This window comes from Pseudopipra pipra, chromosome 12 (genome assembly GCF_036250125.1).
Source record: "Pseudopipra pipra isolate bDixPip1 chromosome 12, bDixPip1.hap1, whole genome shotgun sequence".
Taxonomy (NCBI): domain Eukaryota; kingdom Metazoa; phylum Chordata; class Aves; order Passeriformes; family Pipridae; genus Pseudopipra; species Pseudopipra pipra.
In genome coordinates, this window is record NC_087560.1 from 21,385,043 (window position 1) to 21,488,334 (window position 103,292).

Below are 103,292 nucleotides of genomic sequence, written 5' to 3' on the forward strand. Positions count from 1 at the left end.
CTGTGTCTTCTTCCTCATGCCCAGTAATCCTGAGCTGCCAGTTCAGGCAGGTAAGCAAGATCACGTTTGTTTGCACTGGGAATGTAGCAGTCGTGCAGCTGCCCGGAGTGCAGCACTGTGCTGAGGGCAACCTGGCCCCCCTCACACCAGGCTGTGCCAGCCTGAGGAGGTGAAGGGCCTGCCCTGCCCTCTGCTCTCCCTGTGTTACAGTCCTGCATGAACAGAGACCTTGGCCACGGGGCTGCAGCTGGCCCCGGCCCCAGCGCAGGCTGAGGGACCACACGAGATGCCCCTTGGGCACTGCCCACAGCCCCCACCCCACACTGCATGGCATCTGCTGCCACCAGCATTGCTCCAACAGCCAGGTCTCTGCTGGGCACCAGCTGCATCTCCTGCCAGGACCTGCGTGTTTCTGCCAGGGCCAGCGCCTGGGGTCACCCCGATGGGCCCGGCAGCACCTGCCGCAGGGTGTCATTGCTGAGAGGGGCCCAGAGCAGGACCCTGTGGGGTGGGGGCCTGGCTCTCAGGTGCTGACCCCACACAGCTTGTCACTGCACACCTTTGGGAAGTGCATTGTGGTCACAGCACCTCGGTTACCAGGAGCATGGCCAAAGCCAGTGCTCGTTTACCTGGAGTGTAGCTGTGGAAATAGTTCCTGGTTTATGGTAACAGTTTGTGGTTCCTCCCCTGTCAGCTCCAGCTTTGGCAGTTGCTCTGAGCTCTCCATCAGGCACTGCACAAGCTGTGGTGTGTTCCATGGCCATGATGGCTTGTCTCCTGAGGATTGCAGCACAGAACCTGCTTTCCTTTTCCCTTGCATCCACCTGTGCTATTGTTTCCCCCTGAGGACAGCCAGGTAGGAGCAGAGCTAACTGGGCATCAGCCTCTCTAGACTGCATCACCACACAGGCAGAGCAGCAGCCATCCCAGTTTTCTGCTGAGTAACCCTTGCACGAAGTCAGGTCAGAGTTCTGCAGAGGTGCAAAAGCCCTATTTCTGCAATGGGGACAGAAGGTGTGGGATCCCTACTGTGCCTGGCCCCAGCCCTGAGCCAGCAGGTGCTCTGCCTGCCACAGGGCCAGAGATCTTCCCAAGGAGTGCCAGCAGCACTGGGCAGAGCTGCCATTCCCAAGAAGTGCAGGGACAGATACAAGGCCACAATTGAAAGCATGATTTGGGAACTGTGAGGAGTGGCAGCATCCCAGGACAGACAGGCTGTGCCAGGCCCCTTGCTGGATTATCAGGGGCTGCGTTCCCACCCCTCAGCCCTCAGCCAGCTGTGCATCCCAGATGTCCCATAGAGGGACCCACTGGTCACCCTGCTGGGGCCGGTGGGGGGGTGTCCCAGACAGCCTCTGTGTCTCTCTCCTGAGACACAGGAGGTTTTAGCAGCTGCTGGTGAAGGTGGAAAAGCCGAGGCTTGCCTGAGCTGGGAGACATGGGAGGGTGGCACAGCAGCTGTGTCTTATGCCCCTGCCTACAGTGTGGGCTCACTGAAAGAACAGTTTGAAACTGGTGATGTTTTTGTTCGCAATTAATGTGGCTTTATTATTAATGTGTTGGGCTCCTCTCTTGACAGCAGTTAGTTACAGAGTGTTTCACATGGAAAATGGGCAAAAGGACAGAACTTAACTAAATTCAAATAGAAATATGATGCTGAAGAAAAGAATCAGGGCTCTGTTCTTAAAACATTTAGCATAGAAGAAGCTAGGAGCACAAGTTGCCATTTCAATACAGTTAAGACGTTCACTTTTTTAATTATAGGTTTAAAATAGTATTTTTTACCTATTACATACAGGAAGATTACGCGTTGTTGCCCACATGCAGAAACAAGCAAAAGCAGAGTTTAACTGTTTCTCTCTATAGTGTTGTATTGCCCCTGGCTCCGGGTAGGTCCTGCTGGCTCCTGTGGCCTGAGCAGGGTCAGGCTTCTTTACAAATTGGCATCTTCATAAGTCTTTTTCCCCATAGTTTTTTAAGATGGAAGGTGGAGCAGGTGGAAAAAGACAGGGAGCGAGAGAAGCTGAAGGCAGAACAGACTGCCACAAAAAACTGAAAACAAAATGTGGAGCCTTGAGGACAGGGAATCGAACTGGTGTAGGATAAAGCTGTCAAAGCAGCAGAGCTGCAGAAGGCAGGAAAGGAGTGCGGAGGGCAGCGTTCCTTCTGGAACCTGCTGCTGGCTGCACTCCTGCTGGAGGACGCAGGCACCTCACAAAGCCTCACTATTACTGCTGCTTAGAATTGCTTCAAGTTTAAAATTGAGAAAACATTCATGTGTGGGTCTATCTAAAGTTAGTGCATTAGCTTTTACATCTAGCCACATACAGGGATCCTGGGAGCCAGTGAGGGCCACGCTCGTGCCTCTGGTGCCTGGCATCCTGCAGCTGCTGCCACGGTGGGTGAGCCACGGTCCCCCAAAGCACTGCAAGCAAATCCCCCCAGCATTCTGGGGGGGAACAGGGGCAGGTGTTGTACTGCCTGCTATTGCCAGAACCAACATTCATGGATGCTGACCCCATCGGGGAACAGAGAATGACATTTATTCTGCTGGCAGATACAGGGTAATTCCATGGTTAAATGAACACAGCACAGGGCAAGGATTTGCTAAAGCCCTGAGTAAGCTCACATGCTCCTAACAAGGGCTGTATCCAAAGGGCTGGCCGCGCCCTGGGGAGGTTGCTGGCCTCAGGCCTTGTCCTGCAGCTGCTGGGTTTTAGATACAGCCTTGCAGAGACATTTTGGCTGCCAGCAAGTTCTCTGTGGTCTTTTTATGTTGTTATTTAAATTGCAGCATGTAAGTATTTGTACCAAGAAACCTCTGAACTGACACTAAAAGCACATGGTATCATGTTAACATGTATAAATTAAAATATTAAATCAACAAAAAATGCAGCTTTACATTAAAAAAAAAATAAATATATAAATTAAATGCAAGATAGACCATTTCCCTAGAAACTCCATTTTTATCCTAGGAGCAGGTTTCTAAGCAGCATTTTCTTTATGTCACCTGCCAGAAAACTAGCACTGAGACTGAAGTGTCCCAGGCAAGTGCAACACAGGGTCTCGTGATGCTCATGGTGGAGTCAGCCCTCGGCTCAGGGCCAAGCACAGTGGGTGACACAGCAGATAGAAATACTTTTGTGCTGAATGTCAAGCCTTGCAGCACTGCTTTCTATCTCATTCCTCCTTCCCCAGAGGACAGCCTGCTGCCACTCTCTTTGTCTTACAGAAAGATAAGGGCCGTCTTTGTGATAAGACCCTCTGTCAGTGCTCTTGGAGGTGGCAAAGGTAATTGGAGGTGGCAAAGGTGCTGCTGGCTCAGTGCACCTGAGCACCCACACTCGTGTAGCTGCTCTCCCTGCAAGGAGAATGGGTCTCCCACACTGGAACAGGTCTGCCTGCCAAGGAGGTCCTGGGTGGCTGCTCAGTAGCCATGGTGCACTCACGGCACACAGCTGTGCTTCTGTCAGGATGACCAGAGAGCAAGGACAGGTGCCCATAGTGGTGTCAGGGAATGAGCTGCAAGGTGGCACTGCACGGACTAGCAGCACCTCACCTGTGCTGCCAACACATCCCTGCCATGACAGGGGATAACTGAGCTTGCTACACTACTTTCTCCCGAGTACTTCGGGAAGGGGGTTCTCTTTCCTCACACCACAGGTTCTATTCCCCACATCCAGGACACTTGGGGGGACAAAAAAAAGCTTGAACACAACTCTGAGGCTTGGACCCTGGCACACAGGCAGCGAGGACATGGCTGTTGGGTGCAGAGCTGGCACACCCAGAGACACCTGCCAGGCACCAGCCTCCCCCACAGAGCCTGCGTGCTCCTCAGTGGCCTCACCACAGTCCTCCAGAGCCTTTCATTTAGGGACAGGAAGGTTTCTCGAACATCTTGGGCCAACAATGGCCAGAGTTGTTTCAGCCCTTCTGCTGTGGAGGGGGTTGTAGTTGTGCGTTTGGATGCTCTTTTTGTGTGACTGTTCAGGCCACAGCCCCCCTGTACCTCCTCCTGCCACACAGCTGATGTGCAGGTTGGCCACTATGTGTGCGAAGCTCAAGTTAACAGGTTAGGAATGTGCTGAACCCTCCCCTCCCATGTCCTCCCCCACCGTGTCCCTCATCCTGGCTTCCTGAGCACCCAAGCAGGTGCTGCAGGATGCCATAGGCAAATATTTGGGACAGAAACTTGCCATGCTGGCATGCAGTGGTCCTGCCTAGTTGGAGTAGAAGTCCCCTTGCTCAAAACACCTCCTGTATGCTCAGGATGGGAGATGGAAGAATGACCTTCACTGTCACATAACAGTTGAAGGGTTTTGCCTTCCCTCATCTCCCCAGTGCACTTTCTTTGCAAATTAGATTTCACCTTGGCTCCATGGCCCCCCATGCACTCTCTGCATGCAGCAGCAGCACTTCATGCCTCATCAGAAAGATGAGGTTCATGGTGCTGCAGGTTAAATGGTAAGGCAGCCAGCAAGAGAGTAGAACAAGCTCTCACAGCAGCAAGGCAGCCAAGATAGTCTACAGAAACTGTACAGGTAGCAGAATAAAGCAGGGAAAGTGAAAGTGCCCCTGGCCTGCAACTGCTCTTGCACAAACTCTTTGCTCAGTCCAGAAAATTACAGAGCCCTGCACTTCTTCCTCATGGCATCCAGTGCTGAGCTAGATGGATACCCGACTGCCTGACAAATGGGAACCATGTAGAGGACTAAACCAGAGAAGAACTGGACTGTGATTAGATGGTGTCTCTGATGTTGCATCGGTGATTGAAGAGTCAATGGATGAACACAAAGTGTGAGAGATTTAGAATTCAATCTTACAGGCTGGAAAAGATTCGTCCTGCATCACAACAGTGCTGCTGCTTGCCAGTACCATGATGTTTAGCTCCTGCTGTTTCTCGTGGGTCTGTTGATACCATTCTCGTGTCACCTCAGTATCATGTGTTGGAATCAATGTCACCTGGGAAAAGAAAGCAGCAGAGATGATTGAGAACAACCACAGTGACAAACAATGCCCATAGGAGCTGAGGCTAAAATTTCCTGTTAATTTTGGAACACTGTACCCTTGGTACTGCTTGTTCTATTTAATGTCTTTCAGATGTCAGGTTCTGAGGCAGAGCTTTATTTTATACAGTACCAGCACAATGGGGATCTGAACTGGCTGCAAAGTGGCAGCACTGACACCATAATTATGAGAATGGCTGCAGTGCAGGGGAGAGCACTGTGCTTGGGAGCTCCAGAAACAACCTCAGAAAGATCCTTCAGTGTGAAAAGGAACAGTGCTGGCAGTCACTGTTAACAGACACGATGACCCAATGTGCAACTCAGGGACCTTGAAATATGAGGCTGCTTCATCTGAAAGAACATGCACATCTTCTTGTACATGTCTTCAGGAGTGCCCCCTTGGGGTGTCCTGCAAACCTGGCTAAGCAAGAACTGTGTTTAAGGACATTCTGCCTTAAAAGCACTATTACTAAGCTGCTATCAGAAAAATCTTCAGCAGCCTGGCTAGCAACAGACGCCACTGGGTGTGGCACACTGACGAAAATTCCGACTGTGATGTGTGATGGTGCTTGATTTTGCTTGAGGATAGGCTCATCCTGCAGCAGGTATGGAGGAGTGTATGATCTTTAAATGCTTTCTCCCCTCAGAAGGATGTGGAAGGGAGGACATGTCTGCTTCCACTCACACCATTTTGCAGGTGTCCTCCTCATCCTGGGTACAAACAATTACTCAGCTAAAACTGCAGAGCAGGACATGCCCAGTACCATTTGCTTCCTCTCAGTGTACTCCTTCAGGTTTGTTTGTGATACACACCTTCCAAGCACTCGTGACATCAAGAGCATCACACAGCCCTTCACATTTCCATGACCTACCTGCAGGTTGTCTCCCCACTGAGACTTCCCTTCGAGAAGTGCATCCAGCACTGCACGGCTTGGTTCTCCATTGGCTGCATCATTCCCACTCACAACATAATACGATGCTCGAACCCGCTTGAAGAACTCTGGGTCTGTGTTCTTTCCGCTGCAGTGGTTGGGGATGTAGGCCAAGTCCACGTAGACAGGTGGACCCATAGGCACAGAGAAACTGCTCTTAGGACTATTGGAAGCTTTGGAAAAAGAGAAAACAAGATGCTAACAAAACCCTTCTGGAAAAGGCAAACACTCAGATTAACACTGAAGGACTTGAATTCCAGAAAGGTTTCTTTCCCTGCAGCAATGAAGTTAAGACTTATCCAAGCTCTGCTGCTTAGAGGTGACCTCGGTGCATTTCTGGGCCAGTGCTGTCACAGGTCTTGGGAGGGAAAGGGAGTTCTGCTGTTCTTTGGGGAGGGACTGGAAGGCTTTAGGTTCAGAAGCTTTTCCTGGGGAAGGGAATCAAAAATCTCCGTTATCAACTTTTGCAGATTTGTTATCCCAATCAATATTTCATCCTAATCTTTGTTGTTTAATAACCTACATTTTCTAAAATAACCTCTGTTCTGGTGGCCTTTCTGTGCTAGTCTAGAGTATTACAGTAGTCTTTCTAAAAGGTTTATCCTGGCTTTCTGCCATCCCTGTGAATCGCTGCTACTCCTAGGACTCTCTTGCTCTTTCCTATCAACCTTTTGTACCTCTCAACCTTGTCACTGCTTGTAACTTTTTTATCTCTGACTGGGAAGTCCTGTTTTCTATTCTGCTATGTTTAATCTAGTGCTTTTCTCTATGTTGGACCTATAGAGACAGTGCATGCTTCAGGAAGAATTTCTTACCAGGGTTTGTTTTGATGCCATTAACAAGGCTCTTGCCAGGGTTGCTGTGACTACTTCGGGATAACTCATCCTCTGGCATCAGCACACTACGTGGTTTGGGCTTTTCTCCTCCGTCTCTTTCTTTTTTGGAAGTGACAGATTTTGGAGATTTGTCTGATGGCTGTTTCACAGGAGTGGGTGATCGTTTCCCTTTCACATCTGATTTCCGTGCAGGTGAGGAAGATTTGGGTTTGCTCAAAGGCTTCCTTACACCTTTGTTCTTTTCTTTTATGTCCTTCTTGGAAATTTTATCAGTTCTGCTCATGCTTTGCTCATTTACCAACATATCAGGGTCTACCATGCAGACATCAGGGTGAGGAGGGTGGGGATGGGGATCTACCATTGGAACAGGCTGAGGATCATGGCTGGACCTAGAACTGGCATGATGAGCATTCCCCACAGCTTTGTCCACTGGGAGGAAATCTGCATCTTCATCCGAGTCCATGTTGGCATCTGCTGTGATGGATGGGCATTCTTCAGTCTCAGGCGGGACATCCGAGTCTGACTGGGAGGTTCCAGAATCACTCACTGATGTTGGAGGGGTTTCCTCCACTGTGGCGCTTTGCATGGGGCTGCTCCCAGTGTGGGGTTGTCTTCCCTGTACTGAAGGGTGACCGTCCTCCTGTGAAAGGTCACTGTCTTCAGAGAGCTCATGGGGGCTCGGGTTGATGAATGAGGGAGAGAGCTCTCCCTTTCTCTGCTTGTATTCACATGAGGAAAATTTCTGTCCACAATCAAAACTGCCTCCTAAATGTGGCTCCATGTCATGGGAAGCATCTCCATGGTCCTCTGTTTTTCCACCTCTCTGCATATCTGGAATAAAGGGCTGGAAACTGTGTTCAGGGGACATCAGAGAGGAGGGGCGGCTTTGCCTCTCTGTATCCTCTTTGCCTGTGCATGGAGAAAAACTGCTGTCAGAATCGGGATATGTTCTCTCATCGTTTGCCTCTGCTGCATGGTACGTGCTTTGGAAAGCTTGCAGACTGGTGCTCACCTCTGTTGGACCATTGGCTGTGGCTTCATCTTCATGCTGATGATGAGGAAATGATGTCAACACATCAGGGAGAGATGTCAGTGTCAGCAGCTGTTCTGCAAACGGTGCCTTCTGCTCTGGACTGCTGCCACAGGGCTGCTGCTCTTCCTTCTCAGAGGATGGCGTGGGCTCTGAGACCTGGCACTCCTTTCTGCATGGCAAGGTGCTGTCACCCATGCCACAGAGGAATGGAGAACCGTGTTCTTCAGCAAACACAAAATCTTTGGTTTCAGCTATACGTGTTTTCACAGCATTATCTGGAATCTGTGGAGACACATCCCAAGGACTCCTGGTACCTGGTTCCACTCCTGCACCTGTGTATGTGGAAAGCATATGGGAGTAGAAACTTTCTGCTGTAGTTGGTATCACAGGAGTGGTGGCTTCAGATGAAGGTTCCTCTGACAGGCTGGAAGAGTCATCTTTCAGTTGTTTCTGGGGCACAGACTCTCTCTCCACACCTTTGGAGAACAACTTGTCTTCTTCATATGGACTCAGTGGTGAGAATTTAGGAAAAGATGAGTCAAGGCTGCTGATTTTCTCAGAAACCTCCAAGTACTCATCTTTCTTCTGTTGGTCTGAGAGCAAAGCACATGGAGACTTTAAAGAAAGAGAGATATCCCCTAAACGGCTTGCTGAGGTTTGCTCAAGTCTGAACATGCTGGCTGTTTCACTCTTTCCTAGCAGGGAGCTTTCAAATCCAGAAGAGTTATCCATCCCTCTGTCCTCTACCGTTGGGCCCTGTTCATATTCCTCTGTGTGTTTTTTGGAAGCAGATTTCAAGTATGTGGCTTGCTCCGGGCACTCGGAGACCACTGCTGCACTTGGATAATCTGCTACACAGAAATGAGATTCCTTTGTGGATTCTTCAGCAACCTCTCTCTTTTGTGAAGAATCTTGTCTTCCATGGCACATTTCTGAAGCTCTGCCCATATCTGGCATATCAGTGTAACCAGCAACATACGTTTCCACGACAGCAGCTGATGCAGTTGTCCTACTTCCGTATTCCTCTTTCCAGCCTGGACCAGAGGGAGAAGAGGAAGTGGAGCTGGGGGAAAGGGGATCCTGACGCTTGCTCTGCAGGAGGGTCTCTGAGACAGGGAACTTGCTGATGGCTGAGGTGTGTGCATAGACAGTGCCTGCAGCTCCAGCTGGGACGTGCAGTTTAGACTCCTTTTCAGACTTCTCCTTAGCACCTTTTTCTAACTCTGAGTCACTCGTGCTTTCTTCCCCACGACCTGCTTTCTCATAGTATGTATCTTTGGGATCTGGGCTTTCAGATTTCATGGACAGAGGTACCTGCTCCTGGCTAGACAAAACGATGTTCTCATCCGGACGACCAGCATCAATATAGGCGGATGATTTCCCTTGATAAAAGGTGTCAGTCGTGCCTGTGGGAAGGGCAAATACTGTACTTGCAGATGATGGGTGCAGTGCAGAGTCCAGTTCTCCTGGCAAAACAGAAGACACATTCATTTTTTCCTGTCCTTCTGATATCCTAGGCTTTCCTGTTTCAGACAAGGGCAAGTATCTTTCATGGGTATCTGTATAGTCAAAGACTGAATCTGCTTTATCTCTAGGGGATGCTGGAGATGACAACTCCTTCTCAGCAGAGGTATAAAGGCAGGACTCCTCTTCCTTTGCAGAGACGTGAAAACTTTGACCTTTTTGAGAGCTCAGTGCTGTTACTGGCACCTTGTCAGTGTGACCTGGGCTGTCTGCACTTTTGGCTGTGAAGGGGGAGAGTCCCACTCCAGACACAATTACCTTCTCATAGATGTCAGCATACTTGAAACTTCTTTCATCAGGGTAGGGAGTTGGTTCTCTTTCTTCTTGCTCTTGTCTTGTCGAACTGTCATCATTTCTATATGTGCAGACTCCTTCCTCATAAGAATAAGGCTCAACGGAGCTCCTGGAATAGGTCTCTGGAGGATACAACTCTTGGATGGCAACACCTACAGCCCCAGCATGGCCCATGGCAGTACTGCTTTTTTGACAAAGGCTTTGTCCTTTGTCAAAAGGAGAATGTGCACGCTGCCCTGACACCCCAGCGCTCTCTTCTGGGGACGTTGCAATATATTCTGCTGGTCTTGTAGATTGCAACAGAGTAGATGCTGCTGCTGTCTGCTCTTTCCTTCCTGTAGAGTCATACAGACCCTCAGTGGATTTGCAGTCATCCTTCTGCCTTCTATCTGACTTGTATTGGCAGTCTACTTCCTGATACAAATCACTGATGTCTGATTTCTTCTCAGCCATCTTTGATGGGACATCCTCCCACAAAGGTGGCTTGCACTGATCTAACTTGCAAGGCCTCTCTGCTCCTGGTGCTGCCTCAATCTCCTTTCCCATTGCAGACAGGGGAGATCCTGTCACTGCTTGGTCTAGTGACTTTGCATAGATATCTAAGACAGCTTTCTCCTCATCATCTAAATAGGAGTAATCTTGTTTAGATGTCAACAGTATTTCTTGCCTTTCTTTCTTTCCAGTTAAAGCTTTGGCCTGGTTTTCCTCACCAGAGACATACTGAGGAGACAGAGGAGAACCTTCCCCTTGTGTCCTTTCTAGCACAGTGATGTCAGCAGGAACCACATCCACTTTCTTTTTTTCTGATGTAAATGTGGCACTCCTCTGTGTGTCTTCTTCGTAATCACATGACTCCATCTTTAAACATTCTGTTTCTTCTTGCTTGGCTTTGTCTTCAGCATGGTAGACCTCCCTATCCTCCTCACTGGGTAACTGCCTTCCACTCTCTCTCCCTTCCTGAACATACCCAAATGCAGAGCCCCATGCTTCCCTTTCTGCTCCTCTCCAGGTGTGGCTGCCAGGCACTGCAGGAGGCAGGATCTCCTCCTTTCCCATTTTAGGAAGGGATTTTGTTTCAAATTCTGGTACCTCATCCAAGAATGTGCTCTCTCTCTCTTTGCCATATCTCTGCCGCCCTCCCTGAACAGGGATCTCTTGCACCTCTTCAGGAAACCACACTTTCTTCTCATAACTTAAATCTTTCATGTAAAAGTCTTCCATTTCTGGAGATTTTTCTTCTTGAGCTTCCTTGAACCCGAAAGATTTTACATCTTCAGTAGAAATGTGTGAGGATTTTTTATCCTCAGTTGGGCTAGATTCTGTAAACTGTAAGGCCTTTGCATCTGGAGATACTTCCTGAGAGTCTGAGCCTGCAGTTCTTCTCCTAAACGGGTCCTTTTCTGATGCAGAAAATAAACTGCTGTCATCTGGAGACATTTCTTCAGTTGAAGAATCTCTGGGTGACATGTCTTTGACTGAACTACTTTCTGGGCAAGGAGAAGATTTTGATGCTTCTTTCAGTTCTTTGGCAGAAATTTCCAGTGATTTTTCATATGTAGCTGGGCTCTGGTCTGTGAAACCCATAGATTTCACAGCTTCTGCAGGGAATTTGTCAGTGAAGTTGGACATAGTTTTTTCTTTTGTAGGTATCTCTTCTGTGAAACTAAGGGATTTGATGTCTTCCAGAGAAATTCCTTTACCAAAAAGGTCTGAAGAGATTTCCCTGCTGGGACTCTCAGTGAGAGAGATGGATTTGTTCTCTTCTGGGGAAATGTCTTTAATGGAAACATGAGAAGATTTCTCTTCTGAAGTGTCTCCTGTGAAATACTGTGCTTTTCCTTCTTCAGCAGTAACTCCCTTAGAAATATCTGAGGGTTTTTCTTTACCAATACTTTCTTCTGTAAAAGAGAGTGATTTGGTGTCATCTGGTGAAAATTGCAAAGATTTGTCACTTTCAGATTTGCTTTGGCTTGTGAACTGTGAAAGATCCACATTTCCTAGAGACGCTTCTGTGGTTGCAAATGGCTCAAAGGACAAGTGTTTTGAAAATCCCATTAAACTTTCTGTCATGGTTTTAGTTCCTTGCTCTTTTTCTGGCTCTGTGCTGGGACGGGGCATTCCAGGACCCTCCTCCTCCTCCCCGATCACCACCGTGTCCTGCTTGTGGTAGGAGAGCCAGGGCAGCTCCTCTTTCCTCAGTGGTTCTTCCTGCACCTCCTCCCCAGGAGACACTGGAAATTCACTGCCCAAGACCAGTTTGTGCTGCACAGGTCCAGTTACTTCTTTTTCATGTCTGGATTTAGCTGCAGATGCCTCGTCTTCTCTGAGAGGTTCACCCTTGGCTCTCTTCACCACAACGGAAGTTTGGCCTTCCAGTTTCTTGGCAGTAGCATCTGTTTGTTTTTCAAATAGATCTGAATCTACTGTTTCCAGCTTTTCCTCCACTGGAGACTGGTGGAAGGGTGTGTGCCCAGCACTGGTAGGGCCAGATGGAGTGGGAGAGGCCATTTTGACTGTGCTGTCATCAGGACTCATGCATCGTTCTTCAGCCTCTGCAGAGTCAGCCTGGGAAAACGGTGCTTCTTCAGTGGATAACGGCATCATTTCTGTGGGAACACTGATTATCACATTATCAGGGCATCCTTGAGGAGCAAACATGGAGGCATCGTAATGCCCTCTGAGTTTCTCAGGAATCTCAATATTTGGAGTTCCATCTTCTTCATCCTCTTCATCTTCTGCCTCTTCATGAAGATTCTTCTTTTGAGCTTCCAGTTTTCTCTCTCCTTCTGCTAATGCATGGAAATCTTCAGGGGGTGGAGATTTAAAGCACTTGTCTTCCTCCAGGGATGATGTGGGAGAGATTGTGCCAGCAGAGGGAACGTAGTCAAGACCTTGGGTTGCTTCAGTCCGAGAGGAGGGCATGCTGTTTCCTGTGTCCAGAAGTAAAGAGCTTTTTCCAGTCTCTTCTGTTTGTGGTGCTGTTATAGATGCAACAGATTGATCTTCTGCTACTGAAGTTGCAAAGGATGAAAGCTTGTCACATTCTGTAATGGAGGTGGCAGAGGATATGTGTTCCTCCTCAGCCAGAGGTGCTGCCACAATGTTTGTAGGATATGCCAGGATTTCAGACTCCTGGCCAGCATAGCCCTTAGCTGAAAGGTCAGCAGGAGGCACAGCCTGTATTCCATGTACTGCTTCAAAAGAGCCTGGGTGGTCAGGAACAGAAATGTCATAGGTGTTGACATCATACTTCAAGTGTGGGATCCTCTCTTCCTGTTCGTCATGTATTTCTTCATCAGAAATGGTCTGCTCTGTTTCTGAGTAGCCGGGGATAGTTTCATCTTGAATATAGGAAACATGTTCTACTGCTGCTCCTGGTGGGACTGGCAGGCTGCTCAGATATGACTCTTCCTTTGTTATGTCCTTTACAAGTAACTTGTTTTTCTCACCCATGTCACTTAATTCTTTCTCCTTTTCTGTAGTGGTAGACAGTTTGTCCTCTCTCTCATCCTGATTCAGCTCATAGAAGTCTCTGTTCTTTTCCAGCTTCTCTGCTTTCATGTGCTGTTCTTCCTTTTCTTCCAGTTCTGCCTTTTCTATCACATCTTCTTTCTTTTCCTTTTCACCCTCTTCCTGTGCCTCTGTCCCCTCAACATACTTTTCACAAGTCTTTGTTTCTGCTTCCCTCTGTTTTCTGTCCAAAGAGATTTTCTCCTCTTCCTCCTTTTCTTCCTCTTTGAACACTGGTGGCCAAATACCCTTTGCCAAGAAGTCTGTCTGTGATGGCACCTGGTCTTTGTCAGGAAACAGCTGAATGTCCTTGCTCTGCTCAGCTTTTCCCTCCCAGTATCTCATGTCACGGTTTTCATCTATTGTTCTTCTTTCATCCTCTATTTTTTCAGCACGACCTCCCCTCAGTTCCAGATGATGGACTGCCTTTTCCTCTGCTGGTGATTCTTTTTCCATATCAATAGTAGTTATTCCCTGATCTGGAGTCCTTGTTTTCAAAATCAGATCTGCTTCAAGGCAACTCTGACCAGTCATGTCAGCAGAGTCTTTTATCTCTGCTTCAGGTGCTCTCACAATCTTATCACTAACCTCCATATCAGGCAGTTCTTGAGTCACCTGCAAGACCCCTTTCTCCTCGTGCTTCAGTTCCTCAAAGTCCTTTGTAAGATCTTCTGGTGAAGACAGGACTAACCTCTGTGCCACTATAGAAGTCTCTCCTGGCTCTGCCTGTACAGCTGCCTTCTCCATTGGTGATGTCTTCAGGTCAGCAGGTACCTTTTCAGGTTCCTTTTCAGGTTTGATTTTAATCTTCTCAGTTTTGAGTCTGCCTGGAAGTTTTGCCTTGTACAATGTTTTTCTTACTTCTGGGGTAAATGGTTTCAAGTCTGGTTTAGGAATTTTTTTGGGCTCTGGTTTGTTTTCTTTCTTTTTATCATCTTTCTTTGAATCCTTTTTTTCCTCTTTCTTTCCATCATCTTTTTTTAAGTCCTTTTTCTCCTTCTTAATCTCTTTCTTTTCTTTGTCTTTCTTCTCCTCTAATTTGGACACTTTCTCTTTGAGATGCTTTTTTCCAACCTTGTCTTTTGCCAATTTTCTTTTCTCAGCTTTGAGAGTATCACTTATCTTCTCAGGTTTAACAAATTTCTCAGAAATTTTTTCTGTGTGCTCTTTAATCTTTTTCTCAATTTTAGCATCCTTTACAACTTCTGATTTTACTTCCTTAATCCCCTCCTCAACTGCCTCTTCTTTCTTGACTTGCTTTGTCACAGATGGCTTGGGAGAAGACTTAAGACTTTCTTTACTGTCAGTTCTTTGTTTAATTTTGGTCTGCTTCAGCACAGGTGGAGGTATTCCAGAAGTGATATCTTTCTGAGTAGCCACTGGGTACCTCAGAAAATCCAGGTGCTTGAGTTTCTCAAGACCTTCCAGTATCTTATTTTGAGGAGCATTTCCAGGAAACAAAACCCTTACAATTTTCTCTGTTGGACTGGCTGGAAGCCACACCACTAGGGCCGTGATGGATGTGAGATAGGGAACAGAAATTTCACCTTCTTTCCCACTTGCGAGAATTATACCAGTCTTTGCTTTACTATTACCAGCCCATTTCTGCATTAGAAACTGCATTTCTTTACTGTCCTTGACAGGGTTCAGTATATACATGTCCAGCTTACCCACTCCCATTTTGTGGAAGAGTGTGATGGGCTCGATGGTGCTGCTCACTACCCTGTAGAGAGGCTCTGATTTAATGCCCAGTCTGTTAAGATACTGCAGTGTCAGACACGCTTCTTCGATGCTCCTCTTTACTTTCATGGATGCCTCAGGCATCTTCAGCTTTTCAGGAACATTAAAAAAAACCACCCCTAACTCAGGAGAAATTAGGTTCTTCATCCAGTCACTATAGTTGGTAGAGCCCTGGGATTGTTCCTCCTCTTGCTCAGCAACTTTCCTCTGCAACAGCCCATTGATGCCGGGCAGGTTGTCCGCACCAATGTGGGTGAGCAGGATTGAGTCAATCCTATCCAGGTGCCTTACCAGCTTCCAGAAGCAGGATTTCCTCTCAGAGCCACCATCCACAAGGATGTTAAACCCATTGACAGCAAAGAGAGCAGAATCACCTCTTCCCCCAGGGAATATGTAGCAGCAGGGCTTAGAAAGCTTCAGAAAGCCCCCTGAGGTGGGCGGCTCCAGGAGATCAAATGGAGACGGCACGTCGACTGTCTCAGAGACGTATTCTGCGAACTCAGACACCCCATCCATTTCTGGCAGAACTGGATCAGGATTCAGTTTCAGATTTATAATTTCCTGAAATCGAGGATGCCCAAGGTTGCTCCAGGCTCCTTCTCCCAGGCACGACACAGTAAGGGAGGCCTTGGTATCTGAGTCAGTGTTGCTGAGAATCTGGGTGACCTAATGAGACAAGCACAGACAAATAAAGGTCAAACAGAGCTCTGAGAGCTGTACAGTACTTAAAAAAAAATCCAGTTAGTGCAGAAATACTGAAGACACCATGAACACTTTACTGACAGGAAACATTGAGGGTCCAAAAGCCCATTGCAAATCAATGCATGGGGGCATGTCTTGATCTCTTTTGAAATTCTTAATGTCGATGGGCTATTGTGCTTCCTGGCCGCTGGGAGTGTACTGTGCCAAGACCGCAGGAAAGAAAAGAAAAGCAGGAGCCACTTTGTCCTCTTTCCTTACTTCTTCCTGTTTAACTTGGGATATCAGTCCCTAGCTTGGGCTCAAAAGCAGCAGGTTGGGGTTTTTGTTTCTGATTTATGAATTCTAACTTTGAGACAACTTTTTCAATGCTAAGCATCGTTGTCGGAACTTACTGTCGTTCACTGGCTAGTGAAACATCATAGAGCACTCTGTGCAGTTCTAGTGCCACAGCACTTTCTTTTTTAATTCATTTTCTTTCCTGGAACCTACTTTGAAACTCATGACTCCACCTCTGCTACACATACAGGGCTGGGGACATGCTACACCATTAATAAGTAGAACTAAGGTCCATATAATTTCCAAGGTTCTTTACAGCTACGCTGAGTATATATCGAGCAAAGAAGCATTACACCTCAACTTCCTAAATATCTGGAATGAGATTAGCACACTGTATTCTCTTGTTTAGACAGCCCTTAACTGACTAGTTCCTGTCCAAATAAACAAGATACCAGAAATAAATGAGAACAACCAGCTTTAAAAAAATGAAGGAGACCATACATGCTGATTTAATTACAGCAGTAATAATATCAATTGTCGAAGTATCACTCAGCCATTCCTGTCACTCAGATGAAGACATTCTAAGCATCTGGCACACGATCAGTGGAAGTAGGGCTTCTCAAAAACTGAAGCAGCATATCTGTATTGGCAATGAGCGCCGACAGAAACACAATGTAAAGTCCCTCAGGAAAGCTATAGTATGGCTAGCTGAGATAATAAGCACTGGAGAAGTGGTTCAGGGGTTCCCTATAAGATTTTCCAGGCCTCACAGACAAATCTGTGAGCAAGCTTGCCTAAATGCAGTGCTGACTCTGCTCTGTGCAGGAGGTTGGGCTACAGACCTCTTGTGTGCCTTTCCAATCTGAATGATGCAAGAATTCTGCAATTAAACAGCGACATTTGTAGTTATGTAATCATCACGTAGTTACTTAATCAGTATTTACTCATCTCCTCATCATCTTTACATACCCCTGATGAACACTCTTAACCTTCTGTGAACATACTTGCTCCACTATGATAGGAAGAGAAATACCCACATTTACCAGAGTGATGATGGCCTCTGTTGGGTGTTTTCAGAAGCTGCCCATAGTTATGTTAAGACCTGCTTCAAGAAATTTTGAGTTCCAGCCCACTGCAGAACCAGTCTGGAAGGTTATTTCAAGCTGAACACTTAAAGGAATCACCCATGCCTACACATTGGAAAACTTAAGCCAGGGAGTTAAAGCAGGATTCCCAAGACAATAGCATGAAGTATTTATGGTGTGCAATTTTTTTCTGGATTTCAAACCCATCTGTCTGCAAATCTGTCACCAGAAGGAGGGCGCAGGCTCTGTTGCTCTACCGTGCACTCTGAACAGGAGGGGTCATGCTGGATTATGGGTCACACTCACCTCTGGGTCTGAAAGTATCTCAGCAAACTTCTGGTAAGTGAAGGTCCCTGTCTGCAGGACCAAGTCTCCTTCCTGGTCTGAGCTCTGTCCACAGAGGATCAGTAGTTTGTGGGCTGATGAATCACACACCAGTGAGCGGACCTGTTACCATCAGACATAGTGCTGCAGTCAGAAGTTGCCTGTACTCCTCACCAGCACCCAGAATCCTAATCCCATGGACAAGCAATACTCATGTGTTATTCACAAACAGCCAAACCCTAAGTTTTATACGTACAAGAAGGTTGGTTATTGAAGAGGAAAGACACTGCTACTGTCTGCCCAACACAGCTCCATGTCACTTCATAGTCACTGCACATGTCCTGGTTATTGGCAAGACCAGAACACTTGGCCACTTCACCTCACCTTGCAGCAGACTGGCAGCACATTCACGCTCTCTAGAAGGTGCAAGGTGTGATGATCATCACCTCTATGTCAAGCCAAGTCAGGAGAGCTGATGTGGAGAGAACTCGCTGGCACCTCATCCTTACCTCAGACACGATGCTGTCCACATTAGGATTTACCAGGATCACCGTCTCCAGGATATCAGTCCGGTGATGGAGAGTTCTTTGGCCTGGGGAGAGAAAAGGGATTAGACAGGATGAGAGAAGCAGATGAGACAGCACCCAGCTACTGATATTTTCGCCTCAAAAATTCCACTTCAGCATGGGTTTGATTGCAAGACTTCAAATTGCACTTGAGACCCAATTTAATACCTGGGTCTCAGAGAACAGAGCAAACTCTTTTCAGCAACAAGGAAAGAAATCCTACTTCTGGATCAGCACAATTTGCCACTCAGCTCCAACATGTTCTGAAGTCCACAGAGCCAGGCACTTTGAACTAAGGTTGGACTCGATGATCTCAGAAGTCTTTTCCAACCTAGTTGATTCTCTGATTCTGAGCTGCCTGCCTGTGCCAGACGGCTGTGCCTGTAACCACTGGCACAGATGAATCATCCCTTCCAGACAGAAGTGCCTTGCTTCATGGCAGCTACCACCGAGAGGTGTCCCTGGTGTTGTCCAAGCCCTACTCACCACAGGGCTCTATAAGCCAGTCAGTAGGTGGCAACTCACCCTTCACTGGAGTGGTGCAGCACTGATAACAAATCTCTCATCATTCATTACAGTTTTTTTCTCTTCTGAAGTGCTTTTCTTTAATCCAAATGTGTACTCCTAGGCTGCTGCTGTGAGGAGCATCTAGACAATAAGAATGCTTGTTCTGTCAGAGGCACAAACAGGTACCCAGACAGGACTTTGCTCTCTTTAGGGAAAAAAGGAGGAGCAAAAGACGAGCAAGCAAGATCCTGGAAATGTAAAAAAGCAGTTTGTGGGCTCACATTAGCATGGGTATTATATAGCTATTTGGCAAAATGCTGCCATAATGCCCAGGCCCTATTAATTTATTAGAAAAAAGGGTGGTGAGTGTCTGCTATGCTGACAAGCAGGACCAGAGCCACTGCTCTTTGCCCACATCAGATGGCTCTGGATGTAGGACCAATGTACAGGACCTTCCTGCAGCACTTTCCTGGACACAGCAGGCAGCACAAAATCTTTTTTGATTCCAGTCTTTGCAAATACCTACCTCTGGACATTATATCCACTCAACAAGATAGGCACTTAGAACTTAACTGTTTGAATGTATAATTTATAGGGTTTAAGTCTTTCATAGGTTTTAATTCCTCATAGAGATTGGAGGGCCACAGATCTTCACTGAAAATGAACATCTAATTCTATTTCTCACCTTTCAGACAACTGTTGCTCTCTGACAATGTTATTCTTTCCAGCCTCCAGAAGCTCCCATCAGCTCTTTCTAGGCAGATCTCAATCCTTCTAAAATAGCTCAATCAAGCTGGTATTTCAAAGAAAGACTCAAAAAGGACACAGAAAGAAGTCAGAGAAAGACCAAAGCTCAGCAATCATACTCACTTTACTGGAATGTTTTACTCACTGCCAGCAACTAATCAGACAGATATGCCCAGAAGGCAGCTTTCAGCCCAAAGTGAGACTGGCTCTAAGCTCTCAGCAGAACTACTTGCACAGCATCTCCAGCTATTTTCTGAACTTGTGTTCTTTCAGGTTGGCTAAAAATATGGTCCCTCTAGACTAAAAACCATCACTGTGCAAAATGCACTAAGTTCAGGGGCATTTCTGCCACTCGATGCGGGATTGGTGTACGGCTGAAGGCACTGGGAAGCAAGTCCCTGCGCACAGAAGGGATGCTGCAAGTGAGCCATGGGGAGCAGCGTGGGAGAGTGGGAGAAGGTGCAGACGAGGAGGTGTTCTGGGGCATTCTGTGCAGCTGCAAGAAGCAAAACCTCACTCATCCTTGAGGCAATGGCAATTGTGAAGGCACTGCTGGTGCCTTGGCATTGCTGAGGTCCCAGCAGTGCTCACAAGGAGCACCCTGGTTCCCCACTGATTTTTTGTGCAGCGTTCACACAGCTCCCTACCACTGGGACCTCCACCCCTGCTGTTTGGGGCATCCAGAACAGAAGTGATCTGCTCCCATTTTTCAACATTACTACTAGGGCCAAGTGAAACTCTCACCATTCTCCAAGCTTCAGCCTCTGCCACCTTGCTGCCTGCACACCCCAGATACTGCTCTGGCAGTGGTTACCCACATCACTTGGGGAACACAGCCTGGTGCACAGCGCCAACACCAGCAGCCTCATCCTCGTGCCACGTGCAGTCACCGTGCCTGCGCATGGGCATCCCTCCAGGCACCCAGTGCCAGCCTGCGCGCTGCCAGCCGGGCAGTGCTGCTGACAGTGCCAGCTGCGGAGGGAAGGGGCCCGTCTGCAGCAGTAACACGCATAAAAACACTGCTGCTTGCTTCCAGTACTGCGATCTGAGCCCAGGCAGCTGAGCTGTCCCCCCCGGGGCTGTGAACAAAGCCTGGCTTTTAGCATTCTGGCTGGCAGCCCCTCACCCCCGGGAATGTCCCCTGCACACGAGGAAGAAAGAGAAGGCTCAAGCTGCAGGGCCAGCAGCTGCTGGCAGATGGGAGAGATGAATGGAGAAGGACTAAGTCTTGTGAAAGGCTGTGAGGATGATAAAGGGACTGAAGTGTTTTCATACAAGGCAAGGTTGAGCATGGAGGAGAGATATTTTCAATACATATAAATTAAATACCTGATGGGATGGAACGAAGAAGAGAAAGTCAGACACTTTTGTCAGTAGTGCTGAATGACAGGATATGAGGCACAAATTAAGACACAGGCAATTCCATTTGAACACAAGAAAACACTGTTTCTACTGTGAGAGTGGTCAAACACTGGAATAGATTGTACAAAGAGGTTGTGGAGCATCCATCCTTGGAGATACTCAAAAACCCAACTGAATACAGGCATGGGAAACCTGCTCTTGCTTACCCTTCTTAAGCAGGTGTGATTGGACTAGACAACCTCAAGAGGTCCCTTCCAACCTACAATTTGGGAGTTCTGTGACTCTCTGAAGCAGTGCAGCCCCCCAGAACTTTGCTCCAGACCCACTGTGGGGCAGATTCCCTTTCTTCAGCTGCAGCAGCTGGTTCTCAGGAGGCCATTTCCAGAAACACTGACTTACTGCACACACCCATGCACACCAAAACCCCAAACTGTTTTTTAACTAAATTCAGAGATAAAGCAGAACAGCACATGAACTCCAAGCTGAACTGCAAACACAGTGCCCTAGACCCGGCCTGTGCCCAGCCCCTGCTCACCCCGAGCTGCAGCAGTGACCTCCTCAGCCCACTGCAGCAGCACCACTGCAAGGGCCGTGCCCAGCTGAGGGAACACACATGCCCAAAAGTGTGAATCCAAGTGCTCATCAGGCAGAAGAGCTTTCTCTACACAGCCTGAGGGAGCAGCTGCACAGACAGAGGATTTAAATATACAGCCTGGCACATCCCTCCTCTCGCTAACCAAAACTACATGCACCAGAAACACATAGTGGTGTGACTGACATTGCAGCCATGGTGACTGGAACCATGCTGTGCAGGTCACTGCGAGGTATTTGTCCTTACTAGAGCTCCATCACAGTGAAATGCATGCCTGGAAACCGCACTGCAAACGGCAAAATCCCTCAGTTCCATTGACCAGTACAAGGAATCTATTCTCAGGCTCCTGAAGACTGTTGTCTTCAACTTGCCTGGAATAAACATCTGGACAGAGCTCATCTCCAGGCGCATTCTGAACACAGATCCCTGACCCTGCACAGCCCTCTCCAACTACACTCAGAAGCTGTGACATTAAATAAATAAATATCCTCTCTTCAGTAGCATTGCATTTCTCATTTTGGATGAATCCTCTCTCTGTGCATTCAGCCACACTGATTTCTGCAGTCAACTCTGTGCCTGTGCACTTCCCATCCACCATGTCCCCACCAAGACAGAAAGCCCCTACTCTTTACCGACTGTTTCTTAAGAGGAGACTTTCTTCAGTCCCTTCAGAACTGCTGTCACCTATCCCCACAGCCACTGAAATGAGTAAGAGAAGTAAACAATACGAGAAGAAACACCGGAGATTCACAGGATATAATTATTGTATTTTCTATATTTCCCTACTTTTTTATTTTATCATAACATAACCTAACACTAGCTTTGCACTAAATAAAGATCTTCAGTTGGAGTACACGGTGACACACAAATTTCACCCTGTCATGACTCTATTAATTAAGCTCTTACGAGGAGTCTGGAAAGTTTAATTTTTCTAGTGGGCTTGATTTTGCTTTTTTGACAATTAATTTAATGGGAGATCATGATGACTGTGCAATTTAGTTGCTGAAGTTCCTCACAGTTTTTTCTAGACCTCAGTAACTGAGTCATCTATAAATTTAGCCACCTCCGTGTTCATGCCAACCCCTTTCCTCATCATTACTGTACTGATCAGCTTTATATTTAGTAGAAAATCATGAAGCCCTTGTATTTTACCTCTGGATGCTGCACAAACATGAGCATATATTTGTTTGCTAACTTGTTTTCTGCCTTTTAAGTAGTTTTGACTCACAGCATTACTTGCCTTTTACCCATACAAAGTGCCTGCTGCATAATATACGGAAAGATTTAATATACAAATGCACCTCATTCACAACCTCAGTGAAGTTTCAGAAAAAGAAAGGGCATTCCCCTTCTCCACACAGATCACATTACTTATCATTGTGCAGAAGTAGCAGCACCCTCACCCCAAAGGGCCACAGAGGCTCACATACAGCTCTTCCTACACAGCAGCCACCTTTGGGTGTCGTCAGCAGGACCTGACCATGGAGGTACTACACAAATCATCCCTGAGGTGGTGAACAACAGCTATTCTGGGCAATGCTAGAGGATGGATTTCCATTACTAATACTGAGGCAGCATTTCAGGATGCACAGCTGCACTCCTGGACTATTAGTGGGAAGGGAGGAAAAATCTGATTTTTTTTTTTAAGAGTATATATGGCTGAGTACACTCATTGCTGTTCACAGCATTCTCAAGAGGAGCAGTGGAGGAGAAGGTGCTGATCTTCTCTCTCTGGTGACCAGCACTAGGACACAAGGAAATAGAATGAAACTCCATCAGAGGAGTTCAGATTGGACATTAGAAAAGATTCTTCAGCAAGAGGGTGGGTGGCCCCTGGAACAGGCTCCCCAGGGAATCAGTCACAGCACTAAGCCTGTCAGAGTTCAAGGAGCATTTGGATGATGGTCTTAGTCATATGGTTTAATTTTAGCTAGACCTGTGAGGAGCAGGGTGTTGGACTTGGTGATCCTCATGGGTCCCTTCCAACTAACATATTCTATGATTATGTGGTCTATTGAGTGTAGAATTAATTTGGTTCTGGTGGAGGATAGCAAGTGGAGAGCAAAGCCACACAAACTCTGCAGTGAGTGTGAACTAACCATCCAGGGCTGCCTGCATGTACAAAGAGACAGAGGGAGAGAGAACAGAGGAGCAGACACCGTGGGTTTAGTGCTCAGCAGTCAGGCAGACAGGGCTCTGCAGGGAGGTCAGGCTAGGCTGAAAGAAAGGGCAGTGCATTGGGGTAACTGTGACAAACAGGATGCCCGAGAGAGATGATCCTACAAGCAGACAGATGGCTGTAGAGGCAGAAAAGGAGGTCATGCTGCTGGAGCAGATCCTTGTGTTCTGCTACTTTAAATGGAAGCACCTAAAACCCTTGTAGCTGCAAAATAAACTCTGGGCTGGTCTGAAGGGCTCTCAAGGACAGCTACACAAGCTACTGCTTGTTATTTTCTTTAGTCTTTCAGACTATCACACCTCAGAGGTCTTATTATTCTGTTGATCAGGACTGGAAGAGCCACAGTTACAATGCACCATGCTGAAAACAGAGACCAAGTGTCAGGGGAGTGGGACCCAGATTCTCACCTTTGTGAAATGATGCCATAGGCCATAGCATTGGGTCATCTTTTGAGGGACTGTGCTGAAATCAGTCATGATGCTCTGTCTGGTAAAATAAATCAGAACGAACATAAGGGCCAAAAGATGATTAAATGACTGGCACATCTTTGAGGAGAGGTGGGGTGGGCTTGCTTAGCCTGGAAAAGAGAAAGCTCAGGGCAGGGATCTCATCAGTGTGTGCACCTGTCTGATGGCAGGTGTAAATCTGGGCTGCAGAGCTCCCAAGACCCTGCCATCCAGAAGATGGAGACTGCTCATCTGATCACACAGAAATCAGCCCTTTCCCCATCCAGGATGCACTCTTTATCTCTCATTACCTCCCTTGTCTTTCCCACACCCTTTCCCTCCTTTGTCCCTAAGACTATTTGGGCTTACCAGGCCAGATTCTACCTATAGAGTGAACACCAACAGTACATTGATAAAAAATAACAAAGTTTCACTGTCTGAAAATGTTATCAAGGCACACAAGCTACAGTGATTAAAAACTGACTTCCTAACTTCCTGCTGTCGTACCTGATGTTATGGACATATCTCTTCAAGGGGACACTTCTGAAAACACTCTTACAAGAAGATCCTAGATATCACTATGGCTCAGCACCTTTTGCTACATTTCAGCAAAGAGCTGAGCCTGGGATCACACAGTCTTCCTGATGCTCTACTGAACAAAGTTCACCTCTGGAGAGGTCAGTCAAACAGTGTATGAGGGTTCTTAGAGTGCATATATTTGCAAAATTAACATGAGCTAGCACAAGCTGAAAGACTGCCATTTCTTTCATTCTGAAATTGCATAATAACCCTGAGATAGTAACTGACTCTCTCATTCTGAGGCTGTGAAGCCTCCAACTGCAGCTTCTTCAGTGCCAATGTGAGAAAAAGGATCCAGCCCCAAATGGTGTCCATTCGGAGAAAATGAAACAACACAGTCATTCACAAACACTCCAGGACTGTACCAAGCATGGCAAGCCACAGCTCCTTGGGAGGGAGATTGTAAAGACCAGAGGAAAGGGAGAAAAGGTTCTGCACTGAACTCTAAGCAGGGTCCTGCCTCTCCTCCCATCTGTGCAGATATGCCGTCCTGTCTCCCACTGCACTATGGTCCCATCTCTCTGCCAGACCAAGGCCGCCCCTTAGGCGGTGGGGAGAGGAGTGAACACGCCCCTGTTGGAAGCAATGTCACACTCCCAGCACCTGAAGGGCACATAGCTCCTTCCTCCAGCAGGCAACCTGAAAAGTGTGCAGCTGTCTGGCCAATGGGACCAGTTCTGGCTGATGGAGACTTGGAAGCTCTGCTAGCTAGTCAGGTGGGCTCAGGAATTTAAAATAAACACAAAGACTGCTTTCACAGCCAATACACAGGCAACAACTCTGGATTCACTATTCAGATCCTCCTTACTATAGACTGTGCATCCCTGAAACATTTCTTAGCTTCTCTGTACCTGAGCATCCTTGCTGCACTGTGGAACAGCCCGGTCCTGGTACAACAAGTCAGAGAGATGTATCAACCCTTGAGACATGCTTATGTGATTCCCTAGCTGTGGGCAAAAGGGGAGGCAACCCGTGGAGAACCCCAATGCATGAAGTGGAAAGTTCTACAGCACAGCATAAGGAAGTTCACACACACCTTCCTGCAACAGCTCACACTGTGCAAGAGCAGAGTCCTCAATAACTGTACAAAGGGACGTCTCCACACAGGGGTGGGCTGGAGAGATTCTGAAAAGGTGTGAGGGGGCATTTGTGGTGGGTTCTAGAAAGGAAAGATTCTGGTCTAAGTTCATGTCAAAGGAAACTGTCATCTTCTTCTCTTGGCAGAGAGAGGCACCTGCCTTAGGCAGAGCACCTGTACAGGGCCCAGCCCTGGGCATGCAGCTGTGGCTGCCTCTGGCCTGAACTTTGGAGGGTAAACAGGAGTCTACAACATGCTAGCACTCACATACACAGAATCCCAGGCTCCCAGTTCTCACAACAGCTGTATCGGGCTCAGCATATGCTAAGGTATGATCGGGTCTCTGCGCTTCCTCACTTTAAACCTCTCTGTTCTTTCTTGCTGTGACCACTTTACTTTCTGGGCTCTTGGGATTATTTCTTCATTCATCCTGACTATTCAAAGCACCTTCCAATTTGTTATTGTGCACGCCTATGACTGACATGCTGTTTACATCCCAATCTTGGTCTGCCTTCAAGGAGCATGGAGAAAACTGGGAGTGCATTTTGGGGCAGGAGGCTCAGTGTTGGCTGCCTCAGCTCTTGTGGCCTGACCAGAAGCTCCCGCAGGGCAACTGGCCCAGTGGGGCCTCCACAGGCACTAACTGGCTGAGTGGCTGCGGAAGCAGCCGTCAAGAAACAGGAACCAGACCCCAACCCTGCACCACCACGTCCACATCTCTAAGTCAGGAGGTTCTCACTGCAGCTCTTCTCTCACATCTAGATGGAAAGCTGGATGCCTGTATCCAGTCACCAACTTCTCAGAGGACAAGACAGAACCCAAAGGATGACGGCACAGTGGGCTGCCCATCACATGGGCGACCCCCAGCTCGCTCCCTGCCAGACAGAGCGGGATTGCTCCCACCCCGCTGGCTAAAGCCTGTGCTTTTGTGCAGAGAGATGGGAACGGGATCTATCCACATCTGCATCCTAAACACCAGGCTGTGTAGCAAGTGTCTTTGCTCCCTCCCCCAACAACTCTAAGGAATAATTAGTTAATTATGCCAGCCACAGCTATCTCAATAGGGGCACAAAGAAGGCCTTGGACCAGCCCCTGTAGTCAGGGAGGCATCTGTGCTTCAGTGCAGTCCTGAACTCACGTGCTGGTTCCAGCTCAGGAACTCAAACACAATCTCTTACACCCCAGGGATGCACCTGGATGTGTTTATCAGGTTGACAGGACAAGTCCCACTCTGTTCCTCCTTATCCTTTAACAGCAGTGTTGTGCCAGATGAGAGGAGACTCTCAGGCAAGGTAAGTGGAGAGACATCAGGTGAGGAATACAGCTGGAGCTTGGTGTAAACCCCCAGAACAGCCTAAGACAGATTCTGAGTCCTAGGGAGGAGGCTGCCATGCACACTGGTGCCTAACTGCTGCCTTCCAGAGCCTGAGGAGATGCAGCAGTCCCAGCAATTCTAGGTATATCCAGCTCTGTTGCTTTAGCAGAGATGAGCAGAGCAAAGGGCTCAGCCAGCTCACTGTGGATCACAACAAATGGGCTGTCCCACAGCCTCTTCCCCTCCTCCCACAACATGTGACGGCTACAACAACTACTTATTATCATAAAAACATTATCAGAAAAGTTGCTGTGGCTTTAGCTTTCTAGTGTGTGATTCAGAAGCTAAGAATGATGAGGACCTGGCTTCAGACAGTGCTTTGCAGTCACTAGCAAGTGTTCTGCCTCCTATGGCCTGAAAAAGTCTATAGTAAAGATTTATTTCATCCACTTTCTAATTTTAGGTCTTCAAACACTGTGCAGAAATAGATAAATAAGTATCTATTTATTTGTCAATGGCTAAATCAAAAAATCTCTCTCCTTAGAGATTTTCTTTAGTGGTTTTCTCAGAGAGAATCACTGTATACCAGCAAATGGAAAATACATTTTTAATAGGAATATGAAAATCATCTGAAAATTAATAGGTAAGAAGCTGCAACAAAGTACTGAGAGCCTGTCAGGGAGGGCCAGGGCAGGGCTGTCGCCTGCGGAGCAGTGGAAGGGAGCGTCCAAGCCATCATCTAACAGGTCACAGAGGGAATCACATAGGGCATAAAAATGAGGGATTTTAAACTGCACCTAGAAAAGAAGGGGAAGCCAATGGTGTTTGAGCAGGGAAGTATTATTGTATGTATGAGGTTTTATTTTTTATGAAAATTTCAAAATAGTGTTTGATGATTTTTCATGTTGACATACTGAGTCAGTTACAAACACAGCACCACCAAAATAAAGCCCCATGGATGCGCAACAGGAGATGTGTCTTATCTGTAGAAACTGAATAAACAAAGCACAGGAAAGCACAAAGCAGAGTGCGGAGAGAGGGAAGATAATTCAAACCTCAATTCTCTACCAAGCAAAGGACTCGCCTGCTGTGTGGCTCTACACCTGGATAACAGGGTGACAGGGACTGTACCCAGTCCTGACTGGGGGCTTAGCAGTGCAGCACACAGAGGACTGAGCAGAGAGAGAGGCAGCACATGAAAGAGCATCAGGTGAGCCCGAGCAGAGCCGGTGACACAATCTGTGCTCCTCCGGGGGCTTTAGCTTGAGCTTCCAAGCAGATCACCCACCTGGTTGTCTTTGGGAGGACAACCAGTCACAGATATACTTCCACCAGACACTGGCACAACCCAACACTCTGTGTGTAAAGGGAGCCATGAGGTGCTAACATCAGGAAAGAATAGATCATCTGATTAGGGACAGAATAGGCACGAACTTCAGAACAGCGCGGAGGCAGAGCAAAATCCTTAAGAGCTACAGAACTCTGTAAGCAGAGAACTTGGTGTAAAAAGCCACAGAAAGAAGACAGCATCAGCAAGACAGCTCCAAGAGGGAGAAAAATTTCTCAACAGGAACAAAGTGAGAGTGAAATTAATTGAGAACCATACTAGGCAGGACAGAGAAAGGAAAAATACAGCAGTAACGAATAGAAAGAAGAATACTTCTGGGAGGCCCAGGCTGCAACAGGTTTTAAAGAATAACGGAAAGCACAACAGATGAAATTAATTACTGTCAAAAATAGAAATGTGTGGTCTGGGGACTTGCCCAAAGCAGGGGGTCAGAATGGTACTGAATGGTCTGGGGCAAAGGTGAACAAGGTCTGGTTTCTAGAAACATTGCTGAGTCTGTCAGGATGAAGAGGGCTGAGGAATCTGAAGGCACGTTCAGGTTTTCTTTTGTGGATCCAGCTGGAGATATCTCATAACTCACCTTACCATACTGTTACTGCATGTCAGTAGAACTAATCATGCTTTAAGGTGAGAGCAGGCTCTGCAAAGTAACTGACCAACTCCTGGGGATTTACTACAAAGGTGAACCAGCAGCAGGGCAAGAGGAGGAGATGAAATACTCTTTAAGGTGTGGGAGGTTGTGGGCACTTGCCACATCCCAGGAGATATTCTTCCTAACCACTTGCCTGTTTTTCCCATCTTCCCTCCTCCCTGTGATATTTTCACGCCATCTACAGCTCTTCTCCCAGGCAACCTCTATTTCTATACCATGTCAACCATAGCAACCATCTCATTGCTCCCTAATTACACATACTGCCTCACTTTTATGCTAAAGAGCAATTTGATATCTCGGCCATTTTAGAACCACTAATTGAAGTTGCAGATGTTCACTTTGGAAACAGCTGTATCTATTTCCAGAAGTTACTGCCCCTCAACTGGAAGTTATAGCACTGAGATAACAGATAGGGTGAGCACTGCTACCTAGCTCGCCAGGTGCAAGATTGGCCATGAAAGGTTCTGTTCTCTGCAGCAGCTTTGCTGACTCATGCTGGCCTTGCATCCTTCTGCTGTGGAACAGCATGTGGCATTCACTGAATCGGGAGTGCAGTTCTGCACAGGGATATGGCCTCCAGCTGTGAGGAGCTTCTTAAGTGTCTCCAGCTAAATACACGAAAGGAAACCTAAACACACCTTAAGACACCCTCTTACCTGGTGCCCTCACTCCACCAACCCCTGGCAGATTTATTATAGCTGGTCCCTTAGGACACCAAATTAATGTTTCCCCTTCTCATGTCAGTGGTACTTCAGCTGGGAGTTGCTGCCAATCACTGAAAAGAGGTGCCACAAAACTGCTCCCATTGGCACTGAGGCAGATGCCTTACAGGGATGAAGACTCCTGTAAGACACAAAGTTGGACAGCTTATGATCTCTTAATTTTAGTAAGAATACGCACCCAGGACATGTGTTCTTACCACCAGAACATAGCACAGATTGACGAAAAATGTGCGTTTCTCCTGGTTCTGAAGTATCTAGGTAATGCTGACTGACTTGGAGGTACAGCTCATGATCCGTCCTATTCCTCTCTCTTTTTTTTTGTCATTTGGACAACTGATCAATATGACACATGTAAGCAAACTGCCTGAGGCAGGGACAACTTAACTGTATAAAAGACGGGATGGCTGAAGATACAAGGAAATAATTCTGAGATTTCCTCCTGTTTGCCTACTGAGATGCCAAATTTCTGACAAGAGGCTCCTGCTTCTGATTTACAGCAACTGCTCAGAATCCTAAAATCTCCTTCCTATTCTGTACTGTTAACAGTCTCATTCCAAGTCACTTTTCTTCTCTCCCTTGCTTGTTTTGAGGATGACCTGCTGAATGTCACCTCTCTTTAAAATACAGATATTAAACCAGCTATGGACTCTGAGCGGCTGGAGTGGTTGGTAAAGTGAAGGGCTGTATTCTGCCAGCCCTTGAAAAAAAGCAGCTGTTCTCTGCCAACAATTTTCTTTGATGCATCTTAATTTTGCACTCTTGGATCTAACTGCCTCTTGACAGATCCTCTGCATGGTCTGGGTTCCTGGGATTTGGTTTACAGCGTGGACTACAGTGATAATGAATGGGATACAGAAAGTTATTTCAAAGTGCAGAACTTCAAGGCTTCCTGTCCCTTCTGCCAGCAAACACAGGGCCTGTCCATTCAGCACTGAAGGGAGAGGCACTTGGGAGCAGCCAAGGAGGTTTCTAGCAGAGTAGCCTGGGACATCTTCTCTCTCGATACCGGTGACAAGTCCACTCAGTCACTGCCTTTCACCAGTCTGCCTGAGTTGAGCTCACTCAAGTCTTAATTCATCACAGGAGGCCCTGCTTCCTAATGCCACCCCATCTAGCCAGGTCCCTTTCAGCTTGCAGATTACACAGTGGAATTAGGGACTGAACTTACTGACTGGGGAGAAAAGAGGAGAGAAGAGGCCTCCAACACCACAAACCCTTCTTTCAGGGCCTCTCACTCATTCAGCTCTCTCAAAGCCATGCAAGCACAGGACCCTTCCATGCTCCCATGCCTCCTTCTTTCTTAACAATGGTCTTTGCCTTTGAATAGGGACCAACAGCAAGAAAGAAAACACATAAGAGTTAAAACACAAATCTAGCAACCAGGAATTGAGCCAAAACACACACTGCACTCATACCTAACAGCCTGCAAGCTGGTTCTTCAGAAAAATGTCACACAGACCAAAGCCACAGAGAACCACCCTATCCAATGCTTTAGGAGTCATATTTGAGTGAGGCCGTTTACTTATTACATGGCCTAGCCATGTCTGCATTTCTGTTAAGTACAGCAACTTAACTTACTCCTCTTAATTCATTTTAGCAAGCTTTTCAGAACATAGATCTAGTCACTCAGAAGGTAAATCGTTGGCTTCTTGCCAATTTCTCCTCTAAGAGAGCTATTAGCATCTTGAGTGCCTGATGACAGACCGACATTCTTCAAACAACTTTCAAAAGGGAGGTACTAATGGCCTTTTCCTTCTAGTTTTTCTCCCTAATTATTTAAGAATTTGACGCTGGAGCTTAATAGAGAATGGACAGGTGAGATCTCAGTGAAATAAAAGGTTAGCAAAGTGCAAAAGCAATTAACTGAATTTCTTAACTTGAAGGTCAACAGAGGAAGCCAGTTTTGCTGTCATGGGTTTTTAAGACAATACATTTGTAGCTAGAGCACATTGTGAAAAACAGCACCAAACTTTTACAGCCGAGGCAGGTTCTAGTAACTGCCAGAGACTTCAGTGCTTTACAAGAAGGCGCATGAACGACAGTAACATGTGCAAAGAGACACACAAGTTATTCAGTAGCACATATTGATAACAGACATGCACGTTGAATCCTACCCCTCTGTGACTTACTTGCCTCCTTCCATTGGCAATTCTCAGCCTTCATTTGCTTAGAGAAAACACCCAAGCCTTTACTTTCAAAAGCAAAGAAAGGGTTCACTAATTTCTTTCCAGACACAGACACTGGGATGATGATGCTTTTCAGAAAAGCAGAAATTAATCGAAATTGCATTCCTGATTAAAAAAAACCAAACCAACAACCCAACCCAGTACTATTCTATACATTTGAGAGATTGGTCCAGCAAGACTTCAAGGGCTGTTTCAGGAGAACTAAGAACCTGCTGGCCAAGGAGATCGCTGTTAAGGTTAATTTTTGAATAAAGCCTCAGAAGGACAGAAATTTCCTCAAGAGCTGGATACACAACTAATTTTGCCATTAGCACTAACTTTTGAGATCCTGGAGAGGAAGGCAGGAGAGAAGGAAAACTGATCTGAAGTTACCAGATTTTTACAAGTAGAAATTTGTCTCCATTTCTTTAGTGTGAAGCAAAAGTAAAAACAAGCCACAGAGCTTAGGCACAGCAAGGCCTGAACTGACAAAGACTACTTTTTGTGTGTCCAGCCTGCACTGTCCCGCTGTGATAATCCCAGCTCCCTCCACATTCCCTGCAGTTCACTGCCATATTCTCAGCTCCATTTGTGAGCCAAAACTACCAACTGTGCAAGTGGCAGCATGCTCAGAGACAGCCATAGGCTGATGGCCGGTTTGTGAGCAGGGACTGCAGGACAAACAGATCTGTACTGTCCCACTGATGGCTCCGATTCAGATCACTCAACTGCCCCACAATTTTCACAAAACTGGTAGAAACTTGGTACTTTTAATGCTTTAGTAGAAGGAAAGTGTTTACTGCAGACAAACACAAAATGTGTATTTGTAAGAAGAACTCTTATCATGCAACCAAACACCCCTAAGGGGATGGAGAAAAAAATAATACAAACCGAGAAGTTAGAACAAAACTAGCTCAATACTTTCTCTAGTCTCTTTCCTGTCAACAGCTACTAGGCTTGTCCTGGAGTCCAGAAAACCAGTTCAGCATTTCTGAGGGGAAAGAAAAATAAATCTTTTTCCATCTTAGTAAATTCTCCCCAGAGAACAAATGCTTATAAGCATTCATTTATGCATAGCTTGCTCTCTTTTCTCCCATACACAGGTTGGGCTGATGGAGAGACTCTATCATCTCTCATCCCTTTCTTCCCCAGGTACTTCTGCCTAACAAGCACTTCACCGGCTGGCAGATACTCCCTGTGTTTTGAACTAGCTACTACTGTCAGACCACTGTGTGCTAACCAGACAATCTCAACTGCTTTGGGCTCCCACAGCATCTCCTCTCAAGGGCCTGGAGGCCTCTCTCTTCTGCCCATAAAGAAGCAGTGGAAAGCCTGTGATAATGCCAGTAGTACCCTGTGCTAGAAGCAGCACCCACTAAGACCTCTATATTCAGATGCCTATCACAAGGATGTATTACTGGATCCTTACCTGCTTCTGAGTTTCTTCTTCCTGTGCAAGATGCAGCTATCGCAGGAGTTACCTAGGAAGGTCTGCATATGAACATGTACAAAGAGCACAAACCATGTCCATAGAAGATCATGCTGAGGGATGCCCCTTCTGCCCTTACCCCTATGTCCAGCCATGCCCCTTTGACTGAAACACACCGCACCTCTTGTTCACATACACGCTGCTTCCCCACTTTCAGCAAAGAGCTGGCAATTGCTCACCATGCTCCTGTGGTCCATTGTCCATTTACCACCACCTCTGCTGAAGATGTGACTCAGGTATGCCAGCACCACAGACATGAGGGAGACTGGCAAAAAGACATGTCAGGACATAGACTGTTTTGTCAGAAAAGAAACTACTGCAAAGCTACACATGTCTCTGTCTGCAGAACGGGAGTAGGGTAGAGGATTCGACAGCCTTGCCTTGCCAGATTGCGGGAAAGGAAAGCCTGCATTCAATAACTACTTGCTGGAGAAAGTGTAAGGGCAGACATGCGGGCTAGATGCAGCCAACCAGTATGAAGCCATCAGGGAGACAGGGAGGGTACCGGCCTCACACAGCAAAAGGCCCCCTGCCCCACCAGAAGAAAGAGGAATCCCTGTCATTCTGGAACAGTGCCCAGCCTGCAGGGCTTTTCACAGCGGAACCAGAGCTACTTGGAATAGAAACAGCCTCGTCTCTGAGATCAGAGAGTTTAAACTGGAGCTTGTTTTTTCTGCAGTCATAAGCCAGCAGGCACCAGCTGCAGAATTTGCCGCAGTGTGTGTGTGCGCGCGTGTTTCTGTGTGTGTGAGTGTGCAGCAGCCACGCTCCTCCCCTCCAACCTCACTGTGTGATCAATGATACATTGATCACAGCTCCCTCCTTTTTCGCCTCCCTACATCACTGACAGTCCCAGTCTGATTGCTCTCGGCCCCCTCTCTTCTTTATTAAGAAAGCTTTTGTTGGCCTCACGACTGACTTCTTTTCATTGCTCCCTCTCTGGTTAATGAGGTTTGCTTCTTCTGTTTCCCCCTCTTACCCAAAACAGGAGAGTCTGACAGATATTCATGGTCACATACCCTGGTCTGTGCAAAGTGCTTCTAGCTCCCGTTCTAGCTTCTCTAGCTCTGGACACTGGAAATAAAAGGCCCTGTTTTGAAATACTTCAACGCGTTTCAGCATTAGCATACAGATAATTTAACATTTTTAGCAAGATGTCTACTGGTGGCAACACTGTAACAGATGCCAGACATACCCTATGAAAATAGAACCCCGTGTGTCTGTGACTGCAAAGGTGTCATCATCACACAGTACCACTGGCAATGCAGGAGAGCTAATGATAAAGGGACCGCTGGCTCCTTATCCCTCTGTGCTACGTGGGCAGTACAGCGAGGCGAAGGATGACAAAGGATCACTGCTAGCAAAAAGAAAGCACTTTGCTATTCTCATTTCTTAAGCACAAAGTCCCTCCCCATAGCCTACTAGGATGAAAATCAGCTTCAAGCTTGGCCACATCCCCTTCTGCTGCCCTTGAAAGGCTGCATCACTCACGTTTTACAGGAACCTTCCTTTTTTCCTCCCCCACTAAGTGGACCCATTTGGATGCTTTTTGGCTTCCTGCAGTGGAAGAATGTAGTGTTGAGAAGCTTGAAGCCAGACTTCAGCTACTTCAAGACTACTCATGTGTGGGCGTGCAGCACCAAAGGAAAGAGAAATTGCAAAAGGGGCCCAGCCCTGTGTCTCTCTTCCATGGAATTAACAGCATGACAGTCCACCTTAACAACCCTCCCCCCTTCTGCCTGGCATTAGCCTCATTCCAGCATCAGCACAGAGCGGAACAGTGATACAGACATTAATAGTCTTTCACCAAGCCTTGCCCAAAGGCATCATCTGTGAAGTGCCTTGTGCCACCTCCTCCCTTCTCCAGCAGCACACTATCTTCAGGGAAGACCATACTGGGATAAACCATAGTGCTGCAGGACTCCTTAAGTCCCTGACAGGCAGAATATTTTCTCCAGATTCTTCTCTAGACCTATCTTCATACATCACTCTCCGTGCTTGAGCTAAAGACACAAGTGCAACAAACAGCTGAGCAGCTGGGGAATTCGAGTTCTGTTCCTATACTCGGGCACAAACAGCTGACAAGGGGCGAAGTCCGCAGATTATAAAAAAACCAAGCTCCATCTGCGGCCACCTTCCCCTCTTGTCACTAGTCCCCCTGAATCGTCAGTCGCCCCCTACTCAAACAGTATCAAATTCCAAGCCAAGAAAACCGCACCCGCTATGACCGCTCCGCGCAGGTGCGTCTCCATCACTTGCGCCTCTGCCAGGGCTGCGTAGCCCCAGTAGCTCATTGGGACGGCGCAGAGCCCAGCCAGGGCCGAGTCCGCTTGCCGTCACCGATATCCTCCGCTACCTCCCCCGAACGGCCCGTCCAACCCGGCCGACCACTGTCCTCCAAAGCAATGAGCAGCATCCGACCGCGAACAAAGCGGCGCCGCCGCCTCCATCCCGCACCCCGCGGCACTGGGAGCTCCTCACTCCCGAAAGCCCCGGCGCCCCCGCTGCCCGCCCCAGGCCAGTGGGAAGGAAGGTGCACCTACCATCCTGCCCGGGGAGCGGCGCCGATCGGCTGCCCGGAGTGCGGCGGGTGCGCCGGCACGGCCCGGGCTGCGGCGAGCGGCTGCCTTGTCACGGTGGCGGGGAGGAGCCGCCGCGCCCCCTCCCCGGTGCGCAGGGCGGTTTAACCCTCTGCGGGCCGCGGAGCGCCCGCAGCGGCAGCCCTGGGACTCGCCACTCCCGTCGCCAGCCCGGTGCGGCTCCGGGCGGAGTCCGGGCAACGGCGAACACCGGGACCCCGTCCCGCGCTCCGAAATACCCGGCCCAGTTCAAACCCCCATCCGCGCCCCGAAGTACCCTGCAAGGGTAAAACCCCGACCCGCGCTTCGAAATACCCGGCGCGGGGTCAAACCCTGGCCAACATGCGTGCCGGTGCTGGCTGAACGTTTTTTCTCAACACCCTACCATCAGGCTGCTCACGGGCTGCCCAGAAGGGTGCTCCCCATCCCACCTGGCAGGGCTTCGGCTTAAGCGACTCTTAAACTGGAATCTCGCGCCGGGCTCCAGCTCCAGAGCAGCTCCTCCAGTTAAAGACGAGCAACACGAACCACCCGGCACAGTCCTGGCCACCCGGGCGGGAACAGACGTGCCTGGCACCACACACCAGCACCTGGATGCTGGTGCACAGGGATGGGTCAGCAGTGACCTCGGACTCCACTGGACAGACAACGAGCTCGAATGAGTGAGGCAAGAACAGGAGACTTGTTTCCAACACTGTTTTCAGATAAATGTTTGTAGGCCAAAGGCTTTAATAAGAGAAGAAATTCTAATGAAGAGTATACTATCTTCTGAAAAGTCTTGGGACAAAGAATAACCATGGTGTGACCCAGCCTGAGCAGCCCAGGTATTAAATTTGAGTTAAATATATTTATTTCCCCACACTTCTGTGTGAAAAGCAGAGTTCTGAACGGCACAGACTCAAACCTCTCCGTTAGTATGCATGCCAGCTTCTGAGTTCTCCTTGCACACGGCTCTGACCACTGCACACAGGACAGAGAAAAACTGCTGAGAAGAACAAGGATTTATTTGCATTTGTCCTCTTGGAAGACTTTTTTGCTTTGACTATCCAGTTACTGACTTCCACAGGTTATCTGCTTTCAGTCAACCAAAAGAACCGATGACTTGTTCAAGTCTTAGGCAAATCACTTCTAAAATCCTCTTGACTATCTTCATTTCTGTCTAGGTACAGCAATTTTTACTCTTTTCTACAGGCTTTACTAGGATGTTTCTAAAGGATACTTGTTTTTGCTGAGTACTGCATCTTTCTCTGCAACTGTTTAGTGAGGCTTCCCTACTTCCTATCTCCTTTCTTATTTACAGATATTTGTATCTTTTTAATCTCTCTGGTTGCTTAAATTCTGACTAAATGTTTGTTTCATATTTTATCAAGTTTTCTTATTTTTAAATAACCATTTCTGAAATGCAGTGACAACCCTTTGGTTGTCTGTATAGTTCTATTTAAAGGAACCTTTGATCTCTAAATTAGTTTATTCTTTCAGCTGCTTTGCAGGTCCAATACAGTTACATATTTAGGCTCCTCCTCCTTAATTTGAGAATTATATTTTCATCTTTATGAGTGATTATCATCTGAGCTATTGAGAATTAGCAGCTCTAATGTGGAATTTTGCAAGTTTAAAGGTGGATAGTCCAAGTCATCCATTCCATTTATTTTTGTATCATTTTCTTCACTAAATAAGGTTTTATTTTTGTGGTAATAGCATCCCTAATGCAGGTCCACAGAGACTGTCAGCACCTGCTACCAGCCTCTTTTCCAATTCCTACTTTAAACAAATTCATGAACCCTGTGAGTTTTCTGCGCCAACATTCTGGTCCCTCTTGTCCCAGAAAATAAGGTTTTAAAAATGGTGATCCTAATTTAACTCAGCAACTGAAAAGCTTTAGGGAAAATGACAGAAGACGACCTGTCTAGAACTCTCGGTGGAAAGGATAAAGAGGTTTATAAATCAAGGCTGTGAAAGTGGAGCAAACATGAGCAGTACTAAAAAGCCAGAAGGAACACAGAGAGAAGGACTGAGGCAAATACCAGAGCACAGTGAGAACAGCAGTGTGCCTCTGTACGAGTGCAGCACGACTCCTTAGCACCCAGAAGAGTGGCAATGAGGGAAGAGGACCAGGATCAAATCCCAGTGATTTCCTAGTGACACTGGGATAAAACCCTAGTGTTTTCCTAATTACGCCAAGTTCAAGGAAAGTCTTCTTCAAAAGTGTTTCCAATAAGCAGCATACATCTACCTGAAGAGAAACCCATGCCTTCTACCAGCGCTGGAGTTGGCTGTACTTCTCAGCCGTCTGGGCCAGGGCCAGCACCCACACCCAAAGGCATGCACACACAGCAAAGTTTTCTATATCTCCCCACAGACACAGAGAGCAGAGGAGAAGGGATGAGCCAAGTCTGTCACTGAAAGTAAGTCAGGCAATCAAGGCAATGTGAGAGAAGCTACAAGAGCCAAAACCTGGTGTAAGATTCCTCTTCCTGCAGAGGGTATTTTTTATTTTTTTCTTTCCAGACAAGTCTAACTGCCTCAGATCACAATCCTTCTCTGAAACAGACAGTGATCTCTTTTTTGTAAAAGGTACCAGCTGCCCCAAGAAGGGTTGGATTCCTGGGAACCTGCTGGTTTAACTCTGTCTCCAACGCCCGAAGGGAGGCGCAAAGGCTGTTAACATTCTTACAGAGCACAGTGTCAGGCCAGAGGCACTGATTCAGCAGGTGCCCTGTCAGTTGTCCAGGCAGCAGATGCCATGCTGCTCTACAGACAGGGCACTGGTAGGACAGCTCGACAAAATCACAGCAGTACCTAGGAAAGAGGCAACAAGCTTCAGTGGCAACAGTGAAGATGATGCAAATAGCAGGCAGGAGCTAAGCCTGACAGAGAAAGGCCAGGAAGAAGGTAGAGTGGGATTCAGAATTAGCAGTGGCACAAGTAAAATTTCCAAGACACCATAAATTTGGGAAACTTGACAACACTCTGGATATACTGCTATGTTTACACGACTGGGTCAATGACTGTTGAGGACTTGCTTAAAAAAAAAAAGGTACTTTTTTATTAACCCATACCAGGGGTTGATCAACATAACTGGTCTACTCTGGCCTCCAGTCGGGAGGTCTGCAGACACACCATCTATAACGCTGCTGATGCCTTTGAGAACGCAGCAGGATCACTCTCGAGGAGAAAAGACAACGCAGAAAGAACCGTGTCTTGCTGACACCACCTAAGGAGTCTTTCTGCTGTGCCTTTTGCAACTGCTCTTGTCTATCTCGTATTGGCCTCTTTAGCCACCAGCGTGCTTGTAGCAAATGTGGGTAGAGCCCTCCCCAAATCTTCGTTCACGAAGCCAGGCCATGAATAAAACGTTAGTCTCTCCCAACTAGTGCTAGTAAATTGTGTGTATGTTTGGGATGTTATGGTTACTAGTTACTTTTTGCTTATAAGACCTGCTAGTCAAGAAAAATAAAAAATATGAGAAATAGGCAAATTTCTTTAGAGACAGATCAAACAAGACGACCATTTCAGGCACTATTCCTTCTTGGGTTTATGCTCTCCTGTATGATGAGATCAGCACTACAGCATATGCTTTCCTGCAAGGATGTATCTCAGTTGAAACCAGAGAGGGAAACCAAATGGAGGAGGGGGGAGAAGGGAAAAAAAAAAAAAATCAATAACCACTTTGAATTATTCATCCCCATGAAAGAGGAATAAAAATACAAGCAAATGCCATCTTCATAACAGTAATCCCAGGAGAATTTTCTTTATAGGAGTCTAACTGTCTACTGCAGGTTTTTCTACAGAATCATTAGAACTTGCTAGAATTTTAAAGGCAAAGAAGTAGGATTAGGTCAAACACAAACCATTCACTTACCTGAAGGCAAATTGCAAATAGCCATTACCAATTTCCACAATAGCTACTGTCAAAGTGAAGGCAGACAAAATCCAGAATAGGCCTCAGTTTACAAAAATCTGAATAAAACAAGTGGGGTCAGGTCATCTGAAAGAAATACATCGTTGTCCTATTATGTTGTTCAGAGATCTTTTCCTTTTTGTTTTTTTGACTATCAGAAATTTAAGTCTCATCCAGCTCAACTATCCTAAAACGTTCTACAGATAAAGACCAATATCACTGGGGAAATCCCTACTGTTTTACATGGATTCAGAATGCATTCCACCAAAGCCATTTAACAAAGGCCTGAGAAGTCCAAAACATTGAGTTATTCCCAAGCTACTACCTCAAGGACAGGCCAGACTTAGTATTTCTTTTAAAAAGAAAACAAAGAAAAATAGTCACATCTACCAGAACACAAAGTACTAAAGAAAACAAAATATGCTTGTTTTACATTGTGTCCTGAAGAAAGGTCCAACCCTTCCCCAATGATCTCATCATTATTTTCCTTTTCTATCAAATTAAAGGGTTAATCTCTCAAGGTCCATTCAAAGAGATCATGACCCCTCAAATCACTCTGTATGACAGACAGTACAGCAGGACTGGCTCAGCTCAATGTACTCCCTCTGTCCTTGAAGGATAAAAGAGATTGTTCCAGGACAAACCCAGTTATTCTTTGTATGCACTTCAAGATTTTGAATTCCATGAACTGCCAACAACATTTAACCACAAGGTCTGGTTTTAGAAGCACGAGTAATAATTTAATGGGGCAAGTTCTAACTTTGGAAATCACGACTGTGGTGATTTCAACTCTAGGAGCTTTGAGCAAAGAAACTTGCAAAATTGGAAAGTTAGTTATCCATGGAGATAAAGTGCAAAAAACCAAGGAAAAACCTCACCAAGCATTATTTCTGTCTGTGTCATGTATAAGGACTAATTCTTAGTAGAAAATAACTGCATTGGTTTATTTCTAGTTGAACAATTATATCAACAGAGTCTGGTTTGTGAAGACTTACTCTCAAATAAGCATGTGTGCATCGGGAATTCCCCCACTAGCATGGTACTGACAGCTTTGCCAGCAGCTCCCACACACACCAGTCCTAAGGGAGAATGGGAGAGGGAGCAGGTCGACCACAGCAGTGACCTGTACTGGCTCAGCTTCCCACTACAGCAGTCTCACTGCCCCTGCAGCAGAGGAGCCTCATATAGAACATCTATGGCAGAAAGCTTATTCTCTACCATTTCCCCCCATGACAGCAGGAATTCTTGGCTATGTTGAATATTTTCCTTTAATTAACATGTGTGCCTGTAGTACTATGTTTAGGCACAGTCCTCTTCATAAATGACTCAGGTTCTGCACTCAAAGGGATACTGAGTAAGTTTGCTGGTGATACTAAACTGAGAGGAGCTGTTGACTCCCTCGAAGGCAGGGAGGCCCTGCAGAGGAACCTTGCCAAATTAGAAGGCTGGGCAATCACCAGCCATATGAAGTTTAACAAGGACAAGTGCTGGATTCTGCAGCTAGGGTGAGGTGACCCTGGATGTACAGACAGACTGGGGAATGAGAGGCTGGAGAGCAGCTGTGGGAAGGGACCTGGGGGTCCTGGTCGATGGCAAGTTGGATATGAGTCAGCAGTGCCCCGGAAGCCAGGAAGGCCAACCGTGTCCTGGTGGGCATCGGGCAAAGCATCGCCAGGTGGGCAAGGGAGGGGGTGGTCCCACTCTACTCTGCACTGGGACAGCCTCACCTCAAGTCCTGGGGCCAGTTTTGGGCACCACAGTATAAGAAAGATCTAAAGCTGTTAAAGAACATCCAAAGAGGAGCTACAAAGATGGTGAGAGGCCTTGATGGGAAGCCATATGAGGAGGAGCTGAGGGCACTTGGTCTATTCAGCTGGAGGAGACTGAGGGCAGAGCTCATCGGGCTCTCAAAAGGGGAAGTAGAGGGGCAGGCACTCATCTCTTCACTCTTGTGACCCAAGGGAACAGTTGGAGCTGTGTCAAGGGAGGTTTAGGTTGGATATTAGGAAAAGGTTCTTCCCCCAGAAGGTAGTCGGGCACTGAACAGGTTCCACAGGGCAGTGGTCATGGTCCCAAGGCTGCCAGAGCTCAAGGAGCATTTGAACAACATTCTCAGGGACATGGTGGGACTGTTGGGGATGTCCTGTACAGGGCCAGAAGTTGGACTTGATCTTTGTGGGTCCCTTCCAACTCAGGAGATTCTATGATAATTACCCATGGTTTAAAACAGATCAATGATGCATTTAAATAAAAGAACACCTTACCTAAAAGACCTAAAAGTGTACAAAACACAAAAATCATGACACTTCCCCAAAAAAACCCACAAACAATACCTAAAACATGCATTTGGTTTAAAACAAAAACAGGAGACTGTGTTCAGGTAGTGAATTAAATTTTCTTTGCAGTGTTCTTCGTATTCCAAAGCTCAAGCTCAGGAATTGATCCATTTGTTCCACTACTGTTTCACACAGACCAGCAGAATAAAGTAAAAAGTAAAAAAGAAAAGAAAAAAGATTACAGAATTACAGATGGGTTAGGGATCTGGTGTGGATCCTCTGCAGTAACATGTGTCATAGCAAGAAATCAGGAAAAGCTGATTGCCTGTCCACACAATCCCCTAAAGCAGCAAGGCATTCCACTATACAGAAGAGAATGAAAATAAGTTGGTACTTCAAAAGCAACCTCTAGGCACAAGCCCTTACTGATCCCCATTAACTCCACTTCTGAATTCCTGATTTTCTAGCACAAGGAAAATCATAATTTCTCAGTATCAAGCAAAAAGCACATCATCTCAGATTACCCAGGAAAGAAGCAACATCAGATCAGGAGGGGAAAATGGTGCCTCTGGTCTGAAATGTTAAATTCTTACAGGGGGGAAAAAAGAGGCACATGTTCCAGCAATGCCATAGTTAATAAAGCAAGGCAAAATCCTGGAACGGAGCCAGTCAGACTGTGGGACATCTGTTTTCTAAGGAGATAGGAATTATGGCATTAAAATTACAATAGCACATGACAACAATTAATCTCAGTGCAAAATAGGATTAACAGGCGCTGTCCACACTGTTTTTCCACTCTTTTGAATATGGACTTAGAAGATTTTATTTCCCAAAATAGCAGCTCAGATTCTAGATGAGATCACTTCAGGAGTTCCGTTGGGTCCCACTGGCTGTGCAGGGTGCAGCAGCCACAGCCTTGTCCTCTTTGCTGAGGGCCTGCCACCATTGCCAGGGTGCACAAGCACCTGGTGCTGATGGCATGGCCTGTTTCTCTGGCATCTGGCACATTAATACCACCCATTACTCTGCGCTGGAGCAGTGAGATAGGGCACATCTGGTGTCTGTGAGTGGCTTTCTACCCCATGAAGCCACCATGGGAAGTACAGCAGAACCTGACAGCCAAACCATGAGATTGCATTCGGTAACGGCTCAGCCTTGGTCCTCAGCCCCTGAACGACAGCAGCATGGAGCACCCAAAGCTACTAACCTGAGTGGAAAGCTTGGGTAAACAGGAATTGAGAGCAGCTGATCACAGACTCAGTCCGTGAGCCCACACCAGTACCAGGGATTCTTTAAAAGCAAAGGAAGTGAGTTGGGGAGCTGCATTCACAGCACAGTAGAGGGAAACAGATCAAAAAATCTGTCAGAAAATTATACACAGCTGCTGAAACTGTCACAAGTTAAAGATTATTCTCCTACTTAATCCTTCTTCCCCTTGGCTCATCTTGTTTGCCTTAGCAAGGTCCAGTTGACAAGGACTGGAAAAGCCTATTCTAAGCCACTGCATTAGGGATACTGGAGAAAAGTGCGTAGAGCTATGGCAAAATAACGATACACAACACATTCACAAGGCTTTCCTTACCAAAATCTAGATGTGACTGATGCCAGAATCCTAGCAGCATTCACAACAAACCCCAAACCAAAAACAAACACCAAAAAACCAAAACCCAAACCACCCAAAGCTTGTATTAACTTGTACTAAGTATCTCTAGCTCTAACACCTCTGCTAAACATGGAGCAACATGAAGACTCCAAAAGCAGCATGTATTAGAACTTGTCTTATTTGGGAGGTCCCTGTGTCACAGCAGCTGCTGTGCTTACAATGCACATGGCCACCAAGAGAATGCTGCCTTTGTCAAGCTAAAAATATGTCACTGCAGCACAAAAAAAAATAAAGCCAAACCCACAAATACCAACAACCCTCCCCCCTGCCCTTATTCTGTGTGCAACTACTGTGATGGACAACATGAAATAGTTACTGGAGCACGGTTTAAAGAACTGTTCTGCATCATACAGATCATCCATTAACCATTATAAAATTAACAGCTCTCAGTCACTGGACAAGATGGAGAAAATGTCTTCAACAGCCTTTGCTGGTTTTCTGCTGGCATTGAGTGGAAGCATATGTCCCCTCCCCCCCCTTTTTTTTTTTGTTCTTAACTGGCTCACTCAGAATTTTTGAACGCTTATTAAAAAAAACAATGAACAGAGAATAAATCTACATCATCAACGTAAAGAAAACGCTCCTCTAGGCAAAAAAAAACCCAAAAAACCCAACAAACCAACAGCAACAACAAAAAAAAAAAACAACCAGAAGCATTAAAATGGGTTACATACTAAAAGATGGCAGGTGTCTTGCTGAGGAAAAAAATAAAATTAAAAAAAATATAAAGTTGATAAAAACCACACCTGCAACCCTTGAAATGCCCGAGTTGTCAGAAAAAATGCCGTCTGCACACTCAGATGCTGAACCCTAACTGTCATTGCAGCTTTCCATCAAGAGGCCCCAGCCTCCAGCCCCTGGGCCAGCCATGCACAGGTCTCAGCCCAGTTTTGTGGAAGCTAGCCAGATTCCAGATGCTGCTGAAGTCTGGAGTGCAGGTAGGAGGGTTTGCTTTGTGGTGATATCACTCAAGAACAAGAGTTAAGGATAAGAATTGGAAATCTTATAGTTTCAAGTATTACAAGAAATCATATAAGCACCACACCATAAATAGGGCCCACAATTATAAAAAGGCAATAACACTGAGTATTCACTAAAATAAAGAATCCAATATTTTGCTAAAGTTCATAAGTAATGGACCTTGTTTGCAGGTGATCAGTTTTTTCAATTCTTTAGAAGTTTCATGAACTCCATGAGGGAAAAAGATCTGGGAGAACAATGCGTGCTGTTGCTCCTTATGAAGATCATAAAGTGTTGTGTCTATCAATTCAGGTTTAGCATAGAAAACCAAAATGATTAAAATGTTCAAACAGTGGCATTGTCATAATAGTCTCAAAAGGAACTCTCCAATTTAGGAAAAAAAATAAAATAGAAAAAAAGTCAAAGCTAGAAGACGGGGTCATTAGCTCTCAAATGGTAGAAGCTAGGGAGCACCCAGGAAAGCTAGATCAAATAAAAATAGAAGAGGAATTTCTTCTCCAGATAGCAGTCAGTGAATTTCAGAAACATGCTGCTACACATGACTGTGGAGGCAGATAGGATTTGTAGAGTCTAGATTCAAAAGGAATCAAACAGCTTTTACTAGAAGGAGTTGCTCATGGTCTGAACATCCCTCATTCTAGCATTGTGCATAGATAGGGAGGAACCTATAAGGGGGAAAGGGCAATCATTGGGGCTTGGTAGACCCCTGATCTGAACCAGTAAGGCATTTCCTTTCATCTTACTTGCTTTTAAAAAGTTGAACAGAATTTTCCCCTCAATATTCAGCAGAGGAGCTTAACAGAACCAGAGCAGCTGTGAAAAATCACTTCTTCCATAGGAATGATGCTTCCCATGAATAGATCTGTACGATTCATTGAAGCCTCAGCAATTTCAAATATACAATAAATACATACAGAAATGTGAGTTGCACAGGGTCAGTTTAAAGCTTACATGAATTTTAGGGCAAAAGAAGCACCATTTGCCCTTTCAGTCAGTAAAACCATTTGGGCAGAACAGCACAAAAGCAGGAAACTGTTGTTTGCTGAGCCTCTGCCCAGCTGAAGTGCAAAATAGCTTATTGGGGCTCTAGTTTCTTATCTTCCCAGTAACTTTTGGGTGTCATAGTGAGAACCACAGCACTCATGGCAGGAACAAAGGAACAGTTTGAAATACAAAAGGCAAACAGATTAAGCCTGACAACTCCTTGGCCCAACAGGCTAAAGCAGGGTCAGTATGCTGGCATCAGATGTGTGAAATGCAGACCAGTGTTATTTGTCAAAGAGAACCCTGAGGATATGTAGTTCATATGTAGTCCAGAGAAGCGCTCTCACCATTAAAACATCTGCTAAAGATGGTAAAAGCAGCATTTTGAAATTAAGTTCTATATATGCGGTCTTTCATGTTTTCGCTTTTGTGCTATCTCTTGTTTTAAAACTAAGCTCTGCAGGTCAAATAGAGCCAAAAATATCCAGTAAATATTCCCGTTCTGTATTTGAAAGAAATAAAAATATATTTTAAAGACGATCAAATTTTAACAGTAATGGTGGTGGGAGATTGCAGCCATCAGACCAAGTAAATGCAAAAAGATAATTTCTGTACAAGATCTAAGATTGACTAAGAAGCTCTCAGGTTCCAATCTGAACTCCAGCACCCTGGCATTTAAGTCCTAGAAGACTGGAAAACCCATCAGCAGTAAAGATTCAAACAGAAATACTACATTAATGTCAATCAGCATGGCTTTACAGAAAATACGACCTTACTTCTTAATAGAAAACAAATAAGCTTGTCAAAATCTCAAAGGTTGTACTGATATAGTGCAATCATTATTTCATAAGGCATGTCATGTAAGTCTGCACTGTGATTCATGCTGCTCACTGTATCCATAGACAACCTGAAAAGGAGGAAAGAGCAATGCTTGGGATTGTTGCAGCCACATGTACCAACGAGAAACACGGGCTGCACTTACAGCATGGGAAACTCTATTTTAGGAGACTGCAATTGATGGGATCTTTAGGGTCATGCTCAGTGTGGTTACTATGAGAGTAAATACAGCCCTCAAACACATGAGGAAGAAGCACAGAAGCTGACAAATGCTCACTTTGGTATTTCTCTGGTCAGAAGTATGTTGGCAGACAAAAGATGTAGGACAGTTAATTGCTCAAGGACTGCAAATCACATCCAAAGTTCAAAGAATCATTGTTGCATCTGTGAAAAAGAAAAAATAGTGCTAGCTACTGACTTTTTTGCTACCTGAACATGCAAATTAAGGATATAGCAGTCCTTTTTTTAACAGCCAAGAGATGAATAAAATCCTTCACTGAATGATCTATGTTACAGAAGTCTCTCTAGCAAGAGGCCACAGCTGTAAGGAACATATACTTTCACTGTAATTTAATTTTCACAAGCAATTGGTCTTTTGCCTCTTGTCTAAAACAGCTTTTGCTTGAACACACAACCTTATCATCTGTACTATCTAGAAGCTATGATTTGAATAAACAAGGCAGCTTTTTTACTGTCATGCACTTGATACTGATCACTGAAGACTAACTAAGCAGTGCAGTGGAAAAAGCACATGGCATAAACTGACACTCCAAGCCATTCCACGTTCCAGGAAGAAGATGAATCACTTGCACAAGTAAAAACATTGACCTATATTTGTTACTGTAAAAGGAAGATCAAATTCAGACTTTGAGACTAAGATGTACACGGTGGGCTTGTGTATTTGCCTTTGCGTCCTATCAGATTTGTAACTTAATATCAACCTGGTTTGTGCCAGGAGTAAAACTCCCTGTCCTTTCATTGTTGCAAAGCTGAATTCACAGAAGCACAGAACAGCCCAGGTTGAAAGGGATCCTCAGAAGATAACCTGGTTCAACTTCTCATGGGAAAAGACACATAAATTGTATTATCTAGCACCCTGTCCAGTTACACCCTGAAAACCTCCAGTGATGAGGACTCTACCATGACCCTTGGGAGGTTTTTCCTGTAACTGATTGTTCTCACAGGAGAAAAAAAAAATTTCCTACTGAATTGAATACTCTCCCAATGCAACTTGCAGTCTGCCCCTTGTGAAGGGAAAGCCTCCATCCTCTTTGTAGCCGTCTGTATGTTCCACAGAGGCAGTAAAACAGATTCTTCTCCTGGTCTGAGTTAAAAGCCTTCTAGGAGTGCTCATCTAAAAAGGCAGCTGCCTTTAGGAACTATAATGTAACTTTGCCACATTCTCAGTGAGCTGTGGCAGATGTATCCTCAACTGGCACTAAATGTAAAACAAAGGCATCAGTAGGATGTGAAGGATGACTATTAGGTTGAACATGAAAGGCTTCAGAGCCTGAAGGTCATCTTCCTGCAAGGCAGTTAGTTATTAGACTCTTACACAAACCCTCATGGCTTTCAGCATAAAGCATTAAGTTTGCAAAGAAAAATGCAAGCTAATACTCAAAAGTGTTTAATAGTTCTCATAATCCTTTTACAGAGGCAAGAAAAGTATATATCAATGTTTCATCATTTCAAGAATTTGTTCCATCAAATTCAATCTGAATGGTATTTTTTTAATCACTTGATTTTCAATTATGTCATTAGCTATTTATAAAAAGTTTTTTGAAGGCCAACACAAAGTATAATTTGAAAGAAAAGATCACTGGGATGGCTGTTAAGCTATTTTAAATCCCCTAGTCAAACTAAAAGCAGCTTAAGTGGAGTTAAGTCTATCGCTAAGCACATCAGAAACAGGCTACACTTTTCCTTTCCCCAAAAATGTACTAGAGAAAAGAGATCCTGTGCAGAGCTAGCAGGAATGTGTAGTCCCACAGGAAACTCTGCGGATGTACAATGATGGCAAGGGGCTCTGATGAAGAGTGGCAGCATGCCCAGTACCACGTTAAGCTGCAAGCCTCCAGTTCAGGACCAAGTCTCTACAGACAGTTTACATCAGAATTTCTGTTTACTACCCATCCTTCTCTCAGTAACTTCTACATACCAAAGCCTGGCCCCTAAATCTGTGGCCCATAGGCTTCCTTAAACAGACTTCAGGGACTTAGATTCCCAAAACATTTTTGCCTGGTAGATTAAATCACTTACCTGTAAGTTTGTTGATCTCTTTAAAGAGCTACAAGATATTTGAAAAGCAGAACTTCCCTTTGCAGAACTCCTCCCAGGTAGACACAAATCCTGTCTTTTATTATAGTTGCTGCTGATTTGCTCAATAGGCCTGATAGTTGGTTAACAGACTTGCAGTTCCTCAGATCCCTCATGGAACTGTCTTCATAGACTGGCAACACGTTCATCACCCTTTGCTCCTCAGAAACCAAGCAAGGGAAGTGAATGGGATACACTTTGCTAATATTAATCCAGATATTTCAACTCTGACTTAGAAGAATTCTTGGGCAAATGTTATACTCACAGTATCTTATTAGTGCTTTGGTCTATTTGTACCACAGGCCCTGTTACAGCTGCTTCAAATTGAGACATCTTCTGCTGAGTGTTTCAATTGATATGTTTCATACAGAGTATTTTAATCCCTAAATTCATACACATGCACACATTGCCTTGCAAGGAGGGCAACTTTTCATTCCCATGTTAAAAAGTCACAGGAGAGTTGAGACCTCTGTCAGTGGTACATTTGAGAAGAGTCCAGGTACTTTCTTTCACAGCTGTCCATTAGGAGAACAGCTTTCTCAACTGGAAAAATACATTCAGAAGCTTTGACAACAGTGTAAAACATACAGTGAGCTATAAGACAGTTTTATATAAAATAGATTTCACAACAGTGTCATCCGTGCTTACTATAGTAACTTAACATACATTACGTAAAAGTATTATAATCAGAGTTAAAGCTTTTATCAAGCTAGGTAAGCACACTTTCTAACTGTTAATGTGATTTTTTATAATGCTCTTATTCATTGTTCTCAGAAAGGGAGATAGGCCTTCAAGAAGAGGAATTCAGAAAGTCATCTGACTACTCTTACATACTACTCGCATAGATAGTAAATAGCTAATGAAGTAAAACTATATTGTGCCATCTCAATAAAGTACAGAAGATGGACAGATGAATTCCGACTTACTGGTTTAATAGGCTTTTAAACAGCACATATTTCTATTCAACACCATTCTCTGTAATAAGATATGTAATTCTAAGTTAAATTCATTGCATCAAACATACCTTTAAGATGGTTCTTTAGCATTCAGTTCTGCAGAATCCTGGGCAAACAAGTCACTAATTGAATCACAATCAGTTTTATCCTGTTGTTGTTGGGTTTTTTGTTTTTTTTTTTCCCCAGATCCAACAGAAGTAAAAGTTAATGCCTATAAACCAGAAAGCTGACCTTTGACTTCGGAAGAAAACTGAGCCAGATGTCGGGTTACAAAGAGCCGCAGTTGCTGATTCAGGTCACAGTAGAGAGTATTAATGTTCCAGGAACGAATTCCTGGGGAAAAAAAAACAAACAACAAAACAGTGAGCTGTCATTTTAACTACTCCAGAAATGCAAACAGAGAAAAAGTTAACAGGACAGACAAGGACCAGTGATGCTCTTCTAGATGACCACACTTAGGATCAAGAAAGCCTTCAGAAGCAGAGGGCTGTAAGTTGCTTACCTTCCATAAAACATTTCTCCCTGAAGGACATGCAGTGAGAAAGTTTTCATTCAACTTGGGCTTCAGGCAAGGGAAGCCAATAAGCTACAAGGAATGAGGCCAAATAAGTTACACTGCTGTCTAACCAAGCAAATACATAATGTCAGTTTTACATCCTCTGTGCTGTCCAGCATTGGTCACCTGTAGAGATGGGCTACTGGCTGGTTATGTTACTGACAGCTCAGACACCAGTTTCTCTGCTCTTATAGCCTGTGCATCCTCCAAGTCACAAAAGCTTCCCCACAACTGGCTCTGCCTAATCACTCCTTCAAAGCCCCTAATCCCACTGAGACCCTTTGAGTTTGCTCTTTAATCTATATAGTCTTTGCAAGCTAATTGCCTTCATATCACAGCAGGAAGCTGCATCTGCTCCCAGAGCAAGTGGCACCAAGCCATACTGGGGAAGTCACCTTCAGACCTCACTGTGAACAGTTGTACATTCTAGAAGACAGCAAACACTACAGACCACAGATCTTCACATCCCAGTAGGGAAGAGCCTCTCCTAGATGGTGCAGCACTACACTGTGGCCCCATGAACAAAACCAGGATATCAGCAAGAATCCCTACTCCAGCCTCTGGTGCTCATGCCTGCTGAAGTACAGATGTTGAAGGCCAGACTTCTAAGGTTAACTGAAATAAGAATTTCAGCCCCAGTATTTATTGATGGGGTCCTCCCTAAGAGTTCTTCCACCATCTCTCTTGCATAAAATGCAAAGTTTTATTGCCTCTGATATCTGCTTTCTTTCAAGGGACACGTGTTGATTTTTCATGCAGACATCATTCCCATTTACTGCAGTTCTAGTTTTCCAGGTTGTGCAACAGCTTCTGCGGGCCTCTGGCAGGACAGGATCCTCGAGGATACAAGCTCCAGCTTTCTACACATACGAAGACAGAGTTCGTAATCATTGCATCACACAGGTCTCAGGGCCTGTAGCAGCTAAAGAAAACTTCGTGTTTGTTTCTTTTTCTGGTGACACCTGACACAGCAGACTAATAGAGCTTATTTGTTAGCTGACAGTCTGCTCTGCAGAGTGCACAAAAAACCCTCCATAAATCCTCTGAACTTAAGAAAAAAAAAAAACCAGGAAAAACAAACAAGACAAACAACCTACCAGCACCTTTCAGTTTGGACGCGGGATACAAACAAATGAAACATGTAATAAAAGATAGGGAGCAAGAGGGTGAACAAAATGTTTTTCTATGCTACACTCTTAGCACAATTTTTTAAACAAATGTCCAGTATAAGAGCATCTTAATGCAGTACTGATGAACATTCTGACCTAGACAGGAAAAAGGTAGCACTCTGCAGGACAAATCCTGCTGACTGTAGCTGCTGTGTCATTGTCATGGTGTCCTATTGCAGCAGTAAGTGCTATTTGAGGTACCGCTACATCTTCTAGGATGCAGAAAGAATAGATGCTCTTTCAGAGCAAGGAAAGGGAAGAGCAAAATTATTTCACTCACTGTTGTATTTATTCAACCTTTTTCCCCTACAGGTAGTCTGAGGTTACTTATAATCTCTCCCAGTTTGCCACAATTCCAGTTTATCACTCCATGGCACAGGAGTCAGAGCATTGTCGACTAGAATCCTCTGCCACGAGAGTGCAGACTATACCATAATAAGGTTTCTAAACGTTCAAGCTCTTTGCACGTGAAAAGCCTGGGTAAGGGACCATGTGACTCATCAGTTTTCCATCTCATTCCTTATGCCCTTGTGAATGTTTTATTTCCTGCTGAGGTAATTGGCTTAAAAGATTTGGCATTTCCTCCTAATACTAGACCTAGTCTTCCAGATATGGTTTCAAAATTAGACAAAAGTCACACAGGAACAGAAAAAAAAGACCATTATTTATTAGACAGCATTTTGGAAAAAGTGTCATTCAAGGATCCCAAGGTTAAAGTCACAGCCTACAAAGCTCTACACCTGTAAAAAAGCAGGTTTTGTAACGTTCTATAGTCACTATTGCATTCTCCTGAACCAAGGTACAGAAAGAAGTCTGGATAAAACATACTTCTTGGATCAGTTGGGGCAAGAGATTTATAGACTGAAAAAATCTCTTTGAGTGTTGACTTCGTTGTTTGTTTGGGGGTTTTTGTGCAGACAGGGTGCCACAGCCAACAGAACAGACATAAAACAAACCCCAGCTTTTTCCTCCTTTGTATTCACTGCTCAGCAGCCTGTTCTACCCTCAGGCAACCCTCATGTGAGCCCTCTCTAGCACCTAACACTTAAGAAACAGGAATCATCATATGTGTGCCATTTCCACATTTCTTGAAGTCTCTGAATCAAGGGTACAGACATCTGCAAATCACAATAGTTTGACTAGACAGATCTCCAGACTGCTGCCATTTTAACCATTCTTGTTTTTCATTTCTTTCTTCCAATTTGCAAATCTTGGTCTATTTCAAGAAGAGGTCATTCTCCCATTTCGTAGTGGGGAAAACTCCTCTAATTTGCTGGAGGTCCTACTCCATGTCAGTGACAGAGGAAAGACTGAAAACCAGGTTTACAGCTCCCCAAATAGTTCACTTCTACTGTTAGTAAGTTACCAATACTGCTGAAATGGCTCCTTCTCATGCAAATGAAAGAAGTGTATGCACTTGGCAGAATTTCAGCAGGTTTCTAGTCAGTGAAGGCCAATGGGAGAATTTACTTCTCCTGTGGCAATTACAATTTATGTTGCAAATGGTTTTCTTTTTCCTCTGCAATGGGAATTTCCAGGTTATCAGCATATGACTGCAGAATCAGAGTGAAATCCACTAGTTTACAGTCTGGTTTGTCGCTATTTCAAAGTTTCAGAGAATGGATAAGGGTGTAGGTTGGCACATCAGGTCAGTGAAGTGCCAAGTGAAGATGATCACCCTATTGTGCAGGAAGCAGTAGCCCCTTCAAAGAAGGTCTTTCAGAGGCCAAATTGTCATAATCTCATCTACCTCTACTGACTAAAGCCATCCCTTGGAAAAGGCATGAAACGCCCCTCTTGAAGCAGCTGGTAAGTGGCCTGCCAGCAGAGACAGCCGGAAAATATGAAGTAGAGAAATTAGACAAGATGTGACATTTTTACACCCATCCCTCTCTTAAATTGCACTGTCCATCTGTTCCTCAGTACTGATGATGCTTGAGAGGAAAACAGTCACAGAAGTATCTCTAATAACATAATTTGGCCAACAGTCATAACTTATCCTTGGCATCTTTCAAATCAATGTGCCTTGGAATGGGGAGCGGGGAGGAGAAGTGCCCACAGAGACAGAAGGCTGTGACCTTTTTTCTTGAAGATGTACTAACTGCTTATTGGAACAGGGATTCCCTTAAGGTTGTGATGTAGATGAGCACCTATCCTTTCTCTTTTTGCTAGAAACTATCAGAAACTGCCGCAAAGGAAGAACTACCATCTCACCACCTCCTCCCTTAATTTTAAACAACACTGTATCTAATATACAAAGACTAATTCATTGCTGAGGCCTCTGGGTGCTATCAGGATATGGATAACAAAGGAGCAAAATGTTATGACAGCCCTATCCTGCACTGTGTCACTCCTGAAGCATAGTGTGAGTGACACGCTATGTCACTCCCTTACTCTGGTTGATGCAGTCGCTCTGTAGACAAGGAGAAGCCACATCACAACAGAGCCCTGTTCACAGCTGTCCCTGGCACCACAGGGAACAGTCCAACAAGACAATTCCTCCAAGAAGACAGAACTTTGGGGTAAGATGGAAACAAGATGCAATCCATCAACCCACTAATAAAACAGAGACCGAGGGGAAAAAGAACCATGAAATACCTTCAAGCTTTAAGACATTCAAAAACAGCGTTAACCGCGTGTCACTAAAGCAAATAAAGGAATGCTCAGGGGAGAAAAAAATTCTACAGCCGTGTCCTGCCTGGCTGTCCGCAGGTGCGGCCGGGTCGCTGCACCACGGAGGCCGCCTGCCGCCGCAGAGACCGGGCCCGCATTGCGCCGGGGCCCGAGCCCCGCCCGACCCCGCGGGGCCTCGCCCGACGCCCGGGCCCCGCCCGACGCCCGCGGCCTCCACCCCGTCCCGCGGCCCCAGTAGCGCCTCGACCCTTCCCGCAGCCGCTGCCTGCGAGGCTCCACCCCTGCCGCCGTCCCTCCGGGAAGAGCGGGAACGAAGCCCTGCGGCGGGACGGTGGTGCCGCAGGGCGGGGAGGGCACCGGCAGGTCCGCCTCGGCCCAGGCGGCAGCGGGAACGGCTCGCCTCGCCTCGGGCCCTCCGCCGCGCCGCCGCTGCTCACCGCGCTCCAGGGCCCCGCGCAGCGCGCCCCGCTCCGGCTCCGTCCCGATCTCCCCGATGACGGCGAGCAGCGCGTGCCGCCGCCCTCCCGGCAGCCGCGCCGCCGTGTCCATAGAGACCGGCCCGGCCGCCGTCTCCATGGCAACACCGCGGCCGCTGCTGCAGCGCGCGATCACTGGCGCGCGGCTCTTAAAGCGCTCCGAGCCCCTCCCTGATTGGCCGAGCTGGCACGTGGGCCTGAGGTACTGCGGAGAGAGGGCGTGGCCGGCGCCCCGGGCCCCGCCCCGGGCCCCAGCGCCCCGCCCCCGGGCCCCGCCCCGGGCCCCAGCGCCCCGCCCCCGGGCCGCCCCCCGGACGGCCCTGGGGCCCCGCTGCTCGCCCGGCCCGGCCCGGCCCGGCCCTGTCACCCCCGCTCTGCCGGCCCGGCCCGGCCCGGCCCTGTCACCCCCGCTCTGTCGGCCCGAGGCCGGTCGTGCCGGCACGGCGGCTGCCGGTGAGCTCCCGCCGGCGCTGGGGCGCGGGGTCTTGGTCCCTTCCGTCAGGATGGACAGAGCGGCACAGCGGCAAGCTCGGATGCTCAGACCTTTGAAAGAAGGTGAAGTTGGTTTTGTTTTTAGTTTAGTTTAGAATTTAGTTACTTCAATAGAGAAATCCACGGAGATTTTTAAATGCCTGGTGTTGAGTTGCTGCAATACCCACAATAAATCATGAAAGCCATCAGTGCTAGAGATTCCAAGGCTTGGCAGCATCATTCACCTTCTCTCTCCTCCATTGCATGGCAGTGAGAAGGTCAGGACTTCATTGCTTCCTGGTGGTTCTTCCTGTTCAAATAAAGACAAGTGTGATGTTCTCCAGCAATAAGTCATGGGATTTCCTGGATTCCAGATACACAAGATGCAAGAACAATATGACCATTGCTAGCCACCAGTGCAAAACTGGTGAGAGCTGCTCATGGCTGTGCTGACAGGTCATGGTGCAAGCAATTCTTACTGTCTGGGCTGACTGGAGAGGCCCTAACTCAGGGCCCAAGTCCATGTTGCTCACAATTCTGGCCAGCCAAGCTCCAAAGCAGTTCAATGCAGATGGCCTCAAGCTGAGACAGGGGAGATCCAGACTGGATATCAGAAAACTTTTTTTCACTGTTTGGGTGGTCAGGCATTGAAGCAGGTTGCCCAGGGAAGTGGTGGAGTAATCGTCCCTGGAGGTGTTCAAGAGCTGTTTGGATCTGGTGCGGGGTGATGTGGTTTTAGTGGCTTAGGGCTTACAGTGGCAGTGCCAGGTAGATGGTTGGACTGGATGATCTTGAAGGTCTCTTACAACCTTGATGATTCTTTGTTTCTATATGCAAAAGCTAAGCAACCTCAACGTATGAGACTTCTGCATGCTGAACAAGGGAGAGGCACCAGAAAGTAGTTTCAGATTAAAAAACCCATGTCTTTTCTGGCAGGAAAGCCAGCTATGGTAAAACAAGTCAGCAATAATGTGAAGCATTTCCTAAAACAGTGTCAGGCTTCTGCTCCTGCAGTCCACAAGATTTCCAGAGCTACAGTTTAGGAACTTGATGGGCAGATAAGTCCTGCCCTGTTTTGCTCCCTCATACACACCAAGCCTGCATTGAGGACATACTTGAAACCTCAGAAGGTTCTGACAGCCGGCATTTTGGCAAGCACATGTGGACCTACAGCGTTACAGGACTCCAACAGAAGATAACCAGGAAATAAGACAACCACAGAAAGGGAGGAAAATACAGAATATTTATTTCTGCAGGCTACAATTGATGTTACTAGCTTAGGGAGTTTTCTCAAACTGAGATCTTAAAAGGTGCTCTAGCTCTCAACATAAATTAGGAGATGATGCAATAAGTCTTTTTCACATTAAATTGTAGTGACACCACTGGCTATGATCTTTATGAAATAGAGAATTAATGTATCAAAAGAGTTTAATTTATTTCTCTGTGTTGTAACCTCCATAGCAGCAACAATTTAGTTTGTCTTGGGGATTGCACTGATCAGGTAGATATGTAAATAAAGCAATAAACCTGCAAATAAACGCCAGCATACATTAAATTCTGTTATGAAAGTAGAATTGCAGATCATGGAAGGAAAACATGACAACAAAACACAAAGACGAAAGATTTTCAGATATTTTGATACCAGCTAGTAGAAGTACCTTCTGTTTTCAGGTGATTCAGTCTTGCTGCTTATTTTTGACATGGTAGCTTTCCAGAGCTGCAGCTTTTCACTGCAGTGCAGAGATACTCCTCCAGCTGGCTTTCTGCCAAGTAGAAATGAAACAGGCGACATGCAAATTGGAGTGAAAGCTTAAAAAAAGAATATCCAAACACAGAGACTAGAATCTCTGGGGAAGACTTTCAATTAAAACATGAGTTCTGGTGATGGGATCCATTTGCATTCTTCTACTGTACCATCAGGTCATAGAACAGTGGTATTTCTGTTGATTTCTGATGTGGATCAGAGCTGCCCGTGGTCACGGTAGGATTGCGATAGAATAGGCTTGAGTCCTAGTGTGTGTGCGCTGCATAAGGCAGTGAAGTGAGGGATTTCCAGCCTATTAAGTTCCTCCTTTTCCCTGTAAATTCACACTCTGGAACCATATAATAGACCTGTATCGCAATTATGGTGTAAAATTCTGCTTTCATGCACTGCAGCAGTAGCTGGCACACCCATGAAATACCAAAATCTGACTGGGCTGATTGCAGATATTAGAGGTCCTGACAAACGTCACAGAAGAAGAGTGGCAAAAGGAGACTAAAGGATTACCTCAAGCAATGGAGGTTGATGAATCACAGGTAAATGATATCTGTAAAAATGGATCTAGAAAGTAGGATCAAAATAGCGTAAAAAGGACTTTCCTATCATGGGAAGAACAATCTACACAATTTCGATTTCTCAGTCCTGTAGCCTGGGACGATGACTTCCTGTCCTCACCAGCTAAAAATATCCGTATGAATAAAAGTTCTAAATCATACTTAAATGGCAATTCTTCTTTGAAGCCAAGGTGATTTTAATCAATTAATTATTAAATACAAAGTGGCCAGAATTCTTACATTTTTCTTTAATCTTTCCTCATAACTAAAGCCAGTCAAAAAAAATATAGCTGAAATGGTCAGGCAAAGCACAAGCATAAAAAATGAGCACAAATGGAATATTACTAAGATTTTTTTTGCAGACTAAACTGTGTGGGTTGCCAGCAGCCTTACTGAGCAGTGCAAAGAAATAATAATGCAACACTCTCCACCATAACTGTGTATATGTCTTTCACAACTTCCTCTGTTCAAGTAAAGCCATGCATTTGGCATTAACAAATTTGACCACCTGGACTGAGCTCTCAATTTTGTCCTACCCAGGTTCATGCAAAAGTATTGAATTGCAGAAAAACGAGACCGGAAGGACATCCCGGAGATAATCTAATCCAGCTTCCTATTTCAGACTAAGATCAACTATACCCCTTTGCTACTACTTAAAAAAAAAAAAGTCTTAAATGTTAGAGATTGCATAACTTTTAGAACTTCTTTAGCCTTTTTAAATATTTTGCCTTATTTCTGTTTTGTCTTAATTTAAATCTGCTTCAGTTCACAAAAACAAATTCACAGTTGTGTTCTAAGCTGTGAATATGAGAAACAAATTATTTGCCATCCCCTTTTTTCTCTCTGACAACTGTTAGGATAGCCAAATCCTTTGTAATCTTCTCAGTAGACGTGGGGTTTAGCTTAGGCCTTGCCAGTGCAGAGTACAGGAATTATTTTTGATCTTTAAATTTGATTTAAATCATCAAAGCTTTGCGTTTCTGTGGACTAGCTCTGATAAGCTTTAGTAAACAAAGCTTGCGGGAGTTGAAGGTCAGACATCTTGAATCTTGAATTTGTGGTCCTTCAAAAACATGTTGGAGTAACCAGAAAATATAGCAGGAATTAACAAGGACATTATAGCCTGAAAGTTGGAGACTCTCTTACTAAGGAAGAATTATAAGAGAACCAAAGAATGTGGACCAAATATTAGCCAATAAGGGATAGAATACTAATTAAATGAAGAGAATGGTGTAACTTAGAACCAATGCATGTTAATTTCTTTATTTGCTAAAATGTATAAATATGCGAAGAGTCTTGAAAGGAATATAGGTAGCTGGAATGATTCGCTACATATCTTTGGCCAGAATAAAGTAATGCCTGGCTCACTAACACAAGGCAGTGTTGGGAGGGTTTCATTTCTTCCCAGTGATTTTCGGTGACATATTCAAACTCGCTATTTTTTAGGCAAGAAGTTGAAAGCTGCAAGACAACAACAGTGTCATAATTTGTGCGCAAGGCTTCTTCGATAACCGTTTAGTAATATAAACACAGGGAAATTAATGGGATTTCACTCCCCGGTTATATCCAGAAAAGGAGATCCCCGGTGGTGGCTGTCCGGGATACGCGGTGCTCGGTCTGTGCCGGAGACCGAGCACGGAGCTATTTTGCACCTTTGATGACAAGGCGGTCGGAAGGGCACCGCGAGGAACCCCCCGGCCCGCCCTGTGCGCCAGGAGGGCGGCCGCTGCCTTCGCCCTCGAGCGAGCCCCGGCTCGGGCCGGGCGGAGGACACGAGGCTCTTTTGTCTCTCCTGGGCGCTGGCGGAGAGGCCGAGAGGGCTGCGCAGCTCCGAGCCCGCCGCCGGTCGGTCCCGCTGCCCGCTCAATCCCAGCGCCGCCGCCCTCGCGCGTTTCCCCGGTAACGGCGCGGGGCGGGCGGGTCGCGCGCGCCAATGGGCGCGCGGCAAGATGGCGGCGGCGGGAAGCGGGGCGTAGGGCCGGGCCGGGCTGGGCTCCCACGGGCTTCTGGGCTCCGCCGCCGGCGGCGCCCTGCATGGAGCGCGGCGGCGGCAGCGGCAGCAGCAGCAGCAGCAGAGGCAGCCAGCTGGACCCCGGCTTCTCGCAGCAGGACACACCCCGCCTCATCGTGGAGGACTCGCAGCCCCAGGGCGCGGGCGCGGAGGCGGGCGCGGAGCAGGCCTGGTTCGGCGTGCTGGCCCGCCGGCTGCCGGCCCGGCGGAGCCCGAGCCCCGTGCTGGTGAGCGCCCGGCGCGGCGGCGGCACCGCCCACCCCGGCCTACCCCGGGCCGGCTCTGACGCGGCCCTTGCCTCTGTCTTGCAGGAGATCGTCTGCGATCCGATCGGCAGCCGGGCGCCCAGGGGCGGCGGGGCGGACCGGGAGCGACCCTCAGGTAAGGGCGGGGCGCGGGGGTGCGGCGGGCCCGGGGGCCGCGGCGGCGCTGACGGCGCTCTGCTTGCAGAACCCATGGAGAGCCCGGCCCGCCTGGGCGCTGCTGGCCCGCGGGGCCGCGTCGCGGAGGAGGCTCCATCGCCCGGCGGGGAGAGCAGGTACGTTGGCGGGGCCGCGGGAGCCGCCATCCCGAGGCTCTCGGCCGCCGCCTCCGGGGCCTCTCCTGAGGACAGGCCAAGAACGCGGTCTCGGTGCAGCTGCGGCCGCGCCCGGCCCCCGCCGGGGCGTGTGGTGCGAAAGGCTGGGAGGGCCCGGTCGGTGCCGAGCGACCCCTCGGAACACGAGCCGCGAGAAAGCATCCTGCAGGAACCCCTGCGCGACGTGAGCGAGTCTTTCTGTTGCAGTGTCCTTGGAAAGGCCGGGGAACGAGGTGAAGGTGATGTTGAGGACTGTGCCGCTTCGCCCTGTGCAGAAGGTAACTTCTCCATTTCAGATCTGTTCTTGGGATTTTGAATCAGATCCACCGTCTGTGCAGTTTTTCATTTGAGCTGCCTCGCTTGTCTCACCAGGAGTAGTTGTGCCAGCAGTAATGGCTTAGGAATTGGCATCTTTTTCTGGAAGTTGATATGTATGCTTTGGTGTTTGAAATAAAAAGTGTTGATCGGTGTTAACTTGGATCCTGGAGACTGGAAATGGTTTAAAAGAGGCAGGGATGCATCACAACAGCTAGGAAATGGAACCTTATTATGAATTGGCATAATGGTTGTTGTCATCAGAGGACTTTTAAGACACAGGCTGTGTGTTATGAAAATTATTTTCTCATCATGGTATGAAAACCTGCTGCAGTACCTAGTGGCGTTACAAAAGATCTTGCTGATTAATGCTGATTACTGAGTTAATGGCCACTGTCCCTGTTTTGTGACTGTATTTTAATTTGCACAACTCAGGTCAGAGGCCGTTAGTTTATTCAGAGTTTCAGCAATAGCCTAAATACTTTGCATGTTAGAGGGTATATCTTTTGCCCTTGTAAATGTGATAGATGGCTCTTAAAAATTTTGGGGATTTTGTATATATATTTGTAATGGATGTTTGGTGTTAGATACAGGCACGTCACAGCTGCAGTTTGGAGCTCTGGAGCTCTCACAGAGCCAGGACTTTGAGAGCAACTTTGTGCCTAATGAAGGAGATGTTAGGCATCAGCTTCACCCTGGAGCTGCAGTCCTTTCTTCCAGACTTGTGGAGAATGAGTCTAAAGATGGTAGGTGGAAATGATTATAGGTGTCCTTTTGCTGCTCTGTAGATTCTGTCTGTTCTCTTTAAATTATAAATATTATGTTTCTTTGACAGGAAATACAGTATTAGTAGTTTTCAAAAATGAGTTCACGGATCACTGGTAGTTGCAAAGAATTTTGCCTTCTCTTTTCTAGTTAATTTGTTTTCTTGTAGTTGTGCAAGTGTTATCATTCATTCTTGCACCTCTCTTTCTCGATTTGTTTCCTGAACATTTAGACAAGCGGATATTGAATTCCCTCCCTGGTAAGAACCTCATCCTGTCTTTTTTTTTTGTCTTTTTTTTTTTTTTCTTGTTATCGTAGACAATGCAAGATTTTATTTTTTTTTCCTTCATATGAAGCTTGCCTTGGTATTTGTGTAAATTACAAAACTACGCTTTCTTGTTTGTAACAAGAGTAACAATTTTTTAATTTTTTTTTAATATCTCTCTTTGTAGAACTGCATAGGGACAGCATGGAAACTATCTCCAGCACAGAAGCACATACTGCTTTGAAAAGCCAGACAGAGAAGTCTGAAAGGTAAAACAGTCTGTCTTCTTTGTATGTCTCTTATGGGCATTCTGGAAGCTGATTTGTGTACTTTTTTTTACTAGATTTTTGGACATAGGAGAGGGTTCAGGGCAAAAGAGAAAGGTGAATGGAAAGATGAAGTACTGCTGAGACCTTTTTGCAGCAGTGCTGACTAAGGAGTGCTCTTAGTATTCCTAGCAGAGAGAAGAGGTGATGTCAACCTCCTATACACAAAGATACCAGTAGGTTTGTTTTTAAGGGAGAGTGCACTGTATAATAAAGTATACTAATAATTTTCTTAAAGTTGTATGACTGGAATATACTAGAAGCGTTAATTCATTTTAAGTCACAGAAGTTATCTTGAAATAACTTAATCACTGTAGTGTGGGCTTCGCTGCACAGGAGAAATCTGGAGGCTAAGTGTGTGTATTCCAGGATGATTTTTGAGTATTTGCTACTGTAAGCTTTATAGTTTAAATTATTTTTAAGTGTGAAACTTCAATTTGTTGAATACTTTTTATCTGGCATAAAGTTTATATAATATTTATCTTATCTTGTATTATCATATTCTGCCACAAAATAACCTTAAAAAGGAGGTGAAAAAAAATTCCTAGAATCCACATTGAATAGAAGTCAGTAGAACAATCTTCTTTCCATTTAAACATCAGTGAGGTTGGTAGAAAACTTAAAAAATAATTGTAAAAGTAAAACTCATCAAAGATGAAAATGTTATTTTGTCAGGAGAGGTCAGTCATCCTTCTTCTCTTCTTTATTTTCCTGTGTTATGCGCAAGTGAATACCTTTCACCTGTTCTGATAGGTTTTCTTTGCAATGTTGTAGTCCTACTTAATACTTTGATTTTCTTAGGTCAGTGACTGTGTCTTGCCTTTCTAGAACTCTTCAGGAAGCAGAAGAGGATATCAGGAAGAAAACACCTCTCAGTGACCCCAATAGAACTGAGAAATCCCTTAATTCTGGTCATGAGGAGTCAGATATTTTGTCAACTCAGGAAGAGATGTTTCCTGAGAATAATGCAGCAGGTAACAATAGACAAGCAGAGCCAAAATATCCATCCCAGGGATAGTTGTAAGCATCATACCTACTTGATCTTTATAGGCGTGCAGTGTTTTAGGGTGTAGAGTGCTGTATTTTTCACGTAATTTCTGTTAAAATTGAGAACACTTTGGAAATGAAAGGCCCCAATCTCTTTCACTATATCATGGAGCAATGTCTAAATGTCACTTCCTGTTAGAACAGTTACACTGGCTTGTTAAGTACATTTAATTTCCTTTCTTTCTGTGCCCCTTGAAGAACAAAACCCAAGCCTGCCTTTTACCCTCTTTTGAAACTGGCAGTAATAATGCTCACCCTTGGTAGTGACACACCATGTAAAGTGTGGGTAAGTAGTCTAGGCAAATTTGTGTCCAGTGGTGTCTATATCAGTGTGACCTTGTGCATGAACCCTCTGTATCCAGAAGGTTCAATAACAGCCTTCTCCTCACACTGAGTCAATGTGGTCAATGCAAGATGTCTTTTCTTACTAGAACCTTGCATGTATTTGCATTCTAGTGCTGGATCAAATGTGCTGATATTGGGGCCATTGGGGATTTTTTTTAAAATTTCCAGGGGAGGAAGACTTGTACAGTCTAAAATCTATTCAAATTTTATCTTTTTTCATCTGAACTATATTGTCCTTACATTTCACATACTGAACTTCCATGTGCAGTCCTTCACGAACTCTGTGAAGATCAGCTTGTCCTTGCCTATCTGAAAAATAACTGTGCAATAGTGTGAATTTAATTCCTCAGAATTTTCTGATCGCCTTGGTTATTGGCCATATTTCTAACTTTATTTCCTTTTGTTTGAAATCACTGCAGGGAGTGGCTGTCCAATAACCGGGGTGGAAGAGGGAAGTTCTCTGGTGTGTACCCCTGCCCGCAGTCTGCAAGTCCTGCAGCTCTCTGGACAGGCAGTCCTTGTACAGGAGGGTCATTCCATGTAAGCAAAAAATCCCCAAAGTATTGCAATAACTTTATTGCAGTAGTGCATTTCCATCGCTCTCTTCTTTATTCAAGGATTTGTGCTTGAATCAGTATGTTAATTTTGCACCATGAAGGGAGCATGGCTTTATTTTGCGATGAAGTGAACTAATGGTGCCCATGTGGTCCATTGACCATTGCTGGTCTTATGCTAGTGAACACCTGACACTGCTTTCATGAGAAGAGTCCTACTGTGACAAACTGGAGCTTGATAAGGGGAGAACTTAATGCATTGTTTAGTGAGGTATGGTCTTCATTTCCATATTCCCTTTTCTTGGTCTGCAGTTTCTCTTCAGGCCTAGTTATGCCGCCTCCTGTTGCTTTTGGACCCAGTGCTCTTGTCCCCAGCAGTCCTACTGAACAAGAGCAAGGAAAAGGTAAAATGTTGTGCATACTGTCTGTGGTTTGTGTTTCAGTGCTCTATGGTTTAGTCTGAGCTTGTAGCCTTTTCAAAACTTGCTAAAATTATATTTAAGGAGTAAAGCAGGATTGAGAACACTGAGGGGGTAGATGAAGGGAGATCTGTATCTGTGACTGTTGTCTATAATTCTTTATATTCTCTCTCTGTCGATACATCCTGCATTGCTATCATAATAAAATTAGTACTTTTGGCTAGCTCCCCTTCACTTGAAAGATGGGAAATACTTTGTAAGGGATGCACATTGCTGCTTGCAATTGTCCTCCTTTCTTAGGGACTAGCAATTCTTGCTATAGGCAGATACTCGTATTAAGTCTATGCTGTTAGGGCAATAGGAAGGACAGATAAGGACTGCATCATAACAGTTATTTTACCTTAACATAGATGACTTGCACAATATTTTAAAAAGCTTTCATATGCTGTATGTGTGCATTCTAGAACCTCATGTCAAAAGATTGTTCCATATGTTCCATATGATACATTGGTTCTTAAAAATTTTTTCTAAGCACCCATTCACCATCAGGGATAAGATATCTGCATATCCCTGATATGCAGACTTTTAGTATGATACAAAATCAACTATTCCTTTCTGTGAGATTCCTGTCACAGAATGTGACATATTGTTAACATGGATATTTTGTTAGCTGGGGTCTGAATTTAGTTGGATTTTAATAAAGATAGCAAAAGGAAAAAAATCCTCAAGAAAATGCTTTTTATAAATTTCAGATACCTTTTTAAGTTGTATAAGTTCTAGACATGTAGCAAAATAGTCATATAAATTTGTAACAAAACACTTGCTTCCCCCCTTTGAATGTAAGGATATGGATGTTTTTGTTGATTTTTTTTTTCCCTCCAGAAGGAGTTTCCCTGGAGAGAAGATTCTACAAAGTTAAATATGCCACTGAAGATGAATCTTTTAATGGCATGTTGGAAACTTTAGGAACAATGCAAGAATTTGGTTGTAATATCTCTTCTGCTCTTTCAAACTAGATGAACAGATGGATATATCTGTCCCTGCAGAAGGAAGAGAACTGATGCAAAGGCAGAGAGGAGATAGGCTGGTGGAGATGGCCATCCCATGTATCCCTCCAAGACCACTTGTCCAGCCACAGGCTTCAACTCCAGTGTCCCAGAGCGCACCAGCCTTCTTTCCTGAGTCTGGATCTGTGCCTATACCATCACAACCAGAGTTTTCTCATGTAAGGCTTCACGTAAATATCTTTTCTGAGGTTTTGATATGGCTGATGCAGAAAGTGTGTTTGAGTCAACTTTTGCTTCTGTGTTGAGCTTCCCTACTAAGCTGGTTCTCATGAACTTCCCTGTTCCCACCAGTCATGGTTATATATTGATTGTAGCAGTTTTACCTGCAGAGAAAATGCAGAACAGCTTAAGAGGGCATAGTGACTTACTGAACATAAAAGTTGTTATCTTAGACTATGCTAGAAACCTTTTTTGTTGCCTTTTTTTCCTTCTAAAGGAGGAAGGCTGCTCCTTTCTTATGCTGAACTTGGCATCCTGCATCTCAAACTGCATCATAAATTAGACTTTTATCAGGCTAGACCTTAGCATTGTTTGTTGTGGAGAAAGGGAATCTCTTTTATAATAAAGCATTTCTATTCTCCTACAAGGCTAGAATTCATTTAGTGCATTTTTCAAGTTGCTTATTCTTATTATCTGTTGTTTCCTTTGTGCTTTTTGATTCTGGAAATTATAACTGTTCAAAGGGATTTAGCAAGCAGTTGCTGGGTTTATAGCTTAATATTACAAGTTTCATCAACTTAAGACAGAAAATAAAGGTTGTGCTAGAAACTTCACTAGTTGAAGCAGAGTTTTTCCTTAGCTGAAAACAGTGTTCATGTTGATAGGCAGAGAATATTTCCAGAACCCTTAGCTGTTTGACTAGAAATAGCTACTAATCTGCCATACTTGCCCTGTCTTTTGTGATTTGGTAGTGAGAAGTATACCAAAGATTATGTCTGACTTTGCCACAGACATACTAAATAGTAATGTGTGGTGATAATTTTTCTCAGCAAAAACAGGACAATCGTGACTTGTAAATTGGTGAAAAAAAAGTTTTGTATTTTCGTTTGGTTGGTTGGCTTTGGTTTTGTTGGTTGATGTTTTATCTGTAGTTTTGTGCTGAGCTTGCTCTGCCCCATAGTCCAATGTAATGTCTTAGGAATAATAAATCAACAGTCCTACTTGCGGTGCCCTAATACTCCATATCCCACTTCTTTCATTTTAGGATATCTTTGTTCCAACTCAGAGCCCAGAGAAGAAGCATGAAGGAGAAGAAAAAACTGCTGCTTTAACCCCTTTATGCTTACCAGGAGATCTCTCTGGATCCACAGGTGCTTTGTCAAAGATATCTACAGGTGACTCTGCATCAAAACCTTCTGAGTCCTGTAAGCTGATGCTTTCTGCAAGTGTATGTAGCCAGCCCACGAATACAGACATCAGTTCAGGTTCTCTGAACACAGGCCAAGACAGTGAAACCACACAGGTAGAGAGGATTTCGGAATTCAAGGCCTCAGACTTAAGACTCTGTTCTGTGGAGAATAACAAAATAAAACTGAAAGTGAATGCAGGTGATCAAGCACTCTCTGAAAACTGTGAAAAAGCCAAAACGGAGGACGTAGGGGCTGCAGGAGTGCCTGTAGGGCAGTTTGTTAGTGGAGGTGTTGCAGGAGATGGGTCATTAGCCCCTGCAGCTCATCGGGAGATCGAGTGTGTTTCTGGAAATCAGGCTGCTGCAGATCAGTCTGGTCTGCCTGAGATTTTGTCAGATGCTCAGGGTAGAGAAGTACAGTCTGAGGTTTTTCCATTGGAAGAGACTTATGAACCTGAGGCAGTTCCTGAGACGCAATGTGAAGAACAAGAAGAAAAAATGCAAGTAAAGGAGAAACAAGTAAATGAAGATGGGTCTCTTGTTAATATGACACTTTCTCAGAGGTTTATTCTTGAAAGGCAAGGACAATGTCATGAAGATATGGAAGTGGAATTTGCTGATGATTCTTGTAAAAAGAGAAAAAAATTGTTTGATCAGGCCCAGGGCTTGGAAGAGATTGGACCAGAAAGTCAGGGAAAAAAATCTTCGAAAGGTTGTACTTTTGACACTGGCGAGGCAAAGAACCTGGATAAACTGTCCTCTAAGGCTGTTGCAGAAAACATACCAAAGCTCAATAAAGTTTTAGCTGAGCCTTCTGTAGGAGAGTTACTGGAGCAACACAACAATTTGTGTCCTAAGATAAAGAGTGATGTTCAGTCGGAAGTGGCGTTGTGTGCCAAAAAACATCCAGGCTGTTCAGAATTGGGACAGATAATGATAATAAGCAAACAGCCACCACTTCAAGAGAGAGGGATTGAAACACAGGTGGTTCAGCACGAGAATCAGGTGCCAAAGAGTAAGGAGGATACTGTTATGATGAGGAATCTGGAGCAAGAAGAGCAGATGCAGCCAGAGAAGAAGAAAACTGCTAAATCTCCCAGTCCTTCCAGTGGTAAGTGAATTTAGGTTAGTAGTTCACAGGTGTGTATTTTGAATAATGTGAGGGACAGCTGTATACAATTCTCAGTGTTTTCAGGGAGCACTGATACTGGATGCAAGTTGAACAGTCTCTCTTAAGAGCAGCACTACAAGTTACTGTGTTATATGCAGAATGTGCCCTTATTGTTTTCACCTGTGCCACACTAGTGCAGGGCAAGAGTGATAAGGTAATTCTTGTTCCTAAGGCTTGTAACTGTTTTACGGTAGAAACACAGAGGAGCTTTAAGAACTCAGAATGTTGCGATCTTGGAAATGTTCAGGGATTTTTGTAACTTCTCCCCCACTCAAGAAGCAGCAACGGCAGTGTCATTGAAAGGAATAACGGTGTGTGGTAATCAGTACTTTCCCTCTTGTGGGTCTCCTTACCTTTTTTTTTCATTCTCAGAGGAGAATTTTCTTTATGGGGGTATACAGAGCAACTCTGGGCTAGAAACTAATAGAGCAAATTTATCTTCACTTGCATGCAAGATGTGGCTCAGCAGGAGTTATGATGCACTGAAATCCATTTAACTGATGTATGTAGTTATATGAGACATGTGGGATGCTATGCCTGTGTTTTGTGAAGCTTTTGTCTCTTAACTGGCTTCATTTTAAAACACAGTTCTGTAGTCCTTAAGTGAGAATGAACAAAGAACAAGGGAACTTGATTTTAGTGTCAGAAAATGTATTTCCTCTGTAGGAAGTCTGCTAGGGAAGGGGAAAGATTGTAGGACCTCAAATGTTACTTAGTGTTAAGTTAAATGATGAAGTTTTAGCTACAATATTCTTAATTTATTATATTAATTTTATTATTATTTTTAATTTCCTTTAACTGAAAGAAGAAAAAAGCTTTATTATAGAAAATCTATATATGCAATTTAAACACATCACAATTGGCTGCATTTACTTTTCAAAGAAAACTGTAAGCCACTGTTTGGAGAAAATGAACTCAAATTAATGCTGGTGGTTGTGTTTTGTGCTTTTGTATTACACTAAAGGATGATCAGTGTTAAGAGCGAGTTCAGTTTTTGAAATGTTCTGCCTGCTGCCTTCAGACTGATGCAGCATGATGGAAAAGTATGTAGAGTGATATTTGTTCTCTTATCATCGCTCAGTCCTTAAGGCATGAAGACCTGCTGAGCATCCCTCTACTCTTAAAGCAGCTTCATTCTCATAATAATTAATTTCATAGTAAGTATTTTAGGAGTCTAATCCCTTATTGACAGATTATGAAGCATAAATCAGTAAGCACAAACTTTGGGTGAAGGCTTCTTGGGGATAGGCTTTGTCCCTTCATCCAGGTCACTGATGAATGAGTCAAACGGGACTGGACCCTGCACCGACCCCTGGGGACACCCTGGCTGCAGGCCTCCAACTAATCCGTGCTGCTGATCACAGCCCTCTGAGCTCTGCCAGTCAGCCAGTTCTCAATCCGCCTTGCTGTCCATTCATCCAACCCACACTTCCTGAGCTTACCTATGAGGATGTTCCAGGAGACAGTGTCAAAAACCTTGCTGAAGTCAATATAGATACCATGCACTGCTCTCTCCTCATCTGCCCAGCCAGTCATTCCATCACCAAAGGCTACTGTTGCCTAGCACTGCCAGATTGGTCAAGCCCCTTGGTCAAGCCGTGCTGAGTACTCCTGATAACCTTCTCCTCCACGTGCCTGGAGGTGACACCCAGGATGAGTTCTTCCATCATCTTGGTGGTGGGAAGGTGGAGGATGGAGGTGAAATGGACTGGCCTGTAGTTCTCTGGGTCCTCCTTGCCCTTTTTGAAGACTGGAGTGACATTGGCTTTCTTTCAGTCCTCAGGCACCTCATCTGTTCTCCATGACCTTTCAAAGGTGGTGGAGAGTGGCTTAGCAGTAACATCTGCCAGCTCCCTCAGCACTCGTAGGTGCATCTTATCAGGGCTCATGGATTTGTGGGTATCAAATTTGTTCAAATGATCTCTAACTTTGTCCTCCTTGATCAAGGGAAAGTCTTCCTTTCTCTAGACTTTCTTGCCTCCAGGGTTTGGGTTTCCTGGGGGCTGGCCTTAGTAGTAAAGATGAAGTAAAGCAAGTATTCAGTAACTCCATCACCACAGCACCCACCACATTCAGCAGCAGGCCCACCTTTTCCTTAGGCTTCCTTTAGCTACTGATGTTCTTGAAGAAACCCTTCTTCTTGTCTTTGACATCCCTTGCCAGATTTAATTCCAAATCAACAGGTTGATGGTCTTAAGAACATAAGAAAAGTTTATTTCTGTTAATAAACTGTTTTCATTGACATGACAGTTGAGCCAGTTATGCGAAAGCATTTAAGCTTTGAGGCATTCATGTTTTCTTCAGGTCTTGTGAAAGCTTGTTTGTGTTCTCTCCAGAGGAATCCATTGATTTAGTAATTAGGTTCTCTCTTATTAAAATGCAGGTGATCACTTCATAAATTCTTTTGATCATTTGTCACTAGCCTGCCAAATGTGGATTTATAGGCTAGAAGGGACTGTGGTAGCTAGATCAATTAATATTCAGTGGGGTTTGTAAATACTTCAGTTTTTAAGTAAAACACTTTTTAAATGGAGGTCTACTCTAGGCCATGATGTGACATGCATTCATAAGCTGTTTGTGAGGAATGGTGGTTGGCTTTCCAATGTGTGAGTACCATTGCACTACGAGGTACCTACCCACTGCAAAAATACTCTGAAGTTCTTGGGTTATCTTCAGGATGTTGCAGTTGCTGCACCATATCTTTAAAGCTTGTGGTATACAGGCTGGTGATGGTTTTCAGAGTTTTCAAAGAGATGATAGATAACTTTTTGCTGATATGGCATTTTTTTGTGAGAGGATTATGAAAATTACTTCTGTATGATGTTGAAAGTTTACAAATAAATGACATGGGATGAGGTAAAAGGAAGAAGCATTTTACTAGGTTTTTGATTTATTTAAATATTTTGATTTATTTAAATCCTGCAAGATCCACACATCCACCGAGGTGTGGTTTCTCTGATGGGATAGGCCATCTGAGCCATCATTCTGTGTAAATTTTAGGTTATCAATTCAGGCATCACATAGCTCTGCCAATTCGTTTCTGTCCTAACCTTCATTTCTGTTTTGGCCTCATCTCCCTTTTCTGTGGAAAATCTTGAGCATTTCTTAAGCAAACCTGCATTCTGTAAAAGTCCTGTTCATGTCAGGATATTTAGTCTCCCTTTTATCTAGCACCTGGGAACATCTGCATCAAGTCGAGCACAGCCCAGATTTTCACTGAGAGATTTTCCACACAAAATGTGAGGAAGATCAGTTAGAGCAGCTGTCCTGAAACCAGTAACTGTTCAGGGGAGTTTTGTACAGCACCAGTGTTACACTTTTCCCTGTTTTCACAGCACAGTGAGCCTGTGCTGTTGGTATTTGAACTAAAGTACTCCCCTGAAATTACTAATCCTTGTGCTCTGTATCTTTTAGGAACCACATTTCATCTTAATTTGCCGAAGGAGGGTGACATCATTCAGCCCTTGACCAGCATAACACCACCTCTTACTGGCCACCTTAAAATGGGACCCAGAAGACACAGCACACCAATTGGTGAGTTCGACCTGAATGGCTCTGTTCTGCAGGGAAAGCCTGGAAGCTTTTGATTCTTTCTGCATAATCTGATAGGATAACTCAAACCTACCTTGGCAAAAACCATTGCTGCATTGCTGTTCTGTGGGGAGGGCTCATCCCTTCCCCACAGTTTCCTTGCCATGTTTTCTCCTGGATCTCTAGTGAAGGTGTTTGCTCCCTGAGTACAGGGCAGTATGGAGCACATCTTCCTTGCACTCACTGCATTCTGCATACGACTCCATTAAAAAATGTGAAAGAACCTTCTGAGTGGTGAAAGAACTTAGACTAAAAGAAGATTGCGCCCAGTATTCATGATCTTTTATCAGGACTTTCTCTGCTAAGCTCACAAAAAACATCCTGCTAGTGCTGGATGAAAGGAAATGTATTCTGCTTGGGTAATGATAAAGTATTCTGTCACAAGCTAAAGATACCTGTGCTACAGACTTTTCATGCTTCATATCTAGAAAGGAATTTCCACTATTGTACCATTTCATTACTAATAACACATGCAGTGAAGCGTCTTCAAATAAGAACTAGGACCTGAACCCCAGCAGTGTGAATGACAGTAGCTACTTCTTGTTTTTCTTGTTTTTATATTCCTGTTTTCAGTGGATGGTAGTTGCCCAGACAGCACTATAGCAACCAGTGATGTTACAGCAGAGAGCACAATGGGGACCGACAATGTCACTGTGGAAAGTGCAGTGGTATCAGCAGATGTGTCAGAAGTGTGTGAGACGGGAGAGTTGGGTGCGGTTCCTGAGTCGGATGCAAAACTTTCTCTGCGAATGAACCTTGTTACCCCTGTGAACGACGGGAGCGAGGAGTCCTTGCCATTCAGTTTGGAAAGTAAGAGGACGAAACCTGAAATGTAGAGGTCCTGCTGGATCTCAGCCCTAACTCAAAACCTCTCTTTGGCATTCCCCGAGACAGTCTCTGAGTCTCTGTAATTTTTCTCATTTTTCTTTTTGGGCAGTGTCACTTAAATTTGTTTTTCTGTTTCTGCAATGCTCTAAGCAAGGATGGAGTTGAGAGGAGAGGCCTCTGTTGTGAGGAAAGGTATTTCCAGAAGACTAAAAATTGTGATGTATAGTGGCAACGTCACTGGACAGGAAGTGGAGTTTGATTGTATTGGGAAGGAAAAGATTTTATTTTTATATATATATATATAATCACAGAATGGTTTGGGTCAGAAGGGACCTTAGAGACCATCTAGTCTTAACCTCCCTGCCATGGGCAGGGACACCTTCCACTAGCCCAGGTTGCTCTAAGACCCATCCAACCTGACCTTGAACACCTCTAGGGATGGGGCAGCCACAGTTTCTCTGGGCAACCTCTGCCAGGGCCTCATCACCCTCACAAGGAAGAATTCCTTTCTAGCACCTAATCTGAATCTCTTGCCTTTTAGTTTAAAACTGTTTCCCCTTGTCCTATCACTATCTGCCTGTGTAAAAAGTCTCTCTCCCTCTATTTTATAAGCCCCCTTTTAAGTACTGAAAGGCTGCAATGAGTTTCCCCAAACCCTTCTCTTCTCCAGACTGAACAACCCCTGCTCTCTCAGCCTGTCTCTGTAGGTGACTGAGGTGCTCGAGCCCTCTGATTACCTTTGTGGCCTCCTTGGACCTGTCCATAATCTAGACGAAAAAAGAAGTTTGACAGTATTTTAGTCAGAACAGTGACATTCAGTCTAATAGTCTAAAACTTGTAGAAGCTCTGGTCTGTTCTGAGAAGTTGGATGGGGAAGCCTGGGCACCCTTTGTCCAGTGTTACTCTGCCTCTCTTCACTGAATGTGGGGAGCTGGAAAGGGGCAGAAGAGTCTTTTTGGATGACGCCAAAATTGTCTTTACCTTCCCTCTTGTTTCAGAGCCCATAGCCAGTGACAGGAAAGATGGATCCTCTGCTGCTGCTAGGACTGCTGCCAGGTAACTGGGCTTCTTGCTGTGTAGAGTTAATACAAAGGTCTGGGTAGATCCTGTTTCCACACATTACCAGCAGGAGGGAAGAAAAATCAGGAGATGCAGAAGCAAGGAACGCTCTTAGCGGTAGCCATGACATGAACTCTTTAGCTCTTGCAGCAGGTTTTAATTACATGGACGAGGTGGGAACCCCACCTACTTGTTCATTACAGGCTTTTTGCTTCCTAATAATGTCAGCATTTTGCCTCCTTGTGATTGTAGTCAGCCAGAAATTCATATCTTGTGCAGTCCGGAATGCAAGTCTGCCTTATCCACCTCCTAAATTGCAAATATATGGTTTTCTACTTTCTTGTCTTGTGCAATTTTCTGCAAAGAATCTCTGAAGAGTATTATCTCTCTAAAGAGTATTATCTTTTTGATGTGAAACTGATAAACACATAATCAGTTCATGGATATATAGAAATCACAATTTAACACGTTGACCAAAACATAAGTTTACTCCCTTGGTCTTTTGATTTGTATATATCTATCTTATCTCACATTTAATGCTTAGCATTGCTTTATTTTAGCTTTTGGGAGGTATCATTTGTAAGTACTAATAGGAATCTGACTAGGAAGACAGTTACCTGTGGTCACCTGAGTGAAGCATAGTGATTTGAAGTAGTGAGAAAACTTCTGAATAAACTCAGTACCTCTTGTCACAGGGTTGTATGCTGGATGGTAATTATGCCTCAATGCTGAGGATGAGTGGTAGTCATTGCTCACTGGTTGAGGATGGGTTGCCTTTGTAGGTATAGGTTGAACATGAACTCTCAAAGTCTGCTTTCATTCGCAGTATTTTTGTGGTGCCATGAAATTCCTAAAAAAGTAAGCCATAAATGGTCTAACTGTGTCCCCTTGTGGGACACAGAGGAAGTAGATGCTGAAACTCCACATGGTGCTGCAGTTTTCCACACTACGCTTCCTGGAATTGTTACAGCTCTTGGCTGTTAGGGTGTCTGCAGAAATGACAGAAATGCTTATGCAATTGCAGCTTGTTTCTTGACCTTTGAGGCAGACCATGTCACTTATTCTGTGTCTGTGTAGGTCAACAAGCTCAATACAACAGTTGCTGCTTTCCCAAGGGGTTAGAGAATTCTTGTTTTGCTGAGTAAGGGATTTTCTCGCTCCCTGATGCTTTTTTGTTTGTTTGTTTGTTTGAAATCTGCACTGCTAGCTCCCAGAAAGCATCATCTGTGTTTAGTCGTGTCTGTGAAGTTCGTCGGGAGGATGAGGCCAGAGGTCATGGTCTTTCCACCTCTCCATATAGGTAACTCCTCACAGTCTTTGCCTGCCAGTCCTGGGTGGATTTATATGCACATGTGCATTTTCTGCATCAAAGAAATTGCACTAAGTCATTGTCTTTGGGTGACTTAGAAGGTTGGGGACAAGGGGGTAAGTATACTAAATACTGTATGTTTGTATCTCACATGGTAAGCAGACATACCTTTTGACTGAGCAGCAATGTGATTCCAGACAACTTATATGCTTCGGTAAAACCTGGGGTTTGAGAGAATTGAGGTTATACTTAAGACTGTTTAAATACCTTTTCTTTCTCCTCTTCCAAGATTTTCTGACCAATTTTGTTTGTTACTGTTTCTGCTATTGTCTCCCTTCCAAGTCAATCAACTTTTGCTGTCTCTGCTTTGAGAAAGACTGTACAGCTGCATATGTTAGCGTGACAAGGGTGCTTCCTGGAGGATAGAAATCTGCTTCTTCAGTGTTTTCCGTTCTGTCTTTTGATGGGGCAGTAAGGTCTTGGTCTATGTAGAAAGAATAACCTATGTTTCAAGAGTATTGAACAGTTGTACTAAAGACCAAAATGAATAGGGAGTTGCGGTGCTGGGTGAGGTACAGACAGAAGAGAAGACAGACACTCCTCAAAGTACCCAAGGAAAGCCAAATATGTACTTCTAGTAGGGCTCAGTATAGAGTCCCATATAGTACCTAGTAACACTTTCAGCAGAGTAGACAAATTTTAATGAAAACTTTAGGCAGCAGTTGTGTTTATGCTGCTGGGTCTTCTTGCTAGATGTGATTACCAGTTTCCAACCAATCAAGTGCTGGAGCAGCCTGTAGTAACTTCAAGATGGCATGCTTCTGGAAGCAAGTTGTGTGGTTGGTGCCTGACGTGTGGAGTGTAGATTGCTATATTAGTATTTGAAAAAGCACCTGGTCCTGTACAGTGTCAGCCATACTTTTTGCTACCATGTGTGTCACTTGAGAAGTATTGAAAGGGCTTTTTTATAATTTGAGACTCACTGAGTTCTGTGCAATCGTAAGTTGCAATAGAATGACTGCCAGGGTGGGGTTTTTTTAATATTGCTTTCACTTGAGTGGCAGCATATTGGTTGTCTTGTTTTCTTAATCAGTAATTTTGATCTGTGTGTTACTGGTTTGTAGGGGAAATCTGTTCATGTTTCCTGGCACAGAAGAAGATGCTGAATTACATACAAATCCCCATGATTGGCAGTACCAGCAACACAAGGCAGATGACAGTGGTGGACAGATCCTAATTCCTCAGAGGACGCAGCAGGACTGCTGTCAACAATCTTCTGGTGCAGAGGATGGAGAGTCTGTGGAGACTGATGTCATGAGCACTCAGGCAGAAGAAGGGAGAAGAATGCAGAGGAAACAAAGTAAGGCTGTTAAAACTGATCAAAGTCAAGAGAGGTGGCAAAACACCAAGAATAAAGGGATCCAGACTACAGCAGACTGTCTTTTTAACCTAACAACTGTTACAACTTCAACACAAACATCAGATGAAATCTCTAAACAGGTGGAAATGGGAACCAGTATGTCTGGGCAGAGGCCTGGGCGACGAGATGTGAATGTCCAAACTGACAAGAGTGGGGAAAAGCTTGTGAACGCCTCTGGAGACAACACGGACCCTTTGCACAGTCAGGTGGGATGAAGGCTGCCTGTATTTAGTTTTACTGCTTTAGGACACTAAAGTATCTGATACTTCAGCCAGTAAATTCATTCTCTGTTGGAAAAAGCCAAAGGACCACTTTAAAATGTTAATGTTGCAAGCTTTCCTGAATCAGCTGTACACAACTGCTAAGGTAGCAGTGCTCACTGGGCAGCATAAGTTTGGGAACTTATTGTCTCCATATTTATTTTCTGGAAAAGTGTGACAGGTTTGATTGGTTGGTTTGTTGGTTTTGTTTGGGGTTCAGTTTTTTGGGTGCAGATATAGTTAACACTGTAAAAAGTTTTTCACTTTTTGTTAGCTGGAGATGGGAGTTGCATGAAATTTTGAATGGTTGGTTTGGTGCCTTCTGCTTTGCTCCAACCAACTTCTGACAGCTTGTTCTAATTCCTTGACATTCCATCTAATGTCAAGGGGACACCTCCTCCACAAAAACATTCTAACAAGATGACTAACTTTGAATTAGTGTTTCAGAAAGTATTGCGGACTCAAGAAAAAACAGTGCTTTGCTGTTACAGTTTGTATATTTTCTTGTGAACGGAAAGACTAGAAAAATGATTTTTTTCTAAACTTGATTTAAGAATAGTGCATCCTGTGGGAAATAGGAGATTAAGAGGGCTATAAAAATGCAGTGCAACATTGATGTGATATGTCTAAGAGTTCATTGAATGAAAGAGTATGAGAAGTCATGCTAAACAAGTTTGCTGTTTCCTTCTTGGACTGCTGTGATTTCCCTTCCTCTACTTGTTAGCAAGTCAGCAAAATGTGTTCAGTCCTCCTTTGTTTGGAGTCTCTTGTGTTGTTGCCTCTAATTTGTAACAAGATGCTGCAAGATTCCCTACCCCAGTAGTTAAACATGGTATGAAGAAACTGTACTGCAGAGATAGCTCTATCCAGAAATCATTTGCTTTTTGTTGAGATCTGTTTGGGTTTCACTGTGTCCTCTTTATTACAGGGAGAGGAGGAGTTTAACCTTCTTCACCCACCCAAGGGTCAGGTTCACCGTCGCCACGTGCGAACCATTCGAGAAGTGCGTACCGTGGTCACACGTGTTATAACAGATGTTTACTACATCAATGGTGCAGAGGTGGAACGAAAAATCGTTGAGGTAAGTTCCTGGTTTTGGGACTAGATGGAATGATATGTTGGCTGAAAAACAGAAGTAATTAAAATGAGAATGTATTATGGCTGCAGAAAATGAGTTGAATGAACAAGTCTGCGTGCTGTGATGACAAAGCTTTCTTCATGAGCAAACATGCAGACCATTTAGTGCATGGCAAAAGCTGTGTATTTGATGGTGGTGTATTTCATGCCTGCTACTGTGTTCTGAACTCACACTGATTTTTCTTCCCAAAGAATTGAACAAAAGATGTGCATCCAACTGTTTTAGAAGTCTTGGAGTTTTGTCAGAATAGAGATATTTCAGAATGGGCAAAAATTCTGTTAGTAAGCAAAAATCACTTCTGCCTGTAAAATTGACCTGTGTAAGATAGTTTATCCTGTTTTGCAGCTCAGTGTTATTTTCAACTGCAGTCTTTTGCGTCCTGTGAGCCAGATTCTATAAGAGGTCTGCCAAAATCAACTTAAAATTAAGAAATAAGCTAGCCTATATTTAGTACACTTGCGTTGTAGTATGTCCATTCATTAGTCAGAAAGTCTTTAGGGAATCGCAAAAGATAGCTGAAAAATGCTGATTTGATGGGTACAGTAATCACATCAGCCTGCTAGGAATAAAATGTTACTGCTATTCTGCTATACCATAAGTCTTGTGTAGTCACAATGAGTAATGACACAAAAGGATAAATTAGTTCAGTGCAAAGCTTATACTTTTACACCTCATACTATGCATGAAATTGCTTATCGTAACATTAAAATGGAGAATTAAGTTTCCTGAAATGTGCTTATGTAGGTTATGTAATCACAATGATATATCCATTTCCATTTTATCTACCACCATTTGATATCACTATTTTGTACATACGTATTTTGAATGCATAAAGCTTAAATGGCTCCAAATGACAAGCTGTTGAAAATGATCTTGGATTTCAGTAAAGCTTTTGATACTGTCTCTCACAGGATCCTTCTGGACTAAGTGTCCAACCCACAGCTGGATAAACACATCAGGCGGCGGGTGAGCAATTGGCTCACGAGTCGAGCACAAAGGGGGGTGACATGAGACTGGTGACCTGTCGCTAGTGGGGTTCCGCAGGCCTCCATCTTGGGCCCTGTGCTCTCCAACATCTTCATAAATGACTTGCACACAGGACTGGAAGGGACACTGAGCAAGTCTGCAGATGACATAAAACTGGGAGAAGCTGTTCACTCCCTCGAGGTCAGACAGGTGCTGCAGAGAGACCTCAACAGGTCAGAGGGCTGGGCAATCACCAACCATGGGAAGTTCAACAAGGGGAAGTGCTGGATTCTTCCCCTGGGATGGGGCAACCCCGGATGTATGGACAGAATGGGGAATGAGATCCTGGAAAGCAGTGCCAGGAAAGGGACCTGGGGGTCCTGGTCGGTGGTCAGTTGGCCATGAGTCAGCAGTGCCCTGGCAGCCAGGAGGACCAACCCTGCCTGGAGGGGCATCAGGCCCAGCATCGCCAGCTGGGCCAGGGAGGGGATTGTCCCGCTCTGCTCTGCCCTGGGGCGGCCTCACCTGCAACATTGCGGCAGTTTGGGGGGGACACAATGGAAGGGAGAGATTGAGCCATTAGAGAGTGTCCAAAGGAGGGAACAAAGATGGGGAAGGGCCTTGAAGGGAAGCCGTGTGAGGACACTGAGGGCACTTGGTGTGTTCAGCTGGTGAAGAGGAGACTGAGGGGAGACCTCACTGCAGTTACAACTTCCTTGTGAGAGGAGGAGGAGGGGCAGGCACTGATCTCTTCTCTCTGGTGACCAGTGACAGGTTGGATATTAGAAAGAGGTTTTCCACCCAGAGGGTGGTTGGGCACTGAACAGGCTCTCCAGGGCAGTGGTCACAGCACCGAGGCTGACAGAGCTCAAGAAGTGTTTGGATGATACTTTCGGGCACGTGGTGTGTAACTCTTGGGGATGATCTTGTGTTGTGCCAGGAGTTGGACTTGATGGTCCTTGTGGGTCCCTTCCAACTTGGCATATTCTGTGATTCTATGAGCAACCAAAGGCTTCTAGTGTCTCGTGTATTTGTTGCACTCTCACAGTCTGGAAGTGTGGGAATTATTCAATGCCAGACCAGTCTGTTCTGCAGTTAAGGAAACTTTCCTATCTTGACTATCCAGGAGCCACTCTGGCAGTCACAACTGCACTGCTGAGCTGGAACTGAGGCCCCTTTGCCGTGGCAGCTCCTGTGAGCCAACAGGGACCTTGCTTGACTCCCTGAACACCCCATACTCACACAGTCAAACAGGTTTCCTCACCAGCTCAACCCCACGTTTCCCATGGCAGCGTCTCATACATCTAGATCCTTAAAATAATTTAATCTTGGTGCAATAACTAAGTAACAAAATAACAGCTTAAGCTGGTGCTTCTGAGGAGGAATCCTGAACAAAGGAACCCCTGGGCTTTTATACCCTCACAGTCCAAGGTGGGAAAGTCTCAGAGTCATTGGCCTCTGCTGTGTCTACAAGTGTCCAGACCCCTGTGCCCTTAGTTATACAGTTCATGGCCTCTTCCCTGAGGCTCTCACCGCCTTGAGTTTAACCTGCGGCTCAAACTGCAGCTGCACCCTGAGCTATGAGCTACCAACACTGAATGTATTCCTGAACAACACTGTTGGCTGAATTCTTAATGTGACCTCTTGATAAAGAGCAGCTGCAGGCCTGTAGTGAGAGATGCACTACCATGGATCAGTCCGGAATCAAGTCTGCGTGGTTGTCCTCAGCTTCATGAACGTGGTCTCGGCTTGTCTGCGCTTTGGACCGGTGGTTGTAGCTTCCATCTAGCATGCTCGTCACTTTTGATGAACCTTTTTGTTCCTTTCAAGGAAACTGAGGAGCCTGTAGTGGAGTGCCAGGAATGTGAGACTGATGTATCCTCCTCCTGTAGAACTGCAGTGGGCTCATCACTGACCTCAGGGGATCTTGGTGATGTCAGTTCCTTCTCATCTAAGGCCTCAAGTCTCCACCAAACATCCAGTGGAGCAAGCAGTGGTCACTCTGCCACACACGGCAGCAGCAGCTTAGGACGAGGAACTGGAACTGTCAAAGGGAAAGCGTGTGGGACAGAAACTGGAGAATTTGCTTTACCCACTGGCAGAGGCATCTTAGGAAAATTAAGGTATGTGCAGAGTCTTAGGAAAAGAAGAACAGATAGTTTGCAGAAGTGGGCTTGTGAAGCAGGGTAGACCTAAATCAAAAGCTTTATGGGAAAGATCTGGCTTGATGAGCAGAAATAAGGAGATAGTATTTACTTTCACATCTGTTCTTCCTAAAGGAGTAGTTTGCTTCCTTGTGAGGCATTGCTTTGCCTAAGCTCTTGCCAGTTTAGCAGCAATGAGGCAAACTTCTGGATATGTTGAGAGATGATTGAGAACAGGGGAGGATCCTGATGAGCTAGCTTCTCGTTTCAGAACAGTTACCTCATAAATTCTCTAGCCCTAGGAAAGGAGCTGGGCAGCCTGCATCTCCACTCAGAGTTAGCCAGATGGGAGCACCGCCTTGTGAGGAAGAGGAGGACTCTATGACTGGCAGTCGTCAGTGTGGCAGGGCACCCGTGACACCTCGTGGACGAGGAAGAAGAGGCCGCCCACCATCTCGAACAACAGGAACAAGGTACTCTGGAAAAAGGAGCCTGTAACTTATTGCCAAGAAGGAGAATGGGGAGCTCCTGTCTTAATGAGACAGAGGAAAAGGAGTTAGTTTTTAGTGATACCATGTAGCAGCTGCAAGCATGTCACCCAACTATTCTATAGGTAGTAACTTTTTTCAGATCTTTCTGGGAACGCTTTTCTCTTTTCTGCAGAGATTTAGCTGGACTGCCAGGTGTGGAGGATGTTTCAACTATGGCATCACCTGAGAAGAAATCACTTACGCATTCAGTTCGCCTGCCAGGTGGAGGGGAGAAATCTGACACTTCTGGCTTCTGTGCATTACGTCGAAGTGACTCTCCAGAAATCCCATTACAAGCGATGACTGGTCCTTTGGACTGTGCAGACTCATCCTCTGAGAGCAGCTTTGTGGGCCTCAGGGTTGTAGCGAAGTGGTCCTCAAATGGGTACTTTTATTCTGGGAGGATTACCCAAGATGTTGGGGCTGGAAAGTACAAGCTACTCTTTGATGATGGACATGAATGTGATGTGCTAGGAAAAGATATTTTACTCTGTGATCCTATTCCACGGGAGACAGAGGTGACTGCACTCTCCGAGGATGAGTACTTCAGTGCAGGTAAGAGCAGTTCTTGAGTTTTATCCTTGGTTTTCTGAGTCAGTGAATGCAATTGAAAACGAATGCTTTTCCAGGAGGATGAGAAGCCTGGGTATGGTTGGTTAACAGGTGTTATTTGTTGTCATGTCAGGTGTAGTGAAGCAACACCGGAAGGTGTCCGGAGAGCTATACTACTGCATTGAAAAGGAAGGCCAGAGGAAGTGGTACAAACGAAGGGCTGTTATCCTGTCTCTGGAACAAGGAAATAAGCTCCGTGAGCAATTTGGGCTAGGTCCTTATGAACCAGTCACCCCTCTGACCAAAGCAGCTGACATCAGTCTTGGTAAGGAGAGGTGCTGTTGAACTGCTGGCTGTGCTCTTCTGTGTTTTGTGCCTTTGAGATAATTTCAGTACCTGATCTGAATTCCCAATGTTTAAATATTTCTGGGTATTCAGTAATGCTTTTGGTACTTCATAGTGGGATCTTTGAGATCCTTTTATTGTTCAGGGTCAGAGACTTAGTGGTATTGACTGGCTTGTGGAAAGCACCCTGCTTCTAAGACAGTGATGCTTGCCATACTTATGTACACTTGGTGGATGGCTGCTCTGATACAAGCTCTCCAGCAGTACCAGGAGGAAGAGGGACCGGGCTTGAGAAGAAAGATACACAAGCGAGATACCTTTTTTCTTGCTTTCTTCTGTCTGAGGGTGGTGGCACGTACCTTCTAGGTACTATTGCGTTCAGCCACCTCTGTATAGATAGGTAGGGTGAAAGCTCATGGAGTTTGGTGACAGCCTGTGACTAATCTCTGCATACTCTATTGCAGATAATCTGGTGGAGGGGAAGAGGAAGAGACGTAGTAACTTTGGTTCTCCCAGCACTTCCAGCAGCAGCACAACTCCCACTCGTAAAGGGCAGGAGAGTCCACGCATCCCACCGGGCACACTGTCTGGGAAAAGGAAACTAGTTGCATCTGAAGATGAGCGATCCCCAGCTAAACGTGGCCGCAAGTCAGCAACAATAAAGCCTGGTGAGAACCTTATTTTCTGCTCTTAAACCCGCATTAATTTATTTTTTGTCACCCTGATATTTCTGTAATTGATCTTTCCACTTCTCATAAGCAAAAAGTAGGTGAGAATGCTTGTTTGCCTTCCATTCTCCCTGGATGCATTCAGCCAGAGGTGTATTTAGCATAGTCTGAGTACTTACCTGCCATCTTTTCAGTTCTGCCTTTTAGAAATGTTCTGACTTTATTGTTGTGATTTGTCTCCCTCCTTTCTTATCTCTTTAATCAGTCCCAAAATGCCTAGCTGTTAAAGGAATCAGTGTTCACAGCAGTCAGTGTTGTTTCAGGATGTTGATAAGACTGGCAAACATTGTGCCATTAGTCATTCAGGTTTTGATTTGAGGATTCTTTGCAACCAGAAGGGTAAGATATCCCTACCTATTCTAGTGTAATCCTAGCCCAGTCCTGCCTATCTCCTCCAGTAAAATATCTGAGTTGAACATATCTACCAGGTGAGATATCTTACCCAGGGTCTTTGTGCAGAATCTGACTTTGAAGACTTCTGTCTCTCTGCAGGGGCTATGAGAGCTGGAGAGTTTGTAAGCACCTGTGAAGGTGTAGATGCTGTAGGTCCCCCAGTACTGGAGGACCATCACGGACCCTTGCCCCTCGATAAGACCCTCTTTTTAGGCTATGCCTTTCTTCTCACCATGGCAACACCAAGTGACAAATTGGTCGGTCACCAGAAGCTATCAGATGGTCCCACAGGGAGCAGCGAGGAGGAAGAAGGTGAGGCAAATCTTACCTGTTGCATTTTCAAGTGAAATGCTGTGGCTTTAGGAAAAATGCCTGATACTGTCTGATCAGACATTTGTGTAAGTGCTTGTTTACCCTTTTGCTCTTTAATCCTTTGTAGAAAGGACCCAAGACTTGGTCTCTGTTTTAGGTCTTTGGCCTAAGATGTGGCAAACCTCAGTGGTGATCATGGGGCTGTTCAGCAAGCTAAGAAAGGTGTGAAAATTAGTGAGATCAGGGGTGTCAGAATAGTATAGTGTAAGAAGGAAGGTTTTGAGAGCTAAGGGATAGTGCTGAGAAACACAGAACTTGAAAGCATGTATGGGTTGCTCCAGTTTGCCTTTGCTAGTGTTATGTTCCATGCAGTGAACTGCAACATGAAAAAAGTCACAAGGTGCTCACACCTGGCCAGTGCTGTACCACCCTTTCTTTTGCCTCCTTTTTTTTTTTTTTTTTTTTGACTCTTCCGAGGGTTTTCTCTAGATATTGTTGGGAGAAAGGCTGGGGTCCCTTACTGGAATCAATGAGGACTCTGTAGACTGAGGTGTGGGAATATAAGCAGATAGATTATAGTCAAAAACTGAACTTTCTGCTGTAGAATTTTTAGACATGACTCCATACGACAAACATTACATAGCACAACAGCTGCAAGCGGGAGCTGGCTATATCCTGGAAGACTTCAATGAAACCCAGGTAATGGTTCACTTACTAATCTAGAATAACAGTCACAGAATAGTTGAGATTGGAAGGAATTTCTATAGTTTATCTTGTCCAACCTCTCTGCTGAAAGCAGGATCAAATAGAGCAGATCACTTAGGTCCTTGTCCAGTTGTGTTTTGAGTATCCTCAAGGATGGAAACACCACAGCCTCTCTGGCACCTTAATCCTGTGTTTGATCACCCCCAATTTAAAAAAAAATTAGAGGAAATTCTATTTAATTTTTTTATTTCAATTTGTAACTGTTGCCTCTCGTCCTTTGAGTGGATAAATTGAGAATAGTCTGGCTCCATCTTTTGTACGCCCTCTTATCAGTCATGAATGTGCATTAATAAGACCACTCAACCCTTCCCTTCTTGAGCTTTAACAAGTTCAGCTCTCTCAGCCTCTTCTTGTGTGTCAGGTGTTCCAATGCCCAGACCTCTAAGTGGTCTTTGGCTGAGCCTGCTCCAGCATGTCTGGTGTTTTCGGTGTACTGCAGAACCTAGGAGTGGGTGCAGATGTGGTCTCACCACAGGTTTGTGCCTCAGAACACTTAAAGGTAGAGCTCTTCACTTACCAGATCTCCTTGGACAACTAATTTAATTTAGTGTTGCTTTTACTTAAATGTAGAGTGTTTTAATAAAGAGGGTAAAGCTGAGGAAGCAGTCTTCTCTAGTGACTTACTGAGTATCAAACTAATAAATAACTGATCTCATCTGGAAGAGGGTTATGATGCAAAAACTATTAGGCAGAGTTTTTCTCTGTGAACTGCAGAGCTTGGAATAGGTCATTATTAAACAGATTCCGAAATCAATAGTACCTTTATCTAATTCATCTTTCACATAACAAGGCTATGAAAATCAGGGTTTCAGTTGTTTTCTTCTTTAAAGTGTTTAGCAGCAGGATAATTTCTGGGTTTTTTTGCAAGCGTTGTCTCCTCTTTTTATCTCCCTTGAAGTGTAATGCAGCATATCAGTGTCTTTTAATTGCGGACCAGCACTGTCGAACTCGGAAATACTTGCTGTGCCTTGCCAGCGGGATCCCTTGTGTCTCTCATATCTGGGTCCATGATAGCTGTCATGCTAATGAGCTTCAGAATTATCGGAATTACCTTTTACCAGCTGGATATAGCCTCCAGGAGCAAAAATTGGTAGAATGGTAAGTGCCAAATAACCATGATCTGAGTCCACAGAATCTCCAAGAGAACTGTTACGCTTGGGAGGCTCTCGAATATCTACAGGTACTGAAGGTGACCCTAGTACTGCTCCTCATATTTTTCCTTCCATATAGGAACAGCACTTCCACCTCTTTCTTTGGATTAACTGTGACCTCTAGTGCCAAATACATATGGGTGCTATATACACAAAAAAGACAGTCTTCTGGGAAGTAAGAAAGGAGTCAGTCTTCTCATGAGGAAGACAGAACTCAGGAAAGGCTTCCCAAACATGTGGCTAACTTCTCTAATTGCTCAGAAATGGATAAAGGAGAGCAATGCTCATTTTTTTCCTTGGTACGTTTTGAAGCTAGCTTCTGCATTTTCTGTGGAGGCTAATCCAGTAGGTCTGTTCTGAGATAATAGTTGCCAGGTCAGACTCCTCAGACAAGTTGAGGGGCAGACAAAAGTTTGTAAATTGCTGTAGGCTTTTGGGCAGGAGACTGATGTCTTCCTGCTCAGACCTGTTGAAGTGGAAGCATTTTGGATTTGTACAAGAAAGGTGGTTCTGGATTAAGAAAGAACCTAGCCTAACTTCAGATTTAGGCTGCTACAAACACACCCCACTGTTATTGTCTAGCTCTGTTTTACTCTCTATAAACAGGATAATCCATTCAGGAGGGGTAGTAAAAGAGCGGGTCATTGTACACAAAATATTCAAAGAACTAATATAGGAGCCAATCAGGTGACTAGACTACTAGGTATTCTTAGTAGTCTGCATTTCTCTTTACAGGCAGCCACGAGAAAACCTGTTTCATGACCTAAAGGTTCTCCTGGTGTCAGACCAGCAACAGAGCTTCCTGGATCTGTGGTCTGAAATTCTCATGACAGGGGGAGCAGCATCTGTTAAACAGCATTACTCAAATGCTCACAACAAAGGTACTCTTTGGCTAGTTTCTCAGGGAACCCTATGCTAGAGGTCTCTAGTATGGTTTAAAACCATTTAGAATGGCTTACAAGATTGTCTATAAGCAGAAAGGAAGGCAAAGTGCAAGATATTAGCTCTCTACTTGAATGTAATCTTTATATAGATTACATCTGGGAGACCTGTCTTTGCAGAGAAGATGCTGCAGCAATTCAGAACACAAGCTGTCAGCTTCCAGCCTATGTTGAAAGGGGGAAATAGGTAAGAGTTGCTCCTGGACCTTTTGTGGGCCTCTCAAATTGTACTTCCTTGTCCTTTTCAACTCAGCTGTATCTCCCTCTCCATACGGGATGTAGGTTTTAGTATGCCCAGCCTGAGGTCAGGACTCAGTGTCCTGCCTGTAATGTTGGTTACTGGTTTTCTCTTACCTGGACTAAAAGGAATATTTTACTTGCAAGCTGTGGGGTTACTGTATTAACATGTATGAAGAGAATTCACTGCCTAGGAATGAAAAGACACGTAAGAGAGATTCACAGTGGTAAAACACGTGGATCTGCCAGGTTGGACGGCTCTTGGAGCAATTTGGTCTCTTGGAAGGTGTCCCTGCCTGTGGCAGGAGGGTGGAATGAGATGAGCTTTAATGTCCCTCTCAACTCAAATCATTTAGGATTCAGTGATTCTATGATTTGCTGCTGCAGAGCAGATCCTCTTTTTCACCTGACAGATGCCTGTCTTTCCTCCTGTGCAGATATTGCTTTGGGTGTTTATGATGTGGTGGTGACTGACTTGTCCTGCCCAGCTGGTGTCTTGAAGTGTGCAGAAGCTTTACAGCTGCCTGTTGTCTCGCAAGAGTGGGTGATCCAGAGCCTTATTGCTGGGGAGAGAGTAGGCTACAAGCAGCATCCAAAATATAAACATGACTATGTCCCCCACTAAATGAAAACTTTGCCCTGCTGCCTCAACTGTTGTTCAGATTGTGTTTTAATCGGATTTCAAATATTTGTGAAATGGGCAGTATGCATGGATTATTGTATATAGTTTTATCTGCTGGACTTTTATGATTAAATAAATGTTCAATTTCTTGTGGTATCTGCTGGGACTCCTCATTTATCTAAACTTATTCCAGGGCAATGTCTTCAGAAAAGGAGGACAAAGAGAAAAGAAATGCTTACATTTCTCTGAGCTGAATAGCACTAATATTCTACTTTGGGTAAAGGCTGACCTCAACACAAAGTCGATTATAAAGGAAAGGAAGGGGGCATATTCCATTGGCAGCCTGTATTTACAGAAGTAAATACCATAAAGCTCAGGGCAGCAGCAATTCTGTTTGTTGGAAGAATACCACGTTCTGTACTTCTCCAGTTTGCTGTTGTTCTTTTCCATTGATTTCATTAAGGTGTTGCTAAGTGACTGCTATGAATTTCTAGGACAAAGTGCCATTTTGTTTTGGCTACCTCTCTTTTTTTTCCTGTAGTGACTATATAGCTATTAACATGCCTTGGTGGAGACTGGCACTACCTAAGTAGAGATATAGACTCAAGAACCTTGGACAACTAAACTGCTGGAAGACTTGAGGTTCAAAGATCATGTAAGTGCTGTGTATCTTTAAGTGGTAATGGGATAAATCATCTGCTTCTGAGCTTCTGCATTCACAACCAGGCACTTCATCTTAGTGCTCAGCTGGCATAAAGGCAAAAGCTCTTCACTCTAACAGTGCTATAGGCTGAAGGTGCACCCAGGCCTCCATCCAGCCATGTTCAGTCTTTAGTCCCCTGCTTCAGAAGTATAAAGTTTTTCTTAATGTGTATTTTTTCGTCTATCATTTCCTAGCTCAGACACCTGAATGTGTTGCTCTGTAAATCCCACATCCAAACTTCAACACGCTTTCTAGCTTTTTCCATGGTCACAGGATTTTAAACTTTGCATTAGCTACAGTCCTACCACAAACAGCTGTAGTGCATGGAAGGTGCCAGGTCTTATACTTGCTGGCTGTTGTTCCTGTGTCTTTCTGACTGAGCAGAGAGGATTCCCCCCCCCCCCCAAGGACACGAAACTTTAGTGTAGAGCTGCAGCTGTGTGCAAATACAAACCCTTTGAAGAGAAGGCTGGTTTCCTGGCAGCCTTTGTGTTCAAATTGGGAACCTGATATAACACCCCAGTGATGGACTGGAGGGCTCTCTTCTGCCAGTCATTCAAATGGACTTGCAGCAAGATAGTCTGTTTGTTGTAGCAAGGCTACAAAATCTTAGTAACAGGCAAGATACTGCTTTTCACTGACAGAGAATAGCTATGGCACTCTGTTCCCTTTGCACTAGGGGGCAGATATTGACAATATTCCATACAGTTGCATGACAAAATGGTTTTATTTCGATACAGTAGGGTAGTCACTAGTAGCACTCTAACTAGTCTGGAATGAAAACAGCCCAGGCGGAGCAGACAGATACCCCAGGGAAAGGTCTGATGAGGTTCATTGCGAGTGCACTTTTCTGCCGGCACAGGGTGCTTGGTACTCGAATAAGGCAAAGCTCCTGCTTTGTCTAGGCACACGTAGTATCAGCACACAAAATGTATTAAATTGTATAGAGAAAGCATGTGTCTTAACACTGGTGTCTCTTTCACCTGCACAGATATGCTAGAATAGTGCACTGCAGGAGAAGAGATTCTTGAAATCTATTTCTTCTTCCCTCCCCTTTCACCTCAACTGAAAAGTGCTATTGCTTGTTTCATTTACCAGGTAGTATGTATTTGATCAGCAGACATTGTGTATTGTAAATCGGTTTACTGCACAAGTGGAACTTCTGAATACAGCTAAAACTTCATTCATAGTCAAGAACAATAGATTACTTTCTCCATACTCCAACTTGCAACGGAGCATAGTCCAGCTGAAGAGTCAAGACTCAATTCTTGGTGCTTTTACACTTTCTGAAGAGGCACAGACTGCCTCCTTAGAAGCATTTTTAAGAATATGTGGGGCTGCAGAAAGCATGTTTTTACTAGTTCAAAAAAAACAGAGTAGCTTCCCGGAATCACTGGGCAGCCTCACATAAGTGGCACTTCTTTGCCAATTCCTTCTGAAACAGTAGTTCACCAGGCAAGAGCCAGCTACAAAGAAGTTGAGTGCAAATTCTCCCAACTGTCCAAGAGCACCAGTCTCCACTGCTTGATGCATCACTGGTCACATCCGGAAGGAAAGGTCTTAGTACTTAGACCCCAAAACTGCAAGAGAAGGCTAAAGTATTAATTACATGTTGAAAGTAACTCCCTTTATCAACCCACATTGGCATTTTTCAGCCAATATGAGCTAGCAGCTTGTTCAACTTCCTGCCAAAATAAAGGGGAGAAGGCATATGAAATCCCCAAATTAATTCATGCTGGTTTGTTACTTCTCTGTCATGGTATTTAGCAACACTTTGGGTAAGCCAAAATAACTAGAAGCAATCAATAAAAATGGCTTTGTATTTCCAAGTACCTCAGGATAACGCTACAAACAACCCTGAAGATATTCCTACCTGCCCAAGGTTCCTCCAGCCTGGGTGTAGTATTTGTTATAATCCAAGCGTAGCAGCAGTTGAGCTAAGTCAGAGTTTATCTGATGGTTGCGAACGCTAGAGAGAATCTTGAAGAGAAGTGATGACTGACGACTGAATCCCTACAAATTAGAAGAAGTCAGTTCTGGGCCCTCTCAGAAAGCAAGCAAGCCTTTAATCTCTGTTTCTGCCCAACCAGTCCTTTAACAGCCTGACGAAAAGAAGCACTGCATGAGAAGTGATCCTTGTGGTCCAGGATGAGGTAAGCTGTGACCCACAAGAACTCCTAGGTGTTAGTTATCCTAAAGGAGGGATAGAGACACCAACAAATACCTGCCTCATTCTGTTCCAATATCTGGCCACATTCCTCCTCTCTGTGCACACAGAATTTCCAGCCTAAGTATGGTTGATTGATTAAAATAATTACAAGTCCTCATATAGAACATCTCAGCTTACACTCTTGTACTACAACTGTTAAAGCCAAGATAACTGCTTGGGCAAATGTTTGCATGGAAGAACAACAAATCCACAGAAACACAGATTCACCTTCACCAAAATACTGAGTTGTGCAGCTCCCCGTTCATCTAATGGGCCCAGATTCTGACTGACCAGAGAACAAAAACTGTGACAAAGATCCAGAATTTCATTTAAGCAGTGGAAAACCTGCATGGGATAAAAAGCACAAGATAGTAGTTGAAACTGAGTTCAAACACAGGGAAAGCAGTTCTTGGTACCCAAAAAGTTGCAGCATTCATAATCAAGATGTTGTGATACTATATTTTTTAATTAGTAAGGAAGATGTTAAAGTATCTGTAGCATTTTTGTAAGGTTTTCTATCAAGAAAGGGTTTAAACATTATGCTGTATCTCCCCCCTGCCCTTCCCCCCTCCCTCCAACCTTCTGCAGACATTACTGGGGAAACAGGATTGGCATGAGCCGTTCACATAGGCAGAGTAGTTGAACACTGGCTTTCCTGTCCTACCAGCAGGTCATTCACTGCAGCTTCAGGATGAAGAAGGAAGACCAGCAAGAGCTATGGTTCAAGGCTTTGATTTCACTGTTCACTAAACTTGGAATTTTTTTTTGTATCAGTTGGTCAAGGTAACTTGCATTCAGGAGTGTTAGGAAAGGCCAAATGCTTCACAGATGTAGCTACTGGAACACATCAAAATTCCAGACTGGATAGTTGGTATTCTGCCATCTTTATGCTATAATAGTCTCATAGACTGAGCAAAAAGACACTGTTTCATTGAAACTAACTTTCTTCGGGAATGCTTCTGTGAGGTTAAAGCTTTATAAAAATACTGCAACATTATAACATATTTTTTCTTAAAAGAAAAAAGACCCTTAAAAGTCTACTCCAGAACATCTCAGCTATCTTTATTCTCTTGAGTAGAAGGAGGAGAGAGAATTTTTCCTAGTCTAGTGCATTTCAGCACAAGTCCCTCAGGAATACAGTTCCCAGAATTATGCTAATTAGTACTTCTTTAATAAAATGGCCTGTGATAAAAATATAGTGATAAAATAGTGAACACTGAAATAATCTTGATTTAAAATTGCCAGGAATGCAGCATTCACACTCACCAGCTGTAAATTTGATTAATCTGTTTTGATTATCTGTTCCAGTTTAAACCTGCCTTATTCCTAGAATTGTAGTCTGTGCTCTGCAGGAGATTATCACTGATCTGTTTTAAAAGATATGATTTGTTGTATCTGTTCAAAAAAGTGTGTTTCTTAGGGCAGTTGGAGAATTTGTAGAAAAAGGTGAAAACTAGACCTACTTACAGGTTTTAGGAGGATGAAAGACTGAGCCAACAAATTACTTAAGAAATGATCATGAGCCAATCGTATACTCTCAAAATCTCGTGTGGCGTTTATCTGCTGCAGAAGCTGTGAGAACTGAGACTCCAGCACATCCACCTGATGGATATGTAAAGATATCTCATTAATATCAGACCACCCAGAAGTTTTGCGTAAGAAACTTGCTTGTTGCTACTGGTATGTTAGAGGCTGAGGATCCCCTTCTCTCCACCCAATGAATGGGGAATTATAGACAACAGCAGTACATAATGGGGGGGACAAAGGAATTTTTGATGCCTAAGTAATATCTATGTAGAAAGGGAAATGGTCACTTTCTTTAAGATTAACTATTAAAAAAGTATATAACCAGCATGTAAACAAAGGTATTTGATAGTAGTAATCTCTGAATCTTATACTGGGAGATGCTATCTGGAGTCTTAGGGCAAAGGCTGCAGTGCAAAAGCTCAGCCAGAGCTGAGATACTCTGGAGAAGCTAGAAAGCCAGGCCCCATCAATTCGCTGTTACAGCTATTAACAAAGTGATAGGTAATTCTCACAAAAACATGCTATTAGTAACTGCTGTTTACATTTGAAAAGTCTCTTTTTTGACTTCAAATGGTCAGAATATGGCTTCTTTCAATTCTTTAAAAAACCAACCAACCAAAAAAACCCCAAAACTTAACTCACAGTGGAGTTCACATAAGAGGCAAGGGAAGAAACCAGGATGGCATCTTAATGATGATCCTTCAGAGATGTCTGTGGTTTCTCACAAATGTTTAGTCTGTGGTTTGTCTTACTCTGTAAATACTGACCTGCAGATAATACTGAAGATTGTCCACAAGGAAAGCCATGTGATCCCTCAGACGCCACTTGATGGCATCCGTTCTGTTCGATTTCAAGTGTTTGCGTTGCATCTGGAGAGCCCAGCAGTGCTGTAGCTCAGCCTGGACTCGTCGCACACTCAGCAGGTATTTGAACACAACATTGTACCTACAGTGAAAAAAAAATACAAAGTTGTTTAAGGCTAAAATCTTCCTTGGCTGCAGGTATTAGAGAACATAATGAAAGACTGGAAAAAGAAACAGGAGGTGGCTGCCTGTCAATAGATAGGGCAGATCAGGTGATGGCCCATCTCAGAGTAAGATTTCTGCTTGTATTGGTTACTGACCTAAAAAATACAGAGTTAATTTTGGTGTAAGGAGGGGAGCTGCCAGTGAAAACATTGTTAAAGTAGCACTGTTTGTAAATTAGTGCAGATCTGTCAGCATCTTGTAGGTCTTACTATCATTACAAATATTCTCAATATTTGAGTAAGTGAAAAGAGCCATTTTAAGGTTCAGAGAGCAAGATGAAGTATTATAACTCTACCTTTCTCTCCATAGTGAGAAAAAAAACCCATTAGTGATTGCCTGAGCTCAGGGAACATATAGATGAATATACAAAGACCATATCTAGTACTTACTTCTCAAGAACAGCAGGAGTAAAGAGAATGTGCAGTGGCCACTGAACTTTGTAAGAAAGGCCCAGAGCTGCCCATCCAGATGTGGGGGCTTCACGAGGAGATAACTCCCGTGAAGGCCCTTCACGAGTCTGAGAAGTATCTGAAAACAAATGAGGTGCTGAATTACATTATCTTCTTCGTCAATATGACCATGGCAAGGAAGAAAAGGGGAAAGGGAGAGAACAGAATTAAGAAGAGCCAAAGCAGTCTGGGCCATCACACTGGGGTATAAAGGGAACAAAATTAGTATTTCTTTAACTTTAGAGAAGAGCAACAGGATTTGAAAACAAGGTCATCATCTCCCATCTTAACTCACTACTAAAAATGCAAGTATATATACCTTTATGCTCCTTTCCGTGATACTCAATGGTTAAGTGAAGAAGAGGAAGAAGATTGTCATCATCTAACAGCACCTTATGAGCAGACTGCTGAAATGCAACGTTGACATCTGACAAGAGAACGCACATATCAACCCAAGATGATGCAGCTAGTGCTAATTTTGCACCCGTTAGTTATTTATGCCCAGCCATAAAAGACAACAGTGATGCGCTATTGCCACTGGTTTCTTTTAATTCCAGCTTCAAATATGGGGAGAAACCTGCCATCTGAAAGTTTCTGAGAGGTTGTTTTCACTCTGTGAGACATTCTAGTTTACAAATGCTGTTGTCTCAAAACTAATGATATCATCTAGAAGGTAAGACAGAGCTCTCCTGTACTGGACATGGCTCACCATTTTCCTGCTATACCCCAGTGAGGACGGTTTGATAAGTGAATAATCAACACTCACCATGTTCAGTTACAGCTGTAGGTGGCGTCTTTAACATGTGCTGTGCAGTGTCAATGAAAGCCTGAAACAGCTCACCTCTTCCCAAAAGATAAAAGTCTTTTATAATCTGTGAAGATAAACTTTTTGTATCTAAACATACCAAAATGAGCAGAAATTTTAAGCATCCTAGCTGATAGCACCCATTTTTATTATTGCGTGGGCAATTTCTGCCATTTCAAAACACAGCTGGAGAGTTCTGAATTTCATTCACTGACCAAAGAGTCTACACCGCCTTTGCTTCAAGATGTAAACCGCAAAACCACATACGCATACCCCTCTAACTCTTTTATCACTCTGTGCTCATTCTTGAGACCTGAAAAATGAAAACAACTTTATCTAAAAGAAGAAAGCCCAGAGTAGAAGGCAGTAAAGTATTTAATGGGAAACAGCTTTTTAAAAAAGAAAGAAATAAGCTGCTTCAGCAAAAACAAGCAGTTACATTACCTTCAGTTGTCCTAGTAAATCCGATTCCTCCACCATCAGTTTCCAAAGATGCTAGTGAGGAAACAAAAGCCAAACAAAACAAGAGACCTCCCCTCAGAATTATCTTACCCATTCAGAGAGAATAGTAGCTGTCTTGAAACGCAGTGCATACAAAAAAGCACCTATAGCATGCCAATGCTATATAAAGCACAAGAGAACACAGAGTCCTGTGTAGCAGCCCATGCTACTAGTTAGAACTCTTGATATGTACCAGCAAAAAACTCTGCCTAAGAAACATGAAGACCCTTAAAAAAAAAAAAAAAAAAAAAGGCAAAATCCTATGAATTCCTATGAGGTTCCACCTCAGCTTTGTTCTCACTTTTCTAACCTCCCCATCTTCTCAGGTTCTCCTCCCCACTGCAACTTAAAAAAAATGATTAAAAATTGCTAAAGCAAAGAATGTGACCAGTGAGATGCCATCTATTATACTAAAAGCACAATGAAAAGTTCTGGAGTAATTTCAAGTGAAATAAAAAAATATACAAAACCCTCCCTTTTTTCGCCCATGAAAGTGCATAGTATTTGTTAATGTCCTTTTGTCATTAGAAGCTGGGGTTACATGAAGCTCTGAGACCCATAAGAACATGAAAGCTACTTGCATGCTCACATGCTTGTTAGCCCCCTTCTCCCAGTCACTCACAAAACTTAAATGCTCCTCAGCCTGCACAGCAGTTACCCTTCCTAGGAGGCTTACCTCAGCAACAGTGCTCCGTATCCAGTCAACCACTGATTCAAAGTCCACCAAACTAAAGAGTGGTTGCTGCTTGAGTCGATGTAGCTCTGCTGCAAAAGTGTCCTCCTGGTTTTTTAGAATGGAGCCTGGGCAGCAATGAGAAGTGTTTTGGAGAGTAAAAAGGAAAGCCATTTGGAGACCTGCAGACCCCTTCAAGCACAGCAAGGCAGAAAGGCTGTCCAGGCAGCACTGTCTCAGGTCTGGCAAGGAACGTGAAGAGCAGGTCTCAAAGTACCAAGATACAAGATTACTAATACAGGTACAGTTACAGTATAGATACTTGCCATGGCAGTGCTGTGGTATCAGTAAAAAACGCCAGATATTTTCTACATAAATGGTTGTTGCTGACAGCCCTTTTTCTAGGACTGAGCTAGATCTTTGAACACAAAATAAAAGTTGGTTTGGTTTTCCCTCTATCCCTGCTTCTTTCAAATCTGTCCTATTGTTTGAACTTGGGGACATTTTTTTTAACCAGCTGAGCTAGGAGACCAATTTTTTTTCACCTTGCTGCTGCTAAGGCAAGAAAAGAGTCTAGCTGAATTGGTCCTTTATTCTCTGTAATGTCACTCAAGTAATTTAAGTACTTTTGCTTAGACAAACTCAAGATAGAGCCACCACAGCAGTCCTCCCCAGTTGGTGTAAGAATGTATTTCCCAAACCAGCTCCAATGTAAACTTATCAGGCTCTCAAAGAGAACCATCAGCTGGAATTGTTTCTCCCTTGCTGTCTTCAAGGTTCCATCTTGATAATTTGTCTTCCACAGCAACTTTTGGGACCACCTTGCAAATGAATTTCTTGTGTTTGTGGATGCATGTTAATACTGTGACACCATTCTGCAACATATACACTCACAGCAAGATGTGCCATTGTGTCTATCTGCAGCATTTAGGGACAGGGATGCAAACAGAAAAGAAAACAAGACCTTTGCAATTGCTTTTTTTATCCAGAGCAAATCACATGGTGACTTGCTGCTGGAAATTTGGAGACTGTGTTTGGAAGGTGTTATTTACTCATCCAGTTCTTATACTGCTCCCTGGGAATGAAGCAGAAGCAGAACACTGGGACCACTGCTCTGTCCTGGCACAACCATCCATACAGTCTGAAGAATATCAGGCAATCATCAGTGATTGTTGAGGAATTTGTTAATATTGGAAAGCATTTTGGAAACTACTTGTCAGTCAGTCATAACTGAGCAGAGATTGCAAGAAAGATGTTCATTACCTTTTCTGGTCAGGTTAACATTCTGATTCTCAAACATCTGTACAGATTCTCCCACAAAGAGGATTTTCTCAGCAACCCGCACAGGAATGTATGAAGGCAGCATTTCTACTCGCAGAGAAAACTGTTTTAGAGATGGAGCTAACATGTTCTCCTCCTCAATCAAGCGCTGTCAGAGGCACCAGGGAAAAGAAATCAAGTGGAAACCAGTGTGAGAAAACCAGAGGTGTAGAAGAGGTGTATAAAGGGTGGTGTGTATGTGTGTGTGTGTGAGGGGGCATCCAAGAATGTTGGAATTAAGCAGAAAGGCAGCAAAACTGATTTGTATCATTTAAGTAAGCCAGTAAACTTCCTTATGCTTCTAGTATGCTAGCAGATATCTCTAGAGATGTTGCTTCCATCAGAGAGTGGAGCAGAAGTGGAAAAAGGAGAAGCTAAACCTTTGTGGAATAGCAGCAAATTGGTTGTACCAAAGGAAGTTACATCAGCAAAAGGAATTTTTATTGAAACTGCATTACGTGAGTCCTTTTGCTGCTATAACAATGTTAACTAGCATTACCAAAAATAATCCTCCCCTACACCCGTTCCTATGTTTTAACACTTCTAGAACGCTTGTGATACAGGCCAAATGTAAATGCCTCCACTAGTGAGCAAATAAAGATCCAAAGGCTTGCTAGCAAAAGTAAGGCAATTTTCTCATCTCCTGTGAAAGCTGTTTAAAACAATACAGTAAGTTATTAACTTTTTTCTGAATGTATTAATAAAGCACTCCAAGTACAGAGGCAAGATTTTCCTTCAGAGAAGCAATGCTGATCATTTAATTTGGCTTTCTTGTTATTGGAGAATTAGTTTCAGTAGTCCATAATCCAAAAAAACATCATCCTGAAAAATTTTTGAGAATGTTTGCCATCTACAGACTTTTTAACAGAAGAGTTCAGTACAAGTTTGTATATATATATATATATATATATATATATATATATGTTAATGCCGACATTAAGATGTAGGCAATTCTTTTCTATAGATTCTACTGACACTTTTGGATGAGGCAATACCCAAATACCCAAATATTTTATTGGTCTCTCCCATCAACACTCAGGATTTCTTATTCTGCTCTTTGACTGAGGAATTGCCAACACCATTAGTTAATAATACTGAAGAAAGGAGGTAATAAGGCTGATGTCTAGGTGTTATCTTGTTAATGTCCACATTTTCCACCATGGCCCTAGAAGACTCACCGATTTTCACAGTCTTCCTTAATCTGATACAGTGAAATAACAGATTTTTCACTAACTGCCTTTTAAAGTTTTCCCTTGTTTTTGCCTGTGTGTAGTCTGTTTTCAGCAGAGACTATTTGCATAGGGTACTTAATTAGTATGCAACATGCTGTTTTGAGGGGAATCTTCTGTGCGTTCACAGCCAGGCTGCATGCAGCACACTAACACCGTAGGTGCCCATGAAATGTTTTCTCACCGTAAACCAGAGCATGAATTAGAGTTGCAGTTGCTCCTCACTGATCTCTATTCAGACACTCAAATGCTCAAAGTGTGGAAGATTACTCCATTGAGAAAGCTGCTTTGCACAAGGGCGCTCTAATGGTATGGCATCTACAGGAAGAGTTACTGCATTTCACCAGTGTACCGGCGGGTCGCTCCCTGGCTTAGCAGCCTCTTGACTTTTCAGAGCACATTTTCCACCAGTACTGTCAGTAGCCCTAACGTGTTAGGTAACATTTGCACAACTAAAGGTTGTGCAAGAAAGGTACTTGACCCAGCTGCCCAGAGAAAGGGTGTGAATCAAGTCAACAGCAAAGCTCCCCACACCCTTTCCTTTGCAATTGCTCACACTACTATAGATCACAGCCTTGACCATAAGGAACGAGAAACCAGTCAGTCAAGAGCAGGGGGTGTGCAACAGTTCCAATCACTTAACATCAGCATCTACAGAGATTCCATCTGTAGGGCCTTCTGCCCTCAGATTATCCAACTGTGCCAAAGGATGTCTCTGTCCTTTATGCCTAGCAGCAAGCTACTACACTACCTCATTACCTTGATTTACCATCTTGCCAGGCCTCAGTATATGTCTAGTCTAGCATAGCTCACACTGAAGCAGAAGACAATATATTTCTTCTTTAGTTCCTTAAGGACCAAAACATGCCAAGCTATGACTTGTAGTTCTTACCAGGTCCTGCAGTTCTCGTAGCTGTTTTCCTGTAAGTCCCCCAATTCCTAAGTCATCGTCATCTTCTTCGGGTTGGCTAGGGGCATTTCCAGAAGAGGGGCCCTGTTTGATAAAGAACTCTTCATGTTGGTCCAGTAGCAATCCATGAAGCATCCAGGCAGAGAGCTGCTTATACATGACTCCATGACACACAGCCAGAATCCTGAGGTCAAGAGAAACAGATAATGGAGCCTTTGAACGCAGTAACCAAAACCTTATTGTACATCATTCTGGAAAGTCCAGTCAGTCAGCCTGGCAGTATGGCAAGTGCTAAATGGCTAATGTGGAATTTTATAATTTTTTTTAAATATAGAAAAGTGGACAAAACTAAAAGGTGCAAAACTAAACTAACATATCCTCTGATAATTTCTTCTCCACAGAAATTTGCTAGCCAGAGGTATAAGTTTGCAGAGGCTTCCCATTCCTGCTGTTTCTACTCAATTACATTTCAGCATGAACACAACTTATATTTTAAGTAGTCTGACTTTCTCCGCAAGGACATACAAACATCACAACACTCACCCAGTCACATTTATCATTTTGAAGGATCAAAATCAGTAACAAGTCTAACATATGCAAAATAGTTCCTGTAGACTTCAAAAGAAAAAAAAAACACTGGGTCTTAACTTTTCTGAGCCCTTAGCCCAAAGCATGGAGAAAACTTTAATTCCCACCATAAGCCTGCTTTAGATAAATAATGGGGACTGTGGCAGTTTTCCCTGCATGCTACTCCTACTTTTATATCATGCAAGGCTGTTTTGCATGTACTGTTTCAACAAGTAAGATAAATACTTTGACACTAACTCCAGTTCCTACAGAAGAATGAAATAATAGTTTTACTGTATCGACATACTTTTCAAGAGCACTGCGAACAGGAGGCAACCCCCCACAGCTATGTTTGTGGACTGTCTCCAATATCTGACATCCATGAATCTGCAGAAAGAAAAGGTTACATTATGTCTGTTATTTGGATCTGTACTGACCTTTTCATACATTTAGACTCTATGCTTTCTGCTCACAAGAAAATCCCTTAGCAAACTGAACAAGCCTTACAGAAAAAAAAGATGTAACATACTCCACGTGTGCTCTACACCCAAGCTTCTGTCAAAACTTTTGCTTAACAAAATGTAAGCATCTTTTTTTTTCCGGTGACAGTCAGAGAAAACTGATTCAGAAAAGAAGAAATTCCAACCAACAGCATCTTGTCCTATAAAATGCACTGTGACTATAAAATGCAAGTCATCAAAGATCATACTGATAATGGAAAAAAGTCAAATCCAGTGTAAAGAGATTTGCAAAATAGTTATTCAGTACTTACAGTAGTACTAGTAATAGGGCATCCATTACTCAAACCACATTCTTTGCTAGTATTAAAAGTCTGGGATGGGGGCAGCAATAACTTTATCAGTTAAAGAGGAAACTTGTTAAGAGAAACTAGCTGCAATTCTACTGTACCTTCTGAGTTTTGATCTGTTCCACCATGACCATTACAGAGGGGAAGAGTAACTGAAACTGCAGAACAAGGAGCAAAATATTGAATTAGGTGGTTATGCAAGACAGAGAGAAAACACTATAGTTGAGTAAGTCTGGACAGCAGCTAAACACAGCAATTTAATGAAACTGTTATATGGCTTTCCCCACAAATGAGAAACATGACATGAAAATCTCTCGGAAGCATGTCCTCCCTCCACTGGAGCAAGACGCACGAAGTTATATTCCAGAAGTAGTTCAGGCTAAACACAGGCAGTGAGGAATGTGTGAGAGTCGAGGTGGAGGTCCTAAGCTTTGTGTTGAAGTGCAGGTGTTCCTCTGAGCATGGTTAAGGGACTACAAATGTAGAGGTGTTAGACAGAAATGGCATGACATGACAAACTAACCCTTCTTTATCCCATATGCTTTCTTATTAGACTCAATGAGTGATAAGAGTAACCAAAAAACACTACCTGTTTATTAACATGACATACCTGGTCCAAGGAATAATTAACATGTGAGATGGAGAGATGCGGGTCAGTCAGAAACTGTAAGGATAAAGCAATTAATGAAAAGTAATTACGACAACCACTGGATGGTCACAGTACCCAAGATATGACAGCTATTAATCTAGAGGCGATTAAGCAAAACCTTTAAAATTGAAAACAGGAGACAATAGTCTGAGACGGCACTGGGCTCTGACACAGATGGAGCACCTACTGAACCGAAGGAAGAGGGGACTTAATACTTATTAGGATGAAGACTAATTTACAATGGCATCTCACAGGAATAATTTGGAAGGTAACCCTCATGTGGAAAGGAAAATATCTTGTCTCATTTTAGGTACTACTACTTAGAATATGCATTGCAGAAATGACAGCTTTCCACCATCTGTCAGCAGCATGACCGCCTCTTGTTCCACATCTCTCCCCTTTACCTCTTGTTCTAGGTCAAGTAGTGCCTGTCGATATGGCTGCAGCACTGAATCAAGACCTGTGCAGAAGGCTCGCAAATAAATGCCATGTAATCCGCTCTGGTTTTGCTGAGATGGATGATGGTCCTGAAACCAAACAATAAAACCTGCATCAGCACCCTAGTGTAGGTCTGAAGAGTAACAGAGTATCTGTGCAGTGTCACAGCAGCAGTCAGGGCTCCAAAGGTGTTGAAACACACCTTATCCCACCATAAAGTGATCAAAACCACAAATACAACCTTGTCACAAGGAACGTTACTTGAGCAAAGTTTTGTGGACCTATGCAAGTGCTGGGAACCACTGGTACCAGTGCTTCTTTTCACTTAAGCATGCCTCTTGGCTCTCAAGGCTCTTCACAAACCATGACGAGGACTCACTACAAGGTAGACATGAGCATCCTATTCAGTTCACAAACCCTGGCCAGTCTGCTGTGGCCAGAAATTATTACAAGACTTCCTCTAGAACGAGATTTTACATTTTGTCCATCTTTCACTGCTCTGTACCCTCCCATAAGTGCACCGCCCTGAGCTTTCTGGAGCCGCTCGGGAAAGCACATTTGTTAGTGCTGGCGCGGGTAAGGGCCACGGGCCGCGGGACACTCACGTGTCCGGGGCAGCTTGGCCTTACTGACACCTGCTGTGCTCTTCCCGGGAAATACCGCGGCCCGGCGGCCCCACCTGCTGCTGTACGTGTCCCGTGTACTGCTCCACGAATTCGGCGAAGCGGATGTAGTCGGTGCCGAGGCGGCAGAGCCGGTTCAGGACGCTGGTCTCGCTGGGGTGGAGGAACGGCAGCTCCTGAGACACCTGGGGGGGACAACAGCGGTGAGGGGCGGGCGAGGGCGAGCTTTGGCCGGAGCGGGGTCGGGGGCAGGGGCCGTGCCGTGCCTGGAGGCCGCCGCGCTTGCTCCAGGTGAAGGCGGCCCCGGGGTACCCGCTCAGCGCCAGCAGCAGCTCGTGGATCATCCTCGGCCGGCGCCGCGCGGGCTGCTGGGAGGCGCGCGGGGGCCGCCGGGAAGGGCGCGGGGGGCGAGGGGGGGTGGCGGCGGGGCCGGGTCGGATGGGATGGGATGGGATGGGATGGGATGGGATGGGATGGGATGGGATGGGATGGGATCGGATCGGATGGGATGGGATGGGATGGGATGGGATGGGATGGGATCGGATGGGATGGGATGGGATGGGATGGGATGGGATGGGATGGGATCGGATGGGATGGGATGGGATGGGATGGGATGGGATCGGATCGGATCGGATGGGATGGGATGGGATGGGATGGGATGGGATGGGATGGGATGGGATGGGATGGGATGGGATGGGATGGGATGGGATGGGATCGGATGGGATCGGATGGGATGGGATTGGGATCGGATCGGATCGGATCGGATGGGATCGGATCGGATCGGGAGCCGCTCTCGCCGCGTTGCCGAAAGAGGCAGCGGCTGAGCGGAGCCGAGAGGAGTGCGTGCCAGTTTTACCTTTCTCCATTTATTATGTATTGCCTTCTTTAGTTTCTGTCTTATCCCGGGTAGTCTTTTAATCAAAACTGCCCATTTTCAAAGTTGTGGAGTTATCTAATAAATTGGTTTTTAGCAACCTGTTTTTCATTCCCCCTCCCCCCCTATTTTTTGGTAGTGTTTTTCTTCATGTGCGTGTTTACTCTTGTTCATTTAGAAGAAATTAGTGTTTAGTGTTAAATACCATTTAATCTGTATTTGGTTCATGATCAGCTTGCCAAAATAAGGTCTGAAATGCAGTAAGAACTTCTGTTACATTTTTACAGAGATGAACGAGGTCCTAGTACGTTGCTTCCTTGTCAAAGAATTTTTTTCGTGCAGTGTCTCTGATACATGGGCACGTGCTTTCTATAGCTATACAACTTTCTGTGTAACATGGGAGCCCCAACAGTATTGTTTATCATGTATAAGTATAATAAAACTACCCTCTTTCTATTAACAAAACTTCTATCATCATAATAAAGACTGAGGAGTTTGGCTAGGTTGTGCATCATTGACATAAATATCACAGTATACAATTGGGTTACAAAAGCTACGTGCCATTCCTGCTTTTAGGATGCACTATGTGAGATTGAGCACTGTTGGCTTCAATCCTGCAGTGCTGGAGTTAGTGCCAGTTCTTCCCTTATCGGTAAAAGACTTGGTTCAATCCCATGCTGCTTACCAAGATTTCTGTGCTAACAGGTGGGTTTTGATTATTGCTGAATTTAAATACTATCTTCAGCAGATTATAAAGCTAAGCAGGCTGTTGATAGCTTATAGGTAATTATATATGTGGTGATGGCTCAGTAACTGACAAAAATGTTTAGTCTGTAAAGACTAAATACGTAATTTAGTGGTATCTTTGTATGGTACTATTAATGTAATGCTTTTATTAGCATAAATAGATTGACATACTACATATTTAATCCAAGAAATCTTGCATGTAAATACAGTCATCTTCTGCAGCCAGAAACTAAGCTTACAGCAGCATTTGTTCACAAAAAGTAGAAAATCTGAAGAGTCTTCCTTGAGAACACAGGAGGAGTATAAACAGTTTAAAATTTATTTGAGTAGAAGGAACTTCCCTTTATCAAATGTGGGGGGAGCTATTTTTTGTGAGAGGCAGTGAATTGTTGAAAGTGAATCATTCTAGGGATAAAATTACAATCGACATGAAAACAATTTAAATAGAAATCTGCTTTTTCATAATTGGAGGAGTCCTTTGAGGTTAAAATCAGGGATTTGGTGCAGGGTGTTTGGTATGTGGCCAGTATTGCAGAATTGGTCATAGATGTCTTATTGCATCTTTGCTTTACAATCTGTAAATCTGGCTCATCCCCACTCGCTTCCA

The 103,292-nt window shown here is 44.6% G+C and overlaps 3 protein-coding genes and 1 long non-coding RNA gene across 15 annotated transcripts; 1 reads left to right on the forward strand and 3 right to left on the reverse strand.

The window, feature by feature from the left end:
- Positions 1-1,519: 1,519 nt before the first annotated feature.
- On the reverse strand, positions 1,520-54,458 carry MAP1A (microtubule associated protein 1A). Of its 7 annotated transcripts, none has more exons than XM_064669426.1 (7): positions 54,299-54,458; positions 49,734-49,835; positions 17,772-17,854; positions 17,245-17,385; positions 6,754-15,541; positions 5,879-6,111; positions 1,520-4,962 (listed from the first exon to the last, which is right to left on the reverse strand). In XM_064669426.1, exons 1-7 carry the CDS (start codon positions 54,435-54,437, stop codon positions 4,807-4,809), a joined length of 9,642 nt encoding a protein of 3,213 aa, XP_064525496.1. In that variant the 5' UTR covers positions 54,438-54,458; the 3' UTR covers positions 1,520-4,806. The 7 variants fall into 7 exon arrangements, with proteins under 7 accessions (XP_064525496.1, XP_064525497.1, XP_064525498.1 ...); XM_064669427.1 differs by lacking the exon at positions 54,299-54,458 and adding an exon at positions 50,005-50,050; XM_064669428.1 differs by lacking the exon at positions 17,245-17,385 and having other exon boundaries at positions 54,299-54,452.
- Positions 54,459-54,898: 440 nt separating this feature from the next.
- Positions 54,899-57,012, reverse strand: LOC135421144 (uncharacterized). The gene is made up of 2 exons (XR_010433871.1): positions 56,467-57,012; positions 54,899-55,118 (listed from the first exon to the last, which is right to left on the reverse strand). It is a non-coding gene; the product is annotated as an uncharacterized LOC135421144 (long non-coding RNA).
- Positions 57,013-59,085: 2,073 nt separating this feature from the next.
- Positions 59,086-90,927, forward strand: TP53BP1 (tumor protein p53 binding protein 1). Of its 5 annotated transcripts, XM_064669453.1 has the most exons (27): positions 59,088-59,362; positions 59,447-59,516; positions 59,586-59,673; positions 59,920-59,990; positions 60,615-60,773; positions 61,245-61,326; positions 62,212-62,357; positions 63,195-63,315; positions 63,642-63,733; positions 64,765-64,973; positions 66,020-67,274; positions 70,749-70,868; positions 71,499-71,735; positions 72,752-72,809; positions 74,020-74,112; positions 75,246-75,747; positions 76,730-76,882; positions 79,736-80,028; positions 80,346-80,522; positions 80,713-81,134; positions 81,265-81,456; positions 81,941-82,144; positions 82,697-82,909; positions 83,514-83,608; positions 84,573-84,772; positions 85,561-85,706; positions 86,441-86,781. In XM_064669453.1, exons 1-27 carry the CDS (start codon positions 59,159-59,161, stop codon positions 86,626-86,628), a joined length of 5,790 nt encoding a protein of 1,929 aa, XP_064525523.1. In that variant the 5' UTR covers positions 59,088-59,158; the 3' UTR covers positions 86,629-86,781. The 5 variants fall into 5 exon arrangements, with proteins under 5 accessions (XP_064525525.1, XP_064525524.1, XP_064525523.1 ...); XM_064669454.1 differs by lacking the exon at positions 86,441-86,781 and adding an exon at positions 87,167-90,927 and having other exon boundaries at positions 59,087-59,362; positions 59,447-59,673; XM_064669450.1 differs by having other exon boundaries at positions 59,447-59,673.
- TUBGCP4 (tubulin gamma complex component 4) lies at positions 88,037-101,777 on the reverse strand. 2 transcript variants are annotated; one of them, XM_064669457.1, is made up of 18 exons: positions 101,331-101,775; positions 101,121-101,249; positions 100,408-100,530; positions 99,965-100,018; positions 99,456-99,512; positions 98,854-98,933; positions 97,962-98,163; positions 95,784-95,949; positions 94,524-94,648; positions 93,791-93,841; positions 93,308-93,413; positions 92,861-92,968; positions 92,482-92,620; positions 91,832-92,009; positions 91,005-91,139; positions 89,766-89,882; positions 89,202-89,341; positions 88,037-88,908 (listed from the first exon to the last, which is right to left on the reverse strand). In XM_064669457.1, exons 1-18 carry the CDS (start codon positions 101,406-101,408, stop codon positions 88,896-88,898), a joined length of 2,001 nt encoding a protein of 666 aa, XP_064525527.1. In that variant the 5' UTR covers positions 101,409-101,775; the 3' UTR covers positions 88,037-88,895. The 2 variants fall into 2 exon arrangements, with proteins under 2 accessions (XP_064525527.1, XP_064525528.1); XM_064669458.1 differs by lacking the exon at positions 99,965-100,018 and having other exon boundaries at positions 101,331-101,777.
- Positions 101,778-103,292: the final 1,515 nt, after the last annotated feature.

Coding starts and splice junctions, on each gene's coding strand:
- TUBGCP4 (XM_064669457.1), bottom strand. CDS start 101,408: ATGATCCACGAGCTGCTGCTGGCGCTGAGCGGGTACCCCGGGGCCGCC. Junction 100,531..101,120: donor CGGGACACGTACAGCAGCAG/GTGGGGCCGCCG, acceptor GTTTGGTTTCAG/GACCATCATCCATCTCAGCA. Junction 92,621..92,860: donor TCACGGAAAGGAGCATAAAG/GTATATATACTT, acceptor ATTTGTTTTCAG/ATACTTCTCAGACTCGTGAA.
- TP53BP1 (XM_064669450.1), top strand. CDS start 59,159: ATGGAGCGCGGCGGCGGCAGCGGCAGCAGCAGCAGCAGCAGAGGCAGC. Junction 59,991..60,614: donor CGCTTCGCCCTGTGCAGAAG/GTAACTTCTCCA, acceptor GTTTGGTGTTAG/ATACAGGCACGTCACAGCTG. Junction 84,773..85,560: donor GAGCAAAAATTGGTAGAATG/GTAAGTGCCAAA, acceptor TTCTCTTTACAG/GCAGCCACGAGAAAACCTGT.
- MAP1A (XM_064669426.1), bottom strand. CDS start 54,437: ATGGAGACGGCGGCCGGGCCGGTCTCTATGGACACGGCGGCGCGGCTG. Junction 17,386..17,771: donor TGGACAGCATCGTGTCTGAG/GTAAGGATGAGG, acceptor TGATGGTAACAG/GTCCGCTCACTGGTGTGTGA. Junction 6,112..6,753: donor TGGCATCAAAACAAACCCTG/GTAAGAAATTCT, acceptor CTTTTTCCAAAG/CTTCCAATAGTCCTAAGAGC.